The sequence below is a fragment of the Scomber scombrus genome, chromosome 22, assembly GCF_963691925.1.
Source record: "Scomber scombrus chromosome 22, fScoSco1.1, whole genome shotgun sequence".
NCBI classification, from domain to species: Eukaryota; Metazoa; Chordata; class Actinopteri; order Scombriformes; family Scombridae; genus Scomber; species Scomber scombrus.
In genome coordinates this window covers 4,735,260-4,869,190 of record NC_084991.1, presented here as the reverse complement: position 1 = coordinate 4,869,190, position 133,931 = coordinate 4,735,260, and the positions used below count along the sequence as shown (strand labels likewise).

Here is a 133,931-nt window from a genome sequence, read left to right as displayed (position 1 = left end):
GAGAAATGATATTTAAAATGTAAACACTCACGCATTATATAGTATGTAAAAGTAACATCCATCACAGAAATGTAAATCATGCCTGTCACGACAATACATGGACATGACCTTGATCATTTTTGCTGACCTCAATATCGCATATTGTGTTTACATGCGTGTTTGTTTTTTTCAGTGAATAAGAGCTACGACTCCTCAAGACCTGAGCCAAGTTCCAACCTATAAAATTGGCCCCTGACATTTGTAAATATCCCAAATCTTCCTAAAACTCTTCATTCCCACTATCAAACTTATAGTGGGTGTGTGGGCCATGTATGTAGGCTGCAGGCATGGCATAAATGATTAAGGTGAAACTAAGGGTACTGGTACCTCTCATATAGGAAAGTATGGTATTTGCACCAATATTAGAGGATATATCGTCCAACAAAAGGCCTACCCCCAATTTTTCCATTTACTGACTCTACCTATGCTGTGTACATTGTATTCTGTACACAAGCACTCGTGGACATTGTAACACTTCTTCAGGCTTGTGACAGTGGTAATATGATTTGTGTAACTGCTCTCTCTCTCTCCTGGTAGAAGTTTGTCTGTCATTAAAAGAGTTTTGTGGAGCCATCAATGGATCCATGAGGTGTTAAAAAACATCAGTAGCAGGAGCGCGTACTGCTTTTTCTGGTATATACCTTATCTTTTGAAGTTGTTGGTGTCCCAACAATTTTTACACTACTGTCAATGTGACTGTGACTGTGCTCAGCTGTCCGTCAGATGATGGGTCTCCTCCAACATGCTCCTCCTGCTGCTCCTCTTTCTGACTGCTGTCAATCGCCTGTCATGTAAGAACATGCATGACTTCATTCCTTCTGCAGCCATTTTGAAACTCTACAAGAGTCCTTCTATCTAGGGAGAGCCTGTTCACTTTTGACTAATGCCATTGTCAGACATTGCAACACTCCCGAAATTCTCCCGAAATTCTTGGGAGTGTCGCGCATATTGATAGCTGCTCCCGGACGCCCGCTAATGAGATACAATCTCCCGGAATCTGGAGTGAGCAAGCAAGAATGCGTGCTAGAGAGTGACTGTGTGTGTGTGTGTGTGTGTGTGTGTGTGTTTGTGTGTGTTTATTTATTTGTGTGACTATCAATATAGCGCATGTGAGAGCAAAGCTTCCTGATTGGTCTGTTTTGTTGCTTAGTATATCAATGCACCCCCCCACACCGATCCTCCCTGAAATGAGTTCATGCAGGTTGGGATGTCTGCATTGGTCAGGTCACTGACCCAGGTCACTCTCTGTTGACCTGACTCCCGTCTGGCAGGCCCAGAGTAATTCAAGCCCGTACAAACAGACTCAAACACTGCTTCTTCCCCATGGCGGTGAAGAGACTGCTGCAGGAACCATGAACACACTGCAATTTTACCTGCACTTTAACTTGTTCTTGTTCTTGTTGTTACTTGATTTTTATACATATTTTTAGGTACATTGTTATTTATTTTAATACATATATATTTATTTATATTTATACTGATTGTAGCTGCTACAAGGATTGCTGCCAAAGGAAATGAAACGTAAGAGACAATAAAGCTTCTTTATCTTTATCTTTATCTTTATTGTATCGGAATTGGCTGCAATTTGCCAAGAAGGCGCTTGCTAGGTAGTCCTCAATGAATGTAAGTGAATGGAGCTAAATAGCTACAATACTTATTATTTACACCTATTTCTAGACAAAAAAGTCCAAATTTTATTTTAGTTTGTGCAAATATAGTATAGATCAGGGGTCGGCAACCTTAGGCACGCGTGCCACGGTTGGCACGCCGCAGCAGTCATTGGCACACTGGTAAAAGCAGTACCCTAATGGCAGCATTTAAAATAACCTGTTAACCATGGCACCTGCTCTATGCGTGGCCTGTCTTCATTAGTTTGACTGACAGCACGGCCTCCCACCCACATTTCCCACAGCGCTGCGGGCCGCTGTCCTACACACATCTCCCACAGAGGGCCCCTGTTCAGATAGGCAGCTGATGGCAACGGCATGGCCGTAGCTACCATTGAGGACACCGAGGTCATGTCCTCGCTATTTTTTTCTTGAAGTTTCGTTTTGTTGTGAAGTAAAAATAGCCGACGAGACAATTATCCTTGCATCAACGGACCGTCATGTGACACGTACTTGCAGATACCGCTGCCATGTCAAAACGAAAGTAGTCGGCTATAGCCAGCGGTGGAGTGAGGCCTTGAAATCCGGTAATTTTTTCACCGGCCCCGGTGTCCCAACTGGTGTCCAATTTAACTGGTTTCCTTACCGAACAGCTCCAGCTGTGTTGTGCTTCCGTCAGCAGATTCGTCACAAATTCACAAATATACACAACATATTACTGGAGATTTTTAAGTAGCAGTTATATAGTGCTCACTTCCAGAAAAAATATTCGCTGCAGTAGATGTTGAACTGCGACTTGAAAATCGCCAGAAATATGTTGTCTACATTTGTGAATTGGACATGACCCGATTTTGCAAACGGTTCATTCATTGGATGAGCCATTTTCTCCCTTTCCCAGCAGGCCGTGCTCCATTTCACATTTTAAGAACAAAGAAAATAATATACAATTTTTAAATATACAACCATGGAAGTTGTAGAATACTGAAATAGGAGTTGATTTAATTTGCAAAGTTGGAAGTGATAAGAAAGAACTGGAACACACGAGTGACCATGACTGAGAAATGCACAGCAAAAAAGCGTTTTAAATACATCATGGATTATTAAAACTATATGTATATTTTGTAGTTTTCTTTTTGACCTCGGTATTTGAAAAATCCTGGCTACGGCCTTGGGCAACGGCGCTACTTAACTGAACCGGGGCCCTTGGTGTCGGTCCGGGGCGGTGTGATGCGATCGGTCTAATAAGTGGCAACACAGAGCTATAAGGACGCTTTGCTCTCACACGCGCTGCATTTACAGTCACACAAACACACACACACGCGCAGTCACTCTCTAGTGCGCGCTCTTGCTCGCTCACTCCAGATACCGGGAGATTGGATCTTATTTGCGGGCGTCAGGGAGCCGCTATCAACATGCGGGAGAGTTGGGATGTCTGTAACAATGACTGTAACGATGTGAGCATCTGCACTTGAACTACAGCGTCCTGTAAACAGCGGTGTCAGGCACGAGCTGCGCGCTCCAGCTGTCTGCAATTAATTACTGATGAGCTGTTACTGCTGTACGATGTACAGAGAAATAAAAAGAAAAGCAGAAAGGTTCAAATGCAGGTGGTGATTCAGTGTGTTGAACAGATGTATTTCAGACACTATTGCTGTGATGTTTCAGTATTTACAGACCAAACTGACCCGCAGCACATGTTGAAGCTTGGTGTCTAAAAGTGCACCGCTGCAGCAGTGACACACGTTGTGAGCACAGATCCGCTTACAAAGATCTGCTAACTTTGTTTTTTTTTTTTACATTATAATAGAGAACAAAGTTCCAGCATCTTTATAATAATAAGGACCTGTCTAAATAAATCTCCTCTGGGTGTCATCCTGCTCCAGTTTACAGCGCGTCAGTCCGTGGTGAAAGAGAAGCAAAGCCACATTCAAATAAATAAATACACATCAGCTTCCAAAATTTAAATGTTGATGTTTCATGTGGATAGCAGCATTCTGATATAATATGCATTTTTTTGTTTGATGCACTGATTGGTATCATAATTTAACTTACGGTTTTAACTTATTGTTGATTATGGCACACTCATTAACAAGAAAATTAAAACTGGCACTCTATGTCAGTTTGTGTAAACTCCAAACATCCTCTGGAACTTGTACCCTCATCTGGCTACCTCGCTGCAAACTCACACACAAAGGTGTTTCATTCCTTTGATTTAGAGGATGATCATAATTAAAATGCATTTTTCATAACAAACCCTACATGGCTCTTGATGTGTGCTGTGTCCTCTTCCTCTTCCCTTCCCCAGATAAGTGCTGGCTTCCTGTATTGTTGTGCCAGCAGCCGCAGGGTCCCAGACTGCTCTGCCAATTAGACTCCACACACGCAACCACATGGACAAAGTGAGGAATGTTAAAAAGAGACAGGAAGTAAAACATTAACGTTTTGATTTTTGTTTTCTGCTACTACATCATCACCTCCTTGGTCTTTCTCGTGACAAAAGATGTTTCCACATCTGCATGCCATGATATGTGGGAATACATATGGTCACCGAAGAAAGTGCACAAAATCAGTACACAAAGGAGACCCAAAACATAGGTCTATCTCACTTCCATGAGTGAATAGGTTATTGAATTGGATACTTTCTGTGACTTTCTATAATCTGTTTTATGCCTGGATTGTTTTGTTTTGCTTGGTCTGCTCAGCTCTTTATGCAGTAATCAGATCAGAATCTCTTTGTCAATAAAACGAAAGAAGAAGTTGCCTGTCTTCATGTCCTGTCATCAGCTGTCATACATGTCAGGGGTAAAGTCAGGCCTGTGTATGTACAGTAGACACGCACAAAGACAGTGGCAGAACTAGATTCTGGGGAAGCGTTTCTTGATTTCAGTTATGGGAGCCTGCCAGAAGGGCAGACATGTACACACACAGACACAGCTAGAAAAACACTCACAGTGCAATTCAGTCCACTTAAACTATAACAGGATCTAAGTAACAATGCTATTTTTGCTGTCACAGCACTCAAATTAACACAATAAACATTCACAGAGGCAAAGACATTATCTCTCTCACGTACATTATCACACAAACTCATCTACCGTGCACAATTACAGTGCATGTCATGTGTCATCTCTGTCATCAGCATTTGTTTTGTTTGCAGAGCTCAACGAGTTCAGCGTCAGTGTCAGCTGCTGTCAAAGCCTGAAAAGCAGTCTTTTAGAAAACACAACAAGCTTGACAGTTTTCATTCCTTAAAACACTATCTTTGGCAGGGTTACATCGAGGTGGCACCCTTTGTATGGTTCCGTTCTCATAGCATAACTCATCCCTCTGTAGTAGTAGTATTAAATATCTTGAGCCTGGAGGAATAGCTCAGGGTCCTGCCCTTTTCTATTCATCGGAGGTGGAGCTTGGTGGGCGGCAGGACGGGCAGGACTCTGGCAGAGGGGCCCAGGGCGCATGTGGGCCAAGGCAGGAGAAAAAAAAAAAAAGAGGGAGAGAGATAGATAGAAGGACACAGGGATGAAAAATTAAAGGAAAAGTAAAGAAAGAAGGAAAAAGGAAATAATTGAATTTGTTTTTTTTATTTATTTTAATTTAATTTACTTGTGAGTTCATGTGGGTGTGTGTTTTGTTTTGTGTGTTCAGTGTTAAGTGAGGGGGTCATGGGATCATGAAGGGTTTAGGGTGGTATGTGGTTTTGTAGCTGGAGGATGTATGACAGTGGGGTGTTGGTTGTGAGCTCGGCTTCTTTGATAGTCTTCCATAGAGCAGGGTTGGTTGTTGGTCTTCAGATATTTGAGAGCTATGGTTTGATGTGGTTGTCTTATGGACTGAATGCCTGTAATTGTTTGTATATAATGGTTGCTGATGAAAAAGGGGAGTCTGTGGGCAAGTTTCAGTGCTTTGTTTTGAATGGTTTGTAGTCGCTGTCGTTGGTTGTCAGAAATGATGATCCATGCTGGAACGGAGTACTCAAATAGTGGTCTTGTGTATGCCATGTATACTTTGATAACTGTCGAGGGTGAGGCGCCATGTTTTCCACAGAGGCCTTTGAGGTGGTTGAGTCTATTGTTTGCTTTTTGTTCTAGTTTGTCAATGTTTTGTCCAGGTCATGTTGTTTTGAAAGGTCACTCCGAGGAAGGTTGCTTCTTTACTCAGGGGGATTTGTTGATTGTAAAGTGACAGATTAAGATTCGGTTGCAGACGTTGATTTTTGGTAAAGAGGATGCATTGTGTCTTGGCAGGGTTTAGATTGATTCTCCAGAGGTTTGACCAGTTTTCTATTTCAGTTATGCATGTTTTAAGTTTTTTGGCTGCAAGTTGTTGACTTTTGGAGCTGGACCAGTAGCAGAGATCGTCGGCGAACTGAGAGACTTTGGCTATGGTGACCTGTGGGTAATAGATGTCAGAAATGTAAAGGAGAAAGAGGAGGGGACTAAGGACTGCACCTTGGGAGACTCCTGTTTGGGGGGTGAAGGGTGACGAGATGGATGAGGCAACTTTAACTTTGATTTGTCTGTTATTGAGGAAACTTGAGATGATGGACTGGGTGGGTTGTGGAAGTTTGAGGTTGGAGTCTAGTATTCTGTATATGAGTCCGTTGTGCCATACTTTGTCAAATGCTTTTTCTATGTCGAAGAATATTGCCAGGGTTATTTCTTTTTTGTTGAGATTTCTGTGGATGTCTTCTGATAAGCGGAGGATGTTGTCTGTGGTGGCTCTTCCTTTTCTGAAACCAGCTTGGTGGATTGCAATGAGGCCCATTGATTCAATGTGATTCCTTAAATGTGAAGTGAGTATGCGTTCAAACAGTTTTCCAATGTGGCTGAGGAGGCTTATGCGTCGGTAGCTGGTGGCGTTGTGGGGATCTTTTCCTGGTTTGTGAATCATAGTGACGAGTGCAGTTTTCCAGGGGGAAGGGAAGTGGCCAGTGGTGAGGCAAGTGGTCAAGAGCTGTCCAAGGTATGGAAAGGTAGGTTATCGATGCTTGTTTTATTAAAACTGTGTTAACTGTGTCTTCTCCTGGTGCTTTATTTTTCATTTTCTTTAAGTGCAATTGAATTTCTTGGGTGATGACAGGCTCTGTGAGGGGGTGGAGCTTTGTGTTCAGGTTAGTTACATACGTCTGTGAGGTCTTGTGTTTTGTGATTTCTTTGTCCACTAGGTCTTTCCATGTGTTGTCGAAATTGGGGTAGTTTGGCTTTTTCTTTATTTTCGGTGATGATTATGCCAGATGATTTCAGCAGCGGGATAGTGTTGTTTTGTGGATCTCCATTTAAAGTCTTGATTTTCTGCCAGAAGGTTCGGGGGTTTGTATCATGGTCCAGTTGCCTGTAAAAAGTTTTCCAGGTTTTTTGTTTATGAAGGACTAGTTGTGTTTTGATGGTGGTTTGGAGTTTGTTTATTTCTGCCTTGATGTTGGGTGATCTGAACCGGATGTAATTTCTTCGTAATTAGTTGGGTTTGAGGTAATGTGAGTGCGGGCCAGCGGGGGACAGGGGAGGGGGGACATCCGTGCTTCAGCACGGTACAGAACAACTGTCCCTAGTGTGATTGCGCCCTAAGACCACAACAGGAACCACATTCTTTCCTTTGAGGTTGAGATAAAGTAAACACACCACACTCCATCTTACTCACTTTTTCGTCACCTAATGTGTATTAATGCCTTTTTTATATATGTGTGAGTGAAAGATGAAATTGACATAATGCACTCTGTCATCAAAGAAATGCCCTTTTTAGATATCAAGATTTATCCTATGTTTTTATAGGCATAAGTATGCTTAAGGAGTGTCACTCAATGCATCTTTCTTTTGTGAGCACAAGAAACTCAGATAATTGTGTGCATTGAACTAGAGGTTTTATGGACAAAATCAAACATCACAATATTTTAACCAATATTTTGACAGTGCTTTAGGGATGACTATTTGTGCTTTTACTAAAAGTTAAAACAATAAAATGTTTGATAAATAATCATTAGTAATGTGGATATAATTACTAAGTATGTAAAGACAAATAATAGAGCCAAAAGAACAGTCTGGTAAGTTCAGAAAGTGACATCACTAATGCAGCCTTTAAAACCATGAAGAGACAACACTTATGCCATATCCTGATATTACGACATCCAAAATCTTGGACAGCATCTAGTTTCATTTCAATAGATACAATATTGATTTAATACCAATATATTACCCAGCCTTACATTGAACACATCTAGTGTCATGTATGGATATGTATGGATATACGTAACTTACACCCTGTTGTCCCAGAGGCAGCAACGCAGAAGAAACAGCAGCAGCCTGACAGAGTGAGACAGGATGTGACAGGACAAGACAGTATTAAGGTTTGGTGTGTTTATCTTTTAGTTAGGCTTCCTTCATTACATACGCACTTCCTGCATTATAAATAACCCCTTGGAATTGTGGTAAACATTGGCCTATTTTTTCCCCCGTATATCATGTATGAGAATGTGCCCCTAGTGCTCGTTCATGTAAATTTTAAGTGCAAATACTAAATGGGTGAATAAGAGAAGAGGGATGGTGACCTCCCTCTATTGAAAGAGCAGCTTAGCTTCACTGTCATCTGTAATCAACCCAACAAAAGAGGCCAAAGGTGATCTAGGGTCACATGGCTTACAAACAAAGTCATTCAAATACATAAACTAACCAAAATATTCCCAAGTAGAACAGCCCACCAGCAAAAAAAGCTGGAAAAAAGACCAATATAGTAAGAAAATGATGGTGCCAAACATTCGTCAAAGTGATTAAGTTTTCTCAGTAACTTATTTAACCATCAGAGAGAGCCGAGTATCTTAATTTTGTCTCTCATGATCAACTGTAAGTGTAACTACGTTATCCTAACAGAGTTACAATGGTTGCATGTGTCACATCAGGTTAAAGAGTATGGGTTAGAAAGACGTCTCTGTATGCTCTTCTTGAACTCAACCGTTAATGGAAAAAGTAAAGCCAGGAGGACAGGGGGAGGACTGCAGCCCGACAGATGGATGGCAGAAACCTTACACCAATCTCTGGGTGAGGAGGGAAGCACTTGTGTAAAAGTTTTAAGTAGAAGGACCAGTCTGATCAATAGTGGTTTAACATCAATTCCTAATCGTCAGTGCTGTACTTACCAGAAAAACACATTTAGAATGGTTTTGATATGATCTTTGACTAGCCAGTAACAATCAACGCTAGCACTATGCAAGGAAACCTCCTTTCAGGATTTCGCAAAGGAAGAAAAATGGTGTTTGCTTTGCATGCCAGATCACTCCCTCTCTCAAAACGCACAATTTTCCATGTCAGCGATGCATGCTTATCTCTGTCTGACGCTCTGTTGCACAAACACCTTCAGTAATCCAAAGGGCTACAAGCCAGTAAACTCAATGGTGTTCAGGTAATTCCAAGTAAAACACGTAGTGTAGTTACTGGCAGGCCTTCAAGGAAAACAGTCATCTATGAAAACAAGCTGTGTCACCAGCCTGGAGTCCAGCCAATCATGAAATATAAGATAGAAACTAACAATAAACTGAAACTAGCACACAGCTATCACTCAGCCCATGAAAAAAGGAAAAGTAAACAACACAAGAGTGAATTGCGGGAACAACAAGCAGGTATTTCCCAGTCCATCACTGGGTACACCGATGTAGATTTACAATGGTTGTGGATTACAGCAGCTTGTTCAAATATTTATAGACTGGGCTGACTTAACAATGGTTGCTGACTGTATAGAGCAAATAGCATAGAGTCAAAAAGAAACAGAAACTATCAGCTACAGCTGTTTTAAACACCTTGCTCAAAAAAAAAAAAAAGCTGGAGGGTGTAATTGATAAGGTGGAGCTACCACAAATATGAGCTGGGGATTTTAATGAACTTTGTTTTGTGGTAGTAAAACAAAAAGACTGAAATGGAGTTGTGCAAGACCAACACAGACTTGTAGTATTCAATTACGGTCGGCTAACATGTTTCAAGGTCAGTCAGGCAGTGAATTCATGCATGGACACAACATTCATATCAGCTATCTTGCTAAAGTTGGAAAGGGATATAATGGACAGATACAAAATGTATCTTTTGTTTGATTATGGTTTTATAAACAGCTTCTATCAAAAATAGACTAGGTGCGTATAGGGCTGGTAGCGTTTAAAAAATGACTATACCAGTACAAATCCAAGTACTGATACCAATTGAGTACTTCGTTCGAAAAACCCATTCCACATTTTGAGCACTTGCTTTTATCCGGTGCAACAGGATACTACTACAATACCAATCGGTATAGGTTTATTTCGGTCGATACCTCAAAGGTATCGAGTATTGATACCCAGCCCTAGTTGCGTATGTTTAACAAAGAGTCACTTCTAGGGAACTGCTGACACATGCTGCAGCACATCTGGTGGGATCACAATCATTGAGTAGAGTGGCTGCAATCGGCTCCAGAATGTAACATAGCCACACCTGGTTGGATCAAGCTGTAATAATCAAGTGTATGTTTTCATAATTATCTCGAAAACCTAAAATTAGCATTCATTTTTCACCTTTTTAATCTCTCAAGTCATCTGCTTCTGGTCTTCTGCTCTAAAAATGTCTTTTTTTATTTTTAGCAATTTTGGAGTTGTGCTTGGAGTGTTTTGGGGCCACAAACAAAATCTTGTTTAAGGCCAGCAAAATCCTAGGGTCAGCCCTGCACCACAGACCAAGAATAGCTCCCCTGCTCGGTCTTATTTTCAGGCTAACCTAACCTTCTCCTAGCTAATATTTAATGGACACATATGGGAGATGTTACAAGATGACAAATGTTGATGATGATACTAGCATCTGATTGATATCTCATGGATTTCATGATACCAGAACCACACAAGTCATGTCAACATCAATGGAGACATTAAATGGTCCATTAGCCTAATAGACAAATAGACCATAATGGTGTATTTGTGATAGGGTCAGAAAGTGCCTTTTTGTGGTTTACTAAAACTCTAATTGATTCACTTAGGGGTCTAATGTTGTCTTGAGTAGTACCAACTTCGTATTAATTTCAAAATGGTATTATTAGTTTTATAAGTTTTAGACTCCTGCCTGATTTTTAACTGTGGTCCCTTGATTTAAGTAACCTGTGAGTCTTGCAGAGTCCTAGGGCTCTGAATGAATCCTTAGGTGGTGTTGTGAGCTCTTTACTTGTATCATCCTTAAATTTTACCCAGTGTTTTAAAGTGTAGCCCTGCTGTTCAAAGCTGGGCTTGGCCATATATTAACACATCCCCCTTTCAGCGACGACTTCACTTCCTTAGAGGACAGAAACAAGCATGCGTTCCCTACCCACTTTTTATTAAGGTACACTAAATGCCACTAAATGCTTATATATTTCAACACACTATGGTACTCAAATTTCACCAGCTTTGACAGAAGTGAGTGATCAAAACCACTCAACAAATTATGGAATCACAGCTTCCAACATTAGGAAACATTAACAGAACTAAATGCATCCAGAAAACCCTCAAGGGTCCAACTTACTCCATCAATTCCATATTTTTTCCTCAGCTCTCTGGCAGAAAGGTTTCTGCCAGAGAGCTGAGGAAAAAAACCAGCAGGAAAAACAAGCTTCTCTCTCAAGGTCCTTGCACATACTTCATTTTGCATAATTTTTGCATTGAATTTGATTAACCTTTTGTACTTGTACAGTCCCAAACTGCGAATCTTGAATCTAATGAAGGAACAGTTCAAAAGAGAGCTAGTCTTGTATTTGAGGACTAAAATGCGCAACAAAAATTGTTTTAATAGCTTTGCACAGTAACACAGTATAAAGATACCTTTTAAAAAAGCTCCACTTTCCTGACCTTAAACATAATTATCTGCATATATGCAGATATATACTGTTATTATGATTTTCTACCTCTATCTGGGAATATAATTACTCTATGTAGAATTATTCTAGTTTATTATCACAGGACAATCATGTGCTTTAGTACAGAACATTATAATGATCAACTGACTTACAATGTAAAGCATTAGCAGGGTACTGACATTGTACAGTGTACATTCAGTACATATCAAAGTCAACATTATAGACCTAGCTTTAGATTCCATTCTTTTTTATATTATTTTTATATATTAAATAAGTTCAGACAGTTTCATGTCTGTATGTCCTTCACATTTCTTTAAATCCGTTCATCCAATCTACTTTAAACCGACTGGCTGCATTGCTGGGGACCCAAGGATGTGCATGATACTGCCAGTACCATGTTTCATAGATGGGATGAGGTTCTTATGCTGGAATCCAGTGTTTTTACTCATTATGAAACAAAATGCTTCTCATTCAAGTCGAAAAGTTCGAATTTGGTCCTCATCCATTCATCCACAAAGCATTTTTCCATTACCTTTTCTCTTAGCCACGTGGTCTTGAGTAAACGTGGCTTTTTTCCTTGCAACTCTGATATATACATTATTGATATTCAATGTTCTCCCAATGGTGGACTCATGAACATTGACTGTAGCCAATGTAATAAAGGACTTTAGTTTCCTAGACATTACCCTGGGGTCTCTTGAGGCCTCCCACACTATATCACACCTGCTCTTAGTGTGATCTTTGTTGTTCAACCCCTCCTGGAGGGTAACAGTGGTGTTGAATTTCTTCCATTTGCCTGACAGTCAACTGGTAGATTCCAAACTCTTTAGAAATGGTTTCTGTAACCCTTTCCAGCCTGGTGAGTATCAGTAGCTGTTCTTCTGTTCTTCTATAGTTCTCAGATATCTCTTTTGTTCAAGCCATGACATAAGCTCAGAATTTGATCGTAAAGACCCAGATTTATTTTCTTAAAATAAGGCAAGGATTCCCAGACGCACACTTGAGTGTCATCCCATTGATTGCAACACCCAACTCTGACTTCCCTTTCAAATAAATAAAAAAAGCTTTGAATATCGCAGTATTAAAGCTGAGAGTCTGCACTTTTAGCACATAATAATTGTTTCATTTCAAATCAAGCATCTTGAAGTACAGACCCAAAATAACAACATTGGTGTCACTGTACAAATACATATGAATATAACTGTACTTGTCTCTGCCTAGAAGTATTTGGGTATTGGTTCTGCATGGCTGGATTTGGGGAAAACATGCACATTTTTTTTGTAGCAATGCCTCAATACTCTTTATGTTTTACAACAGACTACACAACAAACGAGGTCATACGTCGCCCCATCTGGTGAGAAGATGCTAAACATATTTCGAAATTCAGTGAAGGAGCATATTGATTTTTGTCAATTCATCTGGCAATTGTGATTGACAGAACACATTTTTTCTAGTCATGATCTACTCTGCTGCAGGAGGTTTACCTCTTGGTGTGCTCATCACCTCATCTGAAAATGCAGACACATTAACAGCTTGGATCTCCCTTCTCAAATGCATCCTCCTTTAAATCACTTCTCAAAACCATTTCTACAGACTAGCTTTTATGTTATGTCGTTTGTTTATTGTTACTGTCTTTTATTTCGTTTTATTTGACTTTATTTTATTTTCATATTATAGTTTCTTCACCTCCTTACTGTATTTGATTGTCTTCTACTTTCATCTTGTTAATTTCGAGCAATAGCAGGAACCTGGCTCTCTTAAACCTAAATGGAATGGAGCCTCAATTAATAATATTGAATAATTAATGTTACATTTTGTGTACATATTTCCTGTATTGTCTGTTGGTATGATGGTGGTGGCCTAAGACTTTTGCACAGTACTGTATATATATACAGATTATGGGGTGCAGCTCCGCCCCTGTGCTATACAAATAAAGTTATTATTATGGCGCTTTTATTCTGAAAAGGTCCCTGACGGAAGTCCGGTTCTTGTTTTCTCGGCGGAGCAGAGCACAGCTGTTCTGGGCCGTTCTGGCTTTTTGGACTCTGGTATCGCGTTAGTTTTGTTTCATACATCAGCCTGACAGCTAGCTGTGTCTCTGGTTGCTTCCGGCTCTTTAGCTGCATCTTTCCGCAGCTCGCGTTGCTCTTTTTCGGCGGCTGTCTCGTGCAGTGTGTGCGTGTTCACGGGAGGATGGTTTTGTCAACATCACAACAAGTCGCCCTGGCTTTCACGGCGGTGCTTTTCACGTTTGTAGTCCTGCCGAGGTTGTTCGGCGTCGGTGGCGGGGCCGGGGCGAAGGAGACGAGGTTTGACCCTCGCTACAGCAGAAAAGGTAGGGTATTTTTAGGAGTGTCGTAGCGGGAAATGACTCTGAATAGCTGCATGAAGCGCACTGGGCTGTTAGCACCAGCTGTCGGGTGCTAACTAATTTCCAAAATAAAAGTCAGAAGGCATTGATTCCACATCCCACTGTGTGGTGTTGCACTGATGTTTCAGCGCCATTAAGACTTGAGGTTGCCCATCTAGACATGTTTTAAGATGTATATTTATAAATTGCATAGTAATGTGTGTCTAATATGATTTTTGTTGAATAATAGTTTAACTATCTTAAATCAAGGCCTTAAAATTGTTGTAGTTGTGACGTCACAAATCCTGCTCTTAGGCCATTTAAACCAGATTTTCAATGAACACAGAAACTTTCCACTTTCAGCAGATGAAACAAATATGAAAACAAACTGTACATAAATAATGTTGCACAATAAAGCTCAAACATTTAACTGAAGGAAAAAGAAGCCCACAAAAAACCCACAGTTTGTGCCTCTCATGCATTACATTACACTGCAGTCACAGAGCAAAGCATTTATTTTCCTGAAAGATATTGGAAAGTGTTTCAACATAACTGTAATGCCTTTCTGAAGGTATTTCCACAAATCTGAATGCGTCTTTGAACCATCCAAAGTGAAAAATGATATATATTTTTCATTTGATCAAAGTCTTCTTTATGAATGGGGTTGCATTGATCCATCTCACATCAGGGCAGTAGTCATTTGATACATTGGGGATTCTTTTTTTATATGAGGAAATTAACAAGGAAATTAGGGTTCATCTGCTATTTCAAATCACAGGAGACACAATATTAGTTTGATAATAAAAATACAATTTTAACAATAAATGTAATATTGTCATGCTGCAGAGATGCTATACCTACTCATAATATTCTACAGACTTTAAGAAAGCATCTTTGTTGGGTACAGATCCCTGCAAAAATGATGTAAAAATGATCATTCCCTCTAATATTGCAAATCATTTCCCCCATTAATAAACTTGTATTGAATGTTGGCTTTAACTTGTTAATTTCCACACTGCAGCTTGAATAAAACATCACGATGGGAACCTATGAAGCTTCACACAACACCACGACCTGTACCATCATATACACCAACCCCCTGTTATCATGTGACTTCAGTTCCATACTTAGAACAGGATAGCTCTACCTGCCAATTAAGTTAGATGCGGTTGAAAGGTGGAGGAAAAGCTCGTAAGTGGATCTTTTGAGTTTGGATTATTTCTATTAGCAGGTCCGGGCCCGGGCGCAGTGAGAGGCCAGCCCATCAACTCGAACGCTCCTGGCTCGCCTCAGTCCGCCGAGAACATGCAGCAGATGAAGAAGCTGATGGAGCAGGAGCTGAAGGGCGACAAGTTCAAATCCAACAGCAACAAGGGCTACGTGTTCACCCTCATGCCCCTCTACGCCATCGGGGTGGGAGTGTTTGCAGCCTACAAGTTTCTGAAGGTTAGACAAAGACGATGCCGAAATCATGAAGATGTAACCGCTCTGAATATCTGCGGTTGCTGCTCGACTGCTTATGCATTTACAACACACGAAGCACTAAATGTTTATTGCCGCCTTTTTTTCAATTTGTAGATCAAGTCTGCAGACGACCAGGCACAGAAGGACAAATTTACAAAAGGAGCCAAAAAGTCAGTGGAAGCAGGTGTGTGTTTCATACGTTTAGGATGACTGTTTGCTCTGATATTTACTGACCATGTGTAACTGAGACATCTGGGTTTATGTGTGTGTTTGTTTTTGTGCAGAGAATCAGTTGAATGAACTTGAACAAAGGCTAGCACAAACCGAAAGGATGCTTAATTCCATCCTCACCCAGCTGGACCCGCTTACTAATTGGTGAGTGATGATTATTTGCTTTCTTCCTCTCTGCTAACACCCACCTGATTGAATTAAAGATTTTTTTTTTGTCTACTTTGTGTGTACCAGGATGCGGTTCTAAAACAAGATCCCAATTTGATTGTATACTTGTAGTACTAGCTCAACCTTTTGTTTGAAGCACTAACTGTACTGTGACCAGAGATGTGGGATGACGTGCATGAAGCTGTTTACATGAGTAGATCATAAAACAAAATATTTGGCATGGGAGCTTGTACACTGTGTAAGAAAACGACTCTATGAGAAACATTTTAAATATTTGATGTGAAGTCTTTGGGCAGAGAATACACCCACTTTATTTTAGAAAACAGGGTATCAGAAAGTGTATATTCAGTTAGTTAGGTCCCCTCCAGACATGTTGTAAGATGTATAAAAAATACTCAGCTGGGACTATTAATATGTGTTTGATATGGTAGTAATGTCTTCTATCTCTTTTTTTGTTAATGTTTTGTTTTAATTTTCCTTTGTTCAATGAATATAGCAATATTTATTTTGAAGAGCATAATTGTTGGAAGTCTTTATTTATATGTGGCTTTTGTCATGTCATCCCATGTTGGATACATGGCACAAATTTAAAAAAAAAAATCATTATTGAAAGTAGAGCCCGACCAATACTGGATTTTTGGGGTTGATACCGATCATAGGGAATAAAACAAAAAATCTGATATCGATATATCGGCCAGTAATCTTATATATTAGTCAGTGACAAATAAGGGTTGGCAAGATGATCAATTCAAAAATATCTTTAGAAAATAGTTTTAAAAGCAGCATCAGGTTTGTTAAAATGTACATTTAGTATTTTTGTTGGTTTTATATCATTTGAAATGACATTTACACTATTTTTAACCAAAAGTAAGACTGAATGCTCCTGAAAATGTCAAATGGTGTAACCACAAAAGAATGATAGATATTAAATATTTTATCCACCTACACTGTATTTAAGTGTAGTTATACAAATAATTACTTCATTTTAAAACAAAAAACAAAAAAAATTGGAGTATTTCTACATTCATTCATGTATTCATTCAATCATTTTGTCAATATTGAGCACGACATCCTAAAAACAACCATTTTTTCTAAATATGTTTGGTCAAATGATTTTTGTTATAAAATCTAGTGTTCCATTGCTAAAGTGGATTATATTTATTCCACTTTTTAATTCACATTTATTTTCCTGTATATAATCAGATTTTTATGAAAAAATACTGGTTACACTAATTGACAATGGGTTGCATCTCCTCATTGACCTATATATGGGTCAATGACGTATAAGGATTTAGAACAGCTCAATTGTAGAATAATAAAAACAAGCATATCTAATGCAGTAGTTCAAACATTCAGAATGTTGTGTACCTGAAGCTCCATATTATACATTTGAAATTAAGTGATTTTAGTGGGTTTTTCAAGATTAATTGGCACTGGCCTTTAAAAAGAGTCATGTGGTGCGACCACGATTCATTTTGAATTAATTAATTTACTTAACACGCTTCACATCTTTTTTTACAAGTTTTCAGTAAGATAAAGTGTTTGGAAACAAAGTATTTGCATTTTTTTTTAAAATCTTTGTAAATGATGGTCTTTTATTTATATAAGACATTTCAAGATGAATCATGGTCGCACCAAATGACTTTTTTTTCAGGCCAGTGCCAATTAATCTTGAAAAAACCCACTAAAATCACTTTCAAATTGTAATATGAATTTTCAGGTACACAACATTCTGAATGTTTGAACTACTGCATTAGATATGCTTGTTTTTATTATTTAAAATTGAGTTGTTGAAAATCCTTATACGTCATTGACCCATATACAATATGTATATAAAACGCACATTTTTTGCAGTGTGATTATCAAACCTTTGTGATGCAGATATATAATGCAGGCATGATATTTTACAGTTTAACTACAAATACAGTGCACTGAAACAGTAAACTTCACTGGGAATTTAATAATTATAAATTCCTATAAATAGTAAAACATATACGCATAATTAAACTTTAAGTAAAAGAACCAAATAAACATAAAATGCTGCATATTCAACATATTCTTTCCCTTAATCCACAACAACCAGTTAAAGGGCAGTGATCTGTCTTTCACTATGCTGCCATGCAGAGATAAGTCAATCTGCAGTTTTTCTGCTCTCGTTTCTCTGCAGCGTAAAGTCGGTGGCGCAAGACCAAAAGAACGAGATCATGAGCCAACTCCAGACCATCCGGTACCTGATGAAGAAGAGAGGAATGGACTGTCCGCCACTGAACATCAATGGTGAGCAGCCGCTGCCTTTACACTGAGAGTCTCTGTGTGGCGTCAGTGTCGTGACAGAAATAATACCCAACTTGAAATTCAACCTTTCAGCTTTAAAGGTCTAATTATCATTCCCGAATGTGGTTGAGCTGGTTCACCCCGGATTACAAAGAACACTTTGAGCAGTGGCAAGTTAAGGTTATGAAAGCATATCGGAGCCATCATAATTACCCTTCTGTCATGACCATAGACTGTAAAAAAAAAACAAAAAAAAACGACCAGCTCTACGGTGACATTGCAAAAAGAAGACAACATGCAAATGAGTGATAGAAAACCGATCCTTTTTTTTTTTTTCACTGCCTGCCTGGTAACATGAAAATCTGACTCAACTTATTTACATAGCACATGTCATACAACCATACAATCCAGCTTTATTTACATTTCACCTTTCATGCAAAGCAGCACAGAGCAAGATTAAAGTGACACGAACATGACGGATCAAAAGCATCATAGATATCAACTGACAGATAAATGTCAGTAGATAAATATCAACATGATGACTTGTTCTGTCTCTTTCAGAGTCATCCTGTGAGCGTAACCTTGATGAGCTCATTGAGTCACTTGGGGCCAACGACACCTCGACAGCAGATGCTTCTCTGGTGGACACGCGGCCCTCTGCTGGGACAGCTGCAGCATCTGAAAAAGTCTATCAAAAACCTTTAAAAGCTAAAGATGAAGCCGCAACAGAAGGTGAAGACATGAGGGAGCTAATACCGGAGGAGTCTGACGGAGAAGCGGAGGAGGAGGAGGAGGAGGAAGAAGAAGAAGAAGAAGGGGATGAGGAGGAAATGGAAGTTGACAGAGGAGAGGATGAGGAAGGATTAGAGGATTGTGAGATCATGCCTTCACTAGAGGAGTCTCCCGAGACAAACATTGAGGAAGTCAGAGCGGAGCAGCCTGCGTCCGGCCTCAGGCGACGTAACAGGCCTGAATGAACTTACTGCACTGTACAGAAATTATTATTAATATTTATTATCCGAAAGGCTTTCATTCCAAAAATACTATGTTAATCTATCTCCGTATTCATCACACAAACACATCTAACACATTCATCCAAAACAATAACTTCCATAAAGGTAAGCTGTCTAAAAGTAAACACATGGGGCTCTATTTTCCTGTTGCCAGCACAAAACACCTGCTGTAGGTCACATGATCAGGGTCAACAAAAACAAATCTGAGTGCACCTGCTCTTTTTTTCTATACACTGTAGGTGTAGTGTTTGCAGAACATTGCGTGAAGTGGGTTCATTGGATGATGATGTGCCTTTTTTAAAGCTGAATTCATGTTTGTGGTGATATACAGATAGGGGATACATTAATGAAATGTGTGTTTGTCTCCAGAACAGCTTGTCAAAGAAGTCTCTTGAACTATAACAGGAGGATATAAAGCATTTATTCAACAAATGTTCCCTCATTTGCTGTTAAATAATGGCCAAGCTACATGTGTCAAAAAGCGCTCACTAGAGACACCTGGTGGTCAAAAGAAGTCACAGCATAAGTCACATCATAATAGGGGAAAAAAAGGAAATACCTGATTTTCAACACAAAACTAGCACATCATTGATTTTCATATGCAAACCTGTTTCCTGTATCTGCATTCATCACATTTCTACACTCATTCCTTCAGGTTTTTCCCTTTAGCTTGTAACCCATCTGTATGATAATGTGATCCAGTCCACACAATAACTGGATGTGTGGTTATAGTCTGCTCATACAGTTTAAATCAGCAATTGATGATCTGTTACTACCTTCGTTCAATACAGACTGCTTGAATGATATTCCTGCTGTCAGTTATGTTGAATTAGTACTTTTGGTGTAAATCCAAATGCTTTAAATGTTTCTACAATCATGTCTGATTGATAAAATGATTAAGTAATCATTTGTTGTGACATTGTGCTGCGAATACACCAGGAGACGATGCATAAAACTCATAAGATTCGCAACTTCAACTTTGCACAAATACAGAAATATGCATATGCTTCATTTCCATCAGATTTATAAAGCTGTGTACTCATGCTTGTTTTTTGTATGTCAGTCATTGTAAAACTGGTGCACATGCAAGACAAGTCTCATTCCCACGCCTGCAGTTAGCCAAAAGTGGAGGTAAACCTTTCCTTTTGACAAGGAAGAAGTTATCAGCGGTTCTACTGCATTGATTTTAATTCTTAAAACCCTTAATCCTTTGCACATCAACATGCATGCCTGCTCCACCACTTGTTATACTTGTCAAAAAGAACAATGCTGTTTAGACTGGCTGACGACAAACAAAATTCTGCCTCGCCATATTTTCTATCTCTACCTTATATTGCCTTCAACTTACTCTAAAAAAATATTTGTCAATGTGTTGGAAATGGCGTACGCTGGGTTTTTATATGTTTAAATGTATATCACAATGTTAAAAAGCCAAGTTGATGTACCAACAGGGTTGTGGATACCTCAACTTCTTGTTGCTCCTCTTACTTATGCACCATTTGTTCCATAAGAGACATGGGGAAAACCCAACATATATTTGTTTGTTTTTGCCAACATGAAGATAGAGCCCCTAATATCCTTTTCGTAACACTAGTTGTCACCTTTTTAAACTTGCCTGATTTTGGAATGAAGATAATTTATATACATTGTTGTTCACTGTTTAGGTTTGTACATGCTCCGATGCCAAACATTTAAAGCTTCCTTGATCCTGGATGTTGTCTCAGAGTCATGGATATAAATAGCCTGCTTGTCCTTACCTCACCTTCCTCACCTTGGATAACCTATCAAACACAAGTCCAAGTTGACTGGGTTCCAATTAGATGTTCAGTTCAAGGGCCCATCGTGGCTCACAGTCACGTCTCACTGGGATACTTAAAAAGGAACAGAGCCGTCGTTAATGGGATTACTTCCACCTATGCTTCACCTGTTATGAGAAGTCAAATGGCCTGCTGTGAGAAAAGTATGTTGTTGTGATTATTCGTCTATGATTAACACCACAGGACACACGTGAAGGCAGTCAGACTACGTTTCTTTAGGTTAGTCTTGAGAAAATGTGCTTTCATTGTAAATCTATGCTACACATCCAGTGACTTAAAGATTAATACAGAAGTCTAACCATAAATAATTCAGATTTCCTTCTTTATTTTTATTATATATATTACATTCTTTTGTATCACGAAGCAACTGACACTAATGCTGCTGGATGTGATGAGCCTACTTACATAACGGAATATTAGAATGTACATTGTACAAGGTGTGAACTTGGGCTTGTGGTATATTTATACATCAAAACATGAGTGCATGTTTTTGTTTTTAAATTTTTTTCTTGTTTGCCTGCACAATGTGACTGCATGTCATTTAGTAATTCAACAGGTCCATGACGGTCAACCAGAAACACATTTATTATTAGTTTGTACTGTTTTCACTGTTACATTTTTACCAATCCTGATCCAACTAGGTAGAATACATCAGAATATAACCACATAATACAATTTATTTCAGTTATCACCTTGACTTATATTTTAATTATTTTTTTGAAATTGTGTTATAATATCTTCAGGAGAGGGCACTGTGGGAAGGCTTTCAGGTTGTTTCCATGTTGTCTCTTGTTGGGTTACATACATCAGACTACTATTAGTCATATGGAATACTGACCCAAATTTCAAAATACAAACACATTTTAGACCATGATTTAAAAAAATAAGTCAATTGTGTTGGTTATTTGTTTGAAGTGCCACAATAATACCCAGAGTACGATTACAGCACTTGAGTAACATGAGAATGTATGAAGAATTTTAGATAATATCTCCACGTTCATGACAGATTAGCACTGTACAACTGAGGATGATGTCCATTCATTTCATTGAACTGAACTTACTAAATTTTGTGTATTTTTTGCTGTAATGATAATCCAAATGTTGATGTAACACAATCTGCTTAAAGTGTGGTTAAAAACTCAATTTCTGAAGACTAATATCCATAATGACAAAACAAATGTATAATTTTAGCCTGAATTAGCTGCCAATGTATTAGCAATCATATTGTCACCAAATTCATTGCCATGTCATGCCACGGACAAATCTTTGCCTTAATTTAATTTGTAAAAGGTTTGTATCATTTCCTTATTTATGCATACTGTTAAATTTTTGTGTTCATTGTTGTGTGTTTCATGTGAAAGTTGAGTGAGAGAACTCAACTCGCCTTAGTAGAAAATAAAACCAACAAAAAAAGTGATGTGGTTGGCTGACTGTATTTTTAGTTGGATTGATATTATTATTATTGTTGATGCATTAATGTGTATGTTGTGTTTTAATGTTATAGCATGTTGAGATGGAGCTATTTATTTAACAACGTATATTAAGAACAATGTATATTTTGTCGTGTGCATTTTTAATATGCAAAGTAACCAGGAACTGCAGTTGAAATGTAATGCTTGAGGAGTAAATAGTGCTTAAACCTGCAATAACAGTTTTGGCCACTTGGAGGCAGCAGAAACCATCTAGAAACACAGCATTGACATCCTATGCCTTTTGATGAGTCAATATGGCAATCATGATCAATATGGCAAATAGTAGCTTATTTACACACCTGGCAGATATAGATTGATTTAATTCATGTTTCTGGCCAGTGTGTGTTCGCCAGGTAGCATACAGTAGGTTTATCAGAGGTTTTTCATTGAAAATTTGATTATTGTGTCCAGAAATGACACTGTTGCGAATGAATGAATGAATGAATGTATGAATGGTGAGACTGAATCAATACAATGAGTTAAGATGCTAAAATGCATCTCAGAGCTAAGGGGAACTGAAGAGCCGGGTGTTTATCCTCAGCAGGTTTGTCACTATGAGCAACCCCTTTCACATACTCAAACCATTGTTAACAGAGAATATTGATTATAGCAATTTCAGGTACAGTACCTGAGCAAATTTACTTTGAAATGTAAATGTACAGCCAGTAAGAATGATAAAGAATATGTTGTCCCATCTTTACAGATGTAACAAGTGAGTTGGACCTACCAATCAAATCCTGAGAAGAGTTCATCTAATCAGAGAAAATAATTGAAAACACCTGCCGGAGTGAAACATGGACATGTAGAACCTTCAGGTATGTTTGTCATACTGCTATTTTTTTTAGCTGCATGTGGTCGGCAAAGAGTATATTGTGTTTGACCTGGTATGTCTTCTGATTCTTTTTTCAAAATCCTTATAAATCATTGTCACCAAATTTAATCTGGAGACTGTCCCACTTTGTGTGTGTGTGTGTGTGTGTGTGTGTGTGTGTGTGTGTGTGTGTGTGTGTGTGTGTGTGTGTGTGTGTGTGTTTGTGGATTCAAGCGGAAGTAGTTGTTGAAGTTCCCTTTGTATCCTGCAGATGGCGCCACAGTAACACAGTCAGCAGCGTCTTGAAAGTAAGAAATGTAAAAAACTGCACTAGGTAAGTAAAGCTTATTATATGATATTTCAACTGATGAAATACTCAGTTTCCATTTATTTTAGACACACAGTAAATAAAAAGCAGGTGTTTTTAAAGCTCCTTTCCTCATTAATCCCAACAACCTTTAACTATGTTGAAAAGTTCTCCAAAGTGTCCTGGTGAAATAAACCGCCCCCTTTAATCATAACTTATAATTAGACATCCAGAGTTTATTAATGACTTCCTCTCTTGCAGCGGAGGAAAAAGATCTGGGATTCATCGTAAATTAGCTTGACTCTCTCAATTAGGAAAGCAACATTTAATCAGCTCAGTTTTCTTCCAGTGGGATTTCCGCCTAATTCCTTCCAAGGGCCCCTGGTTAGTAGGATAATTTGTTTCTTATTGTACTCCATGGTTGTGAATGGAGTTGAAAGTGTTTGCAGCAGGAACTAATTCCCTCCACCACTCCCTTCAGGGCTACACTGGACTTCTAATCATACCCTAAAAACATTCTCCAGAGTGTTATTGCATTGGTTAAGTGTTTTTTATGTGTAAAGACTGAAATGTTTAAAGCGTGCTCAGCAGTGCTTTATATGCTTATTGACACGGTTTACATGATCAACCTGATGACTTGGCAGTAATAGTTAACTGCTGCAATTGCTTCTGTGATGGAATTACACTAAGCTTTATTCCTCAGCTACTGTATCTTCATCAGGGCAATATAAAGATAAAGTGTCCTGGAGATGTGCAATTAGTTTGATTTTGATGGACTTGTGTTAAAATGAACACTGCTCTGCACCTCGCTGTGTACATGTCTGAATATTAGAAATCTGTGATAGAATGAACAGTGAGCCAACTCTTACAGGCAATTCTGACTTTAATGTCCATTCATTACACTAAGAATCTACTGCATTCAGCTCTGAAGATTCCTGGTGATTTTTGAGACATGAAGACAAAACTTTGTGAACAACTGATCAGATTGATTGTTTTGACTCTACAATCCCAAGCTCTAAAAGCCTTGCTGAAGCTATTCTGGGGTCCCTATTCTCAAAATCCAAAATAGTAGCATCAACAGTGTGAAAGTTGTAGTAATATCCTATTTATTAGTACTTTTGTCTTATTCGTCTCTTGTTTAATCAGTTGTAAACGCAGCACTTCTATATAACTTCTATATGTGGATGTGTTGCTATGGTGTTTGTGTGCACAAAATACAGCAAAATGCGTTTTTATCAACTGGTATTGCTATGAATGGCTAACCTGGCTAAAACAGTTTTTTTTATCTCTAAACTGGAACGATTCCAACTCGAGTGTGACGTCATTCCCAGCTCCGACTTCCAACTTCTAAAGGTAAATGGAACGCAGCACAACACATTGATTAGGCTTCAAGGATACACACAATGAGTATAAACATAAATTAGTTTGTTTATAAGAAAACTCCCTAGGGTACCTTTTTTAATTTTGTAGTTGTTTAAAAATTACAGGTGAATATCACAATTTTTACGTGCTTATTTTAGCCCTGATCATGATAGAATGATATCATGATAAAACATACTTTGCAAACTGGTGGCACAGAGTTTGAGCAACCAGGAAGAGAAATTATTGGTTGAATTATAGGAAGTGTAAGATCCAATACTTTTGGAGCTTTTCCCATACTAAAAGTCAGGATATTGTGGACTCGTCTTCTTTGAATCTTTAGTGTTTCAAAAGTTCCCCAACTCTATTGAAGTACCATACTAAAACACTTAAGTGTCTCTTTGAACAAATGAGTAGTTATGTGATGATAAGGTGGAACATTACTTCAGAGGATGAAATTGGTGAGAATAAATGGAAAATGTTATCGATAAATTTTGTTTGTATTTCTAATGAGTAACATGCACATGGATGACCATTTTTTTTAGTTCAGTATCATAATTTCAAGTGTCAACTTCAACAAAAAACAAAGACAGTACATGTAGCCCTCTGACCCCCACTATAGAACCATTCTGCCTTCTTACTGTAGTAGAAATAAAACCTCAACATGTAAGCATTTCTTTTTTTTGGACATAATTGAAAGGGACATTTGAAATAGCAGAGTTTTTATTTCACGTTTCAGACAAAGGACTGTCCTTTTTTGGTGTCTGAAGTCAGCAGGATTGTGTTGTCAGTCCTCTGGGAGGGAGGCAGAGGTATTGTGCTTCATCAGATATAAACCCAGCATAGAGTCTGTGCAGAATGATACGGAAAGTTCAAACTGAAAGGGCAGAAGACTGTCTGACAACATCACTGTTCTGGAGAGGAATGGAATATATTTCAGTAGTATCAACAATTAAGTAATATAAATGGTGGCCTACATGAGGTTTTTCCTTTATTCAGCATAATTAATTGCTTTTAAAGGGGACCTATCATGCACATTCCCAAGTCTATATATATATTAAAGGGCTTAACTGGTATATCTTTGCATGATTTATAGTTGAAAAACTCCTTATTTTCTTATACTAGCCCTTCATGAAAAAAGGTTCATTCAGCTCCTATTTCTTTAATTGATCAAAGTTTATGTGTGTAATCATATAAGGTACAATCACAGTGAAATGTAAGAGAGTGTGAGTAGAGTAGAAAGGATACGAATGGTAAAAAATATATATATGTGTATGATTGGGTTGTGGGTGGGGGTGGGCAGTCTTAGGTAGTATTTAGGATTGTAGTGGCCTGAGGATAGAAGCTCTTCCTGACCTCTCAGTGCTGATCTGGTGTATCTGGTGCCTTCTTCCTGACTGCAGCAGGGCGAAAAAGACATTATCTTGGTGTTTGGTTCTGATTGGCCAGATTCCATAAACTGTACCTCTGCAAACTTCTGGCAGCTCCAGAGGCTACATAAACAAACAATAATACTGAGATTTCACTACTTTTTCACATTCTTACTCGAAATTCTTTACTTCTCAAATGCGTCTGTATAGATTTGAGTTGAAATCGGACAATAGAAGCGGACAACCAATACAACAACACAATGGAACAACCGTAGTAACTAAGACCAACTGCAGATGGGCATTTGCGGCCATGTGTTAACAATCTTATGTCATTACAAGGAAGAAGTAGAAACCCTGGCTTTTTACTTGTACGGAGCATTTGACATACGTTCACCTCAAGTTTTGGACCTTTGACCATTTTGACCGTTTAATATAGGTTAATATAATACATTCCCATACTATACCTCCTCACATTGGAACTGGTTTCATACTTCACAAAATCGTCTACTTAGAAAACAGTGGCTATCATGGTATCATACTCTATTCATGACTATCTGATTGATGGTATTGTGTAGTTGAATTGAAATGAGCCAGGTCTGTCTGTCTAGCCACCAGGCCCCTCTGGGACTGATTTTGTGGCTCTACTTGGGGAAAATGGACTAGCCAAGGACCTTGGCTTTCCAATAGACTTTTCTCTTCTTTTTTTTACCCTTCAGTTCCCGATAAAGATCAGCAATCTGGCTGCGCTATTTTTAGTAGAGATATTACAGGGAGGGCGAAAGGGGAACGAGAGTCTGGCTCTGGATGCTATTTGCTTCCTGTATCGGTCAGTGCAAGGATAGCTGTTTATACTGTAGGCAAGGACCGCCTTTGCCCACAATAGTCCCTAATACTTCATCTTCTGTGATGAATGGCCTCATTAGTAAAACATTAAAGGGCCGCAACACCGCAAAATTCACCGGCTGTTTCATTTTAAATTGAAATGGGAAGCAGCAGGTCGTAAAAGATGATTTATTGTAAAACAAAAGATGTTTGTTCCAATGGGTCCATGCACTGTATGACCTAAACAGACCTCTGTTGGGGAAGTGTAAGAATTCCAGTAAGGTCGACTTCATTGTGAAACTACATTGAATAAATGTAATCGAAACACGGTGGTCTAGTCTCTCAAGAGATGGTGCAGCAGGTCCCTCAGGTGCATGGGCAATCGTACTTCTACTCTGCTTTTCAGACACCACTCTTTCAGTATAAAACCTTAACTGTGGAAGCCGTTTTCTGCCAGGAAAAGAAAAGAATGGATGAAAAGTTAGATATGATAAGAAGGGAAAATATTCATATAGGTAAAAATGATCAAATACTAAGTCAGAATTGAGAGATAGCATAAGTCGTTAATATAAAATGCTTAATTCAGAGATACTAAGTCCAACAATTGACTTGGTGTCTCATAATCTTGACCAGGGCTACAACTAACAATTATTTTCATTATTGATTTATCTTCCTTTTTTTTGATTGATTGTTCAGTGAAATACTAAAAAGTAGGGGAAAACTCAAACCTCACAATGCCCACAATGATATATTCATCATTTGCTTGTTTTGTCAGGCTAACAGTCCAAAACCTTAAGATATTAATTTTAATATTTCAATTCATGCTTTACATATATGACAGAGAAAAAGAGCAAATCATCACATTTGAGACGCTGAGGCCACTTTTGATATTTACTACTTTAAAATAACTGAAACGATTAATCAATTATAAAAACAGTTGTTCATTAAATTTTATTTAATTAAACTAATTGACCTAGTTTGACTTTCTTAGACGTTTCTCATAATTTAGTTTGTCAAAAAATAAACTTGGTATAAGTTTTGATCATGGCATGACCTTAACATATATATATTTTTTTTCTTTTTTCTTTTTTTTGAGGCAAGAATGGGCTTCCATACCTGATTTTATGTACTGGCTCCAACATGGATTGTTGCAGGAGATTTTCATTGATGTTCCTTAAAGTGGTCAACACCAAGACCATACCACTTATTATAGCCCAGTCTGCCCAAACAATCCAATACACTGTCATTCTCAATGGAACATTCTATATTGTAGTACTATATTATGTGTGTCCTATATAATGCAAGGTAATAACTGCTCCTCAGCTACAAACATAATGCCAGAGCATTCCGACATGAATTCCCTTAAGCTTCATTATAGTTTCATTGACTGTAACTTTATAGACTCAAACTCTAACTATAACTGTTTGTTATAGTCTTGCTGTGCTGTCCTGCATATTTGTTTCAGTACTAACGTTTTATTCAATACAAACCTTTCATACAAATCTTATCAGCACTACCCTTCCCTTCTTTGTAATCTACGGTAGCCTGCAATTGACACATTTTTACGACAAAGAAATGATAACTAGGTAATTAGAACAGATACCAAAGATGAAAGTCCATTATAGATTAGAGTATGGGAGTCTGGCAAGTGTCCCATAGAGATTAGAGTCTGGCAAGTCACTATGTTGCCAACATGGGTAAACAGTAGTAATGACTTGTCACTACAAATGTAAATCTCCACTGTATCTGTAGCAATGAATAAATACAATTAATTAAGACCAAATTGTGTAAGCATAGCTCCTATTAAAACAAAAACGTCATGTTAAAACATACATAAATAATCATTTTACATTTTTTCTAAAGTAAGTGGTTGTTTATTGTTCCTTTCCAATTTTATTCCCTTTCTTTGCTGATTTTAATCAAGAATGAGTAATTAGGTTATGCAGAAGTTGCAGTTTTATAAAGCAGCATTACACCAGAGAATAATGATGCATGTAATTATAGGCGAGCCACCCGCTGTGTCTCCTCCTTGATTGAGCTGTGGTGAAATTCCCTAAAGATGTCACTCTTTCCCTCTCATACACTGTAGAGACTGTCAGATGATGTGCCTTATGCCAGACAGATGCTTCTTCTCTGCTCTCATCCACAAACTCTTTTTCGTTTCATAAGCGCAGAGATTTTTTTTTTTAGCATCGCTGTCGGGACTGTAACTCCTTGGTTGTGTCAGTGAGGTACACCACCCGCTATAAACTCTCCATGAATAAATGATGTAAGCAGCATTATTCTAAACAAGTATAGAAGAAAGTAAGTCATACCACCAGTATTACAACCACTACTTTCTCTACTACTATTTCTACCTGCCTCTACCTCCACAGCTTCAGCCTTTGATTGACTGTAACTGATCTTGTATCACCTTATCTCAAGGTACAACTCCAACTTTGGCAAAAAATGGTATGTTCATGTAAGATCCCATTAGTTCTAGAAACTGATAAAGACAATACATTGTTAGGGTCCTTAAATGCAACAGAATACACATAAACACAATGCACAGTGAGTGGGAGGAATGGGGGTTAATAACCTCCTTCCAGGTTAATCTGGCCCTGCATGGCATCTACTACAGCATATTACAAGTATTATTACCACTACTGCAGCCAGTGGGGCTACTACCTGCTTCTCCCGCTACTATTATCACTATGGCATATTTCATTATTACCTCTAATAATATAGCTGGTGATTCAGTTTGTGCAGAGCACATTGGCTACCTACGGAGCCCCCGAGGGGACATGGAGGTCAAGAAAAAAAATCTGTACTTATCTCGGGATCCCGACTTAGCTATCTCAGGATCTCGAGATAACTAAGTCGGGATCCTGACTTAGTTAACTCAGGATCCCGAGATAAGTACAGATTTTTTTCCCCTGCTCTCCGTGTCCCCTCAGGTGCTCCGTAGTGACGTCAATGTTCTTCCGGGTCAATTTGGTATCATGGAAGACAAGAACAACAACAATGGAGCAGTTCTTAGAGTTTTATTTCAAACTTGGCCTCAAATAGTCTTCCAAATCCTCCTCCATGGTTCCACATTGCCTCTTGAAGCTAAGTTATCCCGATGGCTGCTGAACTGATCCGGAAGTACATTGACCTGGAAAAGTTATCTCGGGATCCTGACATAGGTAAGTCCCGACTTAGTTATCTCAGGATCCTGAGATAACTGGCCTCTTTTTTTTTTTTCCACCTTGTTTTTTTTTTTTGCCTCATGTCCCCTAAGGGGCTCCGTAGCTACCAGCTGATTAGTAACATCTAATTATATTCATACATGTGTACAGCATGGGCCGTGACCCAATCTACCATATGGACAATCTGGGCAAGTGCCCTGGGGCCCTTGAGCAGAAAGAGGCCCTCAAAGTGTGTGCTTCTTATTTTGGGGCTCCACAGAATTATAAAATAAGATAAGATAAATTGTATTTGACTTTCAGATTATACACTATACAGTGCACATCCAAACAACATTTTGTAGCAATGGTTCAAAATAGTACACAATATTTAAAAAGTGCTGATATTAAAAATTATAAAACACAGTATGTGTATAATGCACATACAATAATAGTGTTCAGGAGTTTTTTTTCTTGACCTACAGTCCAAACCATAAACATATTCAGTTTCCTATGATGTGGGACAAAGAAACACATGACACCATCACATTTGAGAAGCTAAAACCAAATCAAACATCATTTTTGCTTTAATAAAATCACTTAAACGAACAATAAATGATATAGTTGCTGATTCATTTTCTGTCGATCAACTATTACTGTTACTCATAGTAACAAATGCATTACTAAACATTTTTTATCGTCATGTTTAGATACTGGCAGCACTTGGTTCATGTTAGAGGAAGATTATGGTCTTGGATTAATTCCCCCAAAAAAGCAGTAAATTAAAGCACAACATGTTTATTCATTACAAAATAAAAAAACCTGTAAAATAATCCAGGTAGCTTTCATGTTTGCCAACAGAAAGTATGTAGAATTTCTAGAAAACAGGGTTGTAGCTCCCTCCATCACACCACTGTCCTCCTGTATACTGTATACTACACATTTAAACTGCAAATTCCCTGACACACTACTACTACTGCCTTTTCTATTACTGCTTACTACTGTAAAGTCACTAGTAAGCCTCTCCGACTACTGCTTGTACAAATGATACAAGCTGTATGCTCACAGCTCTGTTAACACTACTGCTCCGGTTGCCCAATAAAGTCAGAGGATCAGAGGCTCTGCTGCTGTCAGGGATCAAGGTGTCTAGTTCAAGATCACTACAGCAGTGTAGTTGGATTAAACCCCAGTCATACACTATTTCACATGAGGAAAGAGAATATCAAGGCTCCAAAACACAAGACAGTGCTTTTGTCTCATTCTGTGATGCTGCCATTACCATATACAGTATGTGAAAGTGAAACCATATATATTAGGTAAAAATTATAGAATCCAATATCCACTAGGATCTATTTAAAGATAAAAAAACATATGAAGAAGAGGCTGTCAGCAGTTGCACCTGTTGAAGTATTAAAGTTATTCTTGGTATCACTACTTTTAATTTTCTAAGAGTTGTTCATAATTAAATTAGTTGTGTAAATTGTTTGATCACGTTCCCAAAATTGGCTTGCTGAGTGTTTGGTGTATTTGTTAACTGGCGCAGGTTTATATGAGAAAATACAAAAAAAAAAAAATCTGACTTCCTCAGCATTTCATTCTCCTCGAAGTTTATTCTTAGAACCGAAAGTTTCGCAAAAACTTTGGCGATGAGCGCTTAAATTCCCTGAAGCTGATTTATTCAGAAAAGACGCAACAGCAGTGGAGGTGGAACTGAAAAGACGTGTAATGGATAGATGACTTTTTACAAGGAGTGTGTGCAATGTGCTGACACGACTTTTTTTGGGAAAAGAATCTTGGGTATTGCGTTACATATTTCTGAGTAACGAACCCAGCGCTGACGAGCGGTTGTGCGTCTTGGAGAGGGCAGGGACTCAGGAGACGCGCAAACGCCAGCAACAGCAACAGCAGCAGCAGCAGGAACAGGAGAAGAAGCAGCTCAGTCTGTTTGGAGCCACTGGTTGAGATCATTCAACACTCCCAGGGCTGACTGTCTGAAAGGATTGTTGGATACAATATCGACGACCACCGCCTCTAGGAAATCATCTCAAACAAACGATGGACATCCTCCTCGGCCCTTTGAAAAGACAAGACAGCGTCGGATGAGAGAGATCGGAGATGCTGCGCACCACGACCAAAATCCTGGAGCTTTTTTGAACAGGACTGTGGGTGTGTGCGCGCGTCGGGCTCGCCGTTATCTCCGGACTGCACTTGCCAACTTCCCCCGCTTTCCATCAAGTCATGTCTGATACAGAGCGATGGGCAAGTTTGACGACAACGAGAGGATAATCCTCAACGTCGGGGGTACCAGGCACGAAACCTACAAAACCACCCTGAAGACCCTGCCGGGGACTCGATTGGCCCTGCTCGCCTCCGACTCGGACATCGACTCCGTGCTGGATCAGCTGCAACAAGTCCCCGGCTTCATCGAGTACAACGCGAGGACCAACGAGTACTTCTTCGATCGCCACCCGGGTGTGTTCGCCTACGTCCTCAACTACTACCGAACCGGGAAGCTCCACTGCCCGGCGGATGTGTGCGGACCGCTATTCGAGGAGGAGCTCTCCTTTTGGGGCATCGATGAGACGGACGTGGAGCCCTGCTGCTGGATGACATACCGGCAGCACCGGGACGCAGAGGAGGCGCTGGACGTGTTTGAGCTCAACGTGGACAACGGAGAGGACGACGATGAGATAGCGAAGAGGCTCGGGATTGAGGATGTGAATGCCGACGGTAATGTCAGCCTGTGGAGGAAGTGGCAGCCGGTGATCTGGAATCTATTCGAGGATCCGTACTCCTCCAGGGCGGCGAGGGTAAGGGCGCACCGCTGCGTCTGGAGCTCTCCAAACGCGCACCATATAACCCCATTTTACTCCCTACTTTCAGCTTTCTTCTCTCTCACACACACACACACATACAAACACAATCACAGCAGCTCACACTCAACCAGTTTGAAGTTAATTCACCATACATCTTCCAGAAAGAGTAAAGAAAGTAATTAATAAGTTTGCATAAAGTCTCTAAAACTTTCTTTCCTCTAATATTTGAATCTGCTCTATTGACTCATTTCACTATAGTATCCGTTATTTGAGCGCATGACTTGGAAATAGGTGCAATTATTCCATTTCAAAATAAAGCCGATTTTTTTTTTCTTCCATTTGTCATAAGCAAACAAGGTGTTAACACTTGGTCAGGCTGGATATTCATAGCAGTGTATTTTAGGTGTGTAGGCTTGTGCCAAACACAAGGCTATAGCCTACATTTGATCCACTCTGATTCTGTTTATTATTATCCGTCCTATATCTGTGTTACTCCACTCTTCCTGATGCATAAGGGTTGTGTTTACTGGGTTACAGCTCTAGAAATGTCATTTCAGCTGTCACGGTGTGCTCGAGTTTAAGGGAAAATCTCACTGGGCTGCACCCTCATGCCCCCAAAAATGTGTCTAGTGCCTATTTTTGTCATTCCTTTTACATCTTCAGGGTATTTTGTTTATGTGCAGGCACAAACAATAAGCTTGGATTATGAGGTTTTATCTGGCTGAGGTGCAGTTCATCTGACAGAGATTTGACATCCCACCTAGTAAAACTGTTAATGGATTTTCTGTCTTTTTTTGAATTACCACAGCAAGGTTAATTGCTAGAAAATCACACTCACACTCATAAACATGAAGTATCCTCAGATATAGACACAGCAGGATCAAGTGTCGGCTCTTCATCAGAGGTTAAAGTCACAGGCTGAAGTTTAAAGACACAGCATATCAAAGAATGCCACATCTGCAACAGTTGTGCATTAAGACAAATCACTTTCAGGGAAGGGCATGGAGGAGGAGGGTAGGGGGGGGGGCTGCTAAGCTGGCCTCAGGCTGCTGGTGAATACCGGGGTAATGGACAGTAAATGGTTTCCTCATTGGCAGGCTGTTTTTGGTAAGAATGACCAAGTGATGATGTCATGTTGTGGGAATCATGCAAAACACTTAAAAAGATTCATGATGTCACAGAGAGTTTAGTCATTTGAGCTGGAGATGCAAACATAATACTGCTGTCTGTCGCTAATATATGCAGTTACAGTTCAGGTTTGTCTGACGGAAGTGTTAAAATGTGATTTAACACCGAGTCACACAGGCTTGAAAAGTGCTACTTGTGTTTTTCATGGCGGTCCAATGCAAAACACCTGCTGTGACATCATTAATATGGGCGTGGTTAGATCTAGCTCAGTTTAAAGTTTTACAGTTTATGTATTTTATGATTCAATATTCACTTTTTAAAAAACGGCTTTACACAAAACACACATTTTATGCCTTCAATTTCTGGTAGCTTATATTCTCTGAACAAATATCTTTTATATTGGAAGTTAATGAAGAATTTAAAGAACAACTTTCATTCCAAAAGATGTATTAGTTTTCAATGTTTGCCCCAGATTCATATTTCTAAGACTTAGGAACACTAAGATTTAGAACACTATTAAACACAAAAACGCTCCATTGACACTTTCGAGACTCTTCTCATGCAAATGATGCTGTTTTGTCTGTGTGTGATAAGCTAAACCTTCAAATTATACTCTGCTCTGTATTTATGTTCTACCAACCATACTCTCTAGATACACAACACACTCTTTTTCATTGTGTCACTGCAGTGCTATAAAAACTCAAAAGATTTTTTCATCTAACAGTCACACCTAAAGGCCACAATTCCACCCAGAGGTTGATATTAGCCCATAATATTGCTTTATTGCTCCCAAACACTTTTTGAGTGTGTATGTTTGTGTGTGTGTGTGTGTGTGTGTGTGTGTGTGTGTGTACAGCTGAAACTTCTCGGCAGCATCGATCCAGACATGCTGGAATTGTACTTTAAATTCCACAGAAGCTGTTAGTGAATTTCATATTTATTTACCATACATCTACCTACAGCTGATGAGTTAAGTAGAGTGGTGCACAATGATAAAGGCTGTCTTAATGCATTTATTCTGTCTTTATACTGAAGAAAGTAGTTCCCATCAATGTAATTCTCCTTTATTGAGCCAGCATGTTTACCTCAAACTTTCATTAAGAAAAGTGAAGCTTATTGACAAACTCAACTCTTTCTCAACCCTTCAGTATAGATTTTTCTTTATAGACTTTGATAGATAAAAAATGAGATTTTAGACCAGAATTACTTTAATTTAAACATTCCTCCTCTTTAATGTGTACAGGTGGCAGTTTAAAACAGCAGTACATGACTTTTACATGCAGAATAAGATTATTATCAAACAATAATTTGGTTTATTTAATTAATTTAATCTCAGAAAAGAGTGAAAAATGCCTATTACAGTCTCCCAGATAGGCCTGTCACAATAATTATCGACTTATCGTACAATAACGTAATCATCAGCATCATCATGTCTATATATGGACTTATCTTACAGTATGATACATGGACATGACTTTGATCATTTTTTGACCTCAATATTATCACACTATACATTAGCAGCTAAGAGGCAATCCCACCCCCTTTGCATTATTATGCTATTATATTATTATCATATCAGTGGTATAAAATGATCTTCAAATGACAATAATATTGTTTATCGCGATTATTTCGGAGACAATATATCGTCCAGCAAAAGTAGTTATCGTGACAGGTCTACTCCCAGAGTCATGTCTCTGATTGACAGTCCAATTATATTATATTTAAAATCATAAAAGACTAAACTGATATGCACATTTGAGAAAGTGGAACAAGAGAATTAGAGGCATTTATGCTTAAATTACAGTGAGCCTGCCACTAGTGACCAGTTTGACCTGTTGATTCAATCACTAGGTAATAGTTTCCTCTGTCATCCAATTCTTAAATCTGTCCATCTACATATTTAATGAAAGGAGAGGTGTTGAGTTGGATGTAGGGGTGTGTGTGTGTGTGTGTGTGTGTGTGGTGAGGGTGATGTTGGCATTGACCTTACCTTGTATCACTTGTCCCTCTCGCCCCAATCCATCAGGAAACTTTCAGTGAGGATGAACAGGGATTTGTCTTTGTGTGTGTGAAACGAATACTGATAAAGAAGATACTTTAGAAGTCTTTAGCATCACATTACAACCAATTCGTCAGCTAAATTTTACTTTAAGAACTTCTTTAAAATTAGGCTTCTGCATTAAAATAACTCATTTTAAAATGGAAATCAAAATTCCGCCCATCTGTCATTCCTTGAACTCATCCACCAGATTTCATAACTAATTTCTTGGCGATGTTTTTTTTTAAACGTGACCCCGTCAACAGAGGAACTAACAGGGATGTAACAGAGGTAAATATTTAGTTTCAGCGATGCTCCACTGGCAGAAGGGAGTTGATGGAGCTTAATGCTTGTGTGTTTAAGGCACGCATACATCTGTCTCCCCGCACATACATCACTCACCCAACACACACACACACACACACACAGAAATGAAGCCACACCACATTTATCTCCCTGCCACCTGTACCAATAATTAACATCCAGTTCTGTAGGTGAATTTAAAGAGACGACAATTCTGTGTCCTGCATGTGAAGTGACGCGTATTCCCTGATGGTTAAGATGCTTTACTTAGTGCTACGTTCAGCTGAAGGATGCAGCCTCTCCTTAATGCCTGAACATTTCCTCTGTGGTTAACCTTTAATGTAAGTCCAATAGCGGATTGAATAAGAGTGTGTGTGTGTCTAAAAGAAGGCCCTCGGGGTGGGGGAGGGAGGGGGGGGGACTAATCCGCCCCTCAGACAAGGCTCTAGGAGAGAATAATGTGGAATTATCCTCCATGGAAATGAAAGGTGTGATTTCAGCCCTACTTCACCTTTAACCCTGACACACACACAAGTGACAGTAGTAACTGTAAAGTGCTCTTTAAACTGACGGAATTACACTCAATTTGTTGTAGTAGGCAGAAAAGAAGACGGATTATCCAAAGTCCTCTAGACACTGATCAACGGTTAGCATTTGTAAAGGCTCGACTTGCATCACCATTCTGACCATTCTTGTGTTTAGCCTAAATAATTCACCTTTATTCTACAGCTTTAACTCTTATTTTCTCCATTATATACAGAACACATTCATAAAAGAGACTAGGAAAGAGCTGTGGCAGTTAAAATGAAGAATTGTATGTTAAATTCAATTAAAGATAATTAAAGCTGATTCTTTTCTAGAGTTAGAGATAGAAGGAGAAGAAAAAAGGATCCATCACACCTGTATATGCTCTGTGCTTCATTTTGACAAATATACCATATTTTCTTTCCAGACATTAATACAGTTACTGCAAACAAATGTGAGCATTTCCCCCAGAAGACTACAGATCTAATTCACTTCTACACTTTATTTTCCATGTGAGGAAGCAGGAACAACAGCATTTTTAATACAGTTTCGAGGTACTTCTACTTCTGCTTATTCCCATTTTCTGCTACATACTTCTATTTCACTGCATTTCAGATGGAAATATTGTACTTTTCACTCTTTTACATTTATCCGACAGCTATATGCATAATATTTTCATACCAGCCTCTCAAACATGATGCATTGTTGAGTGTGAAAACACAGCGTTCACATTTGCGTACAGTTATTATATCACGATTAATTTGACGGCAGCACCTCATTTTAAAAGTCCCACTAATTAACATTTAAATGCAGTCTATAAACATGAAGCCTGTAAAGTCTGAACCATCACATACTTGCCAGAAAACGTGTGTTAATTGGACTTTCTGACTAAAGTAATTAAAAAATAATTAAATAACACTTGAGTTTTGTTTTGTATCATATTTGATACACCCAGAATTTATTTTCTTTAATTTTTTTTTTAAACAAATAAAAAACACATTGAATACAAAATTTTGAAGCCCTCATAGTTCCTACATAAAGCTCATATCACCACCAATACATTTGTTATGCATGATGATGATGATATATAATGCAGTGAATGTAATAAAATGACACAAATTACAGATGAATTACCTATACGTGCTGTGTTTCATTTGATATACACATTTTCAACACTGATTTACCATAAAATAAGCTACACAATATTTAGTTATTCAACATCTGTGCACTACATGTATCTGATCAGATACACTCAGTTTTTCATGGGGAAAAAAAAAGGATCACACTGATAAGGTAAGGAACACTTTACTGATCACCCTAGTAGGGGGAAAATTCAAAATTGACACAACAGTACTAAAATATACAATATACAATATCTAATATAATCTGTAATTACATAAATCTACAATATACATGAATTCCTTATACTGTATACAAGTGTGTAATGTTCCTGGGTTTAAACAGTAAGGACAGCCTCAGGCTTATTAGTGGGAGTGGGAGGTATTTGGAGCTTTTGGAGTGCTTTGAGGCACGTGGTTGGATGATGTAGAGATCTCTAAAACTCATTTATCAAATATGATATGCATTGCGTCACAGGGTTAAATACACTGTAATGTAGTTATAAGCTCATATAAAGACATTTTAAAGTGTGTTATTAATATACAGCATTAATCAGCGACTGCATCTTCTCATACGAAGACATATTTTATATTATCACAACAGTGTTTTCACCACAGAAGAAGTTGTAGTAGTAACTCTTATATCTGCTAACAATATAACAGTGTCTTATGAAGCGCTAAACAATATTACCCTGTATGTATGTGGCTGTCCAAAAAAGCCTGTCACGAGCTTCTTCCTCCAGGTAAGCTGAACCCCCCCCCCCCCCCCCCCCCCCAAAAAAAAAAAAAAAAAAAAAAGTCTGATCTGTCCCTTTAACAAACTCGCTCTCAAGTGTTCATGTGCCAGCAGTCAGCGGTAGCAGGCGTGTTTCTCTGGGCTCCCCACGCTGTTTCTATTGTTGTAGCCATCCTGTTCTCTCTCTCTCCTCACTCTCAGTGCTGCCTCTTTAATCTGCACGCAGCGTGTGTTTTAAACTGCAGCTGTGTGTGTATGTGTGCGTGTGAGGGATTTCTGGTCGTTGTTTTTTTTTCTTATTCTTCTTGTTAATTGTTTCTGTAAAGGAAAAGAGTGAAAATATATATGGCTGTTTTTCTATATGTGTGTGTCTGTGTGTGTTAATCTGTTTGTTTGTCCCTCTCATATTTCTATCTGTAGTTGGCCATTGCTGGAATGGGATGGTAACAAAAAAAAAAGGAAAGAAAAAAAACAAAAAACAAAAAATAACACCACCACCTTTTTTCATTCCTCCATGTCTGAGCTCTGAGGCAGGGGTCTAACTCATGCCTGACTTTGTAGCCCCCTTCCTTTCCCTCCCCCATTCCACACACTCCCCCCCCCCCCCCCCCCCCCCCCATACCTCACCCTCACCCACGCACCCTCCTCCTTCCCCTATCCTCCCATCATGATCCCATCTGAGACTGCAGCTTGCTTTCTGCCACTTAAGAGGTTAAAAACCCAAACCGGCTGGGTGCCGCCTGCCGCACGCCTGAAGATACCAAAGCCAGGCTGCACGCTCAGCCTGCCTGTTGTCATGGCAACATCATTGCTCATCACCACGGCCTGTTTTTCATTGAGATCAGTCCGGTCCACGGAACCGATTGATTTCAGAAACCTGCTCGACCGTGCACCCTTATTGCTCGGCAACCCCCTTTGCGTGCTCGCTTGTTAGTTTTTGAGGCAGCGATGCAAAACAAAAAAGGGGGCGTTGGAGCATCACTAACACAACTGATCCATGTGTGCATGTCTCCTTAACTGCTACCTTCACATGCTGTCAGAGGTGATGCGTTTCAGCGACCTCGCTTCTTAATCCCGTGTAAGCAGAGCTACAGGTGTGCCAGCGCCTCATCAGAAAGCCCCCCCCCCCCCCCGTTGAATCGCATTGTGCTGCATCTGAGGCGGTAGGAGGCCAGGAAATGTGGCTGATCCGCTACAAACAGACGGCGAGGCCTCGTTGAGTAAATAGAGTCTGACGTGTAAACAGCAGCAGACCTGACGCCGGGTAGGAGAGCAGGGAGAATGGCTGGCCGAGTGTGGGCGGTGACAGCACGCTGCTGGGAATGTTTGTAGCCGCTGCCAGTCACGTTAATCTGCCCTGCCAGTCATCATCCTGTGCTGCGTTAGTTAGCTATAATGGCTCGGGGCGGACAGGAGTAGCGAGGAGGGCTGCAGCTGTGGTAATTATGAAATGGGTTAGTATGAGTAAAGATGTCACTGTGACACCTTTTGGTTGTTAAAGGTTTAATATGATGCCTGCTTCTTTTTTTTTAAACGTTTGGTGGCGTATTTGTTGCTAAGCGCTCAAACACTGTGCTGTTCATGCACTGCAGTCTATGCTGTTTTATGTCTGTTGAGCATATTTACTCCACAGTTACTGGCAGGAGCAACACCTGTGAGGAACTAAGGATCAATCAATCAGGAACCACCATGGCTGACTGTTATAGGCAGAGCTACATGTCAATCATACAAATTCCCACTTAAACCCTATATTCACTTAAATATACAATACACATGAGCTATAAAGGAAACTGCTGACATGACAATTATAGCCTTTAAAGTGAGAGAAATAACAACTCTTTCTTCTGTCCTATTAAAAATGAAAGCTTTAACACATAGGCAATACAGTTAATCCCAACTCAATTCAACACACTCAGCTGTTCAGTAGATCTGATATGACCACCAGCTTTACATACTTACTGCTGCAATGATGTTTCTCTACTTGTGCTAATGTTCACACTCCATTTTAGCATGTCAAAAACAACGGTTTTATGGTTTTATTAAAAAAAAAGTAAAACAATAAGTCAACACATACCTCACCACCTGTGGCAACCACCTTTGAAAATTGCTTTAAATAAACAGCAGCTTTTATAGATGGATAGATAGATAGATGGATGGATAGATAGATAGATAGATAGATAGATAGATAGATAGATAGATAGATAGATAGATAGATAGATAGATAGATAGATAGATAGATAGATAGATACATAGATAGATGGATGGATGGATGGATGGATGGATGGATGGATGGATGGATGGATGGATGGATGGATGGATGGATGGATGGATGGATGGATGGATGGATGGATGGATAGATGGATAGATAGATAGATAGATAGATAGATAGATAGATAGATAGATAGATAGATAGATAGATAGATAATCATAAAATACTTGGTCTGCAGAAAGTGCCAGTAAAGGTGCACTGCAGTATCTAAAAAATATCATAAAGATATTTTAACACGTGTACACAGCACACATTACTTCGGTAGGCTGATGGCAGGTTTGTTACAACTTGGATCTTATTTTCATAGTCATATCTGTCAGGAATAACATTATACTCACAAAGTTACTGGCTGAGTTGTGGGAATGTGGTGACACTGGTAAATAAAGAAACTTCAGTTAGATGATCAGATTTATGGGGAAAAAGGTACAAATCTGTTGTAAACATCTATCATAGTTTTTACCAGATTCAAGTTTGACCTTGCGTACTTGCCGTAGTTGTGTGCGAACACTGTCGGATTTATTACTGTCATATCTATCAGTAATAACATTATATTCACCAAGTTAGAGCTAAGATCTGGGAATGTGGCAAGATAGCGAAACAGCCCCCCTCCGAAAAAAAACGTAAGTTTGATGATCCGATCCGCCAAATTTATGGGGTATAAGGTGTTACGAAAATTCTCTCAAAGAGGCTCAGAGTCTACATGACTAAATACATGAAGCGAAAGCTCTTTTATATCTTAATATGTCTTAATATCAGAAGCTGTGACAGGCGTCCCTTTTGTAATACAATACTACTAATTTACGACATAGTATCAAGGTTGAATAACAGGAAACACCAGCTGGTTCTGTGAGAAAACTATATTTCAGTACTTTTCCAGTCCTGATAAGCGGAAGTTCATAGAGAAGTCAAACAGTTGCTACAGAGTACAGACTGAGTTCGTATAAAGGTCATATACAGAGTTCAGGTCGTGCTTTCTTAAGACATATCAAACATAATAATAGAAGTATTTTTCTAATATAAGGCCAAATTATTACCTGTCTGTTGTAAACATCCATCACAGTTTCTACAAGATTCAAGTTTGACTTTGTGTGCTTGCCGTAGTTGTGTTTACTTTAAGTTTTACCTCAAAAGAAAGTGGTTTAGATATGACACTAAACTAGATACAAGCTAAACTCTTGAAGAGATGCCATACAAATAAACTTATTATCATTAATTATACTTTAAGACACATCAACATTAGCATGAACACTCATCTATGGTGGTTGCTGCTTGGTTTATGACAGAAATTGCTGCTCATGCCAACTCCTCCAGGAAAAACTCACCAGATACCAGAAAATCAACCTTTAGTGAACAGGACACACTTTAATTAAATCCCATCACCATTATACTTCATCAATTGGAACTAGATTAACAAAGCAGATATTTATTTTTACGATGGAGCATCCGCCACCAACACAGAAGATATAGTGCAGGAACGTGTCTTTGTGTGCATTAAAATGAGAAAGAGAGAGGCCTGTTGGATAGTTAATGAAGGAGACTCGTTCGGTATGCATGATCGGACCCCCTTGCCTTCGCGGTTGCCTGCTATATACAGCATCCCATCAGGCCTTACTCTCTCAATCTGTCTGTTGGTCTCACCCTTTTTCTCTCTTTCTCACACACACACACACACACACACACACTGTTGCACACACACTTGACGGAAATGAAGAACATGCCTGCTCTCTCTCGCTTGCAAAGGGAACGTTAAATTATTACGCAGTAGATTAAAGTGCCATATTTGGCATATGTGATGTTGGTGTTACTCTGAGACCTAAAACTAGGTCTGTGTGACGCTTCCTTCCCTTTGTGTGGCCATTGTGGATCTTTGTAATTGTTGTAGAATGAATCAGTTTTAAAGTAATCATCTCCTGTAGGACGGTTTTCATCACAATTTGACTTTTTCTTACTTTGTCTTTTGAAGTCCACCTGGCATATTTTAATTACAAATACACAAAGCATTGTGTTTCCTTAGTTGAATTATATATAAAGGTGTGAGGCAGGAGGAATGACGTAACAACACCTTGAAGGATAGGAGAGTAATGGATTGTGGGAAACCATTGCCATGGAGATCTTTTCGTCCTTGATGGAGTAGTTTGCAAAGAAAGAAGAAAAACAGCTTCGACTCTCAAAACGCTCCATTTAGAAAGAAAATCTACAAAGACGTTGGTCACCAGTCGGCATGACATGCATTTGATTATGAATGAAGCATTTTGGAGCATGAGACATAAAATGCATGTTTGACTTTCCATGACGGCAGCACTCTTCTTTGTCTCCTTAAAGGTTTCTACAGGTGTTAAATCAGAAAAAATGGTCTTTTCTATTTTGCCTGCTCCCACCCACCTTCTTTTGGTTTCTACAAGTGCTTATCTAAAAAAAACCCCAGCACAACAGTTAGTCATAGGATCGTGTTAATATGTTGTATGTGTGAAAGAGAGTTTTTGGTGTGACAGTCACCTCAAAATGGAAGATGTGGTGGGTGGTTGTCAGAAAAAAAATGCCCGACTCGATGCTAGCCAAATTGGACGAGCTTTATCGCTCAATTTGCAAACAGAAACCGATGTTGCAGTGTTCGGAGACTGTGAGGAGCGCTGCCGAAACTGGAACAGATCAAAGAGAAGGAGACTGGTGTCAGGTTCTTCGAGGTCTATCTGAAAGATCCTGGATTATACAGTAGATAGATCGGCGTCAGGAGTTAGGAGTGCACTGAAAGAATGGGTCGGATGAAGATATGTATCATGCATTTATGGATGTGTCATGCATGTTAAAGGTGTGCACCCTTTTCCCCCTCCGTCTTCTGTGCACTGCCTGTCGACGGCCAGGAGTGGCCCCCCGATGTGACCCGCTCTATGAGCTGTAACAGACATACCAATTGTGTTTGGGCTGAATGCTGAATAATTAATGCTTATCCATTCACTCTAAAAGATTGAGTGCTTCCGAAGGACAATGGATTTACTTGAAAGTTCTTTCTTCTCTGGCACTATTTGCACAACTCCAGAGGCTCATGCATTAAAAGGTAATTAATAAATCAGACTTTCAGGCTCATTTTGTGTTTCTTGAGTCTGTGCCTCAGTTGGCGGAGTCACTGTGTTACAGAGTGCAGCGTGAATTCAATAAGAGCTGTTTAAGTTTGGGTTGAACCAATAAAAAATCCTTGTGTTTTCATTATTTCACTCAAACCACTTGTAAATAGTGTCAAAGTTTTTTTAGTTTTTACATTTTAGGCCATTTAAGAAGGTTATTTATTCCCCTATAACTCCTGTTATGTGTGTTTACTTTTTTAACTTTACAATCCTGACAAGAAATTCCAATTAAACCTTAATTTTCAGGTTGGACAGTTCACAAAATGAGTTCAACTCAAGGTTGAGGTCCGGAACTTTTGGTCGTATCACACATTCTTCATTAGCAGATTGAGTTTGCTCGGTTGTCAGATGTCCAAACTTTTTCATGCGGTTTGGAACAAGCGGACCTTGAGTCGAGATTGATTTGCGAACCGCCGTTTAAAGGTCAAGAATAAACTGTCAACATCGAGACGACACAGGTGAAAAAGTGAACCTTATCTAGGTCGCATAACAAGGGCCGGGTATCAATCTTCACTGCTTCTTTGGCACAGGTGGTAATGTGTCCATAGGTCTGGGTACGGACGACTGTCAACAGGCCCGCTAACTCAAGTGGGATGAAAAAGATGATAAAAGATGTGTCTGCTGAGCTGCACGCTTCCTTTCCTCTGCTGCATTTGAGGCTGGCTGATAGTGACAGTGACTGTATCACATGGCATCATGTTATCTAATGATTACTGTAGCACACACTGGAAAAGATCATATTACCGTAGCCTCCCCTCCCTTCAGATCTGTATTAATCATTTGGGTGCCATATTTCTACTCAATCAAATGATTTGATATTTAATTTAAAACTGAATTTGACCAGTTTCTACCAAATATTATTTAGGCAAAGTTCCTATATTGCTACTGATGTTTAGACATATAACATTTGTTTCTTTTGTTCAAGTTTTGAAGAAAACATGTTTATATATCTAATGACATTTTGAAAATACTATTAATTGTACTTAAATGTGGGTATTTTATAACATCACTTGTATCAAAAAAGTTTCTCTCCCCTGTGTATGTATAATTGAAGAATCCATTATCCCTATAGCTACAGAATCTTGAGACCAATATCAATATTTAAGAGTTTCATATATGATGATATTAATTTTTATTAAACATACACAGTACCAAACATTTTACATCAAGATCCTGTGAATCATTTTAGTAAAGAGTAGTGACCAAGATCAACATTTTATAGTTGAAAACTACATTTATCAGTGATCTCCGTACAAACTATACAGTATAGTCGTGACACAGTTTCTAAAGGACCTCAAACATGTCTTTTCGCATGTTATTTATTGGATATATATATATACACACCAAATAACAGACAGATATCAGATTTATTGATCAGTATCTAGTTGTTTCAATAACATTAACAACTCTATTTTAAGATTAAGTCATCAAATCAATGCTTGCTGGATTGAATTAAGATTTCAGGGCTTTGAAGGTAACTTGGGCACATACAGTCATAATGATTGAACCTCCAATGCATCACTGGGGTCATAAAAAGTAGGTTCCATTAGTGTACATCACCATTGTGTCAAAACATTTCTTCAGTTTAGGTGATTATCATGTTATATGTATGGTATTGTGATGTTTTTCTTTGCTCATGAAAAGTGAAAGTTCTGGAGATACTACATTTTACCTGACAACAATATGGTTTCTTACTTGTCCGTCTACCTCCTCTGTCCAGGGTTTGATATCCCGTCACTTAGCAACTGAAGGCTGATGCAATCTTATAAGCTACACAGCCCTTCAGATCTTTTCTTTCCCTTTAAGCTACAGAGTAAGTATTGAAGAAAGCCTTTCCCACTGCTTAGATTAACTCACATTTGGGAGGAATGCATTCCACATAGCCTTTCAGACTTCACAGGCAAAAGGTTAGGCCACATTTTCAGGGAGGTGTTTATACTCAACGGCATCTTATATGCCAACGGTCACATTTATAGCACGGCACGCTCTCTCTCGGGTGACAGCAGACACCTCGGCCTGCTTCACAGCTTTGAATTGAAATCCTGAACCATGATAAACACGGTGGGAGACCACGCTTGGAGTCACGGACGAGGGTCAGGCTGAAAACTGAAAATGTCAAGCCAGCAAGGAGACAAAAGGGGTGCGATGTTCACAGAAATCGTTGCCATCTTGTAACAATGGGAAATAGTTGCAGACTGACCCTCTTTGACAGCTTTGGTAGCGATTGAAGCGGTAAAATGTGTCAATTTTTCTGTCCCTACAAATCGAGGCACACTAACGAACTGGATGTCGCAGTTATCTTTTTTTCTTGCTAGCTTTGTCTGATGCTAATTGCATGCCTGGTTACCCTGCTGGATCAACCCCCGGCTTTCAGCTCTGCCCACTGATCATTTACACTGGTTCAAAGACTGAAACTTTAAAGCAGATTCACTATTTAATGCAGCAGCATCTGAGCAAGCCGGGCTCAATTAGAGGACATGTGGAGCCAAATCAACATACCAAGAAGCAGGTGGAGAGAATGAGATGCAGACGCACAGACGGGCAAAAAGAGATAAGGGGAGTTGATGCAATTCAAGTTGGATATCAAATACGTAATGTAGAGTCCCACAGTGCTACTGCAGAGGAGTTCAATCACACTGTAGCATCATGGCTGCAATTTGACCCTTTCTATTTTGTTCTTTGTTTATGGTAGTCAGTTTCTATTTTCATTTATTTTACTATACTTGTTCTACACACTTCAAAAGTGCTTCACAACTTGAAAGAAACATAGTTAAGATTTTTGCTAGTGCTAGCAAGTTTGGACTTACCAGGAATAAGAACCTGGAGTCATGCTAACAGCTCTGCTTCAACATGTGCTGCGGGTCAGTTTGGCCTGGAAATACTGAAAAATCACAGCAACTAGTTTCTGAAATCCTTCTGATCAACACACTGAATCAGCACCCACCTCTGAACTCTTCTGCTTTTCTTTTTATTTCTCCGTACAACGTACAGCAGCTCATTAATAATTAGCTGCGGACACAGCTGGAGCGTGCAGTGCGTGCTTGACACTGCTGTTAACAGGACGTTATCGTTTTCGGTGCGGACGCTCACATCGTTATAGTTATAGTTTAGTTATCGTTCTCAGTGTCGACAGCCCTTAAGAGTCTGCAGCCATGCTAGCAGCTCTGTGAGGATGTTTACTCAGGCACAGTAGCTTTTTGAGCTAAATGTGAAAGACAATATGCTACATGTTAGTATGCTGAAGTGTAGCAGGTATAATGTATATTACTAATATAATAATATAATAATACAATGTTCACCATCTTAGTTGAATGTGTTAGCATGCTAGCACCTGCCAATTGGCTCTGAACACAAAGTACAGCTGAGATTGAATGTTATTAGATTTGCAGGTATTTATTTTTAAACCTCAATTTCTATATTTTATCAGCAGTCTGGACTACAGTAATAAACAACATTTATGACCATGGTTGAATGCTATACTAATTATGTCATACTGCTTTAAAAAGTATTTGGTAATATTCTTTATTTTTTCTTACGGTCAACAAATCCGATATGATCATTAACATATATTGTGTGTGTGGGCCATAGAGCTCCATTGTAGCTCAAAAACGATTGAAAACACATCAGTGAACCACATTGTTGCACTTGTGATGTTTCTTCAATGCCATTAACACACACACACTGTAGTGTTATAGTACAGGGTGTCCATAAAGTCTCTTTACAATTTAACAAATGTATTACAAAAGCAAATGAATAGACACATCTGTGGAAATGTAATCATTTAATACACCTCTATATGGGCACCATTAGTTGCACAAAGCACATAAAGACAGTACTTGATTTCTTGCCATGTTCGCTGTAGCAGAGCCTCATCAATGGTGGCAATGGCATCAGTTATCTTTTGCTTCAGGTCGTTGATGTCCCGTATCTTTGTTCCATACATGTTACACAAATGCAATGTGATTTAAAAACTCTGATAACCACTGAGTACATAGAACAAATCTGATTAACATATCTCATCAATTGCTTTTGTAATGCATTTTTTAAATTGTAAAGAGACTTTGTGGACACCCTGTATTATAAGCAGAAACATCTTTCTCTTAAATCCTCCAGCAAGTAAATGATATCTTCTCTGTATATATTTGTTCTTGCTCAAATGCATTTTCTTCCTCGACTTGTGCTATTGACTGTCCGTCAAACAGCTTGGCTCAGAGAGAAACATTGTAAATTGAAAGCTCTCCAAGGTACCTCAGAGACCAGAGTCAAGTACTACAAACTTCCTTCTATCTAACCGTAATTGTAAATAATGTTAATGTAAGTTCTTTCATCACTGTCAGGGGTCTCGCTGGCTGATGATGATGGCAAATGGTAATGCAGGCTCTGCCAGACTGTTATCGACTGCAGTCAGTAACAGAAACCTCCCAGGAGGTCGTCTCTTAGAAGAAAAAAAAAAGTTAACAGTATGAAAGGTTGGTGAACTGCCTTTGCCCTTTGGTACAAAACACATAGTCAGGAAGATGAAGTCAGGAAAGTGTTTATTTTCATGGCTTTGCAAATTTCCTAAAGGAAGATTACACATGAAATAAGTTCCAAATTTTACAAGAGAGCACTAATACATTAGGGCAAGGGGGGGGGTTAACTATAAAACTGTACATTTTTCAAATGTAGAGCTAAGACGCAAACCTCAATGAATCACAGTGGTGAGGAGACTCTCGACTCAGATGCTGTAAACATCAGTTGCCTTTGCTGATGAACCTTTAACAGACTGTGAACCCTGTTACAGTCTGCACAGTTTTCCTCGTGGGACTTGCAGCTTGTTAGATATGAAGCAGAGAACATTGTTGGGTAGACGTCACACTCCGCTGAACAATCCTCTACTGCCTTCATACTCACCTCACACAATGATGAGTAGTCACTTGTGGTTTCTATACTGTATTGTGTCAAGTTTAGGGAAAAACAGTGTACCAAATTGTCATTAATATTAATGCCTCGCCAATGATCCCCTTTAATGTCACTTAAGATAATAATGGTGGTTTTTGGGTGGTGTTGAGATAATAATGTGCAGACCTAGTTTTCATTGAGTTTCATAAAGTCGCTTTATGAGAAAACTTTACCACTTTTAGCTCTTAGAAAAAAATATGTCTCTTTATTGAGTCAGTGCTGCACGATGTTAACCAGCCAACTTTTCTATTGTATTCATTTGGAGTCTTGTTTCATACATCGTGGGGAATGTAAGTCCAATATTCTCTTTTTCTGGAACCCTGGTTTTGTTTCCACCAGCTCCTAAGAAAATATCTGGTGCTTTAGAAAGTTAGTTGCTAACATTATTTCTCCACCATATGGGGTTGGACAGGTAGTGTGTGGGTTTTTCACTGAAAACAGCTGGTTGGTGCATTTGGAAACAACAGTGATGTAATTAGTGAGACTGAGCCAAAGGTTATGGGCACTACAATAGTGCAATAATATTGTAGCGATGAGTATTGGTGCTGTCAAACATTGACAAAATGAGATTTCTGATAAATAATTATCAGTAATGGATATAATGACTAAGTGAAGACAAATAATAGAGCAGCTAGAACGGTTTACTGTAACACAGCCTTAAAAACTAGGAAAAGACAACACTTATGCCATACCTCAATATTACAAAATCCAAAAGTCTAGTCCCATAGCTTGATATAGATCTAATATCCATGTATTACTGAGCCCTATTAGTGACCCCTTTTTTACACATACAATATATTGTTAAAGACATTAATTTAAATCAACTTTAAACCAAGTCATTATTCATCAAACTTGTGAATAAAATCAACTAATTGACCAATTATCAATCAGTCAACAGGTAAATGTACCTAACAGTATCAAGAAAACATTTAGATTTGAATGTGAAAGTTCCTTCTTGACCATGGAAACAGTCGTTTGACAAAGTGAGCTTAACTCAAATTCAGCGTACTCGCTTTTTCAGGAGCTTTCAACCGTACCATGCTTAAGTCATGAGAAGATAACTAAACTATCACCATGACAAGTAAGAACATCGTGTCCATTGAGATAGAATACAGGATGCAGTGAAAGTGCCAGAAAAAGTGGGGCTTGAGCGAAGAAGTTTTTGTCAAACTAGAGTTGTGGTTTGTTGCAAATCAGTAGTTAATAAAACATTATTTATATGTATGTATATGTTGTTCAAATACAGTACAGCTGTCAGAGTTTTTCAAATAGTGTATATCTCAATCTAGACTGAAAGTGTTAATATAAAGTTACTATATGCACATCAGAGAATAAATGAATTCTTCATGTGGGGAGCAGGGCCTACAGACTTGAGGACAGTTTGTACTGAACATATTAAATAAAGAATATACCCCAGATTTATTTTTAATACAAGCATGACATGGTTCTCTATCCCTATGAGCTTTAACAAACCAAGCTGTGGTGGAAGGCCTGCTTCTGGTTTCAGCTACAAGGAAGGAACATGAACATTTTTAGAAAAAAACATTAAAAATAAATTTTTGAAAGGAGTCAACAACTTTGTTTTAATGGTTGGTTTAAAAGGTCTAGATGGATATTTCAACTAAAAATTTAAATTGCCCAAAGATTACTGCAAAATGAATATGGGTGAAGACCTTTGCCTTAGTGACAGTATACATAGGAGTGGGAATCAAATTTCTAAATGGTTTAGAGAAAATCTATTCATTTCTTGTCTGTTGAATCGGCTTTGCAGACCGACTGAAGTGAAAGCCAGCTGACCCTCAACCCTGCAGTGCAGCGAAGGAGTCTCTGTCTGTCAGAGTTTTCTTCAATGGTTCACTGATACCGACCTGGCAGAACCAATCCTATTAGTAATTCTCTACTGGATTCGTGCTCCTGGGGATCCAGAGGAGCCCTCTGTTCCTGCAGCCCCCTCCTCCATGCAAGGCTCGCAGATAGACAAAGATATTCACGCCTGAGTGCGTTTGCTCTTCAGTAAGAACCACAAGGGGTTTACTGGTACAAAGAAAGAGGTTAAAGGGCCCACGCCTGAGGAGATCTCTCTGTTCTCACTGTATGTTTGCAACAACTCTCAAAGCCGTTAAAGGCAGACGAGCATTTTCAACATTTACCTGACATTCTTATCCACAGTGGTTGATGGCGGAGCCCCATTGAACACGATTTGCCATGTATTCAATTCCTCTTCCCTACTTTTCATACCATAAGTGAGAAATTTGCTTCATAGTACAAGGTGGGATAGTCTGCAGTGCGAATCAAGCACCCAGTGTAGGAAAACGTGGGGAGCAAAAGTTTATTCCAGTGAATGTGTTGTAAATGTGCACGGTATTTGCTGTACAGGAACCAATTCATTCGACCAAAGAGTCTTTCATTGACTTTCTTATTGCCAAGAAATACACCTTCTCTCTATGCATGTCTTTTCAGGATTCAGGACTTTTCAAATTAATGTCAGGGTTTCAAAACTTGCATGGCTTCTCCTTCTCCCACCTATCAGGACTCTGACAGGAGAAATGATACCTGAAGGAATGAGAGATGATGCCTTTGGTGGGCGGATAAAGAATTAGGCTTGGGTAAGCGAGAACTCTGCCGCATTAGGATTGCAGAGGTCTTGAGGAGATCCTGTTGCAATCATTTGATTTTGAGTTTGAAAATAACCAACAAAAGGTGAGAACCCCTCTTGTTAGTTTTGTGTTCTGTCAAGAACGAGGGCAATTCTCAGTAGGTCATCATATCTTAACAAAAAAAAAAAGTCCTTGGCTTTTAAAAATGATCTATATGACCTATACAATTAATAAAAGCCTATGGTTAAGGTGTGGCAACCTGTCTATTCAATTAAGGTGATGAAAACGATCCCACCAAAAGATTAATTCTGTAGCTGTTTTAGCTGACGTTTCGATTGTATTGCTTGATCTTCCTCAGTAGGTAGTTACCTACGTGTCTAGAATTGCAGATGCTCAAATATCCATTTTTATGACTTTTTGCCCATGTTGAGTCAAAAGTTGAGACTTGACATCAGCTGACGCAAGCAGCCTCACCACAAGGTCCATTTAGTAGACGCGTGGAGCTTTTGATTGTATTACACAATCGTCCTGATCAGTTCAGGCACTGAATGAGCTTTGTGATGAAGATGTTATTGTGAACTGCTATATCGGGAATGAACTTTCAGTCTTTATTTGATTAGTGTTAAGGGAAGATATTCATGGTCATAGATAAACAAATGCAATGATACTTGCTTGTGGGAGACAGGACACAAACCATGGTCTTTGTTAGCATTAGAGATATTAGCTAAAAACGTTATATGCTCCTTGCCTTTGCTGACACAGGACAGTCATGCACACTCTAATACATGACTGCAATAAGTCGATTTTAAGGACAATGTGAAGTTGTTTTAAGCCTTTTCTGTCAATTTTCTGTTGAGAACAGTCACAATATTTTACCAACTTTGTCATCGGACTTCTAAAGAAATGTCTGTGCTCAAATGTCTCTGACTGGCTTTGTGATATTACTCAACTCAAGTCAACGTAATGTATATAGCACTATACACACAACACAGTTGATGCAAAGTGCTTTTTCTATTAGCACAGGGACATGCTTTAACATTTGCTAACAATTGCTAACTGCCAGTTTTGTTGCGAGTCCAATGATAATGTTGGATCTGCAACTGTGCCTCAGGTGTAACACCTGTCTGGTCGGTCTTGTCTGGTCTGCAGGTCCCATACCTCAGGATGAGATTTGACTGATAGTTACCCTGTGAAAAAGTGTTGCTAAATGCTTATTTTCGCTATTTGTGCAGCTCGGGAAACATTACATTTATCAAACAGGAAAACAAAAAGGTGACCTTCAGCTGCAGTATGAATTAAGATTTACTGCATGGTTCATTGCTTTTCTCATGGGCACAATGACAGGACGTATGAAATATAGCCTCTATGACCTTGTGGTTAAGGAGCATTTACTATAACTAGGCTGTCTAACATCCACTTTATAGAGTTTGCTCTTTGCAGAAACATCATTTGGGTGAAGTGGGAAGAAAATCAAATACAGTTTTGCAGGTTGATGGACAAAAGCATAGTATTTCATGATTTTCTGATTTCAGTCAGCGAGTGCATTTCTAGCCACCTGTTTTTATCTATAAATTTGGTTAAACCTTGCTGTTCATTTGAATGGAATCGTGACTGCTATAAGATGAGCATCTGCTGAAAATGTATAACCTGCCACCAAGTGTGAATATGACAGAGTACTTCATTTTTTCCCAGCACACTCATCATTCTCCAATCTCGCACACTGCTGCAGAAATTCATATCAATTAATGCAGATCAGCAAATCATTTCTTGAATAGTTCCTTGGCAGGTTTTTAAATTAGACAAATGAGCTAAGTTATTCTTGATCATTTGGCCACAGGTTTCTTTTTAGTGGGATAAAAAAAAAAACCCTTGATGTTCCCACAGGACCAGTCAGTGCTGGTAGAATATGATTCACTATTCACTTGCCCTTGCTCCATTAGGAGGTCAGGGTTTTTTTTCCCCTAGGAATCCCCATTTCCCTACATTGATCAACTCCACTATAGGGTTGGCATTAATGAAGTACCCCAGGAGAGAATGAATGTATAGCGGTTTGGCTCCCAATTTGACACTATTCCTTCAGGCTATATTTAAATTCTGTCTTAGAAGGACAGAATAACATTAACCTGGATTGAAAAACACATTTGGATAAAGCTGTGGGCTGCTGAATTGATAGTATGATATCACCTGACATTTACAACCAGAATAATGGGTGCATAAGAGTTCTAAGCTCAACCTTAGGAGTTGGTTAGGGTTAGGTTTTTTTTCCCCTCCAACATATTGCAATCTGACTTTTAAGATATTCAATATCTTAGTTCATATAGTCATTGCTTGTATAGTTGTGTTTTTAACATACTGCACACAGAAAATGTCGGGCAAGATAGAATTAACCTATCGTAGGAGTACTGTAAGGCTGAAACCAACAGCTGTTTCATTCAATTATTAACTTTATTAATCGATTGGTTGTGATTTAGTGTATACATTTTTAAAAAATAGTGAAAAATACTGATGATTATTCCCTGAAGCTCAAGTTAAAGGACCAGTGTGTAAGATTTTGGTGCATCTATTGGCAGAAGTGGAATATAATATTCACAAGTATGTTTTCATTAGTGTATAATCACCTTAAATTAAGAATAATTGTGTTTTCTTTACTTTAGAATTAGCTCTTTATATCTACAAGAGGAGCAGGTCCTTTTCTACAACGCCTGACCACCATATTTCAACAGTAGCCTGAGGGGACAAAACAAACAGGGACAGTATTTTGCAAGTTTCACAGCCACTGTAGGTTCTCCGACATGCTTGGAAGAGGAGGAGAAGAGTATTCAATTGGTTGCAATATGTAACCTCACCACTAGATGCCACTAAATCATACACACTGCACCTTTAACATACTCTCTCAAACTGTTTAGTTTACTATCATGGAAAATGAGCAAATATTCACATTTCAGGGGCTGCTGGTTTTGTCATTTTTGTTTAATAAAATGGATAAGAGATTATCAAATAGTAATTTATACTTATAAATTAATCATATGAGCATTACAGTTCTAGAGAACAACCATGTATAATAGAGATAAATGGGAGCCCAACAATGAAGGTAATCTGGCCATGGATACAGGGCTTCAAACGTTGACTAACTGTAGGCTGATGAATGAGGAAATCGAAATATTCCTCAAGATTTTGGACAGTCTAATCAACATTATGGATGTCTTTTTATTATCCATATTCCTACCAAAGCAAAAAAGCTGGGTTTTAGATATATCACAGTGTTTAGTAGTATTTCCAGTCCATGAATCACACTGTGAGTCTATGCGCACATTTTTGTGAGCCAGTATTGAACAAATCTGTGACTAAAATAACCCAAATTACTGGGTCAGCAGCCGTTTATATGTGATAAAAAGTGACCTGCTTTCTTCTGAAGACTGGAGTTTCTAGAAAAGTCCAAAAGTGATTAAAATGTGGCACTATTATGAGTTTTCTCACCGTGATGTCAGCGTTTAGAGAGTCATTGCATGGTTATGGGTTTTCTGTCTCCAGATAAACTTGTGTCACATTCCATTCTTTAATACAACTCACTCTTGTCCTGTTTACATGCAGACATGACTCACATAAGTCTGTAAGATGAAAACCATCCTTAATATCAGCCTGTGTTGGTCAAACTCCTCGGTGGGTGTGGAGGAAACTCATTCATTCCAAAACATGAGTGGGAGAAACACTGAATTACTTCAATTTATGAAATCTTTGTATGTAGTCTTAGTGTAAATATTTGCAAACTAAACTGATGGGAAGTAGAGGAAGAGAGGTTTTTCTGCCTCTGTGTGTATGTGTGTGTGTGTGTGTGTGTGTCAGAGCACAATGCTGATTCACTCCCACACAAGCAATTTTGTCATTGACTCACAAATCTTGAGTGTTGTCGGAACCAAGCTGGGATGAGAACATTACCCCAGGCCCGTTCTATAAATGACTCCAAAATTAATCTCATCTATTCGGTGATAATCCTTTAAAAGTCATTTAGGGGACAAATGCGTCAATCTAACCCAGTGATGTCTGACCATGTGCCACTGAGAAATCCAAGCTGCTGCAAGTGATTTCACTGATTGGTCCCACCTGGCTGAAGGTTTTATAAACAGTGAATCACCTTCTGACAAGGAAAGTGTTTTGACCACACAGGCTGAGTTTTTTTGCTAGTTAGTAGAACATTGATCTCAGCTGATGATGGAGGTGATGACTTGATTTATGGTTGTCAGTGTGTAAAACCTGGTAGTGAAATCTGCTGTTGTCTCTTTAGAGCTAAGTTTCAATGGGGAGTTTATAGTAGAAATACAGTTTCAGAGGTATTTCCATTTTTGACATTGATACATGTTTGGAACTAAATGCTGAACACAACTGATTAGTTGCTTTTACTTCTTATAAAAATGGCTAAATTTAACCAAAATATTGGTCGTCAGCAACATTGACCAAAAGTTAAGTTAATCGAATTAAATTTCTACTTTTCCTATTTAGTTTCTACCAGTTTAGGAATACTGTGAATGTGCTATCTTTAGTCCTCAGCCTCCAAAAATCAAAAATCATCTCTTCTATAATAAGAATGAGGCAGGAATTGAGACTTTCAAAAGTTATAACTTTAGAAAAAAACTAAATTAAAATGTGATTTCAAACAGATCATTGGTCATCAGGCACAAGCATGGAGCTCACTTGCAGTGTAAGCTCCCCCACCTGTTCCTTGAATGCTCTTATGTGACAGTTAACCTGAATTCTGTGGGAATCACATCGGCTGGGAGTGGAGGGTAACCAAGCATCTGCACCTGCAGGCTAAGGAGTCATTTTAAGAGCTTGACTTCAGCGCTGCTCGAGCGCAAGAAAGGCAGCCTCTCAGCAGCACGCCTGCTGTTATCCAAGGACTACTTTTTCTCTCTCAGGCTCTGCTGTGCTAAGGGAGGTTACTCTCCTGTTGTGTGAGAGTCTTCATCTGAGCAGATGCATGCCACTGTGTGCCAGCCGCTAATGCCTCCTGGCATGTGATATATCTTAAATTACCACTGCTGCTTACTGTCAGATAGAAAGAGAAGTGTTTCAAGGCGGCACATGTCTGAGCTAAATGAGTGTTTAATCCACCACCTAGCTTCACAATTCAATTCACTTCAGCTTGACTGGCCTTACACAGCTGTGGGTAAAATGATAGAGATCATTCAAATGACATTTTGCACTGCTGTGTTGAAATGGAAAGTCCAGTTTGTGGATGACGAAATCAGTTGAAATGAAATGTTTTATTACATGAACTGGTACACCTTAATATCCATAAATTGTTAGACATTATATAACAACCTGTAGGCTACAGTCCATTTTTATTTTTAAGGGCAATTGTTGCTTTAACCTGTTAAACTGTTGTTGCTCAAAGGATGGTAATGTCGGTCTGTTGGCTGATCCACCACTTTGGTCCATCTCAACCTAAAATTCTGTACAGTCATTAATGGTCCCCTGAGGATAAACCCTATTGGCTTTGTTGATTCATTGACCTTTTCTTAAATGGTGATGGTGTCCAAGTCTTCACATACGCAATGAAATATCTCAACACCTATGTGATGGATTGGCACAAAATGTTGTACATACATTCATGGTTCCTAGACAATTAATCCCTGACTTTGGTGATTCTCTGATTTTTTTCCTCTAGTGCCACCTTGAGGTTCACATTTGTAGCTTTGAGTGAAATTTCTCTACAACCGTTAGATGGATTTCCATGACATATAATTAGAGCTGGGTATTGTGATACCGATACTAATACTTCATTTGATACCATTACACATTTTGTGCACTTGCTTTTATCTGGTGTAACAGGCGTGTAGTGTAGCCACACTTTAGAGCGTTTAGGTGGCATCTTGGCTGCTCAACTGCTAATTGCGCTAACTCAAATCCACCACCACAGATGGGTTGTACCTGCCGTGGCAGTGGGCCAATCACATGTCGCATTAAATCCAAGAACGCTTGTATTGATTGGCTGTGAACAAGTCCATACAAATAGTCATATTTTCTAGCTCTGGGTGCAAAAAGGATCGACTGCAGGTATCGTTTGGTTTATGCCCAAATATCTTCAAAGCTGAGATCAACCTCAACTGTAAGTTAGTTGCTTTAAGTTATTCTAAGTACAAGCTCAACAAGTCACTAGTATGGCTTTAGTTTTGATATTACACTCACTGGATATATTTATAGACCTAATAATCTGGTTTTGTTTGTTATAATCTAGAGTTAGACAATAACACAGGTTGGTTTTCATCCAATTAGGAAATGAAGATTTCTTAGTTGAGAGTTGGATGTGAAGGCGTAGCATCACACTCTGTAAATCATTGCCGTTGGATATTAACCTCTTGCAAGCCAGCACCTTTACAGACTTGATGTAATGACAGTGTGCATGTCATGATGCATATAATCAGAAATCAAAGTCCCTGCAGTGAATTCAGCCTATGATGTGGAAACAGTGATCTTCTTTGTCTTAACTTTGGTGGTCTTTACTAGAGCAGCACCAACAACATGTGACTGAACAAGATAGGCATCAAATATCTTAATGGATTTGACAGTCATATAAATCATCATATTAAAACTGTTTCAACTGCAATTAATGCTGCTATCATTCAACAGTGTGAGCAGACGTGATTAATTACACATTATAAATGTCAAAGATTACCATTGTAGCGATAGTCGATGTCTGTCTCCAGATTGATGACACATAGTGTTGACTGTGATGCAGAAATCTGTGTTTTCCTCTCAGACAATTGTCTCTGTTGTTGCCGTGGTGATCCATCAGCCAGAGGTGCCGCCTTTTTATTTAGAACATATTTCATGAGCAAAGCGAACTCAAGAGTGGGTTTAGTTTAGTAAAGCGATGTCTGAAAATACCTGCAGCCTCTTGGTTATTTTATGAACATTGAAACAGGAGAAAAGAAAGGATGAGAAGGAAGGAGGGAGGATGAAAAGGACATATAGCAAGGAGCGAGACAAAAAAACAACACAGAAAAGTGCAAAGTCACTGTGTGTCTTGAGTTTTATCTTAATGACCTCAGATATCACGTTCACCCAGATGCTGAACTGGGTCTGAGTTTGAGGTAAACAGCTTGACTTTGAGAGGATTACACTTTGAGCTTGCAGTAGCAAAAAGCAGGGCCAGAAGTCTGGCTAGACGAAACCTTACTCAAGTGTCAGTCACTGAGAAGTGGAGCTCAAGGACATTGGTGATATTTACACAGCCACTGCTTAAAAAAATGAAAGTTAACAAGCTGTGTTTTTCAGACTGCTCCAGGTCAGAGAGTTCACATAGTCTGAAATTTTCAGGACTAATTCAAATCACATCCCTCTGAAACATTACATTATCTAGACTTTAAATGACAGACACCTTGATGAACGTCTTTTAAGTGGAACTGAAATTTGAGTTCTCAATTACCTCACGTACCACTATAATGACACTGCAGTTTTTGTGTATTTTTCCATTTTTCTAAAGAGGATAAAACTATTTTTGGACACATTTGTGGAAACAGTGCTTCTTTAGTTTTAGTTCTGAAGCTCTGATGAATATTTATTTTCTTTGTTCTCTAGGGACTTTAAGGTGTGGCTGCTACTTTTGACTCTGTAGCGGCAAATTACTTGTCTACACTGGGGAATTAATGAAAATGTTGCTTTTCCACAACATGAAGAACAAACTAGACAAATTGAAACAACAAAACAGAACAAAATAAAATAAAATAAACCAACTGCCAGCTCACTGTAAACATGCATATGCATGTCAATCCATGTAATGACTGAAATGTCCATAAGTGGATTGAGCGTCAGGAATCAAGTCGGTGTAACTAAGATAGAGATGTCAAGGAAGGCCAGGAAAGAAAGTTATCCTAGGGGATCACAGCAAACTACAATGCAATGCAATTCAACACAATACGGCATGGTCCAATTTAATTAGGTCCCAGTGAGACACGTCTCCTTTCTATTATGCTCTATCAAGGGTCCCCAGACCTTAGGAAACTCGGGGTGGGAATTAGACGGCGTACCGAATTTCTTCAAGATATAGACAGGAAACCATGTCATTCAGCCATTTTTTAAAGCAGGAAGGGGAGACAGATTTCCACTCACTCTCCACTCCCTTTTTGCAATGACCACACCGAACATGAGGACTTGTTGTAATGTAGAGGGAAGAGTTAAAAAAAAATCAGAGCAACCCAATATCACAAAGAGGCCATCAGGTATCAGCTATCTGAAGTATGTCACCATAAAGCTTAAAAACATCAAACAAAAATGGGAATTAGTTTGAGTTTTAAATGATTGTTACATTGTAGATAATTCATATATTGTATAACTATTCAGGGAAACAGTTTAACATCATACATTCATTTCATAAAAGCCATTCCTTCCACATGACATGTTTGGTTAATTTGACTGTTAAGGATAGAATGTTTAATACTAAAGTGAATGAATTAAAGTTAAAGCAACAATCAACAATTAGACTAGATCATCTTTCAGAAACAATTTAAACATGACTTATTTTTCGTAATAAAAGAAAATGTTCAATATGTTCTTGTCTGATCACTATATAGTCTATTTGGTTAGTAGCAAATGTTACACACTTTGTTGATTATTAAATATCATTGCATATTGACCATAAAATATTCATTACCTCTGTCATAACATTTAAAAATTAAATATAAAGTTATAACCTTATCAGTCTTGTCATGTTAACAAATGTAATAAAGCAAAAATGATTATCTCTTCAACAGATGATAGTAGTTACAAATGTAAACCCTTTTTTATGATCTACATAAGGATTAGACATTGAATTCACATGAATTTAGATCTGGCCCGAAATACAAATAACAATAATGTTAAATGTCAATTAAAGTTGAATGACGGTGGTCTGGGGAGAGAACTTTAGAGAACTGTTAGACCCCCACTTGGTCATGAGTACATAGGTCCTTGGTGAGACACTTCGCAACGTCTCTGGAATTGACTCACCTTCTCACTTTGAAATTAAAGACGGGTTGTTTTATCCAGTCGAATTAAAGAAAAGGGCACGGTGTCTTACATTTCAGTCCTGTTATATGAGAGCTAAAGTTACTACTAACTATAGCCTGAAAACATTGATATGTTTTCTTTCATTTTCAACAAGCCGACAAAGGGGTCGGTGATGTGCCATTTTAAGATGTCTGCCTCTTTAAGTTAGTCTGCAGTGAGGTTTGGTGTCACCTGTTGGTTTCATTGGAGCTGCTTTGGAGCCCAGAGTGGCTAGAGGTTGGTGCCTTTAACACTTTGGAAACACTCCCTGCTACCTCGGACCAAAGTGCCAATGCTAGCTTACTGGGAACCTAGAATGGCACCCATTCAGTCCAGTAAGAATTGCCTGACTGGTGCGTACGCCAAAAAAGTTTCTAGCTTCTGGGTTTACTCCCAGTGGTATGCATCCCACTGAAGATGTGTAGCAGTGTCACACGTTCCTTCTCAGACTTTACATTGTGGTGATGTCACAGATTATTAAATTGCTCTTTTAAGCGCGGGGAAAGTTTTACAAGTATAAAACCTCCATGGATCATACATTCATAACAGTAGCAGTCATAATTGACCTTGTTTGCAGTTTGAAGTGTACTGTCAACAATTTTACAAATGTTTCTTTTACAATAGTGGTCTACGTGGAAAATGCTTTTTGGCTAACAGTTGGATTTTTTTGCTGCAATAAAATTGGCTGCAAGGATGAGCAGCATGTAATGGTTTATAATGCATCCATGGGAACATCGAGCACTGCACGCTTGGGCTAATGTTAGCTGATTTAGCTAAATTGTGCTAACAGGGCAGGTATCGTAATAGATTAACATTAAAATAGGTGAAATATTGCGACAACAGTCCGACTCAGTTTGAGTCCCAGAGTGGAGCAGCAAGTGAGCCAACTGTCAATCACAGTTGTCGATCAACACCCAAATGGCAGACATTGTAGCTACTATTAGTCTTTGAATGCGATTAACGGAGCGATAATTTCCTAAATGTCCACCAGCACACTATTACGGCCCAGAAGTTAGAGACTGAGACCTAAATGATTCCAGAAAAATGTTGACACTTTTTGAATAGGACTCACTTACACTTTACTCATGTAGTACTTCCACACAACCTCCAGGCTGTGGGAGTTGCCACTTGGTCAAAACCAAAAAATTACAGAACTAGCTTTGAACACAACATTTAGTTTAAATGTGCTGTTAGAGCTAAGGGGGACTGCAGTATCTCAGTGGGTTTATCACTACGAGTGACCCTTTCACATATAAGTATTCATTGGATCCATATTTACATCAAAATAAACCTGCTTACTCATTGGATAAAAACATTAGCTTGATGCCATAAATAAGCTATATGGGACTCCACATGTTCCCCTTCATTCTAATGTGCTGGCACTACATGCAAAGTGTTCGCTATTCAGTGTAATATCGTTCCACTATTTATGCAGCAAGCGTTTATAGGAGTAAAAACAATCAGGCACTGCATGAGATCTGCAGGTTCACCGCCGGCTGCAGTGTCAGATTTAAATGCCGTGGTGTGTCTGCTCGCGCTCACAACCCAGCATGTAAATATAACCCTCTCCTCTGTAGCACCCTCGTATTCCCGCCCTCCTCAGACACAGGCAATTATGCTATTCACTCTCTGCCAAGCTCTGCCTCGAACCATGACTCTCTTCCCATTAGAAGTCACTTAAGCAGTGTGCTGGAGGAGGCTAGTGGAGTTGTGGAGAGGGTCTCTCTTTCGCAAGCAAGCGCACACACACACAGAAAGACTCACACTTATACTAGTGTGTGTATAAGTGGCTTTCTGAACACTGAGAAATCTTAATGTGAGCAAGAGGAGAAGGAGCTCCATCTTCATCTTGTATCATTCACCTCCTGCCTACTTCTGTCTGCAGCACCTGCTTAGATTGGACAAAGGAATGTTTTAGGCCTCCCTGTGTCATCTGTCTCGGTTTCCTTTTCTTGTCTTAACTGGCCATAATCAACAACAACAAGTTTAATTTGCTTTCACAGTAATAGTTAAACAAAAATTGTAATGTAATGTAAACAGTGTGAAGTCAGTGAGATTCAAAAAAGTGAAACATGGTGCTCATGAAAACATTTAAAAATAAAAAATCAGCATTTTCCTTTACTGCTATCAGTATTGGAAGAATCATTCAGATCCTTTAGTGAAAACACCAAGTAGTGGACTACAAGTGTAGCTTAGCAACAAGAAGGAATATTCAAGTAAACTAAAATTACTTGAAAATTGTCCTGAATTATGGTACTTGAGTAAATATACTATTTTTTTTAACAACTGGTAACAGACACATTACTGAACTAGCTGACTTCAGTCTAACTCACTATAAAGACTCTGACTCATCACCTACATATTACTGTGGTCAATAGCAGGTGATGTCACACATTTTCATTGATTATTTTCATTGATGAGATCAATTTTAAATTCTATCAATTGTATGTTTTAGTGTAAAAGGGATTTATGTTACAATTACAGTAGAATCACATCACAGTAAGGTTATATTGCTTAGCCATTGCTGCGGCTAAGGGCTGATGATAAGGTGACAGCTATGGTTGATAGCAGATTGGAGAAATCCAAAACTTTGAAACCTTTTTTTTTTTTCTTCCATGATTTCTACTTTATCTAGGTCTCTTCATTGGTCCAAACATGTGAAATTGAATAGCAGAAAGTGTGGAAGTGCATTTTATGTCCACGGCAGCAATTTTATCAGCATTCACGGTTCCATTGCAAGAAAAAAACTGTGAAAGGATTCATCTGCGCTGAGCTCCCGTGGGCTGTTATGATCCTCAAAATTAAGTAAAATCCTATAAAGACTTTCAAGGGCATAATAGGGATTTCGTCTTTTCATCTGTAAGGACCTCCATAATATGACATGAATACCTTTTCATCTTGGAAGGAATGTACACTGTTAATTACCTACAGTGTTTTGGCCTTCATCCTTATCCTTGATTTGAATGTAAGCTAACCTGCTTGGACCTGTCAAAGTTGATCCTGACTACAGCTCTGGCTCAGAGAGAAATTCATACATTAAACCATGTAGGATCAACATGAGAATGTGAATGAGACCAGTCATCATGGTCTATCATGTTAATCTCTGCTCCCCCCTTTTGATCTCTTGCTCCCTGTCTGTGAGCGCAGACGGCAGGACGCCCGTGACACTGGAGGAGCCCCGCCTTGAAACCATCTGTGCAGCTCTGGCTCTCCACTCTCGCCATCGCACGATGACACTAACGTCGGTTCACTCCCTCCAGCAACAGACAGGCGTGCAGGCATGCATATACAGTACACACACATTAACATTAGATTAGAGCAGGCAGCATTTATAACGTTTGGCAGGTGCTCTTATACAAACCAACTTCCAGAACGGCTTTGTATTAATGATTAATACAATGCTGTCAGTTCAAGTGAATACAAGCACTTAGCTGTGTGGAGTATAAGTGTGGTACAGTACAGAGAGGGTCCAACAAGATTAAATGGTGTTGACTTGCACTTAAAGGTGCATCAGAGCCAATCAGAGCCAGCTGTGGCGTTCTGTTTGTGCCGGAGGTTAAACCAATAGGACATGATGGACAGACTATCCTCAAATCTGATTGGTTGCAGGATTTGATATTTGAGATAACCTCATGGCTCTGACGTAATCAGAATTTTAAGTCATTATAGCTGGAAGGCTAAACAAGCTAAACAAAGCAACGGTTTCTCTCAGTTTAGTCACTAACACTACAAGTAATTTAACATTCATAGCAAATGGTTGCACAGTTAGATTTGATGGAAAAGGCTTTCTAAAAGAATCCAAGCAGCAGTGATTATTAAATATTAGTTAAACTGCTTTAACTGAGTTTCTGACCACTTGGTGGCACCAAAAACAAATTCCAACACTGATATATTTTCTACTTTTATAAAGTTAACTCATTAACAAACATTGGCTTATACACATCCAGCAGACATGGAGTAACATAATGATTCATTTTGATTCCTATTTCTAGCAACCAGAATGATGTAAATCCAATATCGACCTTCATTTTAGCTCTGCTTTTGGTCAGTACCTCTTTCTGAGGTTATTATCTGGTTAATATCTTAGCTGTTAAAAGTTTCTATCTTTGTCTGTCTACTGTTTGGTGCCGGGCAGGTAGTGTACAGTCAGTTTATCAGAGCCTTTTTGCTGAAAACTGCTTCAGCTGGAAATGACACTGACAGTGATGAAAATGAACCGAAACAGCAAAGTTGCAGGGCATAAAACCAAAACAATTAGCTGAAAGACACTCCATAGAGTTGAGGAGAGTGGCAAAGTTGAGTGACAGTTATTCATAGGTCTGTTATTGCAAGTGTCACATTGCACATACATGTAGTCACGTAATCCATTGTTATTGTATTGATTATCTTTAAATGAACAATATCAAACATATTGCATATATTGATTGATTGGGGTGGTGAAAGGGTTCATGAAGGTCTCAGAGGACATATAGAGTTTAGATTACAATTGCTATCTTGTCACCTGAATGTGTTTGATTGGATGTTACTAAACAGGTGGTAGCCAATCAGCCAATCAGCCAAAGACTGTTACTCCAGAATTACTGCTATGCTCCATTAAATCTCAATAACTGTACAGCTCATTGTAGATTATTCCTAACTAAAATGAATATCGGATATTGATCTTTTGGTGTTTTCTACTGATATATGACAGTTCCTCCACGACCAGCTATGTACAAGCAATGTTAAAAAAACAACTATTAATTAATAAAAACATAATATTAGATTTTATTAATTAATTTGTTCATTGATTCCTTTTTCATAAATGTCTCCAGTAGATCTTTGTTGAAAAGTGAAATGTATCCGAGAGTTTCCCAGAGTCTCAGTGAATAAGTGGAGTGTGTCACCATGACTTACCAACTCTAAAAGTATGAGTCAGTTTTAGTGTCCCATTATAGTCAAAATGCTGTCTTGGACGTGTTTCCACACTGACGAGAATACAAATTATGCGTGAAACAGTAAATGCTTCGGCATGAGAATGGCTACAAGTAACTCTAATTCTAAAAATATCGACATCACCCTTCATGGTCCCATATTCTACATGCACACACATCACCCAGAAGCTCTTACGCTTCCCTTTTTATGAAAAACAAGAGGAAGAAAGAAATTTGTCTTCTTCTCCACCAAATGCTAAGACAAGAGGTCAGCAGACGTGTCACCACAGTCGCAGTCTCACCATACAGTAATTGCTTGCGTCAGATCTAAGGTTCCCTTTGGTTAGATCTGTCAGCCTGGCTTCTTTAATCTGGATCCGGTCTGGTCTGTCAAACTCTTGCAGTAACTCAAAGAAAACCAGAGCTGAAAGCATCACCAGTGACAAAGTATAACAAGGATATTATGGAGTTAGTGTGTGGAACAGTGCAATTTCCAATTATGGTAATGATGGTAATCAATCAAAGCTGTAATGCGGGCTGACAGTGGCGTTTCGGTATCTACAGATCTGTTGTGTTCTGTTCTCATGTAGAGTATATTCAGGTTTGCCTCATTGATTTTTATGTTTAGTTATAAGAATCACACTGTCCTATCACATGGCTTGTAAACACATGGATGTTCAATTACCTTGGTGATATTAAAAACTGACCTTTCACTAGAGTATGTGTATCAGCCTTGACTGCAGTTTGACCTCTGCTCATTTTGTTAATGCTTGGCTTTCCAACCCTGAGAAACTCCAGGCTGTCACTTGTAAACAACTTCTTGAAATCTAAAACCTTGGCATTTGGAGGCGTGACTGTAGTTATTACTGGTTAAAAGGGGTACAAAAGTTCTAGGAGAGATATTGGACTTGAATTTTGGCATTGTTATTTAAGGAGTTTAAATTATGGGCTGGTCACATTCAGCAAAGTGAAACTGTGCGTTTTTGAAAAAATTGTTGTTGGGTCTGATAACTGCTGTAGATGACAAGCTATCCACTAACTCTAGCTAACCAGTCACAATGGAGCTTCTTATTATTGTCTCTGTGTTATTCTGTTAACTTTCCCTAGGATTTTGTTCACTATTGAACCACTTCATTCAGTGACGTTACTGAAGAAGGAAAATAAAGGTTTTCACGCTAACAAACTTGCTTAAGATCAGTTAGCAAATGTGTTAGCTTGTTCCCTAATGGAACAATAATAATCATTTCAGACACATTTGTATCTTTGAGTCCTGTCTCATCACTGTCGGCACCCAGTTGCTCGTTTGTAGAATAGTTTGCACCGACAGAGGAAGTTTAAATAAAAGTGACAGGTGCAACATAGCTAATGAGCTTCGATAGTTTTGGATACAGATCTCATTTCCTCAAAGGTTAGCACTGTCAAAAAAGCTTGCTATCGGTCAACAGTGCAAATTCGAGGGTCAAAGTTAATCAACGTTTAACCTCATGTGAAAATCCTACATGTATTTACTTTGCTCACACGAGAATCTACTGATTGTGGTAATTCCATTGGAATGAACTTAATTTGTTAAAAAAATTAGCGTTTTAAATGCTGGTGTGAAGAGGTCTCTGAGTCAAACTGTAGAAGTAAATACTTCAGAAGTCAAATAAATAGAGGGAATAGTTTAGTCCCAAGTTGCCCTTTTTTAAAATCTTGTAACTCATTTGCTTATGTAAGCCACCTAGCTCCGCAGGGTTTTATTTTATTTTATTTGCACTTTATGGATTTTTTTATAGGTTGTGACATGTGAAGTTACTCAGGAGAATGTGGGAACAGGGTACTGCCTTGAGCACCCTTAACACCAAACCGTGACAGCAACTCAACAACAGTTTTAAGACCTCACAGCTAACATGCTGTAGTCTCCTTAGCCCCACCAAGGAGAACACATGCAACACAACCTCAGTTGGTGGTCATGTTATATTGTAAGTTTTGCATAAGTTGGTGGAGTCTGAGCAGAAGAAAACAGCAGCATCAAAAAACAATTGTGGTTCCACTTGCAGTTTCCATCTGAAAAACTCCAACCTTGATAGTAAATAGTTGAGATCTTGAAAAGCATTAGAAACTCCAACTAGTGAATTACAAAGACTTAACATGGGGTTTGTAGATAAACCAGTGACTATCAAAGGAGTTATATTTCACCAGTTTTTTTTTAACTCTGCCACACCCATTTACCCCAAAAAACTCCAGTTGTTGAATTTGCATTATCCATTTCCCTCAGAGGATATGTGTTCTTTTAGTGTCATACTAACCATCTGCTTCTCTTTTGAAGCTGTCAGTAATTGTGACCGACAGGTTTACAGTAGTCCCTTGCTGCCTTCTGCCTTAATGTGGAATATAACAACTTACAACAGCTGTATATGTAAATCACAAAGCAAAGAGTGGAAGTTTTCTTCCTCTGGGCATAATGTTCTTCAGACAGTAAGATAGACTAACACGTGTTTGCGATTGTGTGTGTATGTGTGGAGAACTATTTATAAAGAACATGTTCTGGGAGCAGGTCTAAAAGGTTATGGTAAAGTAGTGCAAGAGGATAGGGAGAACGTTTAAGGGATGAATCGGAACATCTCTCTAATGAAAAAAAAATAGGACCCACAGACCCAGTTAGGCCTGAGCAGGGCTAGAACTCATGGCAACATGCTTTCTGCCCCAACCTCAATCGTTCATTCATACTGACAATCATCACCATTTTTTTTTTTTTTCACTTAAGCGCACTCCCTTTTTGGGCCTTTAACCACTATTGCCTGATTTGGGGTAATTTGTTCTGTCATTGACACAGTATCAGTATCAAACCTTAGGGCCTCACTATTAGACTATTAGCGTAGTCTTACATGTACAAATAGTTAATTATGAAATGATTGTAAAATTCTTATTAAACCAACATTTGCAATAGTTGAGTCAATGTTTATACACAGTATATTTAAAAAGGCTTTTGGTACTGGTACAGGTTGTTCTTTCAACATCCTCTCTACAAATGCTCACTAGTACATTTAATGATGAGATCAAAGTAACTGAAGTATACGGTTCATGCTAATCAACGTCTTGTTCCTTCTAGCCTTCTTGATCTTCCTGATTGTGACTTTCACCATGTTCTAGGACATTCTGCTCTTCATCCTTATCCCTCCTTTCCTCCCTCACTGTTCTAGTCTGTAGCTATGCATGTTTAGTGTCCCTGAACACAGGCGATGGTGTCAGAAGGGACTTGTAAAGCTGTCATGTTGGGAATGGAAGGTGCCTGGCCCCAAGGAGAGCGATTAGAGCCTCGGAAAAGGTCATGTTTTATGGGCCCTTCTTTTAACCCCTGCAAATAGAGGTGATTATGGAGGAGGGCGCAAATCCGGTGACCTATTGTCCTGGCACAGTCCCTCTCACCCTAATGCTACCATATAATCGTCACACAGCCCTGTACTGCCATGACAGTTTTGGCTCCCAAATGTATAACAGCCCTCTTCTGTCACTGCGTGAAGTCTGAAAGACATTTAGTTACACAATTAATGAATGACGCACCTGTTCTCATACTGTGTTATTGGAGGACCTGTTTTGATATGTTATCAGATCTGGGCGGAAAGAGGAATTGATATCAGTGAGTCAGTGCTTGAGGTGCATTGTGATTAGCCTGTCTAGCATGTTGGACAGCAAGCTGAGATTATTTTTCAGATCTTTTCAGGAAATTTGAAGTTGGAGTTATCATCTGGGACATTTGTGCTCACTGTGATTTGTATCATTTCAAAAGGGCCAAAATACTTTTTAGCTTTTGCAAATATATTTATTAGACATATGTCACAGTTCAGCTTTGTACTTCTGAAATGTGTTTATATTTGACCTCAACTCTGTCTGACCTTCATGACTCACTTTCTGTAAAAGAATATCCGCCTTTTAATCTTTTTTATCAGGAAAGGAATTAAGTTACTTATAATCCTTTTAATATCCACAGTTGTTCTCTTTACTTAGACTTTTTCAAATAGCAGATATTTCACTCTGAAACCTAACTCCTCTTCTGAAAGACTGAGAGTTATCTCAGAGGTCAATTCAGTTCGATTTTTTATTTCAAGGAGGGAAAAAAGGACAAGTTTGTTTAAGCCTGAGAAGGGATGGGGTACGAGGAGTTCCTGTCACCGGGACAAAGAAAGATCACCACAGGGCTGATCCGAACCACATCTGAGCCACTGTGTACTTTTTTACCAAGTACGAAGTGCTACTACAAAATAGCACTTCTTTCCTCACCCATATTCCATTCCTGGAATCCTCATCTGTCAGTGGCTTCTAAACTCTCCCCCTGGCCTTTCCATTTAATTCAGGGTCACTTATGTTTAATCCCACGTTGGCAGCACTTAGCCTGTCGTGTGGCTATAGACAATTCTTTCCAGTAGGTCAAACAATGGTATGAAAGTGGCATTAGGTAATCAAAGAGTGATTTACTGTCCACAGTTAACAACCAGAAAGAACTGCCAAAAATACCAATAAACCCAGGGCGACAGTGGCTTGTAAACGACAAAACAAAAAGTAAATCATTTTGTAACAGTTAAATGGAAGAACAACAGGTTGTTGACTGTTAAATGTAAGGTAGCTAAATAGAGCAAAGACACAATCTCAAAGCTTCTCAATCCGTCAATTAACATTTCCAATACTTGCATTTGAGTTTATTTGATAGAAATCTTTAGTGATTGCAAAGAAGTGCAGCAATGGTTGAACAAACACATGGCTATGTGGAACCTCTGCAACATTTGAAGCTGTATGAATAAAAGAGGTTTGAATCAATAGCAGTAAGGTGGAAAGTCTAATGTTTGAGCATTGAGGTGTGACAGAGCGTAAATGGTTCCACTTGGCGTGGCAACACCTTTTTCTATGTAACAAACTTCAGGCCCGGAGCAGGGGAAAAACAAAAGGAATATGCTCTCTGTTATTACTATTCCATGGTTTCAAGGGACACGTTGCCCTCAGTAAATCACAAGAAGGATTCAGCAGTCTCAAAGAGAAAGCCACTGGCCTAAGATGATTACCCGTCAGTGGGATCAATTTTTATTTGGAACAGGCCCCCGTCGCAATATAATGATAGAATAATGTACGCTGCTGTGACAAGACTGATGAATTTGTCTGGGACTGAAGAAGCTGGATGCATTCCAAGTATTCCAGGATGTCCTCTCCTTGTTTATGTGTTATTGTGTGTTTATTAATCACTGTGTGGGGATGCCGCTAGACACTGTTCCTCATACTTGATACAGCTAATGTAATGGAGTATTCTGTGTCATTGCCATTAAGCAAAGGTATGGAATTTGTATGTCTGACATCTAGATTGTTTTGCCTGATGACAGTAATGCTATTCAATCGGGTGCCACCAATTAATGTCCCTAAGGCATATGGCAGGGTCCCTAAATGCATATTTTGGCCCTCTTCAGGTCAAACTTTAGTGTAGTCTGTCATAAGAGAACTAATCCATTGCAATTATAGAAAACACCCAAAGCAATGTTTTATGGATGTAAGTACATGTTAAATGTAATTTTGATTTCCTACCTTCACCACAGCATATTTTATTTGCTCCTATTATCAAGATAACATTAACTCTCTCCGTCTCAACTTTTTAATGTACCAGTTTAAATATGCATTAAATAGTATCAAACATGACATTCTTCTTCTTCATCTACCTATGTTTTACTTTTCCATGAAAAGGTATAAAAACATTGAGACTGACTTTGTTTAAACTTCCTCAAATCCAATACAGAGATGGACTACGCCTTTACATTACCCTTAAACCTGACAAAACTATATAACTTCTATATAATTAGTTGCTTTTGGGACTTGTGTTACATCAGCTCCCACACAGTGGTTATTTCAGTTCTGAACAAGTTTTTTAACATAAATGAATATCACTAACCCTCCTGTTGTCCATGGATCAATTTTGACCCAGGAGGACAACTCAAAACTAAAAAATGAGGTATACTTTCATTTAAATGAGGTCTATTAACCATCATTTCCAATAAATATGCGTAAAACCTGTGGTAATAAGTTGGGAGGAAGTTGGCTAAAAAGGTCTAACACACAATAGGGGGATAATTTATACGTTACGCTTTATAAACAGTCAAACCAGACCAGGTCAATTTAGACCTGGGAGTAGAAAAAGTTGCATAGTCGCCGGGAAGACAACAGTAGGGCTAATACCACTAATATAACCCCATAATATTATGTAATTTACTAATGATATGCTAACTTTAGGCTTTGGAATCAACACTAATCTACATCTATGTTATGACTATAGTAGGCAAACACACTTGTGCATTTGGTTTCGAAAAGGTGAAAAGACAGACCCACCAAACCCTGCTGAGGCGTATGGACAGATTTAAAGCTTGGCCTGCCTGCTTAGTTACTGTTGCTAAGCTCTGATGAGATAATCACTGGAGGAGCCATTTAGCAAAGAGTCAATTGGTATGAAACCGTATCAGTGCAGTGTGAATATCAACTTGTAGAGTACTAAAACAGATCAAATACATGCCCACTGTCATTGATTACTTACTGTACCTCCAGCAAGTTTGTCTTGACGTGTGTGGGATTTGTTTTTTAATAGTATGAATGAAACCAGTGCCTGCCTGGAAAGTGGAGTCCTCTGAAAACTGGGGAGCATTTTAGAAAATGTTCTGCAGAAGTGGTGGAGAAAAAACCCCTGATTAAAGTTAATGGACTAAAACCTCCAGCATGGTCTTATAATTGGTGTGAACATTAAAGGAGGAAGTTAAAGTAAGATATAAATAAATCATAGCGAGCAAGCATGACATTAGGAGCACTGTAGCAAAGTGATTTGTCAGAACTTATCAGGATGACGGGAGAAGATGGGATGTTAAAGTTGAGTAACAAATTGGCTGGAGAGAGGACCTTTCTCACTTTCGACTATTCCATCTCCTTTAGTTCCACTGCTTTCACTCATGATCGTGTTCAGAATTGATCTCTAATACCCGCAGTCACCTGAGTTCTATTTCTCAAAACTCACTCTCTGCTCCAGCTCCCCAGTCGGCATGTATTCCCAGCTTAGGCACCGGTGAGAGCAGCGGAGCAGGCGGTCTCACCTGTAGAGGAAACAGGGCTGATCAGTCAGGCACAGGAAGAACACTGGGGTGGAAAACACAGACACACTGGGGATCAGCTCAAGCCTGGGCAAGTCTCCTGCGGTGTTCTCTATATGCTCTGTGTCTCACTGACTTTGGCCTATATTCACAACTTTTTTTTCCATAAGTAGGTTATTCTTAGATGCAGACTATCCTTAAAACATCTTTCTTTAGTGGGGTGATTGTGGTACTGAAGTGGACCCAATTTTACCACTGCTATAATCACAGTTTCAACTAGTGAACTTTATTGAATCTTCTCTTACACATTGTCTTACTCTTTGGCATTGTCTTGGTGGATATTTGTTCATGAAAAACATTTGAAGACCTTATCAGGAGAAGAAATTAATTTGAATTTCTATCCTCAGAACCTTTAGGGCAGTTTAGACAATTCCTTCATCTGGTGTCTAGAGTATATTATCAGATATAACTGCAGTATGTTATCCAAAATCTCAAATCTCACCCCATAAACTAGTATTGACATTCTTTTTGGCAGATGTGTACTTTGTGCTCTCTCCTTGTCCTTCCTTCTTTCTCATTATTCTTTCCCCGACTTCTTTATCCCATATAATCCCCGCTGAAATGGTACATATCCCCTCACCAAGTGCGATAAGACAAGATGTGTGGCCGTCTTGCTCCAAGTCTGCCTGGCATTGATCCTGCTGGCAGAGCCTGTTCTTTAGTCTCCTTTTGAAGGAAAAGCTCTTGCACACTTTTTAACGAGACAGCGTGGCTCTGCTTGCCTCCCTGGCCACACACACACACATAAAACACCAAAGATCCCTGTGAGAGTGCCTGTTTGGCCGGGTTTTCCTGCTCCACACAGCATGAGCTCTTGATGTATATCCAGAAATCCTTTTTATTTGTTTTTTCTTCAAGTATTTGTTGTGCAGCAAAGCCATTCTGCAAGCCATTCTTCACGTGGTTTCTCCGTTTTCCCACCTTCACACCCCTGGAAGTGTGCTGTTGTTTGAATGCAGATATTTTTAGAACATTAATGAATTGAGTTAAGGTGTAAAATGGCTGCCACGGGAGGTCAGACACTGGTCATTTGTCATCAGGATGAAATAAGCGAGCTTGAAAGATGGAAATAGCTTTGTTTGGAGTGCCAAGTCATCTCAAGCCAATCTACTGGAACCAGAGGGCCCAGCATTTTGCAGGCCAGATTGGGGAGCCAGGCTCTCCATCTCTTCCAGGGTCTCCTTCATCTTTTTCTGTCACACAAGGCCCTAAGGCATTGTCCGCCAAATACAAAGACATAATATATCCTCCACCATAAGAATATGTCTTTCCCAACTGTCTAATAGTGCCTGTGAGCATTGCACAGTAGTGTATAAAGTGTCTTCAGTCCCCACGGTGTATAAGAAGCCTCCAGCAAAACATGTTCTCCTTTTTGGCCAAATTACAACAGCGGGGCCAACGCTATTAACGCAAATTTCTTTCCCTGACTGATTGAATGTTTAGTTACAGTATTGGTCAGCCGAAGCGAAGCTTGAGAGAGCCAAGTATCTTATTTTTTACCAAACAGCAGCGATAGCGAAGATCTTGAGCCAGGCTAAAAGCTGTTGTCCTGCCATAACCTAAGTTTTGACCTAGTGTTGTTGTTCCACTATTTGCGGGTATTCCAACATCTCTGTTTTCCTTCCTGTAAAAGTTTATTTCATTTCCACTGATGGAATTGCTTTGAGGAAAGAAAATAAGTTGTGCTAATGGTTCCATTTTGGTCTTATTTGTCCAGGTTTTGAGAGATCTCTCTGACATCTCTGTCTTTCTCCACAATACAATGGAAGTGAATTGTTTGCGGTGTTCGGGCCACATAGAAATTTTTCTGGTAAAGTAGTTAAGATAATGGCTACAGATATACCAACTCCAAAAACCCTCATACTGTGTTGAAGGGAAGAAAAACCCTTAGTGATTGCTTGTTTCATCCACCTCAGTTCCACCCAGCCTCCATCCAATTACCTGAAATAAAGAGACAGCCTCAATCATCCGAACATCCCTCTAGAAATCTATATTTGATGGCACAAATATTAAAAGTCAGAGACGAGGAAGTGACCACTTACAGCCCTTACAGTTTTCATATGATGGAAAGGGCTCTTCCTTCTTAGGATCGTCTAAAAGAATCTGAGCTACAAGTATTTTGCCAGATAACAAATGACCCCCTTAACAAACATATACAGTATGAACTTGTAGTTAAGTCAACAGTACCAGTAGCTTAGTACATAAGGAGGTGGTTGGGGTGGTGGATGGAGCTGTGGCAGCAAACAATGTGTCAGCAAAGGAAAAGGCAGAAGTGCCATGTTTTAATGGCCGTTCTGTACACACTGTGAATATTATCAGACATTACTAGTCAGCTGGTAACAACAGCTGATGAATGAGTCATTGATTGTGAAGCATGAATGAAACAGCTGATGCCAGTCAGCTAACCAAAGGGGAAATTTTGGTGCTCTCCGTAACCAATGCTCGGCTCCAAAAGGTGCCAAACCAAATCACTGCATGTTTTATTAAACATTTGGTGCCAGTGGTGACAAGAAAGATTTTTTTAACTGTTTGACTCCCGTGGAGTGATGTCAAAACCTGACAATTAAGTGTTTTAGCTGTTAGACATTTAGTTAGACACAGTTGTGTGCAGATAGATGAGGATGAGAGTTTTGAGATTTGATAAACTGCATGGCCACCATCTGTAACACTTCTCACAGGGATGACATGCAGCTCTCCTCATTAAAACACGAGTACTTCATTCATCTGTATTAAAATGTTTGTTAGGCATAGTAATTGCCAACACAGCTCCAGGGTTGTATGGGTAACTGCATAATCAAATACTTGTTTTCTGTCTCAGGAGATTCAGTTCTCTTGTGGGTTGAAAACATCAAGAGGGGGTACAATAACACCACTGGATTGCCACAGAAGTCGCTCTGTCTATTGAAAAGCCTTTGTCTTTGGTTTTCCTGGCTACAAATGTGGAAGCTTGCTTTACCTTTCCTGAAGGTTTGCTGTAAAGAAGGCACTGTGATTGCAAGAAAAACCAAGGGGTGTTGGTGGGATGATGTGTGAGGTGTTTTTAACTCTAGGTGCAGTCAAGCGTAGTGCCCACTTCACACCAACAGATAGCCTCATTGGTCACCATTTACACATAAAGAAGCCCACCGCTCACTGGTCATTTATCATGTTTTGAACTGAAGCAGAATCTAGTGCAAAATCAGTTTCAATAAAAAAGTAATCTTGTACCTCTACCATCACAACTATGGCAACTTTTACTGCACATACTGCTACTTCTACCTCTATAACTGTTTTTTTTTTTTTTTAAACAAGAGAGGCCAGTATTCGTATTTGTATCTGTATTTGTTTAGTCAGCAAAACAATTTGTATTCAATGAAAGTGGAAATAGATGGAAACTGATTTTGTTTTTATTACACTTCTAATTTTAGGATAATAAAGTGTTAAAATAAATGTTCTTCACTATACTATTACAATAATGGTTTTCATAAATCCAGTAACTAACGTGTAACCATTAACATCATTGAAAAGAAAATAATTTTAAAACTAACATTCAGTTCCTAATCCACACTCAAATCATTAACTCAACTCTAAACTAATAAATACCTACGTGAACACTGTGAATATGTGCATTTGCATAGGCTAATATTTCACATTAATACATACACACACACTCAATGTTACTGTTTGAAAGGAGGAAAGCTGTAACGCTGGGATCCCACTTGGCGAGTCAGTATTCTAGCTCCGATGCAGTTTTGTTCCGCCCTCCACACATCATGCTACTCCGCTATAGGCACAAGCCAACCACCTTTTTAATTCATTTGCACTGCTACTACAGTAATTACAGCAGCCTAGTCAGAGCTGGGAATGACGTCACACCTGAGTTTGAATCATTCCAGTTAAAAGTAAGAAAACCAGTTCTAGCCACGTTAGCGATTGATAGCAATATCAGTTGATAAAAACGCAGTGTAGCAACACGTCCACAGATAGAAGTTGGACAGTTCTGTGTGCATGACTGATTTAATGAGACATAAATAAGACAGAAGTGCTAGTAATTCAGAAAACCGACTTCAGGGGGCAATCCCATTTCTGAATGGGAACTTGGAAATTCTGTCTTCTGAGTAGAACTGGAATGCAACATAAGTGCCTTTAGGCCACTGTAATTACTGCAGTAGCAGTCGAACTAAACTGCCAGACGTTGCTGACTTTCTCAGATATTATGGATTTGGTCATTTTCCTTGATTTTGGGTAAGCAGCCTATGTAGTTAAATGGTTTCTTTATTTGTCCGTTTTAATTGTGTTTTAATGCTGACATACAACCAGGATCTGCACAGGGTATTTTATTTTGAAAATTGGAAAGCAACGCAGCTGGCCCAATGGGATCAAACCATAAGGATACATTCACTAATGATTGTGAAAGCTCAAAAACAGGTGCAAACTAACCCACGCTGCCATGAGCTACAATTAGAAAACAACAGACTGAAACATAATTTGCTTTGCACTCCTTTTTCACAACAGACAAAAACAACATTCGCTTATACTGGAAAACATGTCATACTGAGCTTGTGATGGAAAAACAAGTTGAAATCACCAACATATTGCTGGCGCCAAAATCTGGACCCCGCAAATACTGAAATGCACCCCAAACTGCACTGCCAGTACTTTTTGCTTCTATGTAAATGACATAATATGCATACATTTGTCACAAAATTGGCCTGTTTCTATGCAGATGAATCTCTCTGTCTCTCTTCCTTTCTCTCTCTCTCTCTCCAAACTTGTGTGGCTTGATTGATATTGAATTGATACTGAATTATATCAAGGGCAAAATCTTTAGTCACTGGGGGGGGGGGGGGGGGGGGGGGGGGGGGGGGGGGGGTACAGTGCGTGTAGGGTAGCAGGCTTATCTCGGACTTTCAGCTACTTAAAATAAAAATGTCCTAACAGCTGCAGTGTAGCTCAGGATTCATCCATTAGGGCTGCTTCATTACAATTTAGCAACAGCTGAGCTGTGTAGATGTGCAGCACAACACAGAACATTAATTACAGTCAGATCCTGACTGATCCGGTGTTAATGAAGTTACTGCTGCTGTGCCATGTGCGTAAATGTGCACAGTCTGTTTTTCAGTTTTGAGACACACTTATCATTTCAGCTGCTGTACAGTCACATTAATCGCTGTAGTTTGACATTTCAGTAGATTATGTTATGTATGTGAAATGCTAGAGAAATAAAAGAAGCAAAATACATGAAAGTTGGTTTGTGATTGTAGAGAGTCCTGTGTGTATGCATCTGCTTATAAAATAACAATACACCAAATTTAAGGCTTTATGTGGTCTCTGCATTTTCTTTATGGATCAATCTATGTGCTGAAATATGGAGTAAAGCCTGAAACACTGGAACCCGCTTAACACTATAAAACAAGGGGCATATTGCACTCAGCTGCAAAACTTTATGGGTGCGTTTGCACCATCATATCATTAATACAATATCTTGTGAATCCAACTTTCAGATGGGGCAGTAGAGGTTGGGAATGTGAGTAGGTCTGTATAAATGTATGTGAACGTCTCTGTGTATATACTGTATCTTTTATAATAGTTGTATTTTAATGTCATAACACAAATAAAGCAATAGAATATATTGAGATACTGACATATTGCAGTATGTCCTTACATTAGTTAAAGCTCTTCAGGTTAAAAAGCGCAACATATTTGAACATGAAAGTTAATTCTTAACTCCAGCTTCACTTACTAGCTTTTACTGGAGTCTTCAACCACATGGCATGATGTTCATCAGTGGATGAAGTTGTTATTGCATGACTTACACATTAAACACTGGTCATATGATAACCTTTAGTGTTAAGTTGAGTAAAGATTATTTTGTAAAATTACATTACATCATTGGAATCATTCATTTAAACAACAAACAATATGTTTTTACTAACTAGAACTTAAACCAGACCTACCTCGTATTTCTATATATCACTATTACAAATACTGCAACTTTTACCACTACTGTTCCCCCATTACAAGCCTGTTACTAGTGGTGTCAATATGTAATTACAGCCTGTTTACTTTTTTGTACAATTTTGGGGCTATGTATAGATGTGAATATAATATTTCTGAGTAGCCCATCTTATTCTGAAAATAATAGATGGCATGCCTGGCTAAGATTTCTAGTGACTCTGCTGTAAGCCTAAAAATAAATGGATTGAAAACCGAGCAAAGAGCCAACGGTTCATAGATTGTGAGGCTATATAGAAGGCTATATTACACTATAAAAAATACTTCATTTATATATCATTTCTCCAGTTACCTCTGGTACATGGCTATCAAAGTAGCATATGATACATTACAAAAAATAGATTTTGAAATAAAATAAAGTCAAATAAAATGAAACCATAATAACTCTGTTTACACTGTAGACAGAGGTTGTGCCCTGATAGATCTAAAGGAGGATAGATAAGTAAGTCCCATCCATCTTCAGTGGTGTTGCTTCTCCTCAATCATTACCCCACACACACACACAAGTAGACACCCCCCCCCCCCCTCACCACCACTCCCCTCTCTGTCTCTGGCCATGGATGGCATTGACCTTGAAGCTGCAGAGAATTTGGTAATCGCAAACCCGTTGGAGAGTCGAGGGAGGGATGGATGTCGATGGTTTCCTCGGCATATCTCATTTAGGCTTCATTTAGAAGTTGGGGTGTGCGAGCAGGGTGAAGTGTGTGCTTTCAATGCAGAAGGTGATACCCAGACCCCACTGGAGAAAGAGAGACAGACAGAGAGACAGAGAGTCAAAGGCAAAAGTAAAAAAAAACGATAGAGGGTGGGTAATGTGAGAATAGTACTTTTTCCATCGTTCTCTTTCTCAATCTTCACTTTTTCTCTTTATGTCTATCTCGTCCATTCAGCAGACCCTCCTCTAAACACTACCATTTAAACTGCCTCGTGACAGCATGCCACTCACTCTCCGAGATGCTCATTCAAAAGCAACACGTGTAAAAACCCCCCCAACACACACACACACACACGTACAAACACTGACATCCGCCTGCAACCTCCATCTCTGCTTGATCTCTTATCATATCCCAGAACACTATACAGTTTCCCTCCCTCTGGCAATTCATTTCATGTGAACACAACATCAATCTGCAGGGCTGCCCTCTCACTCCGCACATCCATCCATCGCTGCGCTGCTTATCTCAGTCACCTTCAGGGAAAACAAATGATGTTTATATCTATCTTGCCTTACCGCTTAAATCCCCTCCACCTCGCTGTGTTCGTGGAGCACTACGCGCTGCGAGCAGGTTGGTCGGTTCGTGCTACAGTGTGTGTAGACATGTACTGTAGAGAACTGATGCTCTTGACCTCTCTACATGATATTTAATGTGTTAAAGGTGGACTATGTAACATTTCAACATTAAAGCAGCTATAATGGATATTTTTTAAATAACAGTGTATAATATGAGAGGCGTGGCTCATAGTAATCAACCTACAGAGAATTATCAGTGAGTCTGCAGCTCCCTTCCACTTTACAGAGCTTTATAGTGACTTTCAGCTCATTGTTTAGCAGTCTGGCTGCAACTTTACTGTTTTGGTTCACTCTCAGCTCTCTCATATTGTTGTTATCAGCTGCAGCAGCTGTTTTCTGAGAAAAAGCTCTCTAACTCCTCAGCACCAAAATGGCAAACAGACACAGTAAGCTGTAGACTAGCTGGTGAACATAGTGATGCATTTAGTAGCTAATGAGCCAGTTATTTCCCTCAGGAGTTGTTAGAGAGCAAAAGCAGAGCTAAAAGAGAGTGAATATTGGACTTAGATTCACCAGGTGGACAAAAACAGGACTCCAAATGAATGATAATATTGCTCCATAACTGCTGGATGTACTTATTATAGGTTTAAAGAACAATTTTCACATTCATTTTAAGACATAATCATATTATTCTATACTGCATTTTACCACTGTGTTCAAGTTTGAGTGGAAGTTACAGCAGGACTGCATGCGCACAAGTATCCTAGATAAGGTATGTAAAAGTAACATGATTTACAGAGTAGACATGTGTGCTGTAGCAATTCAATATCAGTTGAACTCTAAAAGTATCGAGCTTTTTAAATCCACCCGCCAAATCAAATTTGTGTGTAGGAGCTAAGGTTATTAAAACCCCTTAATTCCCAGAAACAATAGAGAGAGAGAGAGCAACACTTTGGCGTTCTCAATAGTAGCCACAACCCTGGATCCTCCAATACTTGACACAAACAAAGCAGGAAGTGGTTTGTTTGGAGCCAGAGGGTTGCAGGGGAGTAAACGTCTAATGGAAAATTTGCTTCCTGTTGTTCAGATCAGCAAATGTTAAAGTGATTTGTCTTACAGTATGTAGGTGGATTCTGTATACTGTATGTCAGTTACTAGAAAAAGCAAAAACAGACATTCATTCATAGACTATTATTTTTATTTTGAGTTGTGTTTTTTGTAGAAGATCAGGAGTTTATGGTGTTGAAGTAGCGTCTGTTATAATCGTTGCTGTAGGGCGTCTTCAGTCCTCTGTGTGCTGTTCTTCTCAGTAGCTTCTTATGTGATGGCTCCTCACTCCCTGCAGGCTAATTGGCCCTAACTCGATCTGAAACGCCAGATAGGTTCACCCATAATGCCTAGCATTGATATCTATCCGCTGGGGGCTGCTCCTCTGTGTTTCAGCAAAGGCAGCTTACTGCCTCTGTCTGTGTGTGTGTGTGTTAGACTGAGAGAGACTGTGCATGTGTGTATGTGTGTGAGTGAGGGCAATTGTGGGATGTCGTGTGTGTGTTTGTATGTGTGCGTCTGTCTACAAGTGCGTGCCAGACTGTCTGCATGGTACAGTGCTAACATACCAAACGCTGGCTGCTCCCAAATGTCAGTTTGTGCTGTGCAGGTTGCCTGGCAGCATGCTGAGGTTGAGAGAACACGTTAATTTGATGAGAACCCACATTTGGTTGAAATAGATGCAGATTTTCTCACTCTTTATCCAGATGATCATAATTTCAAACCTTATTATGTAAGCTTAATATTGGAGGAAATAATGAATCCAATTATTTTAATTACTGTAGTCTGGTAGCTGTCTCAGAAGGCTGTTTTGGCACAACGTTGTCATGAAAAGGTTAGAGTCAGTCAGTCAATAAGAATTGCCTTTTTGTGGGTTTATTAGTATTTTTTTACACTAAAACAGCAGCTGTGTATGTATAAAGTTGATATATGGTCCTTGCAAAACTTAATTAAACAGAATATGAACACATTTATAATTCAGTACAAACTACTACAAAAGTTCATCAATAAATCCTAACTTTGTGAAGCGTGATGTTTCATTTTTGTTGAGTTCAGATCTGTTGATCCAGCTCTAGTTATTTTAAGACTTATTGCACAGGGCTGTTGTATGGGATTGTATTGGAATCCAATCCAGTGTAATCTATGTAAAGGCCAAGTTCTGCTTCATATCCTGGTGTCAGAAACTTGGATATGTTACCTGGAGTACTTCAATTAAGCAGTTTCAAGTCTTTTTCAGTACAGCACAATGTTCATTTAGGAAATTATGGTGCAAATTAAAGTAAAATAAACAATAAAGCATGGTATGATATAGGATGTGTTGACCTTGTGATTGACAAATTGCCACCATGGCTACAACATTTATTCAGTAACATAACCATGGCGTAACCCCAGATTCACAGAGTTTAAGTGTTGCTTCCACTTTTTCACAGTGTGTTCAGTTCAGGAAAGTTCATTGTAACATTTTTGGTCACCTAAAAAAGTGTTATTCAGTATTTGATTGTACTAAAAGACCATCTAAAGAGTCAGCTGCTCAGTTTTTATGGTAAGTACCTTGATAGGTACCTTACCATCTTCTGGAAGCTATCTTCTTCTACTTTGATACCTTATGTATACAGGGATATGAATAACCAGGTTTCTCATGTTTCACATAAATTCCACAGTGCCTACTTCTGTGATATATTTCCAACAACTGTCACATTGCTCTAGTGCCTGTTCAGACTGCAAGGGTCTAGAAGTTTCTCAGGGAACAATGGGACACAATCGGTGGGTCGACAAATACAGTACATGGAAATGTCAGAGAACGTGGACAGTGAGTTTCACCGGGGTTCAAAAGCCGAGTAATGGTGTGATTATTCGTTTAGATTTTACTGTGGATGTACTGGCTTCTATACCTAACATATCCACCAATCAGAGCCAACCACATCCTAAAAGACGTTGCCAAAAAGTCTGTAGATGTAAGTGACATTACATTCGAAGCACAGTAATGAGCTCTGCACCAATGGTGGTCACTGCTCTGTGTCTTTGTTGGACGGCACACCAGAGAAAAGATTGAAGGTCAAGAATTTTATTCAAGTCTATGACCTGGCATATGTACACGGTGTGTGCACTTCTATCCACCTGTTCACTAAAACTGTGGTCTTGTTCCTGTCTTGTGTTTCTTTGTCTAATGGAAGACGGAGGTGTAGCTCCAGTCCAACTCCTCTTATGTCTCCAGTGGATGTTGGTTTGATAGTAATAGGAACTCCTTCATGAATCATTAAGCACATTTTTTTTCCTACAATAGAGTGCGATTTGGCTAAGTGGATATGGAAGATGGGAGCGTTTCCATCTTATCTGTATTATTTAACGAGGAATGGTTGGACGATGGATGGTCCGGATCGTAGCATGTGAGCCACAGCGAGCAGTGGCATTCATTATCATAACTCTCCCGTCTTTCTCTCTCCTCTTTCATAATGTCTATTATCTTGTTTTGTCTTCACTCTTCCATTCTTCATGCTTAATGCTACAAGCATTACTAGTTACTCCTTCTTGCACGTGGCTGTCTCTTTATCTCTGCCTCTTTCTCTCTGATGGTTTTTTATCTAATCAGCTTTCTGACTGAAATGTAATTATTCCAGAGAGAGCATTTTGGCACACTGCCATGACACATAGGCATAAATAAGTTGTACAGGGGAGGGTGATTCCAAATTTAGATCCATCTTTTTTTTTTAATGACAAGTCTAAAGCTGCATCGTCTGATCTTTTGTCCTGAGGATAGTGCTGGAGGAAAGATAATTGGGTTTCCAGAGTTCATCGTCTGGGGAGTATGACTATGCTCAGAAAATTTCATGGTAATCTGTCCATTAGGTGTTGCCACAGAAAAGGCCAGGAGATCAACAAAACTATTAAGATCTATCCTCTGGGGATCATGAATATTAACTGCAAGGTTTTATAGAAATCTGTCCAGTATATACCCTGTCATTGACCAAATTATTAATCACTGGGGAATTTTGTCCTGATGGTCGCAAGATGGAGGATGTAAAGGTCAGGTAATTGTAAATCATGTTCTGGGGTTCATGAATACCCATACAGAATTTCATGGCAAACCTGCCAGTAGCTGTAGAGATATCTCTGAACCAACCAATGGAAAAGTGGATATTTTCACCCTGGCAAAGTGAGAAAAGCAATCTTTTCACAGGGTGGCAGGTATCTTCTGGTTGCCAGAATTATTCAAAGTGATGACAAACCTGGTTGCAGTAGATATGACTGCTATTAATAAATGTTTATTGGACTAATATTGGAATCCAGGTGAAAGGAATTTCGTCATTTGTACCCTTGTGGCTGAAACAACATTCTGTTTTAGACGTATTAACATATAGATCCAAGACCTGGACAGCTAGATCAGCTTGGACCCATCCCAAATTGGGTCCTGGGTCAGGTCTTGGTTACTAAGAGTTAAGTTGACCGATCAAGTTCAAAAACTACAAGCTAACATGCGAACTAATCTATGCTCAAATCAATAGCCATAACTTTGTACCAAATTTCATTGAGATATGTTGGCAGGTTTATATGATTCTCTGCTAAATAAAAAATAATAATAAAGACACTGACAACTAAATGAGCAGAGGTTATATATTGTAGAGTTGGCTGTGAAGCCTCCAAATGGGCAACATGAAGCCAAACCTCATTTACACTAATGGGAAACAAATGGGAAGAATAGTTCCACTTAATGGAGATACTCTGTGCTGTTAAAACAAAATACAAAATTATAGAAATCATTTTAGAATAATGAGTCTTTTACAACATGCTGATCATGTATGACATTAAGAGGTGAAGCGCTAGTAAAAAAACTGTTCTTGATATAACAATGATGTTGTATAAGGTTTTTTAAATAAATCCTGAATATCACCTCTACACCCCTATAGATCAGTGAGAGCTTCAACATGACACTGTTACCTGAGTGATCAGTCAGAACACGCATCAGATATGAATAATTCAGCAGGCGAGCCACAAATAGATTTACTGTAGTGGCAGCATTCGTAAGGCTTTGATCCTTTTTGAAGAATAAAAGGCTGCAAAAAACCTCCTGGTGGTTGCATCAGACATCCAATAGTATTACAGATTAGCAGCAGTCTTGAGTAGGGGTCATAGCACCAGAATGAGATAATATGAATGTGACAACTCACACTGATGTATTGCATTTTCTATGTTTATCACCAAGACGTTGCAGACGTCTAATGGGCACAAGGTGGTGAACTGGTAAATACCAGTGGAGAATATCTGTCATACCATAAAATAACGATATGTACCTTCAGTACAAGGCCTTAAGACACCACAACAGATAAATAATTCATCTCCTGGCCAATTATTTTGCACATAGCTCCCACGGGTGGAGACAACCTGAATGCTATATTTTCCAATGACACAGGAAACGAGGTGTGTCAGATTGAAAAGGAGGTGTTTCACATTTAGCCAGGGGCCACTCATCAGTTAGAAGGCCCAGATCCCAGACCAGCACAAGCCTGGACAAAAAACCCCACAAAAAAACCACTGCCTTGACCTTCATTTGCATTAGCATTCAGGTTTCTAGCCTTCCTGTCTGTGTGTGTTAGTGTGTGTGTGGCAGTGATGAGAGAGGAGTGTGAATATGGCTACATCAAACATGAATTTACTCATTGTTAAAGGCATACTATACAGGATTTTTCATAAAAAAATAAACTGTATAGATTCATACAAAAATAAAATATTCCCTCTCAATCATAATTTATGACCCACTAGTGTTTAATCTACAGAGACTCAACTCTGCCTGTATTTTCTTATTATTTTTGCTGTGTTCTGGAAGCTCACGGTCAACCTTTGGGCAATAACGGCTCGCAGGGTGTGCAGTCAGGACTTATACTATAGCGGCCGACCAGGTTACATTGCTGTTTCTTTATGTATTTCAGTGTTTGCCCTGCTTCTCTACTGCTGTGTGTTTGTTTGACCGGAAGACACACATGCAGAGCAGAGAGGCCACAGTGGAAAGGACAAGCGTATTCATTAGCATGTGAGCATGTTAATTTGTGCTTTTGAACGTAACTGCCATAAAGCAATCTGAAAATAACATTTTATTTATTTGATTCACAGCTTTGTTTTAACTCAACCACTCTGTCTCTCTTTCTCTTTTCTTACTTTGGTATCGTTGAGCTGGGTAGGAGGGGCTAACTAACGACCCACAAATTCTGCATAGCATACCTTTAAGATTGTCAAGCCTGGGAAACTTCCTGAATCAGCCCAGCTCTTCTCTGTTTGGTGTAGACATCAAATTCATGTTTAGAGAAAAATATAATTAATAGTGGTTGTCAGTCAAAATTTGTAGTATACAAATGGTTATCTCACCTTACAATCATGGTACAGTAGCTGCTGTGTCTGATTGTAAGCAGACGTGACCTTTTAGAACTTTGCTACATACAGTGTTGGGCAGTTTACAATAATATGAGTAAATGTTTGATTACAAGGGACCACAATTTGAAATTCAGTCATTATATTACAGTTATTAATCTCATTTACGCTCCATTACTTTTACACTTGGGGGTTTACATGCTCGCTGTCTTACCGGGATTAATAGAGGGTGGATATCAGTGTGGTCTCTGTGTTCAGCTGACAGACACTGGAGGAGGAGAAATGCATCTTGCGGTAGTTCCAAAGTTAAGTTGTAACTTAGCTGGTTATTTGACAATTTGACTCATTTTTCAGCTTATGTCCATCAGTCGTATTCTTTAGAAAATGGCCTGTGACAACATTTCTATGACAATGAGTCTTGAAGAATTATGTGACAGACTTGGTCATGTAGGCTATTGACCAAGGGCCACATACTCATACTTTTCACATACTAACTTTGAATACTAACATTGTACATGCTGGTTATTGTATTTGTATGAAGAATTTGGTCATGAAACTCAATTTGGAGAACATTTGCATCCTTGCTCTGATTTCTTTCCTGGGATAAAACAACTAATGGAAGCATGGAATATCCAGAAAGAGAGGCAGTTTGATCTGCTAGAGAGAGATGAGAGGCAGGATTGTCACAGTTATTGGTTGGAAATTTAATTTGCAGCTACAAAGAAATGGAATTCGATCAACTGTAAAAGCTCAAACAGTATTGTTACTTGTGTAAGTTTTTAGTTAGTTTTGTCACTTTTCATGACATATGTGTGCTTGTTCTCACCAAAGACTCACTTATTCGATGTTAACCGAGAGATTGCACATCTATTATGAGTGTTAGACATTTTGGCTTGTAAATATTGTTTTAATGTGATCGTGTTAGTGTCTAACATTTGTGTGTGCGTGTGTGTTGTTTAATATGCCAAATTCCCTGAGACACACACACAAATGTTAGAAGTTGTTCAGACTGCTATTTTCACCCAGGCATCAATATTGAAACTCAAGTCCATCATGAAACTCTATAGCCTGCCTGTATTACATTCTCTGTGACCTTTAGTGGGTCAACAGTAAATCCCACGAGGGATTATATCACTGGACGGACTACTCTATATGGCATGCTGCTATACTCACTCACACACAGTTTGCCCGTGGGCGTTCATCTTGCTGAGCATAATAGCAAAGTGGGACCTGCAATTTCAGCTTGCCAGAGGGCGGAAAGAGGGTTACACACGAGCCAGCTCTGCCCTGCAATCAGACTTCAGCAGGGGCCTCCCTGCTGTCCAGCTGGGGACAGATTCTTGGAGAAGCAAGATGATAAGAGAAGCCTTGCTGTGATTGGTTTTTATCAGGCTTATTGGTAAAAAGACACAATTTTGGAGGGAAATTTTTTTCCTTTAGCTTATTTTGTTTGACCGCATGAGATACCAACAGATCAAGTTGACAATTTATAACCAAAATCATCGTCATTCATCGTTCTTATTTATTACAAATTATGTTTTATTTTTGTAGTTTTGGCCATCATTTCTATCAGTAATAACGACATTTTTCACACCAGTGACATCACTAAAAAGGAGTCCAACAGAGCAGGAAACACAAGCAGTCGGACAATCAGTTAAATTAGACACAAAAACTGTGAAATAATCGAACAAATGTTCCATTATAACCTTCATCACAGACCAACTTCCTGCTTCAACTTTAACCTACTGTCCTTATGCTGTGTGTTTACACTGTTTTCCTGCATAATAATGGTTTATTCCCTTTTTACACTTAAAATGCACTCATTTTCAGTTTCATCTCCAAATTAAGTGTAGACTGTACTCTTTTTTTACATGTCAGACTGATATTAGTGATGTAATGTAGATAAACTTGGTGTGATTTGTGATCTGAGGGGGGGGGGTTTAAAACGTTTTTATTCATACAAAATAAATCAGAGCCACAGTGGGCCTATAATCATAATAGGCTATTTCTTGCAGCTCTTACAATAACATTTACACAAATAATTATGAACATCATCAAGTCGTGCAATAGTTTCGCTCTCAGTAATGTGATTTCAAGTTCAACACTCATTTCAGTACTGTGGATAGCGCCACGTGCCTATACACTTAATGTCATTCTTGCAAGTCACTGTTTAATTCAGCTCTATGTGCAGCCTGCAGCAAACTGCAATATTGAATAGAATCACAACATGCTGTCGTCATAAAAATAAACCGGCTATATGCATATTTGTCAGAATAAGAAAACAATATGTTTTGATGACAGACTTCTGTGCTCTTGTTATGCTTTCCTGTGGATGGGTCATCAGCAGCATGAAGCCCCCCTTTTACCTACATCATTCCAAATCTCCTGGCAGGGAATGAAGCAACCCCTCCATTTACTGCATCATTACGTTGCTTAGATGCCGTGTCATCTTTATTGTCACACGAGCTCCGACAGTGAAAGTCCATATCTGATTATGTTGTTGTTTGCACTAATGACTTCCCATGTTGCAGTGCTTCACTTAGATTTTTTGAGATTTTAAATAGCCTTTTTTTATTTTAGATATCTTATATGGTGTAGAGATGAAACAGAGTAAAACAGTATGAGGGTGATACATTTTTGTCTCCACCAGGGATAAAAATAACTTTGCAGGGACAGGGATATGTAGACCAGAGGTGGAGGGGGAGACACCCACATATGCCCAAATACCTGTTCCACATGAGAGTGTCGGTGTCAGTCAGGAACAGAAAAAACTTGGCATGTAAATGTTATTATGACAAACTGATATATGTATATTATTTTACAACAGAATAACACTGTCTGACAGTGTTCGATATCAGACTGAAACCGTGATTGATAGCTGTGTGCTGTAGCCTAGCTGATTGAGCTAGTTAGCATGAATGTTAGCTTCAAAGACTGAGAGGACATACCCCTTCACAGCTCTTAATATTAAATGTACTAATTCAAATGTTTTAAAAATAATGAGCATAAAACAGCATAATGTGCTTAAAAGTTTATCAGAAAGCTGACAACTCTGTTTGCTAGCTGTCATTTACACTCGACAGCAACTGAGCTACCTTGCTAACGCTTAGTTAGCTAACCGCCTGAAACTGATGTGAGGCAATAACTCAGATAATTTATCTGTGTTTTTGAACATCAGAAACACAGCACATTATCATTTTTCTTCAGAGTCAAAGTAATAGTTGTATGTTTTCTTTGGCAAAAGCAGTGTCTTGTTCATAATTTGGCCAACTCGCAGACTGAGTACATTTGCCTTATCAATGGTGGCTGACTAAGGGTGCACTCACACTAGGCCTGGTTGCCTTGAACCGTGCTGGAGCACGATTGTCTGGTTTGTTGCTATGGCGACAGTCGCAGAAATGACGTCATGTTCGACTTTCTGTACCCGAGTCCAACTGAACGTGCCCGAGCCCACCTCTTCATCCGGGCCTGGGCACGGTTCGGAGCGATCACACTAGTCAAACGAACCGGGCTTCAGGGCTCAAACGTACTCGTGTTGTCAAAACACATCAGCATTCAGCTCAGGGATGATCGGTCCAGGCATTGTCGAATCCGGCCTTGTCTTTTGTCACAGCACTCCTCAGCCACCACTTACACGTTCCTCATTGCCATAGCAACAGTGGCTTTCCATACCTTGTCTCTCAGTGAGAGCCACGGCCCTGAAGATGTTGAATAATGCTGATCTGCTGTGGGAATCAGTGAATGGTAGCGGAGCAGACACACAGTGATGAGTTTGTCCCGCAAAATGAGATATCCACCATTCAACATGATTCATTTCTATTCATTATACTTCTCTAATGATTGATAGCATGTAACTCAAGCCTTAGTGAAAATGATAACAAATGTACGGATTACATCATCGGGATTTTTATGTGGCAATAATAAAGTTCACCTTATGAATATATAGACAAATATTTAATATCCTTTACAGCAAAAAAAGTGATGTATGTATACATCATCAAAAGTAAAATAAATAATAGTATAGACATACACGGCCAATTGTATGGATCCCCACTATGGATTTGCTTTCTGGTAAATAATAATTACTGTTGCTCGTTTTAATACATATATGGATTCAAAATGGAAGTCAGTGTTCACTTAAGTTCAGATTTGTTTATTAGTCTTTAAGGATAAAATGTAACTAAGGTAACCCTAGAAAGTATCCATAAAGTCATGTTTAATCTCTGCACCACCCAAAGAAGACATCATTCACCGTAAAAGAATCAAAAGAGCAGCTGGACATTCATTATTACAGGATACAAATTGTATGATGGAAAAACTTCATTTACTAGTTAAACCTGCAATAATTTATGACGTTTTTGGCCATCTTGGCCACCTTATAAAGTAGACATAGTGTACTAGCAACCATTTGCCTGTTTACACATCCAGCAGACTCAGAGCAACATTAGCATTCATTTGGAGTCATGTTTCCAACCACCTCATGAATGTCAGTCCAGTATTTAACTCTCTTTTGTCTCTGGTTTCCTCTGCTGATAAAAATATCTAGCCGTTTAGCTGCTAGATGCTTCTAATTTCTTGTTTCCTGTTTGGTGTTGGGCTGGTAGTGAACAGAGGCTTTATCTGAGCGTTTTTGTCTGAAAACAGCTGCCTGTTACATCTGGAAATGTGGTTGATGAGAGTGGTCAGACTGAACAAAAACATAAATGAATAGCCTGTAAACCTAAAACAATGAGCTTAAAGAGATTAAAAGGCTCTGTACAGCTGTGTAGAGTGATATACTCTGTGTGTTTGTAACTACAATTGACCCCTTTCACATAACACATAGTCATTTAATCAATTGTTAATATAAAAATGTTGATTAATGCAACTTTAAAGAAGAGTTTGCCTTAAAAGTTCTAAATGAACTGACCTTTGCTGAGCATTTGAACTGAGGTTGTCAGAAGTGATAGTAACTGCCCCCATCCACCTGCTAGCTCACCACCTGACCTCCACGCTCCTTAAGGCCCATTTATGCTCAACGTTAAATATGGATACGGATACGAACAAATACTGTCCGTCCTCTGCGTTCATTTCCTCCGTATTTCTGCACGTTTCCAGAAAGCTTATGGATACGGACCAAACGGAGCAGTACCACCAGAAACCGTGGGGGCAGTGTTGTAGTGACAAGTGTTGCTTGTCACTACTCGATACGTAGCACGAGTGAGACACGAAGAAGAAATAATAATGGCGGAACTTTTTGAAGAACGGTTGTGCGAGTTAATAAGAAACTTTCAACACATATATGATGTTACTTCGCCTGGGCACCGGGATAAATATGTTTTTTCAGTCTGTAGTTGTTTTCAGTTTATTTTTGTCATAAACGTTTGACTCTGCACTGCCCCCTGGTGGATGTATTGGTTAACATCCATGCCAACGTAAATGACGCATGCAAGTATGTGAGCAGTGACGGTAACATCGTTTGAAAAGGACGGATACATTTTCGTACGTACGTTGAGCGTCAATGGGCCTTTATTTTTCCCTCATTTCCCCTTTGTTTTTTTCAGCAATCATTGTACTTCCTGTGTTAAGTGATGTCCCCTGCTGTCCTTTCCTCACATTTCCTGCACATTGAAGGCTATTTAACTCTGTGCTATATGATGGTAAAATTCATGCAACCCCATTCCAGACCTATCAGTTCTGACCTTGAACCATTGTATGAGACAATACCTGCTACCCCGCTGACTTCATAGACGCCAAACTGGGATAATTTATATCTGCAGCTCACATCGCGTTTGAATTTCAATAGCAGTCGTCTGATACTACCTGCACCTCGGCAACGGGAGGAGGACTTTACCCATGCTGCTATGCTTCGGACCCTGCCAGCCCAGCTTTTTGTATGTGACCCACTTCAAGTGCAGCTAAATTAAGCCGATGAAATCTGGTGCAGGAGGCTCATCAGAACACAAAAAGTACTGATAGATAACAGGCTCATTTATTGGAGACGGTACTTTTTTTTAGGAGGTTTTGAATTTGAGAGGCTTTGGATGTCAGCAGGAGGTAGTATGTGTGTGTGTGTGCACATCTATGTGTGAGTCCTTGTGTGTGGACTCGGTCACACACAAAGGGGGTATGTATAGTGGTTTGACTAGGCTTGTGTCTTTCTTTTATTCCTACTCTCCATATAATTGCATGTTTGTTTCTTTTAAATGACAATAATGTATTCATGGATTCAGGAAATCTTGGGAGGGCTGAGCAAATGCCTGCCAACTAGGCTTTTAATCACAACAGAAAAAAAGCGCAGATACTAACATCAATTACACTGTAGTACACAGGCAAACATACACACACACACGCATGCACACGGCAGACACACAAATATGTGAAATGAGCACAAAGTCTGCAGTACAGAGTTTGATGTGGCAAAAACAGCAGTGTTTAATGTGAGCAAATGTCAGAAGATAGAGATTCATATATTATTGTCGCATGTATTGGTCATGGATGATGGTCATGGCTGATGTTGTTTCTCATCATCCACCCGACTGTTTTTGGCAATTGTAGGTTCAAGTCAAGTTTATTGGGTCAAGATAAGTTCAGGTCCAAGTCTCAAGTCAGTCTGGACCAGTCAAACCCTCAATTCAGTTGCTGAGTCTAACCCTGACTGGTCAGATTCAGGTTTGGTTATCTTCAAGTGGCCAAAGCTTGAAGCTTTAACCAACACAACAGCTCTAAAGCAAGTCTCAAGTCAGTCCAGGCCAGTCAAACTCTCAATTCAGTCAACACATTTCTCAGTTTAAAGGACACAAGTCCAGGTAAAGTTTCAGGTCAGTTGAGACTAGTCCATGACCAGTCTTAAATTGATGGAGACAAATCCAAGTCTAGTTAGAAATCAATCGAGACAAGTCCAACTCTAATATCAAGTCTTACCAAAGCAAATCAGACTTCTGTGAAGGTCTAGTCCAACTGAACCTGAAGAGAACCAAACCTGATTCTGACCAAAGCTTGAAGATTTAACCAACACTAACAAATTGCTGTTGCAAGACTATCCGGTGTCTGTAGCTGACCTTACATGGCATATAAATACATTGTTCCTGTCAAATCTTCAGTAACTGTGTTTTTTTCTGCAGCTGAGGGCAATTCTCTTAAATGCATAGTCCTAATAATGATATATTCAAGCAGCGTGCCTATAAGTCTTGTCTGTTACTGACTTCTTTACTTTTTCTTGTTCCATATTTCTTTTTTATGACCCTGGAGAACGCAATAAGTGCCAACATGTTGCTCTCTAGAATTTAATATAAAGATGGCATTGCAGTTAATACAGTAGATGTGCATTTTCCTTCAATTTTTAATCGTCTCTCAAGTCAAGTACAGTCTCGAGTCTATGGGTCTATCATTCTGAGACTGTCATTATAATGAGCTGTGAATGCAACAGTCACTTTCCATATAAATCACATTTAACGGCTGTGAAAGTTTAGTATTTGAAGATAAGATGCTTTTTTCACCTCATTTTTTGAGACATTTTCTATGATCTCTCTACTATATTGGTTTGTTTTGCTTTTACGAGGTAGTCAGAGCAGCAAGAGAGCAGATTTCATGCCAAAAACAATCAAATTGGATGTTGAATTTTCACAGTGGGTGTCTGAGCCACCTGGATGTTCAACTTGTCAATATTTCTCCTCACAGAAACAGTTGGTGTCAAATCAGCTTAGAAAAACACACATCCGACAAAAATTAGATAAACTAAACATTCTGCTTCAGACTTTCAGCAGAATCCACCTTTTGCAAGCACCTTCCTCCACCTACACTGACACACCAGATCCTCACCCTGCTGTCAAACTGGACTTCCTCCAGTTAAGAGAGAGCCGACCTCTGAGCGCTCCGTGCCACACCAAATCAAACACACTGTGGGCCACTGAAAAATCAAGACCGTTAAGTCAAATGAGGCTACTCGTCTTCCATTCCAGCCTTGTCTTTCTGATCCTCCTCCGTTTCAGATTATCATGTCGGACTCAGATGTGTCCTAGCCTTGAAATGTGATTAATGTCAAACTTAGTCTCTGAGGATTTGCAAGCAGGATTTGAACGCAGAATCAAAGGATTGCGTCTTTTATTGGGAATACGGGCAGTCAGTGTCCTCGCTGGGAAATGGGTACATGCAATGGTGTCTTTTGGGCTATTAAGATTAGCGATGATTGCAATAGTGTCAACTTTTTTAGAGACTAAAATCTCTCTCTGTTGATGTCACAGTTTCACATTTTTGTACAATCCAGCAGAAAACATCTACACACATTTGATTCTTTTTATTTTCTTATTTATTTGTTTGCACAATTTGTAACTAGTAGTAGTTTTATTCCAAAATAATGTGTATTCCTACAAAATATGGAGGCCCAAAACTGACAAAATGTAATAAAAACATAACTAAAGTATGTAAATATTATAAAAACGGACAGTCAGTAAAAAGTTAAACCTTTATTTTTCACTTCATTTTCTAGGCACGCACATGTGACATTACTATATTAAATTTGCCTCACCACATTTCCAATTTTCCTTATACATAAATAATGAGATGGGTGTATCTATGTATGTCCAAAGCAACTATTGGTCAAGAGTTGTGTGTGTGTGCAGATAATGTACTTCACAATATTACACCAGCTGCACTTAATGTTAATCCCCAATATTTTAACCCGCAAGCTAAAGCTAAAGCTACTCACAGGCACCATGCTACCATCTTTAAAATGTTTTCTTCATCTTCAAGTGCATGTCTCTTATCTATATCAAGGTCCACAATGAAAATAAGTCTCAATGGATATAAGTCCATCTCATTATATAAACATTAACAATATGGGGAAAGTTGCATGATAGTTGCAGATAAATGATTAAATAAGAGCTAAAAATATTTTATGGGGGTTAGGTGGTGATTTTTAACAAATTAATTGAAGGTAAAGTGAAATGTAAAAAAAAACAAAAAACACTATTTGCACCACATTTTAATTATTGATGTGTTTAGTTACATTTTTGACTTATCTGATAACCTTTAATTATTTTGGTCAGTTTCAGACCTCCATACAAATTTATGCTAACCACCAAAATCAACCCCCCTGCCCCAGCATCTACCCTCTGCTCAGGCCTGTCATATCCTGATGGTACTGTTTATGGATGGAGTCTCTCTGAACACATCAGCACAGTCATTGCTAATATTTATGCAGCTACAGTATACTGTAGACACTGACATAAACATCAGCAGACACTTTCATGAGTCAATGGCACGTCTGAGCTATAGGCAAGCTTCTGAAATATTGATGGGCAGATGAACAGATGAAAGAGAGAAGGAGTGTGAGAGAGAGAGAGAGAGAGAGAGAGAGAGAGGCGTATTGGTTATATTTAGTATCAGTCTCCCCGGGATCTTTAAGCTGGAGTATTTTTGTCTGACTGGATAGGTTGAACACAGCTTTTGTTTTATTTTGAGTGATGTTACAATAAGAATTCACATGCTGTCGTCTTGCTGCTCACTTTAATCTTTTGTATAAATACTTTGTTTTCTACCATGTATTTTTTTCAGTCGACTTTGACAGGCAACATGAGCTAAGGAATATTTTGAATTTGACAGGAAACAGATATTTTAGACCCATTCTCTGGATTCTTTGAAGTATTGCTTTTCTGTGTAGCCTTAAACATTGCACAAACAACCCATCTCCCCAATCCCCAGTCTACATCCTAATGACAATGATTGGCTTTCATTGTGAACGCAGCAAAAGCATGTCTCAATATTTTAAAAGACCAAGCTAAAATCAGGTATTTGGATCAGAAAATGTAAAACCTTGCAGGAACTGAATGACTACTATCTGTCTTTCAGTCAAAGACAGATATGTCCATATGATATTATATCATAAACATTGACACCCTTGTTCCCAATCGTGCTGTTTTGGACCTGTTCTCTTGGGAACAGCTTAAAGTAATCGTGCAAAAATGTGGACCCAGTAGTTTTTTAGTTAAAGGGGCACTCCAACAATCTAGTATTGCAATGCCATTAAAGTTGGGCGCCTCGCAAAGACTTTTCAGCTTTATCGTCCCAAAGGTAAATGGTGAATGGTAAATGGACTGTACTTATAGCACTTTTTTAGTCTTTTTGACCACTCAAAGCGCTTTTACACTACATGTCACATTCACCCATTCACACACATTCATACACTGATGGCAAGGGCTACCATGCAGTGTGCCAACCTGCTCATTAGATGGAGACTAACCATTCACACACATCAATTCACTGTTGGCGCAGCCATTGGCATGAACTACAGGTTGAGTATCTTGCCCAAGGACACATCGACATGTGGAGTAGAGTAGCCGAGAATCGTACCAACAATCTTCCGATTGGTAGAGACTTGAACATATAACACGTAGCCTATATAATGATTTATTTAATTAAATCCAGCTATTATCATTAAAGCCAATTATGAATGTTGAAAGTTATCCTGATGCAGAGTGTGTTGGATTGGTGTGCCAGAGTCTGTATCACATGATATCCCCACAGACTTTCTGACACTGGTTAAACAGCTCATCATCTGCATGTTTTATGCATTGACAAAAACTGGAAGTCACAGTTTCCAAGTACTCTCATTGTGTTTGCCACCCTGTCTTGTCACATTATCACAGCTCTGAAAGGACTATGGACTTCTTGTAGACCAACTCTGTAATCTGTATTAATGTCGAGTTAAAAGCGAGCTCCAACAAACAATAGGAATAATTACTACAGCATCTTGTCACGTTGTCACTTTCCGTAATGCAACTTCTTTACATATTTTTGTTGGAGCTCCCAACTGGTTAAAATACCAACACTTTTGAAACTCCAGGCCTGCAGTTTGTAACTCATGCTTTCATTTGTAATTTACATCATCAGGGTTCACAAGTATTTCTCACATAACTGATAAAATGAAGCACCGTGTTAGTTCATGCAGGACACGGAAGTCATACGTCCCAGCTGGAAGCAGCTGACACTGATTGAATCAGCATTTCTTGTCAGTCACACACCAATCACACACAGCTATTCTCACAACAAGGCGACCCATTTAAATATGACTCACACCTACACTGATCCTGCTACACAAACTGTTGCTCACGCTGCTGATGGCAAAGCTGGCCTCTACCACCCCAGCCTCCACCTTTCTGGTTTAGGGTACCACCATGGCCCAAGGGTCAATCTGAAATTTGTGTCTTGCTTTCAGCCTGCTTTGCATAGGGGTTTTGCATTGTGGTCCCCGTGTCAGCTCAGCATGCTGCTGGCTAATCCATGGAGCATCTTAGAGTGGAGTCTCCAGCACCAAGAAGAAAAAAAGAGTATTTCCATTTGTCGCAATAAATGGTTGATCTATTAGGAGAGTGTTCCTGACTGAACTGACAGTTACAGGTAAGCAATCTGAAACCTAATGAACAGTAACACATCACGTGACAAAAGATCCATAGTCATATATACAGTCACCAAGCATTTTATTCATTAACATATTGGTCAGTAACATGATGCAACCCAGTGTCAATTCGTGTAACCAGTAATTTTCATAAAAATCTGATCATATCAGGAAAATGACCTATGAAATAAAATGTGGAATAAATATAATCCACTTTTAGCAACACAACATTATGGTTTGTAACACATTTTACATCATTTGTCAAAATCTATTTAGAAAAAATGGTTTAAAATGCTTTAAAATTTAAATGCAGAAACACTACAAAATGTTTCTTTTCATTTGATAAAATGAAGTGATTATCTGTATAAGTCCACTTAAATACACTGTAGGTGGATAAAATATTTAATATTTATCATTCTTTTGTGGTTACACCATTTGACATTTTCAGGAGCATTCAGTCTTACTTTTGGTAAAATAAAATAAAATGTTGCAAACCAACAAAAATACAAAATAAGATATTTTTGAATTACTCATCTTGGCAACCCTTATTTGTCACTGACCCATATATGAATTGGGCAAAAATGTCACAGATACAGTATTTACTATACCAGTTTGTAATAGTATTATACAGTATGAGAGCTTCTTCCACATTTGTTGAATATGATGCTTACAGTTATTCAACTGGACTCATTAAAGGTTAACTAAATCCCATAAAATGTTTAACATCACTCTGTCATTGAGGTATCAGCGACATCTCCACTTCCTGCATCAGGTTGTGCAACATACAGTACAAGACTGTTAAATCTGCTTTTCTCTTGACCCTTGGAGGCTCTGTGTAAATGAAGTCGACAGTAGCTGGCAGGGATTCATCTGTCTGTACACCTCAGCTCCTCTCCCTCCAACACAGAGTTCACCGACTTAAAGTGACAATGAATTATTCAAATTAGAACGCCTGGAAATTTTTGATAGGCTATTTTTAGCCTCAGCATCTGGTTGGTTGCCAAAAGCTATGGATTTAGAAGGGTTCCCCGAGTGAGCTGGCTGTCATGTCACGGCGAGCTGTGTAATGAGGATGGGGAGGAAGTGTGTGTGTGTGAGAGAGAGTGAGATAGTGTGTGTGAGTGTGTGTGTGTGTGTGTGTGTGTGTGTGTGTGTGTGTGTGTGTGTGTGTGTGTGTGTGTGTGTGTGTGTGTGTGTGTGTGTGTGTGTGTGTGTGTGTGTGTGTGTGTGTGTGTGTGTGTGTGTGAGTGGCGGGGGAGACAGAACGAGGGAGAACAGCAAATCCTCCTGTCATGTGGAAAGGCTTCTGTGTTTTTTTTTTGTTCTTTCTTCGGGTAGGAGTCAGAGATCTGTTTTCGGCGACGCTCGCATCCGTCCTCTGTCAGTTGTTGATTCTAAATTAGCAATTTAGTGAAACCTATCCTTTTAGATGAATGAGTGACAGCAAACTATGCTCTTGTTTTGTCATCTGTCTGTACAAAAAAAAAAGAAAGGGAAAAAAAGAGCTTTTGTTGTGTTTAGGAGGACGAGGAGGTAGAGAATGAGAAACAGGGGGAAACCCTTTTCACTGCCAGGGAGCACAACCGTTCATTTTCCCCTCCGCTGCCTCCTCCACCTCTTATTTTTCTTCCCTCCTCACCATCTCTCTGCCTCTCTCTTTCTCTCTCTTCACACTTGCGATTCACCATCTTGAGCTGTCAAAAAAAAAGAGAGAGAGAGAGAGACAAAAAGGTGGCGTTACCATGGCGGCGGCTTATCAAGGGAAAAAAGTGCAGCGCTGTGTACGAAAAAAAACAAAGCTTTTGTTTTGGGACTTCATTGTAATGTAGGGCAATTCATTAGTAGCCTCATATTCTTCTCTGTCTCTGATATTCCCTGGAACTCATCACTGTCCTCCAGGGCACCTGATTTATTTTTATCCTTTATTTAATAAAAGAAATATCATCCAGCCTCGTCTCTATAGAATAAGTCTGAGATAGAAATCAATTACTTGGCGGTTTAATTACGCTACGATGGTCTTTAAATGAGCCATTCAGCTAACTACACTACATAATGTTGATTTAACCACTGTTTAATTTTAGAACGAGGAGCTCTATGTAACAGAACTCGCAAATACAGACATCCTATCTGCCCCCCCCCCCCCCCCCCCCCCCCCCCCCTCTCCAACATGCACGATTCTCCTCCTACAGGCTGGCTCAGTTATCACACAGCATGTCTGAGCAGATAGACCGCATGTGTGGATAGCTAATGGGCTGGCCTCTGAAAGAGGGAGTCATCAAAAAGGTTTCTCAGCTTCTTTAACTCCACAGGCTCTGTTAAGCAAGTCCATCGTTTCAAACTCATGACAGGATTTACTCAAACACACAGAAATTCAGTTGATATTCGAGTCAGGATTTAAATACATCAGGTACAATGTGCCTGGCTTATTAAAGTAATGCACAAGACATCCAGAAAGTTAAATCTTTATTCTGCTGCTTAACCCTTGTATATTGTTTGGGTCAAATTTGACAGCTGTAAAAAAAATAATTTAAAAAAGTTATTTTACTGTGAAATTTGATGACTTTTACTAAAGTGGCCCAAAATGCACAAAATACAAAAAATACTTTTGTATAGGTGCTATACATTTTTTACTTGTATCTATTGACACAGCTTTTAGTTAAATGAATAGTTAATAGTTTTAATAAGATAATTATGAGGATTTCTTTTTATGATGTAGCAGTGAAGACTGATGGCTCTAATGGTTATACAATAAACCCAACAGTTCCATAAAGTTCTTGTCATTTTCACTTTACATAAAATACATTTCAATCATTATTGCTATGTTATATTTTCATGTCTTAGGTAAAATAGGACATGATATTGTGTGATAGGAGCTGTTTTTTCTCCATTAATGTCTCTGCTCTCTGAAACATTAATCAAGGTTTATTGATGCTTTTCTAAACAGATCTGAAGCAGATCCAAATTTGGTAAAGACACTTTTTTTGAGGGGATTTTTAGACAGGGTTAAAATTGACCTGGAACATACTGCGAACATGTATAATATGAACATTATGTAAGGGTTAATGCACTTAATTTGCATTGCATGTATTTATTAGACTATATTATTCAGAGGGCAGCAGGTAAAACAGCTGCACTTTAATAAGGTAAATAAACACAAGCTGCTGCCCCCTTCATGCTCTTAAAAGGTCAAAGAAGTGAATAACATCTTGATCTGGTTGCAACACATAAAAGAAAAATCGATTCCTTTGTCACACCACTCCTGTCTGCTGTAGGTAGAGACTGAAAAACGGAGCAAAAGAATGACATTTCCACAAAGAATAAGAGTCACAGTATTTCAACCCAGGATGCATTGCCACTGCACTATATTTTAGTATACTGACGTTACCAAAGTGTAGAAAATGTTCTTTTTCCTCACCTGTCATGGATTTGTGGTGGTTTTGACTGAGTGTCATGGAAACCTGGTCGTTTACACAGCGGTGTGTGTAGATACTCTATGTAGAGGTTGGCCCTCGGGATTTAAAGCTATTAATAATATGTGTTTGAGTGGGTGCGTGTAGCTTTCATCACCTCTCCTCGGAGACTGCGAAGCATGCAGGTGACAAGCACAACAGAGGGAACTGCATATATATATATTTAAATATATATACATATACATGTGACCACAGTCGTCAGCCGGTTTCTTTGTGTGTGTAGGAGGAGGGTAAGTGCAAACTTTAAGCATGTTTGAAACGGTTCATTCAAATGATAGAATATTTTAACCTTTGCTTGATTTGGCCCCTAGGTCAGGAGAGCTCAATCAATCAAGAAAATCAAGATTAGTGCCAGGGTCTGTCTCTGAATTGGACTGCACTTGCCTGCCAAACAGTGCATTGAATTAGATATGTGCAGGTATCTGAGGCAACGGCACATTTTCATTGATATATAACCAAAAGTTATAGGGTTGTAAGGTTGTAAACAGTGTCGGGCAATTATTGCATTGCAGTAATAATACTTTTTTTAAAGTACTGCCTAGTTAAAGGGATTACCATTTGAAATTCAGTACTTATATTTCAGTAGTGCTCTGTCACTTTTACACTTGGTAGTTGGCATGCTTTCTGTCTTACCGGGATTAACGGAGGGTTGATATCAGTGTGGTCTCTGTGTTCAGCTGACACTCCAGAGGAAGAGAAATGCAACTTTCAGTATTTCCAAAATTGCTAATGTTGGCCACAGGTACATCTACATTCAGGAATCACCTGATGCTGGTTTAGTTCAGGGTTGGAGGGTTTGTGAGTCGTGCGGCTGAGACTTCTGGTGTACTGTGTTCAGTCATTGAGGCTGTTGGATGGTCAATAAAGCCTTCCAAACAGTTTCCTGTCTGCTTTATAAACCACAAAAGTCACATTTTCTGCTTCTTTGTGAAATACAAAAGATACAGTGTGTGGGTGAGGAGGATTTGTGCTGTTAAAAGGCAATTATGACAGAGCTGACGGCTGAGTAACTAAAGTAAAGTAACAAGTAATATAACGTACAATACTTGTTGTAACAGTACTAAGTAATTAATATATTTTCAAGTAACTTTCCCAACACTGTTTGTAATCCACATAGACAAAGACCTTGAGGTATCTGAAGTTAGAATTAGAAGTAAGAGAAGGTAGAATCAGTTTGTTCCATCTCCATCCAACTGCCAAATTCTTTAACCTGGTGGGATCGTAGGTCAGCAAAACTGCAGAGTCTGTTTGACTTTTGTTTACAAGCCCTGATTCAGTGGTTTCTAGGCAACGTGAAGAGATGGCGGGAGAGCGGGAGAAAGAAAAAGGGACAGGGACAGAACGATGTATAAGGGAAGAGAGATGCTCCTGTCATTAAGTAAGCTGATCAGCGTCATTCCCTGGTGTGTTGTCAGTATCGTGGGTTGGTGGTGATGTGGAAGGGAGGAGGGGGGTCGCTTTGAAGAGACACAACACTAGAGAGTGACAGACACAGAGCAACAGACGGAGGGATATCTCTGCCCGGGGGTCTCTGCTTCCAGCTGGAGCTGAGCTGTGTGTCTGTGGGAGAGAGACAGAGATGGAGGGAGAGGAGGAGGACGGCTGTGGCTACGTGCATCCCTACATCTCTGCATTTATGTTGTGGTAATTTGAAAGCAGCTTAAACTATAAACTCTGACATAAAGGATTTTTCTGAAGATTAAAGACAGATTTTGTTTTTGTTTTACTCCCTTAAATAACCCCATCTTTATATACTAATTTACATAAGCGTAATACTGCAGGCAAGGATTCATATGAAGAATATGTCACACAATAATAGAAAAGATCTGTTTCATTTTATAATGAGGCAGAGTTTAGAAGTTGTACCTAATGGCTTAAACTAGAGCCCGACCGATATATATCAATCAGCCAATATTATTGGCGGATATTGGCCTATCACAGATATATCGGTATCGGTGAATATGTTGTCCAATAGTCACCGATATATTTTTTTTATTTTTTTTTATTTTTTTAAGTTATAGAGTCAGCATTTTATGCATGTTTGAATCCTTTTTTTCAAATTCAATTTTAATAGGCTATACAAAAAAAGTTAGGTCCATAAATATTTGGACAGTGACAGTTTTCGTAATTTTGGCTCTGTACACCACCACAATGGATTTGAAATGAAATAATCAAGATGTGGTTGAAGTGTAGACTTTCAGCTTTAATTCAAGGGGTTGGACAAAAATATAGTTTAAAAATGTTAGTAACTGCAAGCATTTTTATACACAGACCTATTTCAGAGGCTCAAAAGTAATTGGGTTGAGATCAGGTGATTGCCTCGACCTTTGCAGAATATTCCATTCTTTGCTCTAAGAAACTCCTGGGATGCCTTCACAGTATGTTTTGGGTCATTGTCCATCTGTACTGTGAAGCATGGTCCAATGACCTTTGCTGAATTTGGGTGAATCTGAGCAGACGGTATATCCCTCAGAATTCATCCAGCTTTCTGTCCTCTGTCACATCATCAATAAACACTAGTGACCCATTGCCATTAGAAGCCATGCATGCCCAACCATCACACTGCCTTCACCTTGTTTTACAAATGCTTTATGCTTTGGATCATGAGCCGTTCCACGCCTTATCCACACTATTTTCTTCCCATTATCAGGCTAATCTGGCCTTTCTATTCTTGAGGTTTATGAATGGTTTGCACCTTTAGGTGAACCCTCTGTAATTGCTCTTGTGAGGTCTTCTCTTAATGATAGACTTGGATAATGATATGTCTACCTCCTGGAGAGTGTTCTTCACTTGGATGGATGTTGTGAAGGGGTTTTTCATAACCATGGAAAGGATCCTGCAATCATCCACCACTGCTGTCTTCTGTGGACCTTTTTGTGTTAGTTCACCAGTTCATTTTGTTACTTTGGCAGCCTAAGGATGGCCTGTTTTACTTGCTTTGAGAGCTCTTTAGATTGCATGTTGTAGGTTCACAGGAACAGCTTCCAAATGCAGAGACAACACCTGGAATCAACTCCAGACATTTTACCTGTTTAATTGATGATGAAATAACAAAATAATTGCCCACACCTGTCCATGAAACAGCTTTTAAATCAATAATTTATGGTCCCCTCAAAAACAGGGTGGTACAAACTGGTCTCTAGCATGGTTGTAGACTCAGTCTTTTTACAGCAGTCCCTTAAGTCTTGAATTGTAAATGTTAACAAATATATTTTGGCTCAGACACTTTGCAGCACTTTTCCAGAAGGTCAGTGGAGCGGTCTTTTCTGTAATGTAAGCGCTAGTCAAAAAGACACAGCAAGAACCACAAACCATACCATAAGATCTACATTGCCTCTAAAAGGTGGGTAAACTGGTTTAAGTTGGGTTTACCCTTCACAGTACATGTAAGCTGTCTTTGCATACTGTACACTGCTGTCTTAATTTGGATTTGCAGTTTAACACGGCTAAAGACTCCATGTACATACACAGTGGAAAAGCCCTAAATCCTGATTGAAATTATAACCAGGCAATCATGCAGAAACAGAAGTCAAACCCCATAGGTTTAATTATGTCAGTGTGTGTGTGTGCGTGTGTGTGTGTGTGTGTGTGTGTGTGTGTGTGTGTGTGTGTGTGTGTGTGTGTGTGTGAGATCCTCGTGGACTGTGTTAGCACCTCCGGGGTCCCCTTTGCTTGATGATGTCAGGGCAGCTTAGCGAGGACTGAAGCAGCATGGCGATGAATGGTGGTCTCAGGCCAGGATCGGAGTGCACAGCTTCCATCCATAGTGTCAAACAGATGGTGGCAGTCCCGAGGAGGTGGGGGCAGCGAGCACTCTGATTGGCTAGGCCAGCAGGGCAGTTTCTGAAACAGAACCTCAGCAGAGCAGTAGACTGCCTGGTTGTGTGGGTGGGGGGGATTTTTCAGTGGGAGGATGCCAAAGTTTTGCCCATCCAACATGCTGCGCTGCCAACAGATGAAGGGATGTACAGAAAAATGTGTGACCCATGAGGGTCATTCTGTTTTTAGCCTTCTGATTGAGTGCTGGCGTAACCAGAGAATATTTCAAATACTAGCAGGGTTCAATTTAAAAACTGATTTATACAAAATCATTTTCACTTACTTTTCCCTTAGTGGTATCTAACCATGCAAATTGTTTTAGTTTTAAGATTTCAACACATGGCAGGTGAATGATGTAATTTCATTTGTGGTGCTTACTGTTTTCTTTAAAACTACTACAACTGAAGAAATAGTCCTAATGAAAACTGTATACCATCCTCTCTTGATTGTCTAGTAACACAACCAGTTTAAGAAGATAGTGTTGCTGCTTGTAATGTCATTTTCAATACTGTTAGCAACACAATCAAAATTCAATTGACCACCATTGTATTGGGTTGGCAGCAGAAACAGCTATATTGAAACCTGGAAAAGTAGGGCAAAGATCTCTGTATGGGTAGATAGATCCCACGAGAGCAGTGGTCTCCAACCCTGCTCCTGGAGAGCTACTGCCCTGCATGTTTTAGGTATCTCCTCACTCTAACACACCTGATTCTAATAATCAACTCGTTATCAAGCCCTTTGACGAGCCTCAGCTGCTTGATAACGAGTTAGAGTGAGGAGATACCTAAAACATGCAGGGCAGTAGCTCTCCAGGAACAGGGTTGGAGACCACTGCACTAGAGGTATGTGAGACAATGTGTTTTCTTGCTTCATAAATTATGTGGGTAAAAAAAACCTTTGGCAAATATAAGTTGCAACAAAATTTCTTTTCAACCAGAAAATATTAACACGTAAAGAAAACCAACATGCAGATTTCTTGTTAGAATTTTTATCACCAGAATTAGCATGCCAGCATCTGATAATTAGCTGTAGGCAAAGTACAGATGAGGCAAATGGTTTTGTCATTAGCTTTGCAAGTAGTGGTCAAACTATTGGACAAAGTGAAATGTTGACCTGTTAGATTAGAAGTCAGAGGATCATCAGAGTAATTATAATTCATTCTGAGGAAAACTGAAGTTCTGCACCAAAGTCTATCTAGATCCAAAAGTAGTTGTCAAGATATTTCACTCAAAACCAAAAGTCAGTAGGACTAATCCTCTGGGGACCACGCTTGTGTCTACCAAATTGGAATTGGAATTTATCCAATATTTGTTGTGATATTTGAGTCTTAAGGTGATGGACTAACCAAGTCTAAATAAGTTTTCATAAATAGTTATACCTGTTAAGATGATACAGTGACATATTTGGAGGTTTTCTCATGCCAAAGTAGCCATTCGAATGTTACAAGTAGTGTAACTATGTTCTGGAGGTTGACTTGATCTACTCCAGTTTAATTCTTTATTTATGGAATACACTTTCTCATCTTCCAAGAAAGACTTCCTAAGATTTACTTACTTCAAATTCAATGCAAAGTAAGCAAGTAACGATAATCAAGCTGGTCTACATTCTAGAAAATGGCAGAAATGTATGTTTTGGTTCATATTTGTACAATCACAGACTGGAGCCTTCAGTTTAGTCACATTTGATTTACCACCGGTCGCTGACAGCCCTGCTCCTCCACTGTATCTGCAGACCACCATGTTTTTCCTTTCTATTAGCTTTCTAATGTGACGCCCATACTGGTGTATCAGTTACTGTTTACAACCTGAGGCTGCATAGCTCTGGAGTCAGTGCCCTGGGCCACTGGCTCTGGCAGCTCCAGGCCAAGTGGCAGATGTAATCCGCTGGGGGATCATATGATCGAAGCTGTTTGATCTGGCATTTTCCTCGTGTCTCTTCCCTCAGCTGAGGACAGGCAGAGTTCCAGGGAGTGGCAGATGTCCTACGGAAAATGATGTGACTATGAGGATGCCTTTGTGCTTTAGCACTGTGAAGCACGATTGCATCCCATCAGTGTTTGGAGTGGTGAAATAGTTGCTGACTGAATCTGTTAGGTTCTAGTAATTCACTCTGTTTGTAAAGAACGTATAAGAGATACACCGAGCCTGTAAGTAAAACCACTGAGCTTGTATGATGCATATAAAGAATTCCTTCATCATTTAAAAGTTATGTTTTCTTTTTTGCCATCTACATCTACTATTTCAATTATTTGAAATGCAGGCCTTCTATCATTCTACACAGCTTTCCTCAATAACTAAGGACTGCATGGATAATATGTATAAGGAAATATGTTTATGATTGATTGATAGGTACACTGATATGAAAACATTCAACCAAGGCACAATAGATTAACGCTACAACAGAAACAGACAAAACTAAATTAAGGTTTTCTGTTTATTGTGTTTTATGTGAATCATCCCACCAGTTGTTTTTTTAAGGATGGTTTCTTGTATGAAAAGAAACCATCCTTAAAAAATAGTCATGGTATTGCACTCAAACTCAAAATTCACTAAAGCAAAATGCCTCCAAGGGACTGAAATGCTTATTACATCCTGCAATTCAAAAGTGTTTGACAGAACAATACAATATAACAAACAATATACTGACTATTTTGTTTTGTTACAGCCTACCACTAGTGTGCTAAAAATGTTGTCCTAAGGGTAGCACTAGATGAAGGGTCATGGTGTCATTAACATCAGGAGGTTTCACCTTGGGAGCGTAAATGTGCTCCGTATGGCAAATTTATCTTGGCCCATTGACATTTGTCATGTCAAGTGTCTTATATCCAGATAAAATCCATATGATTTAATACACTTTCGTTTACACTTATATGTGCTTTCAATTTCCAGATTAAAAATGTGTTTGCGATCCATCTTGGTTCTCCTGGGCTACATGCAAGTCAGGGTCGTTTGTCCTAACGGGTAGTGGTAGTGTATCAGAAGCTGTTTGGTAATAGCTAAACACAGCTGTTTGTTAACAGCTAAAAACACCAGAAGACTTGAACATGTAGCATATGGATGTATTAAGACAACTGAATGGCGCCAATTTATTGCAAGGGCCACTGTTGGTACTGCAACAAAACAAAACCCTAAAGACCCTAAATAATGGTTTGTATCAGTGGCCTGCACATTGTGGAAGCAACGAGTCTGGTATCCAGTTCTCATAGTACATCCATGATGTAGCAGTGTAGCAATGATCGGTTAAGTTAGCTGGCTGGTTAAATTGCAACTATGCAAGCTATCCTTAAACTAACACAAACACATGGATGACTCTCATGGATGGACTGCGAAAAATAAAAGTATAACAGCATGTTATGCTATCTGTACATTGCATATGTGTTAAAAATCATTGGAGGTTTTTTAGGGACCTTGACAGTTAATTTCAGTTTGATATCAGCCATGGTTATCTCAGGGGTCAAACCAAAGAGGCTACCATAGACCAGCTGATAGTTTTTTTAAAGATGGCTTGTCATTGACATGAGTTTTGGTTGAGGAAAGGTCAGGGTGTCACCGAAAACATTTCACACTTCAAGTTCTGCAGACACCACATGAGGATACCTCTGCCAGAGCACAAATTTATTCCGAACAAAAATGGTGACATATTTCTTGGATAAACGTCAGTGGTGTTGTGTGGTTTTCCATTAGGGGGTGTAACAGCATCAAACTTGAGTATTTTGGCCGTGAGCATGTGCTGCAGCTAGTCTAGCAGTTTTTAGGTTTAAGTAGATAGCTGTTGTGACCACTTAGCTCCTTTCACTTTACAATTACCATCACAGTACTAATAATATAAATAATACATGTACTTTTTGCCTGCCTGCAAATTACCTAATAATTTGGTGGAATCAGTATTTTTTTCGGTGTAAAATTTTCCAACCCAGATCCAGTTATTTTTGGTGAGCAGTGTCAACCAATCAGGGACCACCAGGAAAAGCCAAACATATTACTGCCCACTGCAAATTTCATGGCAATCTGTACAGTATATGTACTTTGCTGTGAACTAAAATGTCAGACGTATGGTAGTGACCAACCAATCATATGACATTACCACCCTAATATCCTGACACAAATTACTGGAGTAAAGTCTCATTCCAGGTCATTTACAGAGCATTTTAATTGGTCAAATCAGCTGCTCTAGTGATTATTTATCATGATGAAAAATTGCATATATGGGACTCTACTCAGCACACAGATACAGATGTAAAGGCCACATGTTTGACCTCTACGCCAGCGACCTTGGCCATTATCAGCTTTGCCAATGAGAGCGAGTATAGCTAAAAGCCTTAGAGGTAATGAAAATGATGGTTGAAAAATGGGGCGAGTCCCCGGGCTAATTTAGATCTGCATTGTTCAGAGATGGACTGTCTGTGCCACATCCGCCCTGCGCTCCCCTCAAACAGCGATTTATATAAGTACAGGACGTATTTTGCATGCAGAGTGTGTGTGCTGGGAATCACGATGTCGAGAAGCATGTGCCTGTTGCAATCACATGGTAGAGTAGCGCCTTTGCATTTTTAATGTCTGTCATAAATAACCTTGTGCATGTTTGTGAGGCTGTGCCTGTGTTATTCCTCTCTGAATGCATGTGCGTTCGGTGTCTGGCTTGTTTAATGTGACATGATTCAGATGTTACAGGCCGGTGTGCACTGAGGAGATGATATATCCTCTCTCTGTAGACGTGAACGCAACAAAATTACAGCCCAGCACGAGGCAGCAGTTGTCATTAGTTGGCGCAGCATCCAAGCAGCCAAAGGAAACAGCTCAGGTTGTCCCGCTGTTAGTTTCAGCCAATGTCACGATAAGAGCGAAGGCGAGATAAAGAAACAGAGAGGGGGTGAGACACAGAGAAAGTTACAATTGAGTAGTAGAAGGAAAGTTGTTGCATTAGGAGCAACAGGAAAATCCACCATAATACGCCATAAACCTTGCATTTCTGGGATAACTTCGTTATGTGGTGCATTGTGTGTCTTTTTTGCTGTTATATAAAGTTAACACCATATTGGTCGAATGGCAGAGATGAGAAAAATTCCCATTTTTTACAACTTCCAAGAGTTCTCATCATCAGGCAGCTCCAGACGGTTATGTGAGGATTAGATATACTGTGTGCATGGATTTAATTAACCTTGAATGAAGGACATCCACAAATATTTGTTTGGACTTCGAGCTTTTAGTAGACTCTGCGTTCCCCTAGTTACAATTATGACTTTGATGTTGACATTAAAGCCATTTATCAATCAGTAATTTGTTCATTTTTATGAAACATGAATGCAGCATTTTTCCCGCAGCATGAAAGAGCCATTTTGCACTGATATAAACTAATCCGCCTGATTGATATGTTGGACTTTCTAGCGGTGTGTAGATTGATAGATGATGTGGATGTGACAGTTCTGTGTAATAGTTACAGCCTGCCTTTTGTTTGTTTGTGATTACATCAAAACATTTTGTAATCCATCATTTCAGGCATCATAATCAGATGAAATATTTGATCTCTTTTGCTTAATTATGTTTTTGGGCATTTTTGCCTTTATTTTGAAAGTAGCTGGCATAGAGACGGAATTAGTCTTGGAAATTTGCAGAAAGTCTGGTTTTAATTAGAGTGTGAAACATATTTACAAATGACACAATCTTCGTGGAAAGGAAATGTACCAAATACCAGAAGGGACGTGGAAGTGATAAAGTGAGCGGCCAGTTCGTGTTGTTTTCTGTGGAGTTTACGGAGATGTTTTGCCCGTTTTGTGGACAACGTATGAACCGCTTAACGTGGTTTTGCCTCTCATGTGGATTGTCTCTAGAATGTTTAAAGGACACAGACTTTGACCGCACTCACCATCCACGCTGCTCACTTTACCACTTCTGCGTCACTTCCGGTATTTGGAAGGTTCCCTTTCTGTGAAGATTGTGTCATTTGTAGATTTGTTTCGGGACTGGTGTCGAAAAAAATGTAGTGTTTTGCATCTTGTCAATTTGTTTCCAAAAAGTGTAAATTTGTTTTGCCCTTGGTAAAAGTGTTTTACTCATGTCATTTTGTTGTATGATATGTACAAATGTTTTCCAAAATGTAAATTTGTCTCAAGCTTTATAAAAGTGTTTCACACTTTGTAATGTTTTTTTGCACTTCCAAGCCACCATACAGCATCTGATAGCAGCATAGCTCAGTAAGTTTGATTTGGGTGATTTGCAGGTAAAATTTAATCAAGACATCTCCATCCAATTGAAAGTTTTGACAGATAATAACCTTAATTTCATGCAGTATTTGATGAAGTTAAATCATTTATATACAGTACACTCCACTGTACAGTGTGTACAAGAAATGTTAGTGCAGTATTGATGGCTTGTTTGCATCTGCCTACAGCCTGGATCAGTGTATAGAAGAGGGTAAAGATAGAAATCCATATATTTAATAGATAAAATGCAATGAAGCCAAAAGCAATATTGGAGTTGGAAACATTAAAACTTCTCTCTGTTCTCTTGTTCTTGTGATGTTGTGTTAATAACAGACATTCCTTTAACTTTGAACTATACTTTTTCAAACATTTTGTGAATAAGAAGTTTATCACTGCAAGTAGCTGCATGACATTTTCAGTATTAAAAAGGTGAGGTCCTTGCCTGGTTCCTGAATGTAGAAAGTTGCTGGTGCTGAATAACTGCTGAGTGATGCTGAACAACCTCGTCAAACTGAAGGTGTCATTTTGCAACATGCTGCGCCTTTACAACAGCAGCAGTGAATGAGAAGGATGAACGCATGCACTTACAGAACGATAAAGCCACATGTATAATATATGACCGGAGCCTATGCTAGCAGCGGTAGATTGAACGCACGTACACAGTTCATGAGCAGGGTGACCCAAATAGTGGCAGTGATATTTTCAGAGTGTGTGTGTGAGTCATGCAATCCAAAAAGAAAGCAGGGTGTGAAACGACTTCTTTAGAGCTCAGTAGGCAGAGTGTGTGGATAGTGGGAGGAAGGTGGAGAGAGGATACCATAGTAGGCTGTGTGTGTTGAAATATGCTTCGTCTAGCTCTGGGAGAGAGACGTGGATGTTTGCACATTCAGCCAGAGCTTCTTCCAGGCCAGTCGAATAGCTGGATGTGAGCTCTGCATCTGACAGGTGGTTCATTAAACACTTTGCAAAAGAACACCAAAACAAAACATGATCTGCTGAGAGAAATAAAACTCAATAAAATCTGTAGATGAGTCATCATTTAATAATGTTGCCTTACAGATTCAGCTGCAGTGTATCAGCATGCTGCCATTTTGCCAATTAAAGAAGGCAGAATGGCAAAAGAGGTTATTTGAATTATTTTTCCATCAACTCAAGTGTAATTGGGATGTTTTGTACGGAAACTTTATATTCATAAAATGTAAGGAGGTAGTGATTCATATTTATTCACTCTGAACCTACTGCTGTATTGTCAGTGTTATTGTCGAGCTCTGAAATTGCTCGTCCTCATTGCCAATAACATTTTTATATTCCTTCAATGCTAACATAACCTTGTTCCTCCCCTATTGGCTTACCCAAAGCGGATGAGGATAGAGCATCCCAATAAAACAGTTTATTTCAATGCATTTCTTCATGTTGGCAGTAAATATGAATGAAGCAGTTAGCAAATAGCACCCAAGAGGACTATTTAGGTGTCGCTAACGCTGCCTTACTTTGCCTGTAGACACTGCTGCCCAGACACAACAGGGACAAGTGAGAAAAGATGGCTTTCATTTGTGTCTAATGTAACATTTGTATTGTGTGCTATATTGTGATGAAAAATAAGGATCACACACAGTGTTGGAGACAACAATGTTGTTTTTAATGGCAAGAACTACCAGCACACTTATTCAGAAGGCTTATTAGGCTCAGTTGGGCTACCATCTTTTTCACCAAACATGGCAGACTCCTAAGATTAAAGTCAATTGTAAAGCAATACAGCGATACCTTTCAACTTTCATTTTAAAATTAGAGTAACTCATTTGATTGAGGAACTATTTATTAGTGAGTCCAAAACAAATAGAGCATGAAAGTTCATTCTTGACCTTGACTTTCTTGACCATCCTCATTTGATGACATAGACCATCCCTCAACAGAAAGGAAGGATGGTCCTCATTATGTTGACATACCTATCAAGTAGTTCCTGAATAGCATGAATTCACAAGACAAATTTGAGGAAATCTGAGGGAACAGAATAAATCGGAGGATAAGAAAGAAGAAGGAAAAATAGACTGTCCTCTAGTCTTTTTTTATCTTTTACTTCTGCTTTTACCTCTGAATAGAAACAACAGGGAAAAAGACATTCGTTAGTTGACCTGGTCGCAATTAGTACACTTGTGCAACCTCTGGCAAGGTATCATAACTTAAGGGGCAACAAAAAAAAAGTATAGGAACCATAAATCTTCTATGTCGATGCATTCTGTCAAGTTTGCAAGGGTTTCTCTGCTACTTTAATACTAATAATAATAATTCCTTTTCCTTATAAAGCACTTTACATTTGCAAAAGCAAAACTGAAAAAACTCTGAAAAATGGGTATATTGTACAACACCCCAACACCATAACTTGCAAGTGCATGAAGATTCATATGGTAAAACTCCATAAGAGATTTGAGAAACACAAAATCAAAGCAATGCACATAAATAACTAGCGTTCTCAACTCCCTAATGAGTCTGAAGATCTAAGGTGGCTTGGTTGGTTATACCACTTCCCTGTTTGAATTACTTCCAACTGCCCAGCATACCAAAGGTAGTTAATTAAATCTGACTGCATCTACATTCCCATTTCCTAAAGGAGTACCCCATGGTGTGTGTTTATTTGTTGCTCTTGCTAATAGATTGCTCCTCTCTCGGGAGTCCATTCAAATTGATGTTAGTTAATTAAACTTGTCAGTTCATCCTCTTTCTCAAGAGTAAATAAAGTGATTGATCTTTGTATTCTATGCACACTGAGCAGGGATGGTGCATAGGATGTCATGGTTCATATAACCTGAAATACCACGTTTGTAGTAACATGTTATTCTCTTTTCTCTTTCCTTCTCCTTTAGTTTATTGCCTTTGCATCTTTGTTCTTCATCCTGGTCTCTATCACCACCTTCTGCTTGGAGACTCATGAGGCTTTCAACACCATCATCAACAAGACGGAGCTTGTGCGGAACAGCAGCTTGCCGGACCCGGGCCCGCAGTACGAGATTGAAACTGACCCTGCGCTCACGTACGTGGAGGGCGTTTGCGTCCTCTGGTTTACTCTTGAGTTCCTGGTACGTGTGACCTTCTGCCCGGTCAAGTTGGAGTTTGTTAAGAGCGTGCTCAACATCATCGATTTCGTGGCTATTCTACCTTTCTACTTGGAGGTAGGGCTGAGTGGCCTTTCTTCAAAGGCTGCCAAGGATGTGTTGGGGTTCCTCAGGGTGGTGCGCTTTGTTCGTATCCTGCGTATCTTCAAACTTACACGTCATTTCGTGGGGCTTAGGGTGTTGGGCCACACACTACGGGCCAGCACCAATGAATTCCTGCTGCTCATCATCTTCCTGGCATTGGGAGTGTTAATTTTTGCGACTATGATCTATTATGCTGAACGCATCGGCGCTAAGCCCAATGACCCCACTGCTAGCCTCCACACCAAGTTCAAAAACATCCCCATCGGATTCTGGTGGGCTGTGGTAACCATGACTACACTGGGCTATGGCGATATGTATCCAGAGACATGGTCAGGCATGGTGGTGGGGGCATTATGTGCCTTGGCTGGCGTGCTGACGATAGCCATGCCTGTGCCTGTTATCGTCAATAACTTTGGGATGTACTATTCCCTGGCTATGGCCAAGCAGAAGCTGCCCAAGAAGAGGAAGAAACACATCCCTCAGGTGGTGCAGGGAGGGTCTCCCACCTACTGCAAAGGCGATCTCAACACCACATGCAACAGCACTCAAGGTGACCTGTGCCACGTCAAAGGGGGCAGGGTACTAGAACGCAACCGTTCAGGTAAGACCATATGGCCATACCAAGGCCATATGAGAGAGAAAGATTATGAGCAACCTCACCTCAGTAGTAAAGTTCAGCTTATACCGAAGGGTGTTATTCATGTAGTGACAGGGAGGAGAATCCATAAGGGACCTCATATCAGGTAGAAAGCAGTGTCCATTTGACAGATTCTCCCCTGATACTTGGAGTGGTTTTCCCCCTCGAGACTTATGAACACCACAGCAGCTGCCTCAAAAAAAAGACTGAGCTCTTTTGCCCTGTAGCCCTCATCTCTGGTTGCCACAGTGATAAGGGAGGCAATGCAAAAGGTATTGAGACAAGGAGAAGCATTGGAATAGCTCATGCTGATAAGAATTCATAGTCCTTGTGTCAAAGTCTTTCCTAGTAGGGATTGTTCATTTGTTGCTTAAACCGTAGTTGGTTGTTTTTCCCTCTGGGCTCATGTCAGTAATTTACACTGACACATCTGATATTGATGGAAATTAGTGTCGACCTCTGTATACTGACTTTCTTTGAATTCTAGCGCAGACAATCCTGAGGGTAGGTGCACATTTTGAGCACTTCACCATCTGTTTGTTTAGGTCTCTGAACCTTATATTCAATACGCAAAGAATAATTCATTCCTCAACTGCATGCACAAGCAGAATCAATCTGGTTTAGTCGCCTGTGTGATTTCCTCAGAGGTCATTTTAAATACAGAGCTAGCAAGGTTACTCTCCTGTTTATTGTCCTTTAGATGGCCTTCTGCTTTTTTTTCAATGTGAAGGGTTTCTTTTACGTAGACTGTATTCATTTTGATCACATGTGAGGGGGGCTTCTAAACTTCCATTATATGGATTTACTCTTGGACTATATGAGCTAAAAACTTTCATTTAAAAACCTTTACAGTAATCTAAAGACTTTTTGGATATTGACGATTATAAATAGAAATTCACTATAGCAGAAACATTGCCACATGATTATTTCTGTATTAAACTGATTGTTTTCTTACTTGGTAGTATTATGTTACTAATATAAGTAACTGAACGTTCATTAATACTCCCTGAACAGCAATTTGAAAGGCACAGCTTATTAACAGTAACAAGGCACAGCAGGCCTGTCAAGTTTAGGATTTCTCCACATAATGAAGCACATGGAGCTGTTATAAGAGCAAAAACAAAGAAGCAAAAGTGTAAGGAATGGACTAAACTGTATGCTTATCAGCTCTCACATAGGCTTCTATGTCTGGCTACTAGCTTGCTAGCAGGAAAAAGTATTTGAACATTATTTCCAAGGCCAATTAGGATATCATTAACTAACTACATTTGTCAAAAAAGAAGTTTAGGGTAATGTTAGCAGTTCTGTAATGTTAGCAGCTCTCAATGTTAAATTTCCTCCACATGCATCATTTGCTGGTGAGGGACATTCAGCTAATTAGCAATCAGACTTTTAGCACTGTGTTATAGCCATCGAGTGCATCCTTAAGACACTTTTTATTCGAATGCTTCCTGCTGGTTTGTTTTAAATCCAGTCTAAGAGATTGAAAAGTCAACTGGAGACTGTGTTTTCAAGCAACTCATGCAGCTAATATTAGCTGAATTAGCCAACTGCCTACTTATAAAATTAGCTTGTCAGTGTTGTCATTTCAGCAAAATCCCCTGCTAGAAATGAGAAGCTTGCTTTTGTCTAATTGTTTCTTTCATCACGGCCCATCCTTCAAATACATAATATTATCATTCTATTCACTTTAATTGTCATTCTTATGCTCGTACATAAAAACAAAATACTGTTTCACAAGTTAAAATAGATTTAACTTGTTTAACTAATTATAATACATTTCAAATATTGAGAATTTCAAGTGGTTAATCTGCTTCTGCTATCACTGTATGTGCCAGAAAGCTAAACAGGTGTAGTGAGTTTATTAGACCCTTTAAAAACAAAAAAAACACTGGTGTCAATTCATCTTTTTATTACTATCAACAAATCAGTTGACATGACAAAAAGCAATAATGAGCCTAAGCCTAAAATAGCTTATGCCTACATGTATTCCATTAACTATTAAAAACACATAAAAGAATCACACTGATGCAATTCATTATATATTCCATCATTACAATGGACATGGCCAATGATGAAACTGCTGCATTTTGAGAGTCTGGAGAGTAACTCTATATCTGGAAGACATCATTGGGAATACCTGGGGATACAGCGCCGCTTTAACATGCTAAGAGGAATATATTACACTGGCCTTCTTCATTGTAATGATGGAACCACAGTATGTCAATCCAAATGCAAGGATATGGCTCTTTTATGAGTCTTTTGGCACAAAGACAAAAGCTACAGTCTATCAGGCTGTGGGTTCACAGATAACACTTATTAGTACTATAAATGTATTGCTGGTTTTTGTCTTTTCAAGAGATTTATTGAGAATAACATCAAGATCAATCTTATCCTTTGAGTATAGCAAATGCAGGCATCCCAGAGGTAAAAACTGTTTTTTCTGTTGTAAATCCTCATTGTCACATAAGAAAACAACGTGTCTCTGTGATCAATTCAAGCTCAACACTCCAGCTGACCTTTGACCTCTGCTGTGCTACATGTCAGTTTGACATTTGGCGCTGGCTTTTTTATGTGGGAGGCTGTTTGATATTTGTCATGACTGTGATTCTCCTGTCACCCCAAAACTCCCCTGTTCCCTCACCCTGCAAACCCTCTCTCTCTCTCTGCTCATATACTATTGAGAATATACCAATGGGAAGTAAGTTTCCCATTCATTGTTTCCCCAAAGAGAATGTTATCACTAACCATAACATTTAAGTAGTGCTTCACATTCAGCTAGATTTTATTGTAAGATGTCAGATTGTGAGAAAAATGATATAGATTATAGAAATATTAGAGACTATAAAACTGTAAAATCTGAGGATCAGCCATTTGAGTTGAGTTATATAAAAGAAGTGGATATCTTCCAATTTTACAGTCTTTTTAGTACGAAATTCCCTCTATATGTTAAAATCCCTTACAGTGGCTCAGCACAGAAACACTGTCCAAGGAAGCACAAAGAGGGAATTCTGTACTGAAAAGACCAACTGAGGAAGATCCCTATTTGTCTAATTCATCTGCTATAGCCTCCAGTCCCCCATCTCCTCTATTTGAAGCACATTAGGAAAGGATTGGCCAGCATGAGCGAGAGGAATGATTACAGCAAACAAATTTGTTTCAGCGTACATGGCATGTGACTTGATAAGATGTGAATCTATCCTTTCAGCCTGGCAGCACATTCTCAGGTCTGTAATCTGTCCTCATTCTTTGCACGCAGTTTTGTCAGCAGATTGCAGCGGGGGCAGTGACCTGACCATGTCTCCAGAGGAGAGGGTGCCCATGCGAAGATCCAGCACTCGAGAACAGGACCACCGGAGTGGTGGAACGTGTTTTCTGCTCGCTGCTAGTGACTATACTGCAGATGGAGGGATAAGAAAAACAGGTAACTGAGTGTTGAAATGCAACTTTAAGTAAATATTTTAAAATAAGTCTTTGTCTGAGAGGCATGCATATTTTCATGTCTTATTCAGAATCCTTATGAAATTCATGCTTGCTATTGTTCATTGATACTGTTTTATTTTTGTTTCATTAGAAAGTCTGTCCGAGTCTGGTTAGGTTTCACCTCTAATGGATTTCCTGTGACCACCACCAGTTTGTGTGGAATATTTGTTTAATAACCTCAAAAAACAGTCAGAGCAGTCAAATAAATTCTAAGACAGATATTAAAAAACTGAGAAAACATCAGTCACAATCCTCACCAGCTGATCCGTATCCATAGTGATTGGGACACCAACATCCCTGGAGGGGGGGAAGGCTGTTTGTTCAGGCCTAGCAAGCAAAGGTAACGTAACCCCTGATCCAGATGGTGCTGCTGCCGTTCTCAGCAGTGACACAGCACAACTTTTTTTCGGCAACAGTGTCCATGCAGCTGACTCAGAACTGTTGCTGTCTTCACAATTTATTCATGCTTTCTTGTTGCCTGGAAACACTTGAATACATTTCTGACCCCGTGGCTCACTTTTTTGGCTGTTGCCAGGTTCATTGCCCATATTCAGCTCCCAGATAAATTGCCCAGTGTATCATCTGCTTTAAGGTGATGATACACCAGCAGATGTTTCAGATACATACCATCAGAGGAAATACAATTGTTACAGTAATAGATTTGAATCCCATCAACTCATAAACATGTTGACTTCTTCATTGTTACAGTGTAACCCATTAACATTTGCGACTGGGTAAAAAAACAATTCCAGCTAATCACAAGTGTGTACAATAGACTAATTCACATTTAAATCAAATAAATATAGCCTATTCATCTTGTGACTTTTTATTTAACCTACTAAATATGTTACATTCTGTATTTTAACGTAAGACACGAAAAATATAATTATAAATATGTGGTAATTTCATGTTTGGTTATTTTAATCAACAAAAAATCAGTTAATTACAGTTTAACCGCCTTTTAACTGACACTTGGCCCTCAGTTCCCTGTAGGCGCTGTTGCTTGTCTGTTAAGCTTTCCATTGTAGCACTGCACATATACAGTTTACAGTGGCAGACTTATTTCTCGAAGCTTGTGGCAATGTTTAAACCTTAAAGTCCTTCACTTGTGCGATAATGATAGGATAAGATAAGATACATTATGCATTAAAAGTGCAGTTTGTGAAATAGTCTAGGTCAGGGGTGTGTGTGAAAAAAAGGAATTCTGGTAGTTACATGTCACAGCCAAAAATTCAGCATGCTCACCATGATGATGATGATCCATTTAGAAAACACGGAAATAAAGCATTGTTCTTGTATCGGATGCCTATTTAGCTCCAGTGCTTTAGTACAGTATTATGTGGAAAAAAAGGTTAGTTGCTGTCTAACACGACGATCCAGCTGTTTAACATAGATATATATCAGTTAAAAGTTTCATTCACTTGAATGAGAAAGTTTGTCCAAATTTTTGACTTTTGATACTTAACATAGTAAGTTACAAACAGCATAGTTAAGATGTATTCTTTATTGTTATATTGTTGTATTCTTCAAATAATATATGTTTCTCTTTTACATGAGAAAAGGGCTCGAAAATGAGGAAAAATTGGGCAAAGTCATCTTGAATAAACATACCCACATGAGTAGGACAGAGCCACAAATGTTACTTTAAACTTTTGATATTTAGTGTTAAACCAGTCCTGTGAGGATTTTTCTAAAGTAACCTGTGGCGATGTTGTTTTGCCTTAAAAGAAATCTGGGTTACTTTCCTAGACAGTGTTGGCTATATATATATATATATATATATATATATATATATATATATATATATATAAATGCAGACAGACTTTTTAATTTATCCTTTCACTCATTTTTGGTTTTAGAAAGGCGCTAAGAAAACTCTAAAATCTTCAAGATATCGTTCTTGTAGATGCAGATGTGGAGGAATGCAAAGCTTGACAGATACGTTGCTAAGCTACCTACAATCACTGCTCGAGGGAAGAGTTTTGCAAACAGTCAATTAATATTGTTGTTACTGTTCGTTTTAATGTTTGTATTAATGAAGAAGTCAATTTGCCAATCATTATGAGTTGACCATGGTTCTGCAACCACCATGATAACCTGAATTTTCTTTTTGTGTTTCTGAAACCGATATTTTTGTTCATCATTGTTTCCAATGAGAAGCATAACCGACAAAATGTGTCTTCAAATTTCGCTGTCAGATTTTTTCCCAAATGATTTGCCTGTCAGTCATCACCTCCAGTCGTGTATCGCTGCATCGGTGGAAAGGTCAGACTTAGAGAGGGCTCGACTTTCCAAACACTTTGACCCAAGCTAAAGGTCGTTGTGAAGTTCACATCTTCTGCATTATCAGAAAGCCTTGTTGCTGTCCCTCGCCCCAAAAAAGGTCATTAACCAAAATGTCTAAAATGAGCAGTTCACACAATGGAAATGAATTCATGCTGCAGCTTATTTGATAGGTGGTCACTACAACAAAATCATAAAACACAATATTTCTGTAAATACTTTCAGTCTCCTTTTGACCACGCTGAAATAATATTTCGACACACCATAACATGTTTGTTAGCCTAAATCGTCAGTTTTATCTCAGGTATCTTGGGGCATTAATGTTGTGTTAATCTGCACAATGATGTGAAAGCTTTAAGCCTCAGCTAATTACTTTCTATCAGAACTTAACTGCCTCTCCAGGAAGCTCTCTAAATGTCCTGCTTTCAGTGATATTGCTCCATAGCATTATAGTGCTACTGTACTCACTCTATAGCAGGCAAAGTAGTGCTATCATACCATTAGAGTGCCACTCGAGGATTTTGTTAAATTACATTTTACCCCCCATTTCTAAAGATCTCTAATGAGAAAATACATCATTTAAGTTAACTTCTAGAGCCTTATTCTAACTTGTTGATGCTTTTCAGAAATACTGTAGCAAGTTTAACTACTGTACATGTGGTTCAGATCATCTAGAGAGCACATCTAGAGGTCTTTCTCACAGCAAGGCACCTCAGCAGTTTTTTTGACGTAGGCGGCCGAGCAGCTGTGCCTTCAGCGCCTCGATCGTTGCGATTGCTGCCACACCGTCACTAATGCATTAATCATCAGGTCCCTTCTAGCCTCGCTACCTGTTGGCATAGACCCAGTCCACCCATTGTTCTGCCTGCTTGGCTGGTTCTGAAAGAGCCCCCGGTTTAATTTACACCCTCCCTCTCGGTGAAACAAATGGTGCCGTATGCAGTATGGTAATGAGGCCACATTCCCATTAGCTGTTCCTCATCAGCGCTTACACCAGCTGATTGGCATGCTCCATTAATGATCTGGCTGCTTTGGCTTGCTTGTTTATTTTGCACCAAGTGACCGAATGCAAATTTGCCAGCGTGCATCACATGCTGCATTTTTAGATGTTTGAGCTGTTGTCAATCTGCACAGATAACTGGAGCATTAATAATTAAGGGCTTCTTAATCATCATCATCATCAGTATGTGCGGGCTACAACCTAGATTTATACACTCTAACAGCTATGTTTGATACATAATGTGCATGTTGGCAGTCTAAAGATGTACACTTGTATGACTGTCTGTATGACTGATTTATATTTGAACTATGTGCATGTAAACAAGCATTCCCTAAACTTATTACCATTTATTGTACATTTGTAAGATTTATAGACTTAAACTATTTTATGTGAGATAAAATACTCATGATGATGCCATGAGATGAATGAGTGCCGATCTATTCTATTCTTCTGTGCTACTAGTTAAAGAATAGCAATAGCTCTAATTTGACTAATAGGTCTTTACATTTACACTGGCAGTCTGGAGTTTTAATCACATGAGCATTTCTCAGAGGTGGAGTTGCTGTGGAGTTTGAAGCAATCTGATTGGTTGACTGAGTGGATGGAGCCTTAGAACCATCATTAGCTGATTGGCTTCCTGAAATGGCAGACGAAACTGGTCAAAACAGTAATGGAAGATATTTCATTATTCATCCATTCATCACCATGACATTAATTATGTTGGAACATTAGCACCTCAGCTAAGTGGCATACTTAGCAAGCTATCATAGGTCCAGGTAACATATGTAGATATTTTACATAAAGGCTGGAACTATGAGTAGCCAAGTAAGATAAAAACCTTCACATCAGCCTCCTAATTGTACATTTTTCTGAGATATTGGGAATTTCTGACAACTACTGTGCAATATCCCCCATTTGAGAAAAGAAAATACAGTACTGCAAAAAAAAAGCAAATATGCAGTTACACCGAAGCACCTAAATACCAACACCAATATATTGAATTCATCTTATTACGTTGTTTGTTAATGTGTAATTACAAAAATGTGCCTGGATTTCGGCTTAATTCCCATTTACAACTATTCTTGTGTGACTATAAGGCTAGCAAGTAAAGAACTTTTCCAAGTTGGAGTAATGGACCTTGTTTCCTTTTTTTTCTGTTCTCCCAACATGGCACAAATGCAGCATTAAGGCTGTAGAGATCATGTCTAATGTTGGCATAGATGTTGCAAATTGTAAACTGCAAGATGTTGGCATAACCTTTAAAAACGTAACAATACACAGGAATGTATGCTAGCAACTGTCAATACAGCTAGGTTAGATAAAACTTTGTTTGTCACCTTTTCACTTAATGTAAAGTCAGGTTTAACAGATCTTTCTCATAGCCGATACCTTTGCAGCCATTTTGCTACTGGCTAAGTTCTTTTTACCAAGTGGGAGATACATTACAGTAGCTGTCAGAAATTCCTAAAATCTCAGACTTGGTCTTCAAAAATGAGACACAGATGTGGATGGTTTTCCTCACTCAGCTGCTTGTAATTACCCTCTGACAATGTGACATGACCACAATATGTTTTCAAATTAAGTGGTGACCCTTCCTTTTACATATACCACTAATAACCAAGTCTTTACTCTGTAAATATGTGGTGAATTACAGTATATAATTGGGTAATTACAGCTGGTAATAGGTAGTACTAAGAAAGACCTCCACTATTACCCATCAACTCAACGTGGTACTGTGTAGTTGTGACCGATTTAGGTTGGTAATACAATTGCATACTTCATAGGAAAGTACACAACCAATGCTAAGAAACACCTCCTCTATTACCCTTGGATAACTACAATTCTAACTTGAATTGATGGGTAATAGATGACAGTGTTTCGAAGACTTGGTTACCTACCTTCCTAGTAAGTACGCAGTTATATCTGAGTACTGGGTACTGGTAAAACTAGGTACTGTGTAGTTGTGACTTGTTTAGGTTTGTAATAACTCAGAAATAATTTCCTGGTGCGGATAGGTAACCGATTCTTTGAAACATAATCATCTATGACCCATCAATCAAGTTAGAATTGTAGTTATCCAAGGGTAATAAATGAGCTAAACCAGTCACAACTACACAGTACCTCGTTGGTAGGTTGAGTTGTAGAGTTGATGGGTAATTATGGAGGTTTTTCTTAGTGTTTCAGTTGTAGTTTCTCTGCATTTACCTACTACCAGTTGTAATTAGACAATAATGTACTGTAATGTACCTTATATTAGCATGCTTCGTAATTAGGGGACTGTATAAGGAAGGGTTCCCAATTAAGCAGCCTACCTTCAGATGGAAAGGTAATATAGTGAAGTGTTTTTATGTATTTGACAGTCCGTCTATTTTCAGTGACAGGATTTTCCACCAAATTGGCAGCTGCCCAAGATTATTTCCAACTTCTACCTTGGAGTTAATGTGATGGTTCCAGGTGTCTTTTTTGGTTGGATACATGTTTCAAGAAAAGATGGAATATACAATGGCATAAGCCAGAAAAATTGTGGTTCTTTGGCTCTATCCGCTCAGGTTTACCTCAGCCAGTGAAGTTATTTATCCCTCCAGAGCAGTTTAGAGAAACATTTGACTATCTAAGACTCCAATCTGCCTTACTGTCTTTGTCAGGAAATGTGCTGTGCATGCACTCACCATACAGTACAGTATGTTACTGTTGCTCTGTCTCACTCCTGTCTCCTGTCTTGTCTCTGTTTACTCGGCTGGCTCGGACTCGGATCGTTGCCTGCCTGCGTGCCTGCCTGCCTGTGTGTGTTCATGTCCTGTTCCTGCACAACCACAACCACCACCACCTCCACCACCACCACCTCTATTGTCGCCCCCCCCATCTGAAGGCTATGAGAAATCCCGGAGCTTAAACAACATAGCGGGCTTGACTGGTAACACTCTGAGATTGTCTCCTGTGACCTCGCCCTACGGATCGCCCTGCCCGCTACGGCGCTCTCGTTCCCCTATCCCCTCCATCCTGTGAGACGTCCACCCTGGGTCACTTTTGGCATAACCCACCCTACATCCTACCCCCCTAAACAAGCCACCTCTCTTTGGTATTATATCTGAACTCTGTTCTAGATATTGTGACTAGTGGTTAAGTACTTAACTTTGTAGCTAAGACTATTGTTAGTGGCTTGGGCCACATGGGCAAATCTTCACTCTCCCCATTTCCTTTGAGGATTGATGTGCTTAGCTATCATCCTTCAGTAACTAGTCGGATCTCCTGTAGTTGGAGTTGGACTTCCCTGTAGTTTCGATATCGTCGTACTTTGAGACTTGCAATAAAAGGACTATGACTGATGGCTTCAGAAGTAGCAGCCATAACATTTAATAAAGGACATATTAATTATCAGGGATATTAGATGTTGATATATTTAGATACCTTGAAAAAAAAGATGTGCTTCCAAAAAAAAAAAGAGAGATGTCACTTCATTTTAACCTCATACGACTGTGACTTTGTCTTTGTTTGGTTTGTTTGCTGTTTATTTTGGGGATGGAGATGGGAGAGATGGCTGTCGGGATGAAGGATTTCTCTTTCAGGACGGTGTTTTTTTGACTCACACAAGCACACGTACAGTCTGTCACTCTTCACCTGCTGCTGGGCCTGCTCATGTTTTTGCATGGATCATCCTGTAACCATCGTCTGCAAGCAATGTTGCCAGGGGAGAATGGACGAGAGGCAGACAGTGAAAACAGCTTAAGGAGGAGATATATGTAGTATGTAGTAGTACACACATACATTTATGAAGGAGTATTTTAACTTATGATGTTAGGGTTTAGAGGGGGTACACTCAACTTGTATCATGTCTCATTTTGCCATTGGCTTCACCAACAATCCACCGAGGAGACTAAAAACACAGAATGCCAGCTGGGTGTTCGTTTCTCTCTGCATGTGGGTTTTCTTTTTTGCTCATCTGCTGCTATTTCCAATTAACTTTCTCCTCCCTCCTTTATGATTTATTCTTTTCTTTGACTGAGTGCCACCAAAGCTGTTGTGTCTCTGGTTGTTTACTCACAGATAACTGCAAAGAGGTTGTCTTTACTGGTTTCACACAAGCAGAGAGCAGCGTTCTATCTTAATGGCTTGGGGGAAAGCACCGCCATGGCGGAAAGGTAACCTTCTGAATGGGTGTTCGGGTCAGATTGCAGTGCACAACCTCTCTCACTTGCTTGGTCATGAATTAAGATTTGTGGTTTTTGTGTGTATTCACTTAAAAAATGGGGGTAATTCTATAATCAATAAGAAGAAATACGTGGGGTTGCAGCACAGATGGCAACATTAAAGGTGCTGCCTGTGGCATTTTAGTCAGTAGATCTTCACTACATTAAAATAGTAACATAATCAGTGTGAAACAAATGAGACCATCACAGAGGAGAAAAACAGTATTTTGCATCATGTGCCACCAGGATTGGCACCAAATTTGCATACTTTACACACGAAATCAGAGTCCCTTATTGTAAAAAATCCTCTTTACCACTTCAGCTTTTTTAACTGCACATCACCAAAGGCTATTAACTGCAAATCCCCAAACCAGATAGACACACCTCACTACCTTTAAAACATTTAGAACTATCATTAAATCTCATATGAAACTAAAGCAGCTTTTTTGTTTCACTGAAAGGGCTGCGTCATTTATTATTGAGGAGACTTTTCTTCATGACGGGCATAAATTGCCTCTGTGCACCAACAGGTGTTGGACCGCAGACATAACCATGCAGTGATGTGCCTCACCCATCCCTACAGTATGTCTATACCAGAAGCAGAAGGTTGCTTAGCAACTGGCTCACAGCTAGATGCATCTTACACATAGCTCGGCAAAAAGTCAAACAATTAAAAAGAAGAGCTCTTGCAAACATTTTTCTTTATTTGTGAACCAATTATTGAATTGCCCCCACCCAGACCACTGCAATATACACAGCAGCTTTTATATTTCTGTATATATGCATAAAAAGCACCATAGATTTGTACTATGTTGTCATTTTTGTGCATATATTTAAAATAGCAAGTGTGCATGACAAGGTATTCTGAAATGATGCTCAACAAAGACAGACAATGCATTTCTGATATTTAGAGATGTGACCTGTTTATATTTTCTTTAGACAATTAATTTCCTATTTGAATGACAGTGGGATGAGACTGTCATCAGTATGAGGACGTATTGCAGTGGGAGGACCCCATTTGGAGCTATAAGGCCACTCCTACAGGACAATATGGACGGGAACGCACGGAAAAACCACCGGCTGACAGTTGCCCAGCCCTTGACTCAGCGAGCAGGAAAGGAACCTAAAGATCTGGGAAGACTTTGATAAGCATTTACCTTTTCCTCTTTTTATTTTGTTTGTTTTTTTCCTCGTTTGGGACTCTGGAGAAAAAAAATATAAAGGAGAGCAAAGCAAACAGGACACGTCCTTAAAAGAGACTATCTACTGTATAGATATTCCTCGTGTAAATAAGACGACAACACAGCACATCTGGGCCGAGCGGCTCCGTCCACACATCTGTCTTTTGATGGCGAGTCAGGTAACAAGGTGGTTGGTTGCTAAGTTGCGCCGTGACACTCAACGTCAATCACTTTTCTTGCTGTGGTATCCCTCCTCGCAATAAGTGTATTAAGATGTATCAGTTGAGGCACTTTGTGTTCTAAAAATGGAGTGTATTCATATATGAAAATTCTACATACAGTATATACAGTTTAGAGAGACAAATGTGCTAAGTTGAATAAATGTGCCATTATGGTCATCTCTGCTTTTGTTTCTCTTGGTAATTTTCAGTAGGTTAAATTGCTCTGCTGTGTGTTAATGTGTGTGTGTATCCTAAAACTCCAGGGTAAGATCTGCAGTTTTGAAAGGCCAGGTCAGCAGAGACCAATGAGTGGACTTGATGCTGCACTCTTCCAGTTAGTTTTAGCACAAACATGAATGAGACAAAGTCCCCCTGTGATGCAGCTGCCATTGTAGAAGTCCCCCTGCTGTGCATTGAACATGCAACTACCCTGCATTAGTGCTGCAGATGTTTGTCTCTTCACAAACCAAATTATTATTACCAGAATATTCCTCATAACATAACTGGTGGCTAAAAAAACAAAAAAAAAAACTGCATAACTTGTTTCTTCCAAACTTTTTCCCCTTTGTGGGGGTGGAGCAAAAGTGTAGCAGAAGTTTACCAAGTTAAAAAAAAAAAAAAAAAAAAAAGGAGGGGACTTCTAGAATGGCTACATCTGCACAGTAGCAATCCCGTGAACTCAAACAATCAGATCGGATTTGCAATAAGCACCCGAAAACTAAAAAGCGCCGACCCACACTGTGATTTCAGCAGCCCGTTAAAAAACAAGAAGGCAGAAGGAGAAAGCAGAGTGAAAAACGCAGCTCTTTAAAAAAAAAAAAAAAAAAAAAGCTGATAGAGTACTGATAGGTGGCACGGCTCGTGTGTCATTTCGGTTTGCGACCTGCTCAGTTTTTGTCTCGCTGTTCCAAGTGTCACCCTGTACCCAAAATCCTCCTCATGTAGTACACACGCTGCTTTACTCTTTGAATTGACAAAGGGGTAACCGTTCTTTGTGTATTTTTAGGATGACGTTGTAACTTGAAGAAAAAAAGAAAAAAGCTGTTTATTTTTTTTAAATCCAGAACATGTATTTTTGTGTCTTACTGTTGAGTACATTGCTCTTACCTGTAAAAGTCATGGTAGTCTGATGCTGTGCTTCTCCATCGTGTCCTCAAACTTTCAGGCTTTTGATCCGAGTTCATGTTTTGTATGTTTTACTGTGAGGAAAAATTCTAGTTTGAAGTCTGTATTTGTGGAGCCTTTTGTTGGCATTCTAAAGTGCATGCTGAAAAGAACCATTATGTCAAATTGTAAAAAATTTTAAAAAAAATTAAAAATAAGATGACATACTGTATATCATGTTCAAAACGATGTGTATAGAGTTAAGGTAAATGCTATGTGAGAGATTCACATAAACTATTTATCTTTTAATTGATGTTCTCTTTCTTTGCTTCGTATTCCTGTGTGTGTCCCATTTTCCTCCAGAGATTTAAGGTTGATATAAAAAAAATACTTCACTCTAATGTTGGTGTCCAAACAACAAGCACCTGACTTAAACTTACAGTGCTTTAAATTGCATCTCAAAGTCATTGTTTTCATCCACTGTTCAACTGCAAAATATGAGCTTTTGGTCGAAACTACTATTTCAAAGGTTAAAGGAGCAGTGTGTAGATTTTAGTGCCATCTAGTGGAATGAACTTGGCAGAAATTAATTATAATGTTTATAAGTATGTTTTAATTCTTGTTTAATAAGAAAAGAATGTGAAGAATAACAATGTGTTTTTGTTACCTTAGAATGAGCCGTTTATATCTACATAGAGAGCAGGTCCTCTTCCACGGAGCCTGCCATGTTGCACCACCATGTCTCTACAGTAGCCCAGAATGGACAAACCAAACACTGCCTATAGAGAGGGCACTTAATGTTTTTTATGAGTTTGTTTGGAATAGGGGGGTGGGTTGTAGATCTCAATATCGGTACTCGATATCTTTAAGGTATCAACTGAAATAAATCAATATCAAGTAGTATTGAAACGTCTCCTGCAAAACAATACCTGCAATTGTACCCAAAGCTACAATATTATATTACTATTTCATTTTATTTTACTATTTTATTTTATTTCGAGCATTCCGTATTTCATAATTTGAAGACTTTTTTGGTGGCATTTTATGCAGTGTAATGCTTCTATTTGAATTGGTACTGGTATTGTAATTTTTATGAGGGGGGTGTACTGAGTTTGTTGCAATGTGCAGCCTCACCACTAGATGTCACTAAATTCTACATGCTGCACCTTTAAGTATGAACTTAAACGCTTAATCTTCAGTCTCACCTCTGAGATTTAAAGGATTTTAAAGGGCAGTGAAATAGTCTATCGCAGATATCATTTTATGCTATGGGCCCATTATTTGCTAATAATTCCCTAATAAGCTTTCTGGAACTAAAGCAAAAGCAAGACGGTTGTAAGTAACTTAATTTTGAGAGATACAGCTCTATTAAAACCCAAGCAAATATCCCGAGCATGCAAACAAACTCATAGTTAAAGATTTGCATCAGATGATTCAACCTCAAAATACCAACTTGCTGGTCTAAATTTATATTTAATACATTATACATTATGAATTGAATGCTTGCATGCTGTTGTGTGCTCACTAAACGAAAAAAACAGGCCTAACTAGTAAGTAATGAAGTGGAAGTGTACCAACTGAACAGTATGTCGATTTTCCCATAACATAATAACAAGTTATCAATGTTATACCACTATGCTGAAATACAAGAAACTATTAAATGACGTGTCACCTGATGTTATTTAAACCAGCTGATCTGGGATGTTTAATATCTTAGTCATCTTCCTGGAATAAGACAATATATAAAGTAAAGGTCAGTTTGAGACTGTTTTTTTCATTCCTGCACCTCTTAGAATCTTCCTGCAGGATATCTGATCATTAACACATGGTCCAATAGAGATTCTGATCACATCACTTCTTGTTTTCTTATCCTTTAAAAAGAAAATACTTTCTGTCCATCATGCAGGAAAAATAAGACGTGTGTAGCTTTTTAAATGATATGCAAATGCAGGTACTGATTCAGTTGCGCAGTTATGGGTGGTGTTGTTACCCATGGCAACAGATGCAAACCAGATGCTGGAACATCAGGCTTCAACGATTTGGATTGGTGATGATAAACTGCAATATTACCAACATGTAAATGTAATATATATTTATATATGACATGAATGAGAATGACATACAGTAAAATGTGTAGCATCACAGTTAGTGGAGAGTAGATTGTTGTACTGTAGCTGCACTTTATCTTTAAGTCTGGTGTGTTTGAACCCTAAAATCATGCCTTGTGCATCTGTAAATGTTATTTCCCCATTAAGGGAATAAAAGACAAAACAAAGCAGGCTCGTGCCCAAAATCAGTCGCTGCATTCGTCTGGCAACAGGTTCAGGCTGAGATAATGGCGAGCCAGCGCCCTCCCCTACCCACTTCCTGTGTTCCCTGTTCATTCTTCAACTCACGTCCAGCAATCAGCAGCAGTTGGCTCACTGTATCCCTGAGACATCCCAACTATCTTTACTCCAGTCGCCATGGAAACAGCCACGGACTTGCCAAAGAGATGTAAACATACAGAGCTGGGAGTGTATTTTTCAGGACAGGAAACCCCCCCCACCCCCACCCCTTCCCCCCCTCCCTCTCCATCCTCCACACATCCACCCACCCACCCACCCATCCACCCTCCACCTCCCTGCCTGGGGAGGGGGTGGGGTGTACGGTGCCAGCTGCTGAAAAAATCCAAAATACCGAATTCGTGACATGAATATTGCATCAGAGGCTGTTTTACACTTACTGGTTCTGCCCCAGTGAAACATAAAGACACACACATTTTACCCAACAGGTGTGTGGGTGAATAGTAGATACATAAAAATATAGATTGTATATTTATAATAAAATAACACCCAACAATGGAAAAATATCTATATTGATATATATATATAAAACATACTGATGCTTTAGAGTCTTTTCACTAGTGGTGCTCAATATGTAACGTTTGACCTTAAAGATGGATTATAAAGGTCGTGGTCATTAAAATCAAAAGCTTTCAGTCCTCTGGGAGTATGAATGTGCTCTGTGAATTTCATGAAAATGTATTTGTATTATAATATTCCTTCCATTCAAATGGAAATTTTGGCTCCAATGGTGGCTCTCAAGGAAAAGGTCAGGAGGTCACCAAGGACACTACAGCTAATGCCATACTCCACTACTGCTAAACAGGTTTTGGGGAAGTAAAGTGTTCAAACTGTGACAAAATCAAGTACGCAGAGTAAAGAATACTTTAAATTTGAGTGTATACACTATTGCTCCATAATGCATTACCCAAAGGAAATGGAAGTGCTTCTCACACCTCCAAAACATTAACATAAATTGTGAAAGGTGGTAAAACTGCTCCAGAAACTATACTCTATACAGTTAATATTCAGTGTGGAATTAGGGCATCATTTGTTATTCCATCATGCCATGGGCCATGTAGCTATTCAGATATCTTGCTTTTGTGTCATCACCATCAGCTGTAGAGTAAAATGTGGAGCATTGCATTCTAGGAAATGCTATAGACACTACTATTTTCATTCCATGGGAGTGATTTCCGACACAGTCACTGTTTTTCCCAGCCTGCATTTGTGTCTAGTCACCTGTTCCCCATTCCCTCGTTGGTTCTGTTCGTATTGAAGTCTTTCTGTTCAGTCACTGTTTGATCCTTTGTTCAGTTTTGTAAAGTTTGTTCCACTTCTGCTCCACATTTTTTCTTTGTTCTGGTTTGCATAAGTATAAAGACCATTTCCTTCAGCGCTGCATTCGGTCTTGGATTTGGTCTTCAATGAGACTCCCTTCTGTTGCAATTGTGTCAAGATAAGAAAACAGGTGACACCCTCTGTCTCTGAGACGTTTTAATCTGTGCTTTGAGTAGAATGATTGATCTGTTCATTGTCTCGACATTTGACGGATGTGTGATAGTAGACTATATAAGCAATAGCTAAACTGAGAGGATTCACTCTGTCATAGACTCCCTAACTGGAGTGTGTGACTGATAGCCCACTTGCAAGTGTATTAAAGATCCAGAACGACATCCTCTTGTTTCTGGGTCTATTCTTACAGACATTTCCATCACAGTACATCCCAAGTCTCTCAAAGTGCTTCCATGTTTCCCTCACTTGTGTCTTTTCCTTGTATCTTAGTCCCTCCTACTGTGGAAGCATGGAGGGATGTAAGGAAACCACTCGAGGAGCGAGGAAACGTCATTAAGAGAATTGGGATGTACCCTATATTTAGCTCCCAGTAGTACACTAATAATAGTCCATGTATGTTATTATTTAGAAAAATGGTAGAAATGTTTTAAAATGTGTAAACTGAAATGCACATTAATGCATCCATTATAGTTTTAATGTTACCAAAAACACTAAAACTACCGATATTGATAAAATTAAAATCTAAATGGCAGTCAACGGGATATTGGGCTTTTTACAAAAAAAAAACAACAAAAGGTTATTAATCAATCAAACTTTATTTGTATAGCAGCTTTCATTCGGGTTAATGTAGTTCAAAGTGCTTCACAGCTGATTGAAAAACTGATAATAAGACAGAACATAAAAAATGGAATGAAAACGATGAGGGAACAAAGTAAATTACAAAGACAAAACAAAAAATTGAGACCAATGCCTACAAAAAAAAGTGATTAAAAATGTTTTAAAAAATTTAAATAAATAAGAAAAATAAGAGCAAAAAAGAGGAAAAACTTGATTTAAAGTTCGAGTAAAATCTAGGTTAAAATAGATTAAAAAGACGAGTAAAAATGAAATAACAGAGAGAGTTTAATAAAACTTAAACTAGGTTAAAAAGAAAAGATTAAAAGAAACAGACAATTTAAAATTGTCAATATAAAATATGAAACTGATGGGATTAAAGCACTTACAATAAAAAGTAACTAAGGCAATGATACAAGGTTTTTTGATAAAAGTTCCCATTACATGAAATTTTGTATATTTATACACACTGTACCGTATAAATGAAAGCAAGATGCTGTCATACCACAGCATGGCATTTAAATCCTGATAAGTGCCGCGTAATGAGACTGCTGTAGTCGACGAGGGCAGAGTGAGTCAGGCGCTAGAGTGGGGGCTCCGTTTACAGGCTTTGTTCCAGGTGCGTACTCAAAAAGCCACGGGAACGCTATAAATTACTCACAAGCTGACATGGAGCCCCTTATTGACAACGGCGAGGGCAGCGTGTAGTGGCGTGCGCTAAGTGCCGGGACACACCAGCTCTGTAAATACCAGCATCAGCTCTGCGAGACAACAAAAAAAGAATAATTAGAAAACAAAACAGTGGAGATGAGATGATGATTATACTGTAAAGACGCTCCGACTAGCAGCAGGAAGTGAGTCCACGTGTTGGCTGCACAGGAAACCGGCACTTCAGTCATCCTGTTCACCACTTCACTCCTGTAAGTATGTGGGATACTG

The 133,931-nt window shown here is 39.0% G+C and overlaps 2 protein-coding genes across 7 annotated transcripts; both read left to right on the top strand.

Moving 5' to 3' along the window:
- The first annotated feature begins 13,475 nt into the window (after positions 1 to 13,475).
- ccdc107 (coiled-coil domain containing 107) lies at positions 13,476 to 22,170 on the top strand. 2 transcript variants are annotated; one of them, XR_009927831.1, is made up of 7 exons: positions 13,476 to 13,809; positions 15,053 to 15,270; positions 15,403 to 15,472; positions 15,573 to 15,663; positions 17,855 to 17,964; positions 18,523 to 19,079; positions 20,639 to 22,170. XR_009927831.1 is itself a non-coding variant. In XM_062443352.1 (6 exons), the coding sequence occupies exons 1-6, from the start codon at positions 13,668 to 13,670 to the stop codon at positions 18,936 to 18,938; spliced, it is 1,047 nt and encodes a 348-aa protein (XP_062299336.1). In that variant the 5' UTR covers positions 13,476 to 13,667; the 3' UTR covers positions 18,939 to 22,170. The 2 variants fall into 2 exon arrangements, 1 of the variants encoding a protein (XP_062299336.1); XM_062443352.1 differs by having other exon boundaries at positions 18,523 to 22,170.
- A 10,163-nt stretch (positions 22,171 to 32,333) lies between these two features.
- kcnc2 (potassium voltage-gated channel, Shaw-related subfamily, member 2) lies at positions 32,334 to 124,919 on the top strand. Of its 5 annotated transcripts, none has more exons than XM_062443736.1 (4): positions 32,334 to 32,888; positions 114,110 to 115,043; positions 118,387 to 118,503; positions 124,715 to 124,919. In XM_062443736.1, exons 1-4 carry the CDS (start codon positions 32,334 to 32,336, stop codon positions 124,849 to 124,851), a joined length of 1,743 nt encoding a protein of 580 aa, XP_062299720.1. In that variant the 3' UTR covers positions 124,852 to 124,919. The 5 variants fall into 5 exon arrangements, with proteins under 5 accessions (XP_062299720.1, XP_062299719.1, XP_062299718.1 ...); XM_062443735.1 differs by having other exon boundaries at positions 118,339 to 118,467; XM_062443734.1 differs by having other exon boundaries at positions 118,339 to 118,503.
- The last annotated feature ends 9,012 nt before the right edge of the window (positions 124,920 to 133,931 follow it).

What these genes read in the sequence shown, in the direction of transcription:
- ccdc107 (XM_062443352.1), top strand. Translation starts at nt 13,668, where the DNA reads ATGGTTTTGTCAACATCACAACAAGTCGCCCTGGCTTTCACGGCGGTG. An exon ending in CAGCCTACAAGTTTCTGAAG is followed by an intron (nt 15,271 to 15,402) that starts GTTAGACAAAGA and finishes TTCAATTTGTAG; the next exon opens with ATCAAGTCTGCAGACGACCA. An exon ending in CTGGACCCGCTTACTAATTG is followed by an intron (nt 15,664 to 17,854) that starts GTGAGTGATGAT and finishes GTTTCTCTGCAG; the next exon opens with CGTAAAGTCGGTGGCGCAAG.
- kcnc2 (XM_062443732.1), top strand. Translation starts at nt 32,334, where the DNA reads ATGGGCAAGTTTGACGACAACGAGAGGATAATCCTCAACGTCGGGGGT. An exon ending in CCGTTCAGGTAAGACCATAT is followed by an intron (nt 115,056 to 118,323) that starts GGCCATACCAAG and finishes TAATCTGTCCTC; the next exon opens with ATTCTTTGCACGCAGTTTTG. An exon ending in TGGAGGGATAAGAAAAACAG is followed by an intron (nt 118,504 to 124,714) that starts GTAACTGAGTGT and finishes CCCCATCTGAAG; the next exon opens with GCTATGAGAAATCCCGGAGC.